This window comes from Arvicanthis niloticus, chromosome 18 (genome assembly GCF_011762505.2).
Source record: "Arvicanthis niloticus isolate mArvNil1 chromosome 18, mArvNil1.pat.X, whole genome shotgun sequence".
Taxonomy (NCBI): domain Eukaryota; kingdom Metazoa; phylum Chordata; class Mammalia; order Rodentia; family Muridae; genus Arvicanthis; species Arvicanthis niloticus.
Genome location: NC_047675.1, coordinates 30,455,234 through 30,565,782, shown reverse-complemented (window position 1 = coordinate 30,565,782; position 110,549 = coordinate 30,455,234). Strand labels below are relative to the sequence as shown.

General features: G+C 46.9%; 3 protein-coding genes and 1 pseudogene across 6 annotated transcripts; 1 reads left to right on the top strand and 3 right to left on the bottom strand.

Annotated features, from left to right (window-relative positions):
* Nucleotides 1-8,129: 8,129 nt before the first annotated feature.
* LOC117723079 (chemokine-like factor) lies at nucleotides 8,130-22,261 on the bottom strand. Of its 2 annotated transcripts, none has more exons than XM_076915711.1 (4): nucleotides 22,127-22,261; nucleotides 14,793-14,951; nucleotides 10,042-10,137; nucleotides 8,130-8,305 (listed from the first exon to the last, which is right to left on the bottom strand). In XM_076915711.1, exons 1-4 carry the CDS (start codon nucleotides 22,169-22,171, stop codon nucleotides 8,183-8,185), a joined length of 423 nt encoding a protein of 140 aa, XP_076771826.1. In that variant the 5' UTR covers nucleotides 22,172-22,261; the 3' UTR covers nucleotides 8,130-8,182. The 2 variants fall into 2 exon arrangements, with proteins under 2 accessions (XP_076771826.1, XP_034378366.1); XM_034522475.2 differs by lacking the exon at nucleotides 22,127-22,261 and adding an exon at nucleotides 20,794-21,008.
* Nucleotides 22,262-23,245: 984 nt separating this feature from the next.
* Tk2 (thymidine kinase 2) lies at nucleotides 23,246-47,591 on the top strand. Its single transcript, XM_034522474.2, has 10 exons — nucleotides 23,246-23,416; nucleotides 24,091-24,128; nucleotides 29,079-29,153; nucleotides 31,478-31,531; nucleotides 33,908-33,997; nucleotides 35,880-35,953; nucleotides 42,515-42,603; nucleotides 43,153-43,232; nucleotides 44,908-44,988; nucleotides 45,924-47,591. Exons 1-10 carry the CDS (start codon nucleotides 23,284-23,286, stop codon nucleotides 46,020-46,022), a joined length of 813 nt encoding a protein of 270 aa, XP_034378365.1. The 5' UTR covers nucleotides 23,246-23,283; the 3' UTR covers nucleotides 46,023-47,591.
* A 2,551-nt stretch (nucleotides 47,592-50,142) lies between these two features.
* Nucleotides 50,143-50,502, bottom strand: LOC117723495 (small ribosomal subunit protein uS10 pseudogene; annotated as a pseudogene).
* A 5,566-nt stretch (nucleotides 50,503-56,068) lies between these two features.
* Bean1 (brain expressed associated with NEDD4 1) lies at nucleotides 56,069-103,420 on the bottom strand. 3 transcript variants are annotated; one of them, XM_076915710.1, is made up of 5 exons: nucleotides 103,063-103,420; nucleotides 64,095-64,358; nucleotides 60,432-60,582; nucleotides 57,871-58,206; nucleotides 56,069-57,143 (listed from the first exon to the last, which is right to left on the bottom strand). In XM_076915710.1, exons 3-5 carry the CDS (start codon nucleotides 60,542-60,544, stop codon nucleotides 57,110-57,112), a joined length of 483 nt encoding a protein of 160 aa, XP_076771825.1. In that variant the 5' UTR covers nucleotides 60,545-60,582; nucleotides 64,095-64,358; nucleotides 103,063-103,420; the 3' UTR covers nucleotides 56,069-57,109. The 3 variants fall into 3 exon arrangements, with proteins under 3 accessions (XP_076771825.1, XP_076771823.1, XP_076771824.1); XM_076915708.1 differs by lacking the exon at nucleotides 103,063-103,420 and adding an exon at nucleotides 73,463-75,271; XM_076915709.1 differs by lacking the exon at nucleotides 103,063-103,420 and adding an exon at nucleotides 73,463-75,279 and having other exon boundaries at nucleotides 56,069-58,206.
* Between the last annotated feature and the right edge of the window lie 7,129 nt (nucleotides 103,421-110,549).

The window sequence follows — 110,549 nt, the reverse complement described above, 5'->3', positions numbered from 1 at the left end:
GTAGATCCTAAAAAGGAGTTACAGGACAAAATTTCTGCCCTTTAAACAACTGATAGAGTTAGAAATAGAGTACCAGGACTTAAGTAATCAGTTACAGAAATTAAGGACAGCGAAGAGGTCTCAAGAGACCAACTGTGAAAATCCCCCGGCTCCTTGCATTCCTCAACCAGGAGTCCAAAGACAGTCTCTATCACATAGCTTAAGATTAGCCACAGATCATCCAGAGAAGGGAGATGGTGAGGCTTGCCCTGTATCAGAGACCAGAGACAATCAAGGGGTTGCTTGGAGACATCACACAGGATTTAATTTTCAAGTTATTAAGGAATTAAAAAATGCAGTATCACAATATGGTGCCACTGCTCCTTTTACTCTTGCAATTTTAGAGTTTGTTGCAGAGGAGTGGCTGACTCCTAGTGATTGGAATACATTAGTGAGAGCAGTTCTTAGTGGTGGAGACTATCTTATTTGGAAATCAGAGTATCACGAGAATTGTAAAGAGACAGGTAGGAGAAACATTCAGGCAGGCAATAGTTGGTCCTTTGATGTCTTAGTAGGAGAAGGGCAATTTGCTTCTAGTGGTAACCAGATGCAATATGACCCAGGTTTATATGCTCAAATTCAAAATGCAGCCATGAAGGCTTGGAGTAAACTTCCAGTAAAGGGAGACCCTGGTGCATTTTTAACAACAGTCAGGCAAGGGCCTGATGAATGATTTTCTGACTTTGTTCATCGATTAATGACAATAGCAGGGAGGATTTTTGGTAATTCAGAGGCAGGTGTAGATTATGTGAAACCACTTGCATGTGAAAATGCTAATCCTGCTTGCTAAGCAGCCATTAGACCTTACAGGAAAAAGACAGACCTTACAGAGTATATTAGACTTTGTTCTGACATAGGTCCCTCTTACAAACAGGGCTTAGCTATGTCGGCTGCTATGCAAGGACAACCAGTAAGAGATTTTTTGGCAAGTAAAGACAGAAAGGCATGTTTTAAATATGGCAAGCCTACACACTTTGCATGAGATTGCAAGGTAGAAAATGAGTTAAGCCAGAGACAGCCCAGAAAACAGCCTGGGCTCTGCCCACATTGCAAACGTGGAAGGCATTAGGCTAGTGATTGTAGGTCTAAACAAGACGCACAAGGTAACACCCTTTCCCATAATCAGGGAAACGGGAACAGGGGCCAGCTCCAGGCCCTGAACTGATGTAAGCCAAAACAGGCTTATGGAGCAGTCAGTGTCCTACCAGCGAACACCAATCCCTTTCTGAACTTAGTCGAGCAACAGCAGGAAGCGCAGGACTGGACCTCAGTTCTGCCACCCACACAGTATTAACCCCAGAAATGGGACCTCAGGCCTTACCCACTGAAGTGACTTTATCAGATCAGAAATCTAATTTGGATCAGGCCATAAAGGCTCATGAGTTACATCACCTTAATTCTAAAACTTTAAAAGTTATGTTTAAAATTACCAGAGAACAAGCTAGAAAAATTATCAAACAATGTCAATCATGTGTTAAACTTTTACCAGTTCCTCATTTGGGTGTAAATCCAAAGGGACTGATAGAAAACAGTATCTGGCGAATGGATGTTACTCATTATAATGAATTTGGCAAGCAAAAATATATACATGTATGTGTAGATACATACAGTGGTTTCATTTATGCAACATTACAAACTGGAGAAGCAAGCAAGCATGTGATCGTTCATATGCTTGCTACAATCGCTGTATTGGGTGTGCCTAAACAGATAAAAACTGACAATGGCCCAGGTTATACAAGCTCTAGTTTCCACCAATTTTGTGAATACTACATAAAACGGGTATTCCATATAATCCACAGGGCCAAAGTATGGTAGAAAGGGCACATCAAACCATTACATGTCAATTTGAAAAAATTTAAAAAGGGGAATGGTATCCTACCAAGGGATCCCCCAGAAATATCCTTCATCATGCACTCTTCATTTTAAATTTTTTAACTTTGGATTCTGAAGGAAAATCTGCTGCAGATAGATTCTGGCATCCTGATACCAAAAAGAATTTTGCAATAGTCCTCTGGAAAGACCCACTAACTGGAACCTGGAATGGGCCAGATCCAGTGCTTATCTGGGGAAGAGGTTCTGTTTGCATATATTCCCAAACTGCAGATGCTGCACATTGGCTGCCAGAGAGACTGATTAAACAAATAGACAACAATAACAAATCCAGGGAGGAGAATCCCCCTGAGAAGTGCATTTTTTCTTTGCAGGAAATATGAAGGAAACCTGAAGAGGCTTCACAATTGCCTTCAAACTGGAACAGATCAATGAGTAAACCTGACCTGAGAAGTTATCAGTGCTGAAGGAGACATCACCACCTAAATCTCCAGGGTGGCTCTATTGGACTCTTGATTCCAAGACTTATGATTTAGTGGGGTAGATTGTTTAAACACACTACCACAGTTACTATAGTTGTTTTTTGGGTTTGAGATTGACTAGAGCAGGAACAGGGATTTCCTTACTTGTTTTCTTTAGATCAAAGCTATGATCAGTTTTGTATTTCTATAGATTTAGATTCTGATATAAGACATTTATAAACAGAATAGAAGAGGCTTACACTTTTTACTCCTCTGATAGAGGGAGTTATGTGTTGCCCTTAAAAAAGAGTGTTGTTGTCATACTGACTGTTCAGGCATTATTAAGTCTCTTGTCTCTTGGGTTGATGTGGTTCAACTGACTGATGGCTTTTGTATGGCAACAGATAGATGCTATTCAAATGAAACCCATACAGGTCCATTATTACAGGCTGGAAGTAGGGGACTCTGAAACCTCTGTCATCAAGACTGACGAGGATTAACCCCTAACTTACGTGCTAAGCTGGATAGTCAATGATGGCTAAGAGAGCATACCGAGACCCTTGCCCCTAAAAGAAGGGAGGCCTCACCATCCGAAGACAGACCAATGGCTATTGAGTATCCAAGGATGGGAAAGGGAGGCTGGGGTTCTTTGTTCCAACCTAGGACAGGCACGGTTTCCGTAAGTTTTCCCAGCCTTCCCTTTTGAAAAAAAATTTAAAAGGGGGGACCTACCTGTTGGGAGATGACTTTTAGCAGAAAGCGGCTATCAGCTTTGCAGCCATCTTGAGCCATATACCCTGACATGAGACTTGTTTTACATCAGCCTACAACAGCTGAGCACACTCTGATAACATCTTGGTTTAGATACCTTGGGTGTGTGAGATTAAAGGTGTGTGAGATTAAAGGTGTGTAATTTAAGAGTGTGACTTAGAGATCAGATTTAGAGACAAGACCTAAGGGCATGACTTAAAGGCGTGACCAAAAGGCATGGCTTAGAAGTGAGACATATAAAAGGCGAAAGGCAGACAGGAGAGTTGAGAACAATTTGGAGTAACAGAGATTCAGACACTAGGAGTAGGAGTAGACATTAGATACTCGGAAGAGAACAACTATGAGTACAACTAGGAACTAGGAACTCAAGACTTGGGACTTTGACTAGGAAGAGAGACTGAAGAATAAATGGGATTGAATCACACTCTGTCTGGTCTCCATTCTTTGAGTCCGTCCTCACTCTCTCTGTCTTGCTGAACCCCGACCCTCGGACTGGAGCGGCAGCTTGGTCTAGGAAACAGTGGCCACCAAGTGTGGAGTGGAGAGGGCTGAAACATTTTTGGCCGCCCAAAGTGGGGCAGCCTAGGCCTCAACAATATAATAGAATTTTCTAATTATGCACATCAAAGTCAACTGAAAAGCAGTAACGCACAACTGAAATCTATACAGCTGTTGTCCAGGGCTGTTAGTGTAGGAACCAAATGTCAGAACTTCAGGTCTTAACCCAAACTTAAAATTCCCAGGACACATTCCGGGACACTTGTTGGATTAACATTCAGAGGAGGAAGAGAGGGGCTGATTAACATTCTTCAGACCACAGGGAAGGAAACCCACCTGCGGGTGGGGAAGGCCCAGAGCTGAGACACATTCCAGGATGGGAGGTGGTCAGGAAGCTGGACCCTTAATGTAATAAACCTGGGCAAATGGAAGACACTCATTGTCATAAAAGTAATGTGTAAATCTGAGTCACCTAGAGACCGGACCTGAAAAGGTCAGCCTCTGTGGTTGCCCTCATGAACTCTGTATAAGAACTGCTCCCAGCTTTTGTTTGGGGGTTCTCTTGCCTGCATGTGAGAGAGCCCCAGTGCACTGGCATCATTAAACCTTATGTTGTTGCAGCGAATCCTCTGTCCATGTGTGATTCTGTGGGAGCACATCCCCTGGTTTGGATCTTAGAGTCCAACATTCCAACATTAGGAGAAATGGGAACAACTGTTTTTTTTTTTACAAAGGGCTGCTGCAGGCTACTGAGATGTCTCCATCCCGGCCAACTGCTGGCAGTCTCTTATTTCTGATAGTGGGTCCCCTGGAGGGATGTGTCTCCTGATTCTCAGGGTCCCAGATGCCATCTGTTTTTTTTGTTGTTGTTGTTTTTTTGTTTTTGTTTTTTTTTTTTTTTACAAGGAGCTGTGGTGGGCTCTGAGATGTTTCCATTCTGGCCTGCTGAAGGCTGTCCCCAGCACATCATAAGGATGAGCAAAGATTAGGGCAGATGCTTAACAGGCTTACAGAAGTGAGCAGAGCCAAGGGGTCAGAGAAGGACAAAAAGAATTAGAGAGGAAGAGAGGCTGGCTGCAACCAGTGGGAACAGAGAAAGAGGAGGAAGAGCTGGGACAGCAAGCAGTCTTCATATGCTGCTGCTGCTGCTACACCTGGCTTATGCCTATCTTGTGCCTGTCTTGCGCCTGTCTTGCACCTGTCTTTCACCTGTCTTGTACCTGTCTTGCACCTGGCTTGTTCCCACCTGGTTCATCATCTGGCACACCTGGCTCATCTGGTGCACCTAGTGGAGAGGCAGATGATGACTCAAACTGTTGCTAGTTTCCATGGAGGAGCCTAGGAGAATTGTCTCTTCTATCTCCTCCTCATTTTCCTCCTCTTCCTCCTTCTCTTTTTCCTCTTCCTCCTCCTCCTCCTCCACCTCCTCCTCGTCCTTCTTTTCCTCCTCCTTCTATTCCTCCTCCTCCACCTCCTCCTCTTCCTTCTTTTCCTCCTCTTTCTCTTCTTCCTCCTCCACCTCCTCCTTCTCTTCCTCCTCCTTCTCTTCCTCTTCCTTCCTTTCCTTCTCCTTCTTTTCCTCCTCCTCCTTTTTCTCCTCCTCCTTCTCTTCTTCCTCCTTCTTTTCCTTCTCCTCCTCCTCCTCTTCCTCTTCCTCCTCATTCCTGGGAATCAGCACCATGTTTTTCACATGTTCTCAAACACTGTTTGATTTAATCTTATAACATTTTACTTATAATATGGTGGCTTATTTTAGGAGCTCTAATAGAAAATCACCCTTGTTTTCCTCTTTGTGATATATGCTTTAAAAATAAAGATGGCTTGTTGTTCTTGTTTTTAATATGGTAACTTTTTTTCCTATTCTGGGATCCACCCCGTGATGTCACACTTTCTAATCATCCTGGGCCTCTATATTAATCTTTGCTTTGGTTCTGTGAGATCTCTACTTTGTTTGCTTTTTCTAAACCTGATCAAGTTTTGATGTCAGCGTTTGACTAACTATAAAATAATCACTCAAAAGGGGATGGGGGCCTAGCTCAGTGGTAGGTTTTTTTTTTTTTTGTTTTTTTGTTTTTTTGTTTTTTTTTGTTTTTTCTGACAAATGCAAGTGTATTCAGTCTTCAGAAAAGCAAATCATCCCCAAATGCTTGTTTCTATAAAAAGAAATAAATAAAAGTTTGTGCATCATCAGAATGATATCTTGTGCTTTGAAAGCACTGACCCTGAAATCACCCCTGGGTCTGATTCACTTTTTAAGAAATGCTTTAGGGAAAGATCTTTTTAGAATTAAAGTAACAAACTAACACCCGTTTGTTTGTGTTTGAGGAGATGCTTGCAGGAGAGGATGCATGTGGAGCTCAGACTGTAATCACAGGGGATGCTTCTTTCCTTCCTCCACTTGAGTTCTGGGGATTCTTTGGGCGTGGCCCTAGCAGGGTTTCCATACTTAGCCACCTTACAGGCCCCTTGCTTTCCCTTTGTTTTATGCCTTGTTCCTTTGAATCTCTCTATTTTGGGTTCAGTTTGGATCATGAAACTTTCCTCCCCAGAAGGTTTGTGCCCCCATCCGCAGGTCCTCTCTCTGTCAGGGGCAGTTAGGAGCACTCCCCCATTCTGACATTAACTTTAAATGTCTGCCTCTCCTCCCTTTGTCCTGGATGCCTGCCTCTTGTGCATTGCTTGACTAGCTCTTCTGGATGGCAGCTCTTTTCAGTTGTGCTTGCTAGATTACAACACTGTGATTTACTCGGTGTTTCCTTACTTTGATTTGTGAGGGGAAACCCTAAGAGGAGGAAGACGGGGGAAACCTTTAGAACAGAAATGATGTGTAATAGTGGGCGTGGTGGTGGATCAGTATTTAGTTCCAGCACTCTGGAGGCAGATGCAGTCAGATGTGTCTGAGTTCAAGGCTAGCCTGGTCTACATAGTGAACTCCAGGCCAGCCAGGGTTACATAGTGATACTCTGTCTATCCTGAGGTTGTCCACTCTCCTCCACCCAGCCAATCAGCTGGCAGCTCCTGCTCAACATTCTCAAGCCCTTAGACACCCCATTGGCTGAGAAGCGAAAATGCTTGAAGCAGTCTCTGAATCAACCACCTTGTCTGTGCCCTCAGGTTGTCTTTTGATGTTTTGATGGTTGCAAGTACCTTGGATCATAGAGTTGGCGGCACTTTCTCATGCTGGGTGTGTTTCTTTGGCAATTTGTCCACAATGTGATCTCTGTGCACTGACTGCATGGACTTACTAAATGGTGTGGCACCTTCTGAAGGTTCCTGGCAGGATGGTGTTCCAGCTACTTAAGGTCCCTGGTGAGGTACAGCAGAGGCAACATACCCCTGTGACTCCAAAGGAGAGGAAGCACCCAAGACTCGAGGTCATGAAGTTGAGTGGCTGGACCCACGCCTGGTGGATGCAGGATTCATGGTGGGTTCCAAGCCCTGCCTCTCTAGTCAGCTGGGTAGCCGTAGGGCGATGGTCCTCTGGGAACTGACTTCAACAGCTGACAGCCTATCCCACGTGCACCTGTTTTTCACAGCTGCTGCCTAGCCTAGCATCTGCTGTCCTTGTTGGACAAAGGTGCCTGGCCTAGCCTGAAAACTCAAGATCCCGTAACCACATCCGCAGGAGCTGCTGCCAGAGAACCCAGAGAAAAGAGGTTCTGGAGTTATGTGGGGATGTGTGTAGTATCTATGCAGCATGTTGCAAATTCATGAAAGCAGAAGCCATCCCACATCCCAGTCTACAACCATTGCAGTAAAACATCACACAAGAGATGTCTAAAATGTGCCCAGGTTAAAAGGGAGGCACCACATCTCTTCAGTCTGCAGCCATCCCAGGAGCTGTCAATGGGGGCACATCTCTTTTTCTGCCTCAGCAGTTGCCCCTCAAAAGCTGTCCACCGTGGCAACACCCCTTTCCCATCTCCCCACCCCCACCCCAGCAGTCCCATAGAGATGTCACCTCAGCAAAAGACAGCTTTGGCCAGGAAGGACTTCCTACCCTAAGACATAGGCTGGATGCAGGGGAAAGGGGGTGAACAAAGGCACCAATCTCTGAACAGGAAAACCGAGGTCCCCAAGTTTGGGACTTGAATCTGCCCAGAGATCTGTCCCTTCAGAAATCCTATATAAGCACTGCCCCTTTGTCCCCATCTGTGCTGCCCATTCCAGCAGCTATCTCGGATTCATACCTACACACCATGGATCCCCCTACCCCCAATAAATCTCTTTCATAAGATTTTCTTCTTGGTGTGACTTTCTTTGGATGAAGCCAAGGGGGGAAAAAAAGAAGCAATGAAGACAAGAAAAGAGAGCAGCTGAAGGTTCTGAGCTCAGATGGGGATCCCTCCCCTGGAAGCTGGAACACCTCTGCTGAGGAGGCTTCTTTGCAGAGCTATAAGGTTCCTGAGATCCTGTGACGCAGGATACCCTTCATTGAGACCTTTTTTCCAAAGATCTGTAGTTTGAGTCAAGTTGACATGAAACTAGCCGGTACTCATTTTGAAATTGAAATGAGATCTGCAGAAAATATATGGAACGATAAAGAATTAGTTTAATAACTAGTAAAAGTGAGTACAAAAATATTATCCTTCATCGATGTCCTCAGCTGACTGTTTCTGATAAGGTTTGCGTGACCTTAACCGAAGTTTCTGGCACATAAGGGCACAGTCGGCAATAGTACATGTTACTGTCAGGAGACCAAACACCTGCAAACAGAGACACTGTCATCAGTTTCTGCCATGCAAATTCGCAGTGATCTGCCCATTGGGTAGGGAGCCTGCTCTCTGTGCTACCGTCCACCGTTAGACTGGGAACGGATGTTAGAGAGCATGGCTAAGTTTCCCCAACCCACCCACAGTACAGGACAAGACAACTGCAGTGAGCAGAACTCATTACCCCTGAAGTGGAATGCAAGTTGCCTCTCCATCTTGATTTGCACTGGCGTGGGTGCGTGCATATGTCTCCGTGTATGTGCGTGTGAGCATGCGTGAGTTCTTTAAAGCCCTGCTGACCATATTTAGCTATCACCCCCACAATTCCCTCTCCAGTGGTCAGCTCTTTGCTTTTTCTATCACCAAACTTGTCTGGGGGAAGAGCTGGTGCTGGCAGCAGCTTGAGACTAAGTCCTGGGGACCATAGTTATGATTCGACTTTTGTAGAAGTGGAGTAATAAGAATCTCCAGAGTGAACTTTCAAAGGCTGAGGGTGGTGGTGGTGGGGCAACATTCGTGTAAGGCAGAGGAGTCTGAACAGGCCCAAGGAAAAGAAAACTGAGCTGAAGATAAAAGTAAGCAAACTGTAATTCCACTGCCAGAGAGGAGTCACATTTCTCTCTCTTCTGGGCTGGGCAGTACCCCATTAATGGCTTATCTAGAGCTGGCTGCATTCCCTTTACAGATTATCGCTATAATAAAAGTTATTAATGAAATATTCTATGTTCTTTAGGGAAGAGAATAAAATCTCTGAAATTCAAGGCATATTTTATAGACAGAGCTTGTCTCAAGCCATTTCCTCTGCTAGGTGGCCACAGGGCTCCTGGTCACTCTGCTGGGGAACAACTCCACTTTGTCGTCTTTTAAGCGATGAGTGAGAGAACAGATAAACAAATGAATTTGAGTCCTATGACTGGCTCATCTTTTAAAGGGTAGACAGACAGAACTGTCTTTAGAACAATTGTGGGGGTTGGTATTTCAGCATACCTCCTATCTAGACAACTTTGATAATCTCTCATGAGGTTGCTTAGTGCCTACGGGGGTTGAAACCTAGGGTTCTGACAGTCATGGCAGATCAAGGTCAGTTCCTATGTGTGCCTTGCTAAGGAAGAACAGGAAAGTAGCAAGGAAGACGCTTCCAAATCAGCTCTCTAGATTAGAGCCTGGGAAAATCAGATGACCAGCCCTCAGGAGAAAACCAGGTAGAGGTACATTGCCATCTCTGCACTCTTCCCTTTGGGCTTGCTTGCCAGGAATAAGTCTGTCTAGGTCGACCTGCTTCTCTTCAGGCAGTACTCAGAATAACCCGTGGTTTGCAAGGTTCCTACCATAACCTGTGCAGTAAGGAAATCTGTTGTGTTGCATCTGAAGAGTTATGGGAATATTCTGTCTCACCTAACAGTGATATGGATGCTTTCAAAAGGACAACTATGAAATGATCGTGCTTCTTTTCTTGTTTAATATCAGGGTTTTCAGAGCTAAGAGTGGCAGCAGATTCTAGCAGATTCTCTCTGTCTAGTACAGCCCTGCCTGTAAGAAACATGCGGGAACATCTTTGTTTGGTGGATGCCAGTGTGAAACCCTGTCTATTTATGCTAATCAGGGAATGTATTTGCTCACACAAACTATAAAGCCAGTAGGCACTGTAGGCCAGTCCAGGATCATATCAGATTTCCAAATTAATTTGCATTTTGATCCAACTGGAAGAAACCTGAAAGACTTCTACTTACCCCTCCAAGGATTGTCATTGTTGAGGTTTCTGGTATCAGAGCCAACACAGACACAATAAGCATGGATAGTGTTGTTACCATTGAGTTGATAACATCCTAAGAACACAGAATGGAGAAGTCAGCTTGCTATCAAAGACTGAGAACACAGCTCAGAGCCTAGCAGAGGTCTAGATTAGGAGTTCCATGGGGTCTGTGGGGAATCAAGACCAACAGGTACTGCTTTAAAAAAAGTGTGAGCAACTCCCTAAAAAATTAAACTGCGTTTTATTCAATTTTGCAGACATCAATGTCTTTTAGGAAACTAAAATGTTACAGAAAAGAATCCATATATTCCTTCTACAGTTTACCTAGTGGGCGTCTTACAACACATCAATTCATTCAATTATCTGAGTATATATATGTATATATATGTATATATATATATATATATATTATTTGTGTGTATATATATACACATATATTGTGTATATCTATATTGTATATATATACAATACACACAATATTTGAGTATATATACACATATGTTGTGTATATATAATATATATATACTGTATATACTATGTATATATATTGTGTATATATATTTATATATACTTATATATATATATTTATATATAGTATACTATGTATATATAGTATATATAATAATATATATACTCAAATATACTCAAATATAAATATATATTATTTGAGTACACTCATACACACACACACACACACACATTCTCCTAACATAGATATAGCTACAGGGAGAACTCATCTGGTTAGAAAAGATATATAGCCGGGCAGTGGTGGCGCACACCTTGAATCCCAGCATTTGGGAGGCAGAGGCAGGTGGATTTCTGAGTTCAAGGCCAGCCTGGTCTACAGAGTGAGTTCCAGGACAGCCAGAGCTACACAGAGAAACTCTGTCTCGAAAAACAAAACAAAACAAAACAAAACAAAAAAAACAAAAAAAAAGATATATAATTATACAGAAGTTTTAGATTACAGAGTATCCCTTAGCAAACTGGACTGCTTATTTTTTTTTAACAGAAAATGTGAAAGAATATGCTGTCAAATGACTTTGTTTCTAAGATGCCATTAATAAACATGAAGCCAAGCATGGTGGGTCATGCCTTTAATTCCAGCACAAAAATTTGAGGTCAGCCTGGTCTACATGGAGTCCCAGACCAGCTAGTGCCACACAGTGAGACCCCATTTAAAAACAAACACACACACAAACAAACAAACAGAAAACAACTTTCCCCTTTCCCACTGCAAACAGCACACATTTAAACTGGTCATTTCCAGGATAGGCCCCGCCCACATTTGTCATGCAGTAGCTTGCCAATTGTTATTTTTTCTAATCATTATGCTTGGCCTCCCAATCTTCCTAGTACCTGGCAGTCATGGAGTCCCTCTGGAGAGAGCCTACCAGGGCCCTTCTATGATCACAGCCAGGGGTGGGGTGAGGTTTACATATTTTAGTACTTTTCTTTTGTCTATATGACATTCTTCATCATTCCTGCAATTTACACTTTTAGATTGATATTTATTGTGGAAAATTAAATTGTCCTCAACATGGAATGGTCTATACATGCTTACAATAAGTAGGCAGGAAGAAATTAATGGAGAAATTGTAGATTCCAAAAGAAAAGTCGTTCATTAAGAGAAAAGAGGTGTGCTTTAAGGAAGGAAAAAAAGTTGCAGCAGACAATGAGACTGGTCATCTTGGGTAAACTCCCCTTAGCTGGATGCTTTGCTTCAGGGCAGCAGGCCCTACCCCAGCCAGCAGCTGCAGTAGCTAAGAGTTAGGCTGTAACTGGCTTGGTACAAAAGTGCTGTCCCAGGGAGTGCACAGAACTGTGGGGGTGGGGAAGGGAAATATGCTTATGTCTGAATACCTATGCTCCCTGGAGGAGGTTTAGAATATCCTGTTTGTTTATGTATTTTGGGGTTTTGAGAAAGAGTTTCAAGCTGTAGCCCAGGCTAGTCTGGTACTCATCCTGTAGCCAGGACAGATCTCCTGCTCAAGGCCCCCTGCTTCAATCTTCTGCATGCTGAGATCATAGGTGTGAGCCTGCACACCAGCTTGAAACACTGTCTTTACATGGAAAGCTGGATATGCAGCCAGGCACTGTGGCATAGCCCTTTAACCCCAGCACTCAGGAGGCAGAGGCACACACATCTCTGGGAGTTCAAGGGCATCCTGGTCTACACAGTGAGTTCTAGGACAGCCAGGGCTAGTGAGAGAGACCCTGGCAGAAAACAAAATATAAGGAAAGCCCCAACCTCCAAATACGCTGTGAAGCAGGATGCAAATTTAATGACAAGAAAAATGAAGATTTCACAGTAGGTTTGAACCCTGACACCCTTTAATGCTGGTGAGTGCCTCTGATTGTTTTCCTGTTCATCCTGCAGGGACCCCATTATTGCTTCTTCTATCTGTAGAATTCCCTTAGGAAATAGGAAATTAGAGCAGTGGTGGTCTCTTGGTTATAAGTTGTTTTCCTTTTATGCTTGGCCTCCCAATCTTCCTAGTACCTGGCAGTCATGTCGAGTCCCTCTGGAGAGAGCCTACCAGGGCCCTTCTATGATCACAGCCAGGGGTGGGGTGAGGTTTACATATTTTAGTACTTTTCTTTTGTCTATATGACATTCTTCACCATTCCTGCATGATTTTGTTGGTGACACTGGGCCTCCTTGGTTCCTTGCCTGCCTTTCTTTGCTGCTTTTCTTCACTCTCTACATTCTCTCTGAGTTCAGTACCAGCACCTTAGCTCTCATTCTCCTCCGAAGTTGGTGATGTTATCAACATTTGCACTGAAGATGCCACCGGGCTCCTTAGCCTGTTCTCCTCCCCCAGTAGTTGGGTGAATGCTCCTCTAGGGTTGGTGTTTATAGTGGCAAAGCTGAGGCAGGAAGAGTGAAAGCTGAAGGCCAGCCTGGGCTACACAGGGTGAGTTCATGGCCAATTTGGGCAACACAGTAAGACCTTGTTTCAAAATAAAAAGCAAAAAGAGGGCTGGAGACCTCAGTAGCTCAGTGGTTAGTATGCAAGTGGCAGTAGAAATCCTCCCCAGTAGAGCATCAGTGACAGTTGTGCAGAAAGCAGATGCTGCATCCAGCCATGAGTAGTCGGAACCTCATTAGAGTTGTCTTCTCCTAGAGCTATAACCCTAACCCATACCTTTATCAGTCTATGGCTGGATGATGACAACACTCTAAATGGTGTCTTTAAACTAAACCACTTCTAGTTTGAGCTTTATTTTTAACTTGTATTATGTTATTATTTTGAGATAGGGTTCCCCTCCATCTTTCTGGGTAGCCAAGAATGATCTTCAACTTCTGATCCTCCTGCCTCCACCTCCTGAGATGCTGAGTATAGATGTGTGCTAGCATAGCTGGTTTATGCCACTCAAGGGATCAAATCGAAGGCTGGGTTCATGCCTGGCAAGCACTGTCCCAACTGAATTACACACCTCCAGCCTGGCATGCTCATCACTTGCTTCCAAAAATGGTTCCAGGAGGTACCATTTAAAAGCATGATTCTGGTTTGAGAACAGCTCTGAAGTCTTCTCTCCTTAGTTAGCAGTTTAAATGTAAGTACTTCAGAATCCAAGAGGACAAGTGCAGTGGATGAAGACATAGCAGCTTCCTGTTTAGTCACAGAGGGGATGGAGAGTAGGGGCGCACAGCGCAGGCCCGGGGAGACAGGTTACTGGGATGTGACTTGAGAGAGAAGAGAGAGGTAAAAGTTAAGCTGTTTTTCACCTTGTTTTTTTTTTTTTTTTTTTTTTTTTTTTTTTTTTTGTCTAGAACTAATTTTGTAATCCTTTGCTAAAGGGCCACTTAGACCTCACCCAATAATTTCCATTTGTCTATTTTGACAGTTGACAGGGCAAGCATTTCTAATGGTATGAATGGGTCTCTTGAGTTTTGTGCTTGCTTTTGGAACTGTTTTCCTCCTGTTAGGTTGCCATGTCCAACTTCAATACGATTCATCTTATTCTATTTTATTTTGTCATGTTTGGTTGTTGTCTCTTAGAAGCCTATACCTTTCTTTCTTTCTTTCTTTCTTTCTTTCTTTCTTTCTTTCTTTCTTTCTTTATTTTTTTTAAGATTTATTTTATTTATATGAGTACACTGTCGCTGTCTTCAGACACACCAGAAGAGGGCATCAGACCCCATTACATGGTTGTGAGCCACCATGTGGTTGCTGGGAATAGAACTCAGGACCTCTGGCAGAGCAGTCAGTGTGAGTCAGTGAGTGCTCTTAACCGCTGAGCCGTCTCTCCAGCCTATACCTTTCTAATGAGAGACAGAAAGGGGGTGGATCCAGGGGGAGGGGAGGTGGGAGAAACTGGGAGCAGCAGAGGGAGGAGAAACTATAATCAGGATATACTGTATGAGAAAAGGATCTATTTTTAATAAAAGAAAAAAGCAGAAAGAAATCGAAGGGGGGGGCAAAAGTTAAGAACATGCGCTAATTTATTAACATGGTTCTAAATCTAAATTTCTTTAGAACATTCATACTTAAGAGAATTCTCCAAAAGGAAGGATCAGCCACACCTCTTGGTATGTACAGTAAAGAGATGTTGTGTGCCTGCCCTGAATCTCTGAGAGCCTTCCCCAAGAAAAACATGGGGAGCTTAGCAGTGAGCAGAGATCATCTTAAAAGATTTAGGAGAACCAAGTCGTTGACTACAGTGTTTGCCTATGGCAAGAAAGGTGGTAGTTACAGTTTAATATTGAAGTTCATCACTTACAAACAAAGGCCAAAAGAAAGCTCTCAGTATCATGTCGAGTCTGCACGTATACAAGACTATGAAACAGAAAATAATGGTGACTTCAAACCCAGTGATAACGATATATGGTTCAGGGGCTTGTGCCTTGATGAAAAGGATCATTGATGCCACATTTACCACCTAGAAGAAGAAAAAGAAGACTTAGTCATTGATCACACAATTGGTTTACTTACTATGGGGAGGGTGTGCACATGTGCAGTACTGAGGGCTGGATCCAGGGTCTCAGGTGTGTGAGTGCTGTACTCGTGAGTTACACAGATCCCTAGCCCCAAAATGAGGTCTAAAACCAGTAAGATTTCTGTCATACATTGTAGACAGGAGAGGCATGGCTAACATGTGGGTACTGAGTCCTGCTTGTGGTTTAGAGGACTAAGTGACCTGTTTCAAGTGCAGCTAATCACTCCACTGTGCTGCTCAGATCTGTCCCCTTTCCCCCTCAGTCTGCCCTCCTCAGCCAGCTCTTCTCTTCATCTTCCTATAAGACATCTAGGTTGTAAAACACTCCTTCCCTTTCATCTCTTCCCCAGACAAACCCTGTTTGTTTGCTTGTCTTCTGCTTCTTGCTACTTCTCAAAAACATCTCCATCCTGGCTGCCTAGAATTCTTCATTGTCCACCTCCTCACAATTCCTTAATTCTCAGTAATCTGCAACCTACTATTAAACTTCAGTTGAATGTTGCCATGAGGGGAAAGATGAAGGCGAGGGTGGGAGTGGAAGGGGAGGAGGAGATGGGTAGAAACATTGTCAGAAGAAAAAGAAATCTATGTGCATTTTCATGTCATCCCTCTTACTAAATACATTGCTATTAGAATTAAGGGACAGCTAAAGACTGGACAGAACCTAAATGATGCCAGTTAGTGAATGGAGAAAGAGCATGCGATCAGAGCTGAGACGTAGCTCAGTGACTGGTATGAGAGGTAACTAACTTAGCACATGTGAAGGCATTTGTTAATCCCCAGAAATACATGGACGTGCACATGCATACACATACCACACACATAATATGTACACACAGCCACACACAAAAGCATACATGCACATACACACACATACACATGTGCACACACACACACATGCATGCATGCACATGCATACTCAAGTGCACAAGCATGAAGAGCAGGGGAACAGGTCTATCCACACAAGGAATGTTAGGAACAAAAACATTGAAGTATTAATATGGATATACTATTGACATATGACATAGATGACTCTTAAAATAATTATGATGAATGAAAGATACATTATGCTATTGATAGAAAATTCTAGGAAATAAAAGCTTATCTGCAGTTACAGCAAAAAGTATATTTATAGGCAACAGAACTAAATTTAATAGAAAATATACCAATTACAAAAAGCAGATGAGTGGCCCCCTGGGACTAGAGTAGGCAGGAAGAAGGGATTACCACGACCATGAGGAACATTTTAGGGGTTTGGATGCCAATCATGTGCCACGTAACAAGCAGACCCACTCTGGAAAATACATTATTGAATAATTTTGTTGTGCAAATGTATCATAAAAATACAGATACCAAGATGGCGCTGTATCACCAGGTGACATCATCTCATGGGATCACTGTTATATAAGCAATCAGCCCATACCTAAGAAGGTTTACCATGCATGGCTGTATTGATTACCCCAATTATGGTGATAATTTCACAGGTGTATATTTATGTCCAACTGATCAAATTATACAAACAATGGAAATGCAAGTGTCTTTCCCATCAACTATGGCAACACAACCTTCTAAAAAGTAAATTTGTTCACATACTTTGTCTATCTAAAATTCCTTCAAGTCTGCATTCTCTACTGTACAGTCCTCCTTTCACTTTGTGTCTTGGATCTCAGAGTCAGCTACCATCTACTTCTGTAGCAAAAAATCGCCTCTCAATTTGTCCATGAAAATTCCAGTGGTCACCTCCCAGGCCTCATTTACCTCTGTTCCTCTGGTGTGATGCAGCCGATCACAACCTCGAGTTTCTTCACTTAGCATCCAGGACACTATGACTTGTCTTGTTCTACCTCCCTAACAACTCCTTCCCACTCTTTGCTCGTTCTCCTCTGCCTGCCTTAACCGCTCACAGGCTGCTACAGTTCACTCATCCTCTTGTCTGTTCTATCTACATTTCTTTCTTCATGACCCCATTTACCACTTGACTTTCAATGTGTCCATCTCTCCGACAAAATCCAGCTCTACCCAGTACCAACACCCTCTTCCGTTTTGCTACTTATGACTCTCATAGGTATTATCTTTAACCTACTATTGAATTTAAAGCTGTCTGGTCCTCCTTCCACACTTGCTTCTCCTGCAGGGTTTCTGATGCCAGTGGACAGCAAGTCCACTTTTTCATCTGTGCAGATCCCAAAACTGCGGGGTCACATTGGTCCCCTCACTTTCTCTTACCCACTGGGATCATTAGCAAATATTGAGCACCTCTAACCTAAAATTCCAAAATTTCCCCAAATCCAATTTTTATTGTTGATGTGGGGGTGGGGTGGGGTGAAAGTAGGTTCTGAGTGTGCCACCATGGCTCACCTGGAACTCACTATGTAGACCAGGCTGGCCTCAGACTCACAAAGATCCACCTACCTACGCCTCCCAAATACCAGGACTAAAGGCATGTACCACATACCTGGTCAAAATGCAAAAATGTTGAATGTTGCTCATGACAGCTGACCTTTGATGGTTTAATGTGCACAAACCTTTGCTTCATGTATGAAATCACTAAATCACTGTCTACCACCCCACAGGCTATGCGTACAAGGTATGCATAAAACATAAGTCAATTCTGCATTTAAAGTTGGGTTCTATCACTGAGATATCACATTACATACATATAGATACTCCAAAAATCCTAGACAGTTCAGGTCTTAAGCATTTGGGATAGGAATCTGTATATCTCGGATCTGACTATTTGCTGTTTGCTGGCTACTGTGCCACCACCAGCCTTCCTACCTCCATGGCATCACCCCTTGCTTGCTTGATGCATCTTGCAGCACTGAGCCATTATCCAAGTATATTCCTGCCTCATTTACTTCACATCACCGCTGGCTTTTCCTATTCACAATGTATTCTCATCACTAACACACATCTCACTTAACTGGGACCAATACCGTCCCAGCAAAGCCTAATTTTTAATCACCCTGCAACTACAATCTGCAACCTTCGTTAAACTCCCCATCCCCCTCATGCTTTGTTCCCTGTCTTGTATTTCTCTTATCCCACAGCACTTATGCTTGGAATGCCACATTAGGTTTGTGCACAAACGTAATGTATTGAGCTCCACTCTGCTGCCCACTCTCCCATCCCAATGGGATATAAATTCCTTGCTCACTGCAGATGGCAGGCATTCAGTAAGTGCTTGTTGAATAAGTACATGCAGCATCAAACTTATTGTTCAGTGCAGAGAAGCTGAAGGTTTTCTTGTCACTAGCCTTCATTCAGGTCCCTCTTTGTCCTAACGCTAGATTCTTTTGGAAGTTTTCTTCTGGTTAGATGTCTCGCTTCTGTGTCCTACCGTCACCCTATCACATACAATAACTATTTGCTCTATGTTTGTGTCCTGGGCTAAATGAAAGCTTTCTATGAGGCAAGAACTTTTGTTTTGAGCCTGGCATAGAGGTTCATGCATTTAATCCCAGCCCTTGGAGGCAGAGGCAGACAGATCTCTGAGTTTGAAGCCAGCTTGATCTACAGAGTGAATTCCAGGACAGCCAGGGCTACACAGAGAAACCCTGTTTCAACAAACAAACAAAAACAAAAAACAAACCACCACCATTCCTGCCCCTCCCCCCAAAAAGAAATTTTGTTCTGGTGGTTAGTGACACAGCTCAGTCAGTAAATTACTTGTTGTACAACACTAATATTAAAATACAACAACAAACAAAAAAACCAAGAACAAAACCAAACAAACAAAAAGCCAAAACTGAGCATGATAGAACACCCTAAATCTGCCTGTAATCCTACTGTTGGTGAGGTGGAGATGGCAGATCTCCTGTGTTTGTTGATTAGCCAGCCTAACTTAATTGGCAAGCCTCAGGCCAGTGAGAGACCCTGTCTCAAAAACCAATGTGGGTGGCTCCTGAAGAACTTTTGATGACTAAATACAAAAGTTCTATGATTCAGGGACTTCTGTCTTAGTGACTCAATGGAAGAACCTGGAAGTTAGGAATATACTTTTGTCTTGGTTGCTCTTTCTTCCAGCTACTAGCCCAGAAGTTGGAACACATTAGTCACATTTTGTCAAGATTTATGTCTCAGGTGTGCAGTGCCCATGGTGGCCAGAAGAGGGGGTGTCCCATCTCCTGGAGCTGGAGTTACAGTTGGCAGGGAGCCACTCAACATGGGTACCAGAAGTAGAACCCCATTCTCTGTAAGGGCAGTAGCTGCGGCAACTGAGCCATTATCCAGCCTCTCATACCGTGTAGAGAAGTAATAGCAGGGGCTGGAGATTTGACCCAGTGGTTAAGAGCATATATTGTTCTGGCAGAGGACTTAGATTTGTTTTCCAGCACCCCATGGTGGTTCACAACCATCCATAACTCCACTCCCAGGAGATCTGATGCCCTCCTTTGACTTTCGAAGGCACCAAACACTTGTGAGGTGCATATAAATACAGGCAGGAGAAATGCTCTCACATAAAATGAATAGATCTTAAAAACAAAACATCTGGGGGTTAAAGATGGATGGAACTCTATGATTTCTCAAGACCAGCCAGAGACATGCTATGAGACCCTGTCAAAACCAAAACAGAACAAAAAACAAGTTATATAAACGTAAACTCCCCCTCCCCCACAACTGTGTATCTCTTTCTGTGTTCTGGAACTAGTGTAAAACTCCAGATGGCCAGTCACCTTCTTGATTAAATGAGCCAAAGGGAACCTCTCCCTTGGCTCCAGAGCACTTTTCTGAATGTCTCATGTGAATCATAATTTGGAACTATTTCTCAGATTTACAGATTTCTGGCATGGGGAAGATTTCATATGCAATTAATTTTACTCATTCACCTGAAGTTTGAATCTCCTTTACAACATTCTCTCCAGTGCCCACCTGTGCCTTCTGTTGTTTGGCAAATACTGCCTTCTCTGGCAGCCATTTAATTTTGGCACCCCTTCAATATAATAAACTCTTTGTGTCATGTAGAAACGTTACCCTGTAACTTTTAACCATCTCACGTCAACAGGAGGGGAGGGGGTAGGGGAAGAGGGAGGGCGGGAGAAAGAGAGTCAAGAGGACCAAGAGAGGAACAGGGGATCAAGAGAACCTGCTGAAATGGTCAGTTTATATGCAAAAGAGAAGCTGGGGGGAGGGAAGTGAATCCCAGGCCCTGGGCAGGAGAAGTTTAGGGTACGGGCGGGGTGAGAAGTTCTGGGAGGAGCTACAGGTACCGAGTGAGCCCAGTTCCGTTTTCTTGGGGTCCTGGCAGTTTGTATTTCTCTAGCTAGCTGAGAACATTACCCTTTAATGAATGATGATCTTCTTTCTCCAAAGTGCTATCCAGAACAGACTGCAATGCCCCAGTTATGACTGGATCCCTAATACGGGCAATTTCCTCTTTGCTCTGGCTCGGGTTGTATCCGCTTTAAGTTCGGTAACATCCAACGTCCGACTTATAGTAAAAGACCATCAACTTAAAAAAAGTTTATGGCTTCTGAATGGTGAGACTACAGCTGCCTTGTCTGGTAGATTATAACCAAGTTGGTAAAACAAGTGAAAGGCATTCGGATAGACCCATGGGTGTGTCCCTACATCATCTGAAGGGGAAGCCACTCTATCTACCCTATGGTTCTTCTCCAGTCGATCGGACTGAGCAACAGAGCAATCAATGCCTTGCGTCTGGAAAGGCGTGGCTGGAAACCGGGTGGCCGAGCAAATGCTGCTCCAGGCTTCCGAACCCAGTCTTCGCTACCCGGGGGTAAACTCCTGACCACCGACCGCCCTGCGTTCCCGCCCTGCTCCTCACCAACCGCAGCATCTTCACAAAGCATTTCAGAGTGCAGCAGAAGGCCGTCTCTTCTACGACCTCCTGTGGAGATTCCATTTTGCCCACAGACCCAACAGTCACGCCTCTCTTTCAAGCCTTCCCAGTTAATTGCTCTCTCCAGGACTCGCGCCAACACCTCAACTGCCAGTGTTAGGCTTCCGGTACCTCTCTTTGCCCAAGTCCAGGTGCGCTTGCGCACTAGCGCGTGCCGCCCACTGGCTCCGCCCACTTGCCTTTTCCGTTCCTAACAGTAGCTCAGACCTGGAGCCGCGCAGGTCGCCCCGCTTAGCCTAACCCAGGCCAGGTCCCCACCACTGCTCTGCCCTGGAGCTTTCCTGTGGAGAAATACTGTTGAAGTAGGCGAGGAAAACCCAAGAATGCCAGCCCGGCCTCCTCGCCATTTGAGCATCTCAAATGCCACCTCTTTAGGATTTCCCTTGGTCACCTTGTCTAGAGCGGCCAGTCGTTCCTCTGCATTTTTTGAGAGCCCATCCCAGATTATAAGTATATCCCCCAGGAAAACGTTGATTCACTGGTAGTAAGTTAGACTTAGGCAAGAAAAGTTCCGATGTCCTGCTAGTCTGACTGACTGTGGATAATGAGAATGTATTGTTTTATTTAAAAATTAAAAAGCTACAGGAAAGGAATTGGAACGTTTTCAGCACAGAAATTATTCCGAAGAGACAGACTTATCCTGATATGAATATCACACGATGTGCACATGTAATAAAACATCCCGTGGTATCTTGTAAATAAGTACAATTATGTATCAGTTAAAATAAAAATATAAGTTCTATAAAGCAAGGATCTGTCTGCTCCTTTTCCTCGAAGGGTCCCCAAGGTCTGAGGCACTCATCCATAGCTATTGAATATATAGCCTGAACTTATGGCCTGGCGCTGTTAGTCTGTCTTTGCTCTCAGAATGTGCAAGCCTGTCTCTAGAGTACTTTTTGCCTCCCACTGCTGTTTGTTAGTGGTCCCACAGTTTATAAAGTGCTCCAGTGTACACAGGACTACACCATCTTGGAGCATTTCATTGTAGACACAGGAAGTATATGTCACTTCCGATATTTGCGTTGAGTCTTATGATTTCTCTTGGATAATTGGATAATCACCTGTCCTCTGTGATCAAACAAACGCTGACCAAAAGCAACTTGGAGGAAGAAAGGGTTATTTGGCTTTCAGGCTACAAAGGGAAGACAGAATAGGAACTAAAGGCTGGAACCTGAGGCAGCAGCTGACGCAGAAGAACCAACAGTGTTTACCGGCTTCAGTTCTCTGGCTTGCTATTTCAAAAATACCCTTAGCTCACCTGCCCAGGGTCGGCACTGCCCATAGTGAGGAGGCCCTCCTTCATCAATCAGCATCAAGAATATGCCCCACAGACATGCCTACAGGCCAATCTGACACAGTCAGTTTCTCAACTGAGGCTCCCTTTCCTGAGGTGTTTCTAGTTTGTGTTGTGTTGATAAGAATTAACTCTTACACCACCCCAGTCCGTTTAGACCTCTTTGGATCCTGTCCATCTAAGAGCTGTTCATCCTGTTGAATCTGATCAGCAGTTGCCAACAACCTCACCCCAAGATGCTGACAAAAAGTCGTCGACTTTGATTTTGAAGACTATATTTGCCTTTGCTAGGTGCCTAGCAAATAAACAGGAAGCCCTGTCAGGGTGATGGCTTCGGGTTGCAAATCTAAAAGAGTAAAACAAAAACTTGAAAACGTCTTTCTTCTTCCTGCCCAAGATGACTGCCAGCATCTTGCCACCTGGAAGTAGTGGAAAACTTCTCTACCCATGCATTGTAACTGCCCATATACAGTCAAGGCGGCAACATCTGGATTTATTGGTCTTGAATGGGTGAATTATAGTACCCAAGCTGCACCTAAGCTGGACTTATTTTTGCTACCTGCTTACAAGTGGGGTTTACATGCTTTTTTATTCTTATCCCTTTTGTCCATTCAGTGGAGATATTCATTATGCTTCCCCGAGTGGTCCGACATTAAAGTCCAAACATTGAAAATGTCAAAGGCTTTGGAAACAATGGCTTTCATCCCCTCTCACCTGTGTCCTTCACACTTGTTTTTGTGATAATGGAGATTAAACTAAGGAACCTTTATAGCCCAAGGACAAGCTTGGAAAATGTTCCCAAGTTGACAAGGTCTATTTACAGAGTTCTTAGAAGGAAAATACAGAACATCCTTAGTAGGCAGTGTGAGGTGTGGATGGAGCAAGCAACCAAGGAAGTAATCGGATAGACTAAGGAACCAGTCAGTCCCCGGCATTATTAACAGTCCATTCTCTAAATCTACTTGGGTCAGGGCCATTCTGCGTCTATAAGCAGGGCAATCCTCACTTTGAATCTCTTCGGTCTAGCCTAGAGGGAGAAATACGAGCGGATCCCTTAAGGGGCGGGGCCGGGTTCCCGGACGCACCGGAAGGAAGTAGAACTTGCTCATCAGCTTGGGGCTATGCTGCTGCGGTCGCTGCGTAGTTGGGCTGCCCGGGGTCTGCGTAGCGTGGGCCGGGGGAGCTCCGGAAGCCCCGGAAGTCTCGATTCGGGCGCCGGGCCGTTGTGGGCACCTCGCCGCGCCTGGCCTCCGGGTAACTAGTACTTTCGTGCCACCTCGTCGGGGCTGCGCTGGACCCCGCCCCCTTCTCCGGCTAGTTCCCCAGGAAGGGTCTGGGGATTGTGGGTCCCTAAAGAACTGTCCGGACCCGCACTTGGTGGGGCCCAAACGCTGCTTCTCAGCCCCCCCCCCTTTTTTTTTGTCAGATTCCTTAAGCCTGGAAGGTGGCTAGTTGGGGGCAGGAGCTGTATTTAATCAGCTCTTAGTGGATGCAGCGGCCTAAGGGGCGGGTTCAGACTTTCTCCTACTTATTGCTAGCAGTGCGGTTTTTTCTCTTCCGAAATGAAAGCCAGGTGGCATAGCTTTCATTGGCCTCGGGCTGTTGCTAGTCTTGGCCTAGAAAACAGACAACCTGGGTCCCGGTTCTAAACCCTCTGGCCGCCGCTTGGAATCTCTCCAGTGTAGGTCATTCCTGTGTACACTGTGAAGACTCCAAGCACACAATCCGGGTGAAGTAAAGTAAGCAAGCACAACCATGGGCCTGGACCCAGGCTGCCACTGATACAGGACTCGGCCATAGACGGGTCCCAAATGGTAAACATTTTTGTAAGCCAAGGAGCAAGCATACAAAACGACTGTGTGGTCATTTTATCAGGTCAGCACAGAGCTGAGCGAATAATTCCTCTCCATTTCCTTTCTTTATTTTAGATAAAGATAGAGAGAATGATAAGGAGAAAAAAGCAGTGGTAAGTTTCTCTTTGCATGCCTTCTTCAGCGTAGAGTTAATTTCTTCTTTTTTTTTTTTTTTGAGACGGAGAGCGAAACAAATGGTGTGCACAGTGAAAAAAAAAAAAAAAAAAAAAAAAAACAAAAAACAAACCCAAGATGATACCCAGGGATAAAACTTTCCCTTCTTTTGGCCCTGGCCCTTGCCCTCTCCCCAGATTCCACCACCGTTTCTTGAGTGTACAGGTGGGAGCGGGGCATTCAGGTATTACTCTTAATCAGGTATGTGTGAACTGCCAAGATGCTGATTGAATGATCTAAGGTTTAAAATGTAATTTCCTTCCCTGCCAATTGCCCCTCCCAGATGTGGGGGAAAGCGTTCTCATTTCCTTCTGCTGTCTAGTGGAGACCAGAAAATCTTTGAGGGTCCACAAGGTGGCCTCAGGCAGGAGGAGCTTGATAGGCTGTGATGTCGAAGGTCACAGGAAGTGCAAGTTGGACAGGTTTAAATGCTGCGGCAATATTTTGGTTACCGTCAGCCCAAGGGTTCAGTTTCTTCCTTTGAGATGATCTCACCATGTACCCCAGGCTGGCCTCAAACCTGTGATCCTTCTGCTTCAATCCCTGAATACTGGGATTTCGGGTGTATGTCACTACAAGTGATCTGGGGCTCACTTCTATAAGGGAACTGAAAGCCTATAGCTCGGATGGCTGGGGGAAAATTAGCTGGAGGACCCTGGTGCCTCTGAAGAGAGTGGAAGGTGTGCCCCTCCTGTACCCATCCTGAGGAGGCAGTGGGGGTAGTCAGGAGGATGAAGTGACCCTGGGAAGGAGGAGTGACATCACAGGGAGAGGAGGCTTGGTTTTCAAGGCTTGAGAAATGTTTCCGCAGTTAAGAGCTCTTGTTGATTTTACAGAAATTTGAGGTTTTTGTTCCTAACACACACACACACACACACACACGACAGCTCATGAACTGTTTAATTCCAATTCCAAGGGGTCTGAACCCCCTTCTTCTGGTCTTTATGGACACCAGGCATACATTGGAGCACAGACATACAAGCAGGCAAAACATTTATACATATAAAATACACTTAAAAAATCCGAAGAGGAAGGTGGTGGTAACACATGCTTTTGATCCCAGCACTCGGGAGGCAGATGGCTGTGTTCAGTGCCAGGCTGGTGGTCTACAGAGGAGTTCTAGGACAGCCAGGGCCACACAACTGCTGTCTTGAAAAACTAAAATAAGTAAATAAACAAATAATAGAAAATATGGATGACAGTGACAGCTAGTGACATAGAATTGTGTTCGTAACTGTTGAGCTAACATTGCCCAGTGTTGGGTCTGTTCTGGGTGCTGTCTGGAGATGGTCTGATGTTCCCCTGGGTGCACAGTAGCAGTTTGTAGAAAGTGGTAGTGGGGAGTCTGGTCTCAGGCTCAGGATGACTGATAGCCATTTAAGTACATTTCTATGTGGGAGGCTCTGGGCTGGAACCATGGGACTTGAAAACACAGCCACTGGCATTGGGCACTGTAATCTGACAGAGGGGACAATAAAAAGGACAATGGTGAATCTAGAAAGCAGTGAATCTGGGCCTTTGAGGAGGGGACCCATGACTGCACAGCCTTGGGAAGCCTTGGTACCCCTAAGAGGTGGAGGAGAGGAGACTGTAGGCCGGCTTTATAGTCTGTCCCTAGAGAGACAATGGAGGCTTGGGAGTGTTCAGAGAAACTGGGCTAGGTGCCAATGGCAGAACCACCAGAAGACTTCCCCATAAACTGGGTAACTTTTACTAATTTTTTTTTAAAAGTTTTTGAGACGGTCTCACTGTCTTACTATGTAGCCCTGTCTGAATTGGAATCACAGAGATCCTCCTGCCTCCACCTCCCAAGTGCTGCGTTTAAAGAGTGTATTATGTAACCTTTTGAAGAGTAGAAATTTATTTGGCTCGTGTTTCTGGAGGCTGGGAAGTTCAAAGTTGAAGAACTAATGTCTGCTGGAGGCTGCATGCATGCTTCATCCCACGGGAGAGAAGAGAAGAGAGACCCACTCCACAGTTTATCCCTTTTTTATCAGGAAGCCGTCCACTGATAACCGACCTACCTCCACAGTACTACTCCACAAGTCAGTCTTGATGGCGGAGTTCACATGATCTCTCTGCAAGGTTAATCTCTCAACACTGTTGCACCAGGGACTAAGTTTTCAGCTTGTGAACTTTAGGGGATGCATTCAGATCGTAGCATTGCCATGTGCTGTGATCTGGTTTGCCTTACAGGGTGGGATGGTAGGAGTCACAACGGGAGTCCTGTGAGGTACGCCTAGAGGCATAGAGGAGTTGAGAGGTCTCCCTCTAGGAGTAGGAGAAATGCTATTTGTTTGTCCTTGGTTTTCATTAAACGTTCAAATTGATCGGCATTTCTGTGGGGTTGTGGTTGGTCATTACTATCGGATTCCTCCGCCCCTGACAAAGTCTCAGCTGTGTCCTGGCTGGCCTTGAACTCACAGAGACCACTTAGAGCTCTGCCTTCTAAGCGCAGAGGTTAAAGGCATGTGCCATATGCCTATCTCAATCACTCCTAACTTTATTTTTTTAAGAGATTAAATGTTACTTAAATAGAAAGGTGTAGAGTTGGGTTTGGTGGTACAGGCCTGTAATACCAGCACTGAGGAGACTGAGGTGTGAGGATGGAGGATTTGAAGTTAGCCTGGGCAACACAGCAAGACATTCCCTCTCTCTCTCTCTCTCTCTCTCTCTCTCTCTCTCTCATAGACAAAAGATACATTTATTTCATATATGTGAGTACACTGTAGCTGTGTTCAGACACACTAGAAGAGGACATCGGATCCCATTACAGATGGTTGTGAGCCACCATGTGGTTGCTGGGAATTGAACTCAGGACCTCTGGAAGAGCAGTCAGTGCTCTTAACCCCTGAACCATCTCTTCAACCCTGACTCTAAATAAAAGTGAAAAGGAGAGTAGGAGTGGATTTCAGTCGGTAGTGTGTGCCTAGCAAGCGTCAGGTAAGTTCCATTCCCAGCAGCAGAGAAAGATGCTCACCTGTGTCAGTCACAGTGGTTGGAGATTGGACTCCACCTCTGGGGGAAGGTGGGCTGAGTCTCGGCACAGACACAGAGTGTTGGGCCAGGCTGCCTGCGTACTTCCGCAGCACAGCTCCTATCCCTGTAATCTCCTGTTAACTTTCTTTGCTACCCTCACATTATTGTGAACACTGGAGGCTGGGACTAGGTTTTCCATGTGAAGTGCTAGGCACATAGTAGGCCTTCAGCAAGCAGTTGAAACACTAAGAAATTGAGAACAGCCTTATGTAGGGAACAGGCCAAAAGGCAATAGTGTTACCTTTGCATTGAGTTATGGGCGATACTTTCTAAGTGATGACTTGATTTCTTCTGTGGGCAGACGCCCCTCATAAAATATTCTTAGACGTCAGGCAGAGGCTGGTGGGGACGGCTCAGTGGGTAAAGCGCTTGCTGCATAAGCGTGGGGACCCGAGTTTGGGTCCCCAGCCCTTGCATAACAAGCAGCATGTGCCTGTCATCCCTGTGCTGGTAAGCATGGGCTAGCAGAATCACAGGCTAGCCTCACAGAATACGGTTGAGAACGCTAGAGGACGGTACCTGGAGTCTGTTTTCTACATGCATACGCATGAGTACACACATGTACACTCAGAAAAGGAGGATCTGGGCTGGGTGTGGTGGTGTATGCCTGTAATTCTACTCAGGAGGCCGAAGCAGGAGGATTACAAGTTCCAGGCCAATCTGGATTCCATAGTGAACCCTCATTAAAAAAGAAAAAATTAGAAGCCTTCCTTTGCCAGATTGTTCTTTTTCCCTCTGTGTTCCTGTTTATATGTTGCTTGCTCTGTGATGAGGGGTGGGGACGAGGGTGGAGTGCTAGCTGAGGACATTTGAGGTCTACACTTACCATCTCTTGAGGATTTCATGGTGGTGGTAGGGGCAAGTGACCAGTCTGAACAGGAAAGAAATAGATATGGAGTGACGTCCAACTTGAGCTCCTCCTGGTTTACTGCCTTGGCAAGTCACCACATATTGGTGATTACTTCCAGGAAGGGTGTGAAGCAACAGTCCACTATATGATAGGCACTTCTCTGACCCAGAGGATATGTAGGACTGTCTGAAGGAGCAATTTTGTATTGAACTGTGCACCTGTAGTGATCCGCTGAAACCAAAACCAAAATGTTGATTGAGGGCTTTTTTTTTTTTTAAAGATTTATTTATTTATTTTATGTATATGAGTACTTGGGCACACCAGAATAGAGCATTGGATCCCATTTCAGATGGTTGTGAGCCACCATGTGGTTGCTAGGAATTGAACTCAGGACTTCTGGAAGAACAGTTAGTTCTCTTAACCACTGAGCCAACTCTCCAGCCCGATTGAGGGCTTTGCTGTACAAGTCAGCAAGTTGGATCCTAGACACGACACACGTGCTTTTCAGTCTCAAAGCCATCAGTAAAAGTCAGGCTAAGGAAATGGAACACTTTTACAGCTGACACACAACAGTCTGAAGGATGGATCTAGGGAAGGGCTCAGAACTTGACTGGACAGACAAGCTGTGTGCGGTTCAGGTGACGTAGGTGGCGGGGAGAGGGGAATGTTGGTTTGGGCTGAGGGTGTAGTCCAGTGGCAGACAGATTGATTGGCATGTATGAGGCTCTGAGTTTGACCCCCTAGCTTATTATTGAAAACAAGGACAAGAGGGGCTGGGTAGGTGTGAATGGATCACATGGGTTTGTCAGAAGCGTTCAGCATGAGGGACGATTTTTCCTCTTACTGTTTGGTGGGACCTTGGGGGAGTCCTGAGGTAGGGTTTTAGGTTACCACTCAAAGCCCCCGGCCAGAACAAAATGGGCTCTTTACCTGAGCCTTGTTCTGTCCTGTTCCCCTGGGCGCTTATCTCTCTCCCTAATGTACATTTGTCTTCTGCCAGGTTTGTATTGAGGGCAATATTGCAAGTGGGAAGACGACATGCCTGGAGTTCTTCTCCAACACAACAGACGTCGAGGTATGGCTCTTTGAGTGGGTTTGCAGGAACCTGAAGCACCTCAGTGGAGTGAGTCACACAGGGCACAGGTCGCCATGTCCAGCAGAAGACTGATGCCAGCCGTTAGTGCAGTCCACATGGTGATCTGGTGCTTTTAAAGCCTCATGGAGTGAAGCAGGGGGAGCTCTGTCAGACACCCCAGACATTAACATGTCAACAGAAGTCAGTATTAAAGTAATAAATGGACTGTTCACCTTCTGTGATACTAAATGCCAGGGTCTGGAGTTCAGCTATCATTTACAGCATTCTCAGTTTGGACTCTCAGATGGTCCCCAAGTCATGAGTTTTCAACTTAGGATTTTGTTTGCTTATACAGTGCTGCCAAGGCGGTAGGCAGGCGGTAGAAACGGCACTTGATGCCCAGTAGATTCGTAATGCACTCAGCTTGGGCTATTTTCAAGTGAGGACACTGCCCCCTTGAAAAAAGAGGAGCATCTGTGGTCAAACTTCAAGGTCATCGTGGTTGCATGTGGTTTGTGGACCCTGTATTGAGTGGTACACGTACAACACAGGTTCTGGGGAGTCGGGGGTTCCCACCATTCATGTCTGAGAAGGGAACTTTCTGTTCTTGGGCTGCTGATGCAAACTATGGATTATTTTGTCCAACTTTCTTGGGGAGCTGGGGTTTTGTTAAGTGCCGGGCTGGGATAGCTTGGGTACCTATGCGATCCCTGAACCCCCAGGCCCAGGTCAGCTTCCCTGGTAGACAGCACTTGACATGTGTTGCCACAACTTGTGGCTGGGAAAATGAAGTGTGTCTTTTGTGACACTGGGCAAGGATAGTTGGGAGTTGTGTTCCGTCTTTCTCCAGGTACATTTCCTCTGCAGATTCGGTGCTGTGACCTCTCATGGCAGTTAATGTTGACTGTCAGTGTTGGATGATGTCTCATCAATCATCAAACTGGAAAAGGGTGTCTTAGCAACCCAGACCCTGCTTTGAGTGGTGACCCTCTGAATAGAACTTGAAAAGTGCTTATGTCCTCACTTGAGCTTGGGGCCAGTTAGCAACAGTAGTTGCAGCAGTAACTAGAATTATCCAAAGCACTGTGTTAAGTGTTTATGGCATTATCTAATTGATTCCATGCTTATCTGCTTAACCCCTCTGAGGTAAGCACTATCACCTCTGCTGAGATAAGGAAGCAGAGGATAACTGGCTTATAAAATTTATATGGTGTGATAGTTAATCTTAGGTGGCAGCTTGCCAGAATTAAAGAGAGCAGCCGCCTCCCACACTCAGGTGTGGGTTCAGTTACCCAAGGTCAGCCAGGATCTAAAAGTATTAAGTGGAAACTCTGAATGTAAACAGTTCATAAAATTTAAATTATGCATTGTTGTATGATGTACCCAATAAGACCTCACCCCGCCCATGTAAACCATCTCTCTGTATAGCATGGGGGGGGGGGGGGAAAGGCATGGCATGTATTAGGTTTGTTGTATCTGAAGCTTCAGGCATCCACTGGGGATCTTGCAACATACCCCCAGAAGCAAGGAGGCAGGTACTGTGCCTGGAGAGCGAATGAAATATTCCTTCTATACATGTTTAGAGGATGTTTCTGGAGAAGACTGATATGTAAATTGGTGGCTTTACTAAGTAGGGAATATCCACCTTTAATATAACAGAGGCCATATAATTGGCCACAGTCCTAGATAGAACAAAAAAGGAAAGAAAAGGATTTCCTCCCTCTTCCTTCTGTGGGATGTCAAAACTGCAGGCTTTCCAGCCTTAGGACTTCAGAACTTAGCCAGAGGCCCCAGGTTCCAGGGTTTCAGCCTCATACTTAGCATTATGCCAGTGACCTCTCTGTTTTCAGGCTTTGGACCTAGACTGAGCTGTGCTGCTCGCATCCCTGGGACCCAAGCTTTAGAAAACCTGTGATGATGCAGAGGTCTTGGCCTCCATAATGACATGAGCCAATTTTGCTAACGAATTTCATCTTCTTGTCAGTTTCTGTGTTCATGCAATTGGATCTGCCCCCGTGGAGAGTCCTCACCTATCAAGTAGTGTGTGTTGGTCAAGTAGTCCCAGCAAAGGCTGTGGAACTTGAGGGATGCTGTCCGTGTTTGTCGCCAAGCTGTGAAGAGCTTGGTTGACTCCACTAAGCTCATTCCCCTTTATACTGAGCCAGTTTTCAGTCATTTACAGGTCATTTCTGGGGTCACAGGAAGGACTTTCCTACATAGAAGGAGCCATGGCTGTTCAGAGGGTTCATCCCACCCTTGGCCTGTAGTACTTGCTGTCTGCATTCTAGACTTGGCATGCTGTCACATGCTTTCTCTCCTTCCAGGTGTTAATGGAACCCGTGCTCAAGTGGAGAAATGTCCATGGCCATAACCCTCTGGTGAGTAGTTTGTCTCTCGCACAAATGCCAGCTTCTCTGTGAGTACTTAGGAATGCTGGTGCTGAAACCTGAGCCCAGTACAGCCAGGATTTGTCCCCACTGTTATAGCTGATTAGGAGGAAAGGAGAATGGTGAGCCAGGGACTTCTCAGGCCTGGGTGGGTTTGCACAAAGCCTGGGAACCTCCTGTCTGCTGTCTCTAACGTTCCGAGTGGCTTAGCTTTCCTTGGCCCTCATTCCAGGTCATCAAGTTTCTAGATAAGCCTCTGATTATCTAGGAATGGATCCCTGTGGTTTACCCTGAAGCTACCTATCTTCCTTCCCAAGGTGGGGCTAGAGAGCAGGGGACTGTATTATACTGTGCCTCTTTTCCCTCCTACTCTCAGAAAGCTTTGTTCTGCCTGCTTGAGAAAAGGTAGATAGAAAGCAGATATTACCAGAGGGGATGAAGAAAGGGACTGTGGTTCTGGGCTCCCAATGCCATGGTATGGGGTGCTTAGTATTTCTCAGCTAAGAAAACTGGTCACGTAGGTTTGGCAGTGCCTCACAGTGCTTTGGCAATACCTCGTGGGGTTTATTAGACTCAGATCTCCAGCAGACAGCACTGTGTCTGCCGTGCTCAGTGTGTTAGTTAGAACACGGCTGCACTGCCTGGGCATTAGAATCCACTTGCTCGTTCTTACAGAGAGGATTTATTACATACCTTCTATGTGGCAGACACTGCTCAGTATGCTAAGACACTGAACAATTTAATAAAGTCGCTGGTCTCCTGGCCCTAGTATCCAGTATGGAGATGAAGGAGACAGTTGTTAGAATGTGGTGGCAGGTGACGGGATCTGTGAGGAGAGCTGCAGCGGGCGAAAGGATGCTACTTAGATACGACAAACGCTCAGTTCTTAAATAAGAACCACACAGAGTTGTGACACAAATCTCATTTGTGTGTATGTGGAAGAACATGGTTGTCAGCCACCAAAGAGAAAATCCATCAGTTTTCATACTTTCTAGGAGCCAGAGAGGAACTCAAGGCTTAATATCAAGTAAAACAACTGAGTTTTAGATGTCTGTGACTAAAGGAGACACTTCGCAGACCAGAAGTACAGTCTCAGAAAGTTACATTACAACTGTTATCCTTAGCAACTTTTCATCACCATCACCATCACCATCACCATCACCATCACCATCACCATCACCATCAGATATATTTCCACTACTTTCCGCTGGCTGGAAATGCAAGACTGATGCTTGTGTGATAGTTATTGACTCACCATGTGGTTCTGTGATGCAGAAAATCACTTGTTTTCTGCAGTCATCCAGCTTCTGACTTTGCTGAGATTTTCTTTCTCCCATAACTAGGAAAGCCTTTAGTTCTCAGTGCTGAGGACTTGAGTGCCATGAGTTTACTTCAAGAAGAAAAAAACAAAACCAAACAAAAATAAAAGTGTAGAAAAGAAGCTGGCATAGTGTCACATGCCTGTGATCTCTCTCTTGTGAAAGTTGAGGCAGGAAAATCCCAAGTTCCTTATCGTCCTGGCTGTATAGTAAGATCCGATCTTCCCTCTTCTCTCCAAACAGAACCTCCACCCCCCCCCCATGCCTCAACACACACCTACACACACACATACACACACACACACACACACACACACACACACACACACACACACACACACACACCAGAGAGAGAAGCAAAAGATTACTAGAGATCAGACTGGAGCAGGAAGTGTTTTTATGTGTAGGTGACAGAACTTTTGAGGGCTGGCCTCTATTTTATTTGGGTAGGTAGGAGAATGCATCTCTGTGAAGGGCACATTTGTCAGAGTCCCACACATGAGGGAAGGGCCACTGCAGGCACTGGGAGGAAGAGTAAAAGAGGCAGGTGCCAAGGCCCTGAGATGGGGCCTGCTTGGCATGCTTGCAGAGCACTAAGGAAGTTTGTGTGGCTGGAAGCTGGCTGGCCAGAGAAAGAAGGGTAAGAGACAAGTAGATGACCATGGATTTCTAGGGCCCGTGGTTCAGATGAGGGTTTGGATTTGATTTGAACCCAGTGCAAAGTCCCTAGTAGGGAGATACTAGCAGGCTCATTTTGGCTGCTGGATAAAGAACGGACCACAGGAAAACTCAAAGGCCAACTACGAGTGTCTGAGCATTTTCTGCTCAGGGAGCACTTCCTGGTCTGGCTGTTAGGGGCTCTCTTATAATTGTGTTCATGTTTGTCTCTGTCCACCTACTCTGAGAGTCCTACAGCCCTCCTGAGTACAGGACATCTCTGGCCCCAGCCCTGCCTCTGTAGGTTCCCTGAAATGGCTTTCAGGGACTTCTAGACTTGGGTCCTGCACTTGCCACTTGGATACAACATGCTTTGTTTTCTGTTCTGCAGAGTCTCATGTACCGTGATGCCAGTCGATGGGGCCTCACGCTGCAGACGTATGTGCAGCTCACCATGCTGGACCAGCACACTCGTCCTCAGGTACGCTGCAGGTCTCACTTTCAACCTTGTAAACATCCTTCAGATTCACGTGCTGTCAGATAGAGATGTCTCACTAAGATACGACTTTGGGCCTTTATGCTGTACAGTCTTCTCTGACTTCAGCAAGGTCTTCTGTCCTCATAGGTGGCTGTCCTGATGCCATCTTAAGCTCATGTCTGTAATCTGATGAAAAGTTGCTAAGGATAACAGTTGTAATGTAACTTTCTGAGACTGTACTTCTGGTCTTTGAAGTGTCTCCTTTAGTCTCAGACATCTAAAACTACAGTTGTCTTACTTGATATCAAGCCTTGAGTTCCTCTCTGGCTCCTAGAAAGTATGAAGGCTGATGGATTTTCTCTGTTATACCAACACATGCAAACAAGTGAGATTCGTGTCACAGCCCTGTTCGATTCCAGCTTTTAAACTTCCTTTAACACAGTGTGTGTTCCCTGGACTGTGGCATTGTAGTCACCTGGAGGCTTGTTAGAATTGTATATTTCCTAGCTCCTCTCTGGATCTACTGAGTCAGGAAATCCAGGGCTAAGGTCTAGGAGTCTGTGCTTTATCCAGCTGTGCAGGACTACTGGATATGTGTTCTGCATGTCTATGTGTTAGAGCGGTTGATCAGACCTTTGTGAGGTCTGGCTTTCAGATTCTTGGAAGAATTCGATTTACCTTGGGTCATAGCCAGGTGTTGGGGCAGGTCAGGATACACAGTGTTATTTAGGTCCTTCCATTAGCAGGGGCAGATTGTCTTAGAGGTAAGGTGGCAAGAGTGACCATGGTTGCTACCTATGGGCAAAGCTTTATACACAGCTAGAGCCTTTCCATGTAGGAGACAGGATACTCCTATAGCCAATTACATTAGCAGTTTGCTCCAAGTCTGGCTACCTGCAGCTGTAGGTATCATTCTTCTGTTAATGTCAATATATATCTTTTCAAATTGACAGATGTGAATCAAATCTTTAGAAGAATCTGAATTTGTCCTTTCCAAATGTTTTCCTAAATGACAGAGAGTAGAACACCTACAGTTAGTACCTTCTCCTTGGTTTGCTCTGCTTTGCCTAAATGGACATTCGAAATTATGTGTGAATATTATGGGATGCGGGCTGAAATCTGTTAAGGAGGCAGAGACAGAGCTGGTTGGACTAAGCAGGAGAGAGATGGCTGGAGAGGGAGCCAAAAAAAGATGGGCAGAGAAAGCTAGGAGCTGCACGTACAGAAGAGACAGAAGGAAAACAGATGATGTGCAGAGCCAGGAGAGCCAAGAGGTAAGCGGAGAATGGGCTGTAGGCTTGAGTGTGCTCTGGGCCACACTGCTTGTCCACTAGGTGTCAGATGGGCAAGTCCTTCCTGCTTTCCAAAAGGATGTTGTAGACAAACAGAAAGATGATCCATGGAGGGCGTGAGCAACTTGCAGAAGGCTGATGTCCAGCCTCTTCCCTATTGGTCAGAGAACTTGTCAGTTTCAGCTGGCAGTGCTTCCCCAACCCTAGCCTGTTGGGGCTCTGCTTCAGATACCCAGGTCCTCAAGTAAGTGGATTCCCCAGCTCAGGGCTCTGCTCACCAGGCTAAGTAGGACAGCTTGCCAGCGTGTTCCATACCTAGTGAGTCTCCCTCCTCCTGTGAGAGGTTCTGTGGGGCTGCTGGCTGCCTTTACTGTCCTCTCTCCTCTAAACTTGAGGATGGCTCAGGTCAGGGTAGAGGGAGATGCACGGGAGCCTCATGGCAGATTTGGCTTTTGTTGTCCTGTTGTCCTCCCTCACAGTCTCTGTTCAGCAAAGATGTAAGGGACCCGTGAGAGGGCTGGGGCACGTTTTCAGGACTTCCTGTATCATCCTCCTCTTCGTGTGAGAGTAAATCCCTTTTTCCATTCCTTTAGATGTCACCTGTACGGTTGATGGAAAGGTCAATTTACAGCGCAAGATACGTTTTTGTAGAAAACCTGTATAGAAGGTACTGTAGCTTGTATAGTCCATCATTTATTAAAGAACTGATTTTGTGTATGTATGTGCGTGTGTGTGTGTGTGTGTGTGTGTGTGTGTGTGTGTGTGTGTGTGTGGAGGCATGTGGAGGCCAAAGGACCACCTTGGATGTTCTCAGGAACTATCTATATTACTTTATTTTTTTTTCTTTAGGTTTATTTAGTTTTATGTGTGTGACTGGGTTTTTGCTTGCATATATGTATGTGCACCACATATGTTCACAGAAGACAGAGAGGCTATTAGATTACCTGGAACTGGAGTTACAGTTGTGAGCCGTGTGGGTGCTAGGAACTGAACCCAGGTTCTTTGGGTTAGTAGCAAATGTTCCTACTTACTGAGCCGTCTTTCTAGCCCTCCACCATGCTTTTTGAGACAGGGTCTCTCACTGGCATAGTTATTACTTCTTGGCCAGGCTGACTGGCTGGCAAACCGCAGGGATTTGTGTGTTTCTAATTCTCAGTGCTGAAATTGCAAGCAGATAGCCTCATGCCCGTGCTTTTTACATGGGATCTGGCAGTTGAACTCAGCTCCCCATGTTAACACAAATACTTTACCAACAGAGCTATCTCCCTGGCCCTAAACTACTGCGGGTGGAGTTGCCTATCCACCTGACAGATACAGAGTACCAACAGTATTGATAAGCTTCTGTTGCTTTATACTATTGTGTAACAACCACAAACCCAGTAGTGACAGCCACCTTCCTTTATTGCCAGGTCAGTTGGGAGGTCAGCCAGGTGGTTCCTTTTACCTTGGCTGGGTGTAGCAAAATGTCTGGGAATGGGCTGGACTAGAATGGACTTGGCCAGGGTAACCCAGGCAACCCATTTCTCTTCCTCTTGCCTGTCATTCCCTCTGGGACCAGAAGCAAGCATAGGCCGAGGGGATCCATGGCACAGTGCAAGGCTGATGGGAAGATGAAGATTTGGGATGCATAGAGCAGTTAAGTCTGCCCAGTGCTTCTGCTGTGTGTAGCTTCTGTACTCATGGGTGAAATCTTCTATCTAGACAGTTGGAAGGCTTCCAGTGACCCACCAGTGCTTTGAGTTCAAGTGTGGGGGCCTACATTTCTGTGCTCAGGTTATCGACGATTTGGGAGGGTCTTAGAGGAGACAGGTTGCAGACTGAAGTCTGAAGTGTCAGCCATCTTTATAGCCATGTGTCTTGTCCCCATGTCCTTGTCAGTGCCCGATCCTTACCACCTCTTCCTGCTCTGAGCCTGCAGTACCACTGCCACTTCTTGGGCAGCTGGTCCTGATGCATTGGACCCTCTCAGACTAGAGCTATGGGCAGCTGTGAACTTCCATGTGGGCTCTGGAAATCAAAACCTGTCCTCTGGAAGAACAATTGCTCCAAATTCCTGAGCCATCTCTGCAGCTCCCTGACCATCTTGTCTACATGGACAGAGCCTCTTTGGTTTTGCTTTTGGTGTGGTGCTGTCCCAGGTCCTTGTATATGCCAGACAAATTCTTGCCACTAAGCTACACTGCCCTTGCTGCCTTTAATAATGCGCTTCTTTGTAGTATTTAAGGCATTTGCTTGCATTGTAACATTTGGCTAATTTTAATCTCTAAAAGTGGCAGTTTCTGTGGTTCAGCTTCACATGATTACTTAATTGCTTGTTACTTGTCCCCAGCTGGATCAAACGCTCCCTCTCTGAAGGCAGAGACAGTCTCTGCTTTACTACCCTAAGCTGAACAAGTACAAAGGGTCCTGGCTAGTGCCTGGTCAAGCCGGTTAGATGGTTTTGGCCTCGCTAACTTGTTTCTCAGTGCCCGCCCTCTCTTTCAAACCCCTTCTTTTGAGGGGCACAGCCCTGCTGGTCCTGAGCTGCTGTGCACTGGGCTTCCTGAGTCTGCAGGGCTTCCTGAATGGGATCCTCCGTTCTCTGGCCACCTCGGGTCAGACTGTGTTGTGAGTGCAGGGCAGGAAGCTAGAACAGGTCCCTGAAGTTGCTTTGTCCTCTGACTGAAGGTCTTATCTTCCTTGTGGGCCCCAGCTTGCCTTCCAGCAGGTGGCCTTCCTGAAGATCCCTTCCTTCCTGCACTTGGTTTCCAAAGGGTGGAAGATAATCTATTGCTTGGTTCCTCCAGCCTTTCCTTCTGCACTGCTCCCTGCCCTCCAGCACCTCAGCAAGGGGAAGGGCAGTGGCAGAGCACAGGAAAGGATGCCTCATGCTGAGGCATGGAACCGAGGCAGAGGACACTGGGCGAGTGGGTGGGAGGGTTCCTGTGAACCTGAGAGACAGCACTGCTTCTCTCTTGAAGGCTGTTGGGGGCTGGCTTGTGAGGTGTTAACCTGGAGTAGACTAGCCAGAGGTGAGGGGAGAGTGCGAAATCCTTGCTCTCCCCACCCCTTCTCAGGGTAGGCTTCCTGAGCAGCAAAGCCTCCTTCCCCTAGGTCCTGGTGGGCTTAGCTGGGTCCTTGTTACTGCCTTTCCTCACCAGACTCAACGGGGCAGCTCCAAGCTTCCTTTGGCCTTGCTCTGGGCTGTTTGTGGGGGCATAGGAGAAGAATGTAGCCCCTCCCTTTTTTTCTCCCCTGTGTTCCTTTTCCAGCTCTTTTCCTGTCCTGGTGACTTTATGGTTGTGCTTCCCTGGCACCTGTGGTTTGCATTTCTGTGAGACTGTGAGGCACAGAAGAGTTTAGTCTTTGTTTCTGTCCTTGCGATCTAATTGTTTTGAAGTTGTATAGCCTTCAAGGGATCAGGGTTCCCTGAAGACCTTCCTGGAGCCTGGAGCCCTTTGAAGAAGCCAGACTGGTGGCCCACATGTGGCCTTGGGCAGTTCACCGGCTACTGCAGCACTGGGGTGCTCTGAGAGCAGGACTACTTACCTCAGGGTACAGGAGCATGAGAGAGGGCCATGACCCTCAGACCTTCTGTGGGGACAGCTTTGCTCCCCCACCCCCACTCCTCCTCTCCCTGCTAGCCATCCAGGAATTTCTTTTATCCCAGGAATCTGTGTTTTCTATTATATCCCCATCATGTTCTGTTCACATCTAAAAGAGTCTGCATACTTATCCTGAGAAATGGAGGATCCTTCTAGTAATACCATGCTTAGTGAGAGGCCTGGAGTGCCCTCTCTGGCATCTCATGCCCTGAGCCTTGAGGTCAGCAGAGAGAACCTGGACGAGACACTGGAAACAGCTTCGCTAGGTGGGTGCTTGGCTTGAGAGCTGGACCAGCTTTGTTAGTCCTTAGACACTGGGGCATTTACGTGTGGGTTAAGGGGATGGGGGGGTGTTGACCGGAGCTGCCTTGATTGACTTTAGGCTCTGTTTGGCAAGGGAGGAGCTAAGAGGGGATCACTCAGCCAGCTCATTTCCAAGGTGGAAGCAGCAGTTCAAGACAAGGGATGATTATCTACATCTTGCTGGCAGGGCCAGCAAGGGATGAGGAATAGTGAGAGACTCCCAGAGTTCTCTTGTTCAGGACAAGTCTCAGGCACCACTGAAGGCCCTGCCTCTTTCCACACTGGCCTTACTCATGCCTCAACCTCTGTTACCTACCTGAGCGTCCCTCTATTATCATACTGAGCAAGTCTCCTTAGGACTACAGGCTGGGCCCAGGACTCTCAGTGTTTACCAGACACCTTCTGGTTGAGGATTAGGATGTAAACGAGGTCAGCAGAGGCCAGGGGCCCTGCATCCCTGCACCTTAGCCCTTTTCCTGGCGAGGAGGCCTTCTGTGGTGGAAACAAGATTGAGCTCTGAGAGTTGTCCTTGGGACTGAGGGTTTATGGTGCAAGGTTTCCTCTTTCTTGCACTCAGCCTGTAGTTTCTGTTTCACATGTGTTGCCTCTGGTTTTGCTGGTTGGGTTTTTACACTTTTTGTGGTAAAGGTTCCCAGGTTTCTGTCCAGGCCTAGAGTGGGGCAGCTGTCAGCCAAAGGCTTTCTGTTTTGACAGTGAGAAGGGTTTCCTATCCGAGGATCAATGGGAGGAAGAAGGGAATTTGGGGTTTTTGTAAGGTCACTCTCCTTGTAACTCCAGCATTCCCAGTGTACTGGGTTATCTCGGGTGCTATAGAGAGAGGAGATTGTCTAGGGCTTTCTGCCCCCTGTTCCCATCTCATCCTGCTGTATGAGAATCACCAAAGGTGAAAGGTGCTGAAAAACCAAATAAAGAGGCAGATAGATCCAGGACTGTGCAAAGTGCAATTTATTAGGGACTTGTGGGGAGAAGTGTGTCTTGGGTGACAGAAGATGGAGGATGGATCCCAGCACCCTAAAGCAGGAAGAGAGATTTATTTGTTTAGGTCAGCAGTTGGATAGCACCTGGCTTTTCTGTCAGGGTTGTTAGGTGTGGTGGCGCACACCTTTAATCCCAGCCAGCACTCTGGAGGCAGAGGCAGGCAGATCTCTGTGTTTGAAGCCACCCTGGTCTACTGAGTGAGTTCCAGGACAGCCAAGGCCACACAGCAAAACCCTGTCTAGAAAAACAAAGCAAAGCAAAGCAAAACAAAACAAAAAGAGAGAACCACAAAGGAGAAACTCCCCTCTTCTGGCGAAGGTGGGAGGCAGTGAGTGCAGTGACACCAGCAGTCCGAGAGCTTTGTGTGGGTTGCTGGAGAGGAAGACCAGCTTTCTTGGCTGTCCTCAGAAACAGGAACGTCTGGGCTGTGGCACTGGGCTGAGATACAAAGCTGAAGGTGGTGCAGAAGCGCTGTAGCTAAAGAAGCCACACAGGCAGTTGTGTAGGAAGCTCTATGGCTGAGGAATTGAGCAAAGGTTTTACAAGGCTGCCCGGTCCTCCTTCCTAAGGACATGGCAGAGGAATGGAGTGCCCAGCTGGGAGTGTGGTATTGACTCAGTTGGCACATGGGGACAAGGGACAGGTCCTTCCCACCTCCCCGCCCAGAACCAGGAGGCCAGGCCACAGAAACACACTGATCCAGGTTAGCCCCACAGGGAGGACAACTAATGCAGTGGGGAGCAAGTGGGACTGAGGGTGAGACTCAGGCCTGAACCCCCATGTTGTCCTCAGTTGGAACAGGAAACAGTGTATTTAAGTATCAGGTTTCTGTCTTTATTTGTTTGAGATAGTGTGTCATTGTGTAGCCTAGGCTAGTCTGGAACTAAGAATTTTTATGTAACCTAAGTTGGTGTCAATCATGAGATCCTCCTGCCTCAGCCTCCTAAGTGCTAGGATTACAGGCAGGTGCCAGCACAACCAGCCTTTGATTTGGTTTTTTGAGCATCAGGTAATTTCAGCTGAACTAAATAGAAATGTGGTACAAAGTGTGATGAACAGTGGCACTGTCCGTGGTCAGTTAATGGGTTGAATTGGTCTCTCTGTGTTTTGGTCAGGGTTACTATTGCTGTAATGAAACACCATGACCAAAAGCAGCTTGGAGAAGACAGTATTTCACTCCCAGTTTCTTAGAACTCATCATCAAAAGCAGGAACTTAATAAGCATCCTGGAGGCAGGAGCTGATGCAGAGGCCATGGAAGGGTGCTGCTTACTGGCTTGCTCCTCATGGCTTCCTCAGCCTGCTTTCTTATAGAACCCAGCGTGTATGTGTGCTCATTGTATATTAGTGTGGAGGCCAGATAAGGACTGAGTCCTGCTCTATCGCTTTGTTACCTTCTCTTGAGATAGGGTCTTTGACCGAACTACAGCTTGCCTTTTAGTTAGACTTGCTGGTCTGGGAGCTCTGTCTGTCCAGCACCCCAGGGCTGGGTTTATAGGCACAGGGCCATGTCTGGCTTTTTTTTTTTTTTTTTTTTTTTTTTTTTTTTTTTAATTTTCTTCTTGTCTATGGGGAATTGAACTTGGGCACTCACGCTTGCAGAGCTGGCACTCTTATTTACTGAGCCTTCTTCCCAGCTTTGGGTTTAGTTTTAATATTTAAACTGTGTCATAATGCTGCCTTACTCTTGTTTTGAGCACTGGTACTTTGCTCAAGTTTAAAAAGTAAAGAGCAAAGGAGAAAAAGTCTACAGTCTGCAGCTCAGAGAAAAGCACTGCTAGCATCTGTGTATTTCTTTTCAAATTTGTGGACATAATTTTTTTGTGTGGTTGGGGCATATGCATACAATTTAACTTCCTGTGTTCATTGAGCATCAAGTTCAGAGCCTTTCCCCTGTCTGCTTATGACTTTACTACACCATCCTTCAGCTACTGTGTGCTATCCCTTGCTGCCGAGAGACATCAAGGCTTCACTTCTCATTATGCTGAACAGTGGTGCATGGCGAGCATCCATGAGTATTTTCACAGAACATGATTCGCCGATCCACTCCCAACTTGAATGATGTCTCTATGCTTAGAGGGCAGACTAAGGTGCTTTTGTCTACTTGGAGTTCAATTCCAAAGTAGTCTCCATCAGTCACTGCCGTGGCCAGCTCCCATCTCCTAGTGGTGGAAGGTCAGACAGACTGATGCTCAGGGTCCTGGCAGTACCACATGGGCATCATCTGTGGACCACACTATGCAACATGCTCTTGGTGCTTCTCTTCCAAACAAAAGCCACCCCTTGTCCTTTGGGGAAATGACGTAGCACATGGGTGAATAAAAACCTTTGACCTGATTGCAGTGGGAAGATGCCCGAGGTTGACTATGCGATTCTATCTGAGTGGTTTGACTGGATCATCAGGAACATTGATGTGTCTGTTGATCTGATAGGTAAGACAATCTCTCTCTGTCCCCTACCTGGAGGCTTCCCTGAGCACAGCTGGGGTATACTTGGGAGGTTCCACCTTGTAGAAGCAGCAGGCAGGGACACCTGTAACCCATGATTCTCTCTATCGTAGCTCCCCAAAGGCAGGCAGAATTTAGGGTGTTTTTCTGCCTATAAAGGAACTCTGGCCTTGGTTCCTTAAACTTCCTTCCTCTGGGTCAACTACTTCCGGGGCCCCCATCTGTTCTGATCTGATGGCTTTTCTGTATTGTGTGGGAGGGACACAAATTGGGTAGTGGCTAAAGCCAATGGCTTGTCAGACCCTGTCTGAGAGTGGAATTCCTTTAAGCTTCATGATGATACTGTGGGGCTGAGGACAAGAAAAGGGATTGGGGCCTGAGGGTCAAGACTCCTGTTGGTCCCACAGACTATGCAGGCTTGGTGAGGCTCCTGCCGTGACCAGGGTAGCACTCTCACCCAGCCCTGTGCTGCCCTTGTCTCTGCTCCTGCACCAGTAACACAGCAGTCAGGGCCACTGTGCTTTTACTTTTCAGTTTATCTTCGAACCACTCCTGAAATCTGCTACCAGAGATTAAAGATGAGGTGCCGGGAAGAGGAGAAAGTCATTCCGATGGTAAGAGACCAGAGCCACCTCCACCTCATCCTGCTAGCCCTCCCTCTTCACCTGTCATCCTGCTAGCCCTCCGCTCCTCACCCGTCATGACATTATCAAGGTTATCTGTAACAAAAACCAGGAAGTACAAGTGAGGGGAACTCTGGCTTCCTCTATGGTTTTGGAGCCCTTGTGGGTCCCAGGGCTACTTTACTTCCTGTGGTTCCTGACTCAGGCCTCTACACTCCATGTACCACTCACACACACACACTCATGCACACGCATGCACGAACACACACATGCACACATGCGTGTGCGCATGAACACATACATACACGCCCATGCCCACACACATACATATGCACACACACGCGCGCGCACACACACACACACACACACACACACACACACACACACGCACATGTGCACATGTGCACACGCACACACACACACTTGCACACTATGGGTAAAGACATTTGCTCCTGTACAGTAGTTTGTCTGCACACATGCACATGCATGCGCTCACACACTATGGACTTAAGCAAATGTGCCTTTGCATAGTAGTTTCTTTGTCTTCAGCTGTGATGTCACTGCCCCTAGGCCTCCTACGGTGATAGCCCTCAGAACAGCATATTGACAGTGTTTGTTCCCATTTCTCTTTACACCGTGAACACTTTTAGATTTGGGTCTTATTTCTTCTGTCTTCAACATATGTCCTGAGGCCTGGCACCTAGCAGTTGCTCAGTTAATATTGGACTGAGTACCTTACATGCACAGTTGTCTTTGAGGGATAGACAGGGCCTTGGCAAGCTCTTTTGGGACATCATAGTGCTCTAGATGTAAGATCAGCTGGGGCCCTGAAAGGCCTGTCTGATCCCTAGAGCTCAGCCAGGTTTGTTTTGGACTAGCATGGCACATCCCAGTCATGTGGCCCAGGGCTTGCTCTGGGCACTTCCTTTGAAATCTCAAAGACAGGAGTGATAGAGGCTGGAGTACTGGACTGGGCTGTAATGGGCTTGGCATTGAGAAATGTCTGGAGTCCTTCCAAGCTGTTATCCAAGGGGTTGACAAGGCTTTTAGGACAAGCTTGGCTCCTAGTCCTCAGGCGGAGTCCAGGGGTGAGTAAGAGGACAGCAGCGTGGTTTGTGGGCCAGCTTCTGGGACGGAGGGCAGAATGTTGCTGGAGGTGGTACCCAGGTAGCCGGCGTACACTGGCTGACTGCCTGAGTACATGTGGTCAGGGCTTCCCAGAGTGGAGGTCACAATGGTGTGGAGGCATCTGTCTTCTTTCCCTTGTGCAGCTCCACATTGGGCTTTCCACAGGAGAGGTCCTTACGGCTGCCTGGGCAGTCTCTAATGAGTGCGCTATAGGGGTGTTTAGTAAGAGGAAAGGTTTGATCAGTACAGGGACACCTGTCATTGACACATGCTGGGCTTGGGTCTCCCACTGGAGAAGTGGCAAGAAATGGGAGCTGCCAGGCTGGGAGCTGTGCAGTTAGGCTTGGCTGGGGAAGGACCAGTGAGGGGTTGGGGATGCACTGACCATTTAAATCACAGGCTGCTTGTTACAGGGACCTTTGTTCATGTCACTTCCTAATAGTTGTTGAGAATTCTGCTCTGCCCTGTCCCTATGAGACCCTTGGTGGGTGGGATTTCCCCCTTCACACTCCCCACAGCCTTTGTGTTTCCATGTCAGGAATACCTCAGTGCTATTCACCGCCTCTATGAGGAGTGGCTGGTCAATGGAAGCCTTTTCCCAGCTGCAGCTCCTGTTCTGGTAAGTCACTGTCCCTCCCAGCGTGGAATGCCACCCATGCCACAGAAAAGAGCTCTTTCTCTCTCTGGACAGAGACTCAGAGGGACTTGGACTTGAGAAGGCTAGTTATTTTAGTAACATGTCATACACAGCGTCACTACAAAGAAGTCCCGGTTGCTCTGGACCTGGGTTTGCTTGTGAACCTTTAGGGATGATGGTCCCAATTCTTTAGTGGGTGACATGGAGCCCATCATCATGGTTAGGTGACTCATTTTCTTCTGAAGGCATCACAGTGGTTGTCCTTAGTTGTCACACAGTGGCACCTCAGGAGGTCTGAGTAGGCTGACTGTAGTCGTGCTGGTATGTCCTACCTATCTGTGTGTCCTACTGCGTGTGCCTTGTGCTCCACTGTGCCCTTCCTGCATTTCCTCAGGCAGACAGGTGATACTTGAGGCTGTCTCACATCCAGCAGGGGATCATGGGCTTTTGTTTGTGGCCTTGGGCTGTAGGCCACTTAGACATTCTGGCACTGAGAGACAGGTGGCAAGGAACATTGGCACTGTGGGAACTTTCAGAGTTTATTGTTTCCTTCACTGTGAAAAGCAAACCTGAGGGGACTGGGGGAAGGGCAGAGTGGCAGAGAGCTTGTCTAGACATTTGAGTCCCTGCGTTTAGCCCCCAGAAGAGCCCTGACTCCTAGTCCTGGGTTTAGCCCTCAGCAGAGCCCTGACTCCTAGTCCCGGGTTTAGCCCCCAGCAGAGCCCTGACTCCTAGTCCCAGTGAAGAGAAAAGGCATTGTTGATGGGATGGATCTTCTGTGGAAATCTGGTTGAGAGTGTTGATTGCCCTGGAGCCAGCATCTGTGGTTCTGAGCCTTTTGACCTCTCAGCCTCTTGCCTCCCTCGTGAGGATGGAGTTGGCTAGTGCAGCCTGTGACCTGTTTGTTTTATTTCCAGGTGATTGAGGCTGACCACAACTTGGAGAAAATGTTAGAACTCTTTGAACAAAACCGGGCCCGGATATTAACTCCAGAGAATTGGAAGCATGGACCCTAAGACTGAGTGGTCTACAAGACCATGCCAGGAACAGCCCAGCCGGGGCCAGGTTAGCTGCTAGGAGCATTTGGAAGAATCTACTCTCAGGAGTGTCTGTTACCTGATCAGATCTATTTTCACAGTGGTCTTTTCACTGCAGTACCAATGGCTTTTGTCTATCAGATGTTTGCAGCACACATTCCCCCTGGTTCCCCTCCTGGTGGCTTCCTAAAGCTGAAGCCCTGTGTAAAAATCACTTACTGTATCCCTGGGGTTGTTCTGCATCCTCTGTGTCAGGTCACATCATGGGGTGAGGGAGCAGTCTTCTATCTCAGGCAAGGATTTGAAGCCCAGAGAGGTGCTGGGATTCTTCCAGCCAGAGCATAGTGGAGCTGGGTTCATTCAGATACCTTGCTTGGACTGCCTCCCCCTAAGCTGTTCCCCATAGCCCTGCTGTTCTGAGCACCAGCCCCTGACCTCTTTGTTAGAAGAGCTGGCAGTTTGTGGATTTCATTATCTTTCAGTACCGGACAAGTTTCAAGGAGATGACATTACTAGGCATTGGCACACCTCTGTTGTTTGGCATGAGCCTAGGGTTTCCTGGCATGAAGATACTGTAACCTCAATTCCTTTGTCATCTGGACTTCAGTGTCCATTGGGGAATCCTGGACCAGTCTTTGCATGGTGCCAGAGTCCTTGAGGATGAAGTCCTTCCCAGACTCTGCCAGTTTCGTGTCATTCTGTGTCAGAAAGAAAGGGCTTCTGGGACCTGGACTTTTTGCCCTGTGCTAAGCGAGGCCAAGGGCAACCAGCTGGGCTTCCAAGGCCCCATCACTCTCTACTGTCCTTGTGTGAGGAGCAGTGCCCTTGCTCAAGGGAGAGTGACAGTGGCCTTAACTCCTTTGAAGTGTTTTTCCATCTGAGCGGATGTCATGGACCACAGAGCTTGAAGTCATCTCTGTTGGGTCAGAAAATGCCTTAGCTTTGCGTGACCATAACTGTGCACCGAAGGTGCAGCTGTTACTTGAACTCGTCGAGACCAAGAGAAAGACCAACCATTCCTCAGGACAGCGAGACTGGAGAGTCATGGTTTGCAGAAAAGCATGTGAAGCCTGCTGCTCTTCACATTCTGGAGCAGATGGCGTGCATCTGGAGAAGACTGGACACGGAGGCTATAAGGGGCTGATAACTGTGTACTCTGGAGAAACAGCACGGGCTGGGGTGGGGCTGCAGATGAGTGTGTGCCAGCTGGCCCTGCTCTGCCTGTCTGTAGCTGCCTGGTATGCCTGGTAGCCAGAAAGAGGGCCAACAATCCAGCTCGTGGTCCTTCCTGTTTGGACCAATTGATGGGCCCTTTTGGTAGTATGAAGAGTAGCAGCCAGGGGGATTGTCCATCAGCACCTGCAGTCCAGCAATGGATAAACCCGAGAAAGGCAGGAATTTTGAACCAGCAGTCCTGATGGGACCGTCTTTAGAATTTGCAATCAAACAGTCCAGTACTTGCCCCTTCGCTCTACCAGAGCACTTGTTTCGGAAAGAAATGTGATGTTTCTTTTGCTCTGTGGTAACCAATAAAATTCTACAGTTAAACTCTGATGTCAATTCTTTCTCTCCCTTTCCCCTCCCTCTCTTTCTCTTTCTCTCCCTCTTCCCTCCACCCCCTCTCGTAGGGTTATACTTTATAGACTGGCCTGGCCTTGAACTCTCAGCAGTGTTTTTGCCTCAGCCTTTTGAGTTACAGGCATGCGGTACCATGCCTAGCTTGTGTGTTTATTTTTTTTTTTTTTATTTGATGTAATTTTATTTTATATTGTTATGTGTTTGGGTGTTTTGCCTGTATGTACAAGTGTGCCTGGTGACATAGAGGCCAGAAGAGGGCATTGGATCTTTTGAGACTGGGGTTTACAGTTGTGGGTTGCCATGGGGATGCTAGGAATTGAACCTAGGGTCCCTAGAAGAGCAGCCAGTGCTCCTAACTCCTGAGCTCTCTCTAGCCCCATGTGTTCATTTTCCTAACACCACATTTCATAGCATAGTGTGCGTGGCTCAGAGTCTGCTGTCCTTGCACTTCGATACTCAGGAGACCATCTCCATCCAGATAGGGTTTGCAGAACCTTCCGGCTCATAGATCACACCCGAAACAGCCAGAACCAGCTTTCCCAAGGGCTGCTATCTATCAGGCAGATGTGGTAGGGGCAAGCACAAGCGTCATGGAACAAATACCAGCACTAACATCTCATGGCCAGAAAAGGGCAGGTAGCACATGGTGGGCCATAAGGCCTAGTTCTTAGACACAGGGCCTCACTGCCTCTAGCTGTCTCTGAGTGTGGTAGAGACATGTGGCACCATGTCTGACTCTGGTAGAGTGTGGCAGGGATTGGCATCCATGAAGAGCCAGAGTGTCCTTGCTTGATCCCAAGACCACTCATTCCTTCCATTTAGGTCAGAGTTCACAAACCGGATTTTGGAGGGGATCACAGTGTTTGTGAAAAATGACTGTGGCTAAATAAATTTGGGAACCACTCTGCTAAGCAAGGTCCCCTTCTGGCCTCCAGGATTTCTCAGGCTGAGTAGTGGGCTACTGGGGTATGGGATTCCTGGAAAGAGAGATGTATAGTGTTACCCAACCTCTTGGACTCTGGCTTTCTAAATAAAAACATAATTTATTTTTATTGTGAATCATGTGTATGTCGGTATATCTGTGTGGTAACCCACATATGTACATGTGTACAGTGTGCATGGAGTCCAGAGGATGGTCCTGGATGCCCTGGAACTGTAGTTACATGTTGTGAGCTACTGGATGTGAGTGCTGGGGATCAGGTTTGAGATTACTGTATATTTTTCAAAGCTCCTTTCCTAGGTAAGGTGAGGCAGGCAATCTAGGGATAGTTCAGTAACTGGGGCTCTTCTGGGTTAGGCTAGGTACATCTCCCTCGTCTAATAATAATGGGCAGCCTAGCTCCTTTATATGTACATACTATGCACACACCCCTCCTTATGTAACTAGGTTACTTAGCAACATTGGCTCAGGTTGTCAGGTTGCACATACATTTCTTGAAACAATGGGGGTGAGTTTCTTTTCCTCTAACAACTGATGGTTTCTATTCAAATGCATCCCCAGTGTGTCTAGGAAGGAAGAACAGAAAGGCTGATGTAGCCTTCACTGGTTTTGGGTGTACATGCAGGATAGGCAAAACTGTGTCCTGGATTAAGCTCATAGGCAGAATCTTCTTTTTTTATCATCTTATGCCTATGCATAACAGGGTGTGTGTATGATGAAAGTCAGATGCATTATGGGAAAGGGTATGCACAGCAGAAAGATGATTAGATGTCCAAAACTATCAAAACAGAGCCACCTTCACTCCACCTCTTAGTAACAAACCATTCTCTTGGGAACTATAATCAGAGCTTTGAGTATCCACCCACGAGTCTTGACACAGTGTCCCTCTCTATTCCATCACTTCACTCTGATTAGAGGTACTTGCTATGGCAAGAGATAACATTCAAAGACATTTTAGATCTGTGTGGTCTAGCTGGAATGCTGACATGACACACACTTTTAGCCCCTCTGGCTGGAATACAGACATGCCTTTAGTACACACCTTTAATCCCAAACAATGCAGGTAAGGTTACTTTGTAGAAGGAAGCACCCATGTTTGAAAGTGATGTCTAATTGAGTGGGAAAGTGACAAATGAGAGAAAGATTTGACAATAGGATATGCCAACTCTCATGAGGAGAGGGAAGGCAAGAGAGGTGATTTAAGAGAGCAGCACAGAAAGGGGGGGGGGGCAGATTTACCAGGACAATATTACTGAGACAGATTGCAGGTGAAGACAGAACAATCCAGAGAATGAGAAGGAACCAGATTAGAACAGATTGCCCAAGTTCTGAGGCCAAGCAGAGCAATTCAGTCAGAAGCTGAGAGAAGCCAGTTTGAATCAGTCAGCTTGGAGAGACGTTTTGAGCCAGAACAGCTGATTTGAACCAGCCAGCTGGAGTTCAGAAAGAACTAGAAAGGGTGAGCTTATTCATCAGTGAGACTCTGAGACTACAATTATATTTGGTGAGTAAGTTACATTTACACAAATTGGTGTGAGCTCTTCTTTTTTAACATTAAGTTAATTTATTAAAACAGTTGACTTAGGCATCTGCAATGGTGACTTCAGCCTCTGCTCCTGGCTCAATATTGATGGGAGTAAGCAGTTCAACAATCTCAGGAAAGACAATGCAAACCAACGAGTAGCTTGTGGATCCTCATTGGGAAATGGTCACATTTGGAAACTTCATCACAAGGTGTTTTTCTGGTAGTGATTCTCAGTGTCTTGGTACGCATGCGTACCAGCCTTTTCACATTCAGATTCTTTTCCTTTGAGTCTTTGCTGCGCAAACCTCCGGCAACTTCACATTGCAGGTGGTGAGCATGACTCAAATTCAGTGAATTGCCATCTTGGGCTCCATGGGCCTCTTTCCTGTAATCTTTAAACACCATGGCCGAAGCATGGCTTCCTGACTGACTTGTTCTTTAGCAGGAGTGACCAGCGGTGAGTCAGGACAGAACACAGTCCACAGCACGCACCACCACATCTCAGAAAGCTGAGCCCTTATTTTTAATTCTTTGAATAAAAGGCCAACAGCCTAGAAATACCTCCTGCAACCCCGACAGCTCTGACCACCAGTTAGAAAGGCAGCAGGTTCACAGGTTCGGGGATTATAATGTAAGCCTCTTCCCATGGAAGGGGAGTCTTTCTGTGGTCTATCATCCCAAGTCTAGCTGATATTCATACCTGTCCAATATGTGAAACTTGGTAGTTAATAACTGGAGATTTCTAGATGGGGACAGGCAGGACTCTTATGTCCTTGGCTGTACTAGCTGGTTTTGTGTGTTAACTTGACACAAGCTAGAGTCATAAGAGAGGAAGGAACTTCAGGTGAGGAAATACCTCCATGAGATGCAACTGTAAGGCATTTTCTCAATTAGTGATCAAAGGGGGAGGGCCCAGCCCACTCACTCTGGGTGGTGCCATCCTTGGCCTGGTGGTCCTGGGTTCTAAAAGAAAGCAGGTTGAGCAAGCCATGTGAAACAAGCCAGTAAGCAGCACCCCTCCATGGCCTCTGCATCAGCTCCTGCCTCCAGGAACCTACCCTATGTCCTGACTTCCTTGAGCTGCGAAGAGCAAAGTGGAAGTGTAAGTCAAATAAACCCTCTCCTCTCTAGGTTGCTTTCTGGTCATGGTGTTTCATCACAGCAATAGAAACCCTGACTAAGACACTTGACCAAGAATGTCTGTGGGAGAGACATTGTAAAATGAGAGTCAGCTCTCCCTTATTTTTAGAGGTGGTCACTCAGGCTGCCCTCAGACCCAGTATGGAGCTGAGCCTGGTTTTGATCTGATTCTCTGGCCTCCATCTCCTGAGTGCTAACATGCACTCAGGTATCTTACAGACACTAATCGCCATGTTTGGCTTCCTGTCTCTTTGATTCCTTGGCTGTGGGCAGACTCGTTCCTTGAGAGAAGTCTGGAGTGGTCTCCTTTTCCACTCGTCCAGACCTCACAGACTGACAGTCTCAGTTTCCTCCTGCTAGTGGGATTCTTCTGTTTGCTTTGGACTTCTTACTAAGTTAACCATTTCCCCGGATCTGGACATCTTAGTCCCCAGCACTTGAAACCCATCATGCCTAAGAGCCACCCACTTCTAATTCTCAAAGGGACGTTGTGATTGGGAAGAAGAGTGAAAACACTGGGTGTGGTTGCTGAAGCCTCCCCTCTGTCCTCACATGTTTGAACCTGTTCTGCTTCTGCTTCTCTATGGCAGTTTTCTGGCCTGATGCCTGACTTCACATTTATCCTGCTGGAGCCTGGTATATTTGTTGTTCAGAGAACCAGGTATGCTTTCTGGGCCCTCAGGAGAGTGATGGACCCAGATAGAAACTGCTTTCACTAACTGCTAAAGCACTTAGCTTCAGGGGAGCCATGGGGATTACATGGTTGGACAAGGGAATATTCAAGGACTTCTTTGGTCTTAGCAGACTGGAGAGCCTTCACTTTCAACAGTCCCTAAGGTCCCCCGTATAAACTATGAACTTGGGCTTATAAAGCAGGGAGAGCCCAAGAGAGACGGTCCCAGGTCTGAGACTCAGCACTTAACTGTTATCGAGCTCATGTGTAATGCCAAGGGGAGGGGCTATTTTCTGTCAGCATAGAACCGTATGTTGTTACATGTTCTCTATTCCAAACCCCCCTCACCCCTGTTGAGCTCTGTGCTGGACCAACCCCTAGAGAGTAGCCAGCCTTGATCCTGAACCTCCGGTCTCAGGTGAAGAACTCAGACACTCAGGAATAATCCAGAACAGAAAGGCTGGGAGGAAGAGACATAAGAGTCCCAGTGAAATAATCCTCAGGAAGGTGACAAGTCCACAGACATGTAGCCTAAGGCCCTATGTGATGTCACAGATCCACACCTTGAACCTTGACCGAGTTTATGTCTCTCATCAGACACAAAGCTCTATGATAACTGGAAGTGAGGGTCCTGTCAATGGCTTTAGGATGGAGTCTGCAGCTGGCCATAGTGGACATTGAAGCTGTGCCTCTCCGGGCACAGTGTCCCCCTCCCCCTAACAAGGAGGTAAGAGTCATGATGGATTCAAGATGTTGCCCAGTAAGTCCAGTCTAGCTGGAGGCCAATTCTGACTTCATCTGCTATGGGCCTTGGTCAGTAATCATCCCCTGCCTTCCTAGGCATCACCATGTGGTCACCATCTACCTCTGACTGGCCATCACTGAGACTGATGGTTGGCCGGTAGAGCCAGGATGCTGGGCCTGATGGAGAGGGCCAAAGAGGGGAGAGTGTGGTGGCTTGGGCATGGTGAGTAGGATGAGGGGTAGGGAGTAGAAACAGAATAGAGCCTGGTGCCTGTGAGCATACAGTTCTTTGTCTCTTCTTCTTTTGGAACCCATCTTAGGATAGACTATTTGCCCTCAGGACAGAGGGAATCAGAGACCCCCTTGCTCTGCCCCCAAACACAACCACTTCGAGGCTCCAGGAGAGTCCTGTCCAGTTCAGTCAGATTCCTGTGAGTCCTGATACTTGCTTTCTAGCAGACAGAGCGTCTCTTCCTTCTGGGTCAGGAACCAACCAAGTCAGACACGGGACATTTACTGTCATTTTACCAATGGGAGAATGGAGACAATGTGGCGGTCAGAGTCCAGAGGGACAGTATATCAATCCATGCCTTTGGATTTCCTGGATCTAGCCACTATGAAGTCTGACTTATCACTTAGACAATTTAGTCGCACGAACCAGTGAGTATTCTTTCTTGCCTCTTGCAACTGAGTAAAGAGGAGGGTGGTGGTTGGGCCTCAGAGCCTGTCAGAGGGTCAAGCTCTCCATTTGTAATAGAAAACAACCCTGCAACCCCTTCCCAGGCCCCAAGGACTCATGCTCATGAAGGTGATAGTTTTGTGGTTGAGACTATAACAGAGCTGCCACCTTGGAATTTCTTGGAGATGTGCTGAGCAGACACAGCTGTGCTATATAGACCAGTGGTTAAAGGTATTCTTAGCCTCCAAGCTCAGACCCATTAGGCTTTGGCTAAATAAGGGCTCCTGGCCTCCAGAGAGTTAGCTTGGGCTTGGGAGGTACCATGTAGCTAAGCAGAATAGAACCCAGGACAATAGATCTTCTCCCTCTGATGATAAAGCTGTGGTCTTCTACTCATACCCAGTCCTCGGACAACCATGCTAGTGTCAGAGGATGCAGACGGGAGCAGTTGAGCATGAGTGTGAGCTGTACCTGGCTGTGAAGATGAGAGCCCTGCATGCAAAGGGTCCTAGTGTGGACAGCAAGGCTGTGAGTAACGTGTATGAAGGAGGAGGGAGTTATGCAACGGTGCCACGTGCATCCACGTAGTTTGTGTGTGAGCACAGGCTTAGCCCAGCGATGGTGGATGTGGCACATGGTGGCCCATGGACTGCTGTAGCCTCACTAGTGACTTGTCCCTCTCCCCCACTCCCCATTTGCTTCGGTGAGGCCTGGTGCTCAGCCGTGGCAGAGCCTTTGGTTGCTATCCGAAGCCTGAGACGTTTCTATGTCCATCCGTAAGGATTCAGCTACAGTATGGCTTTGTCTGCCAACAGCTGTGGCTTCCTCGTATGAAGCCCTCCTCTAATCAGAAGAGCCTGCATGGCGGGAATCAACACTCAATGAAGGGCAGCCTCCAAACAGCACTGCCGAGAGCCAGGCATCAGTGACACATCTGTCACCTCTGGAAGCCTCACTTTGGGGCCTCAAAGGCATGGTGTGCCCTCTCTCTTGGGTTGCCAGTGGGAGAGCTTGGTGACCTATATCCTTCCAAGCTTCCCCCCTCCCCAAATCTCTATCTTCTATTTCCCTGAGGCTATTTCCCACACCAGACTGTGTTCCAGGGGCTGGTCCTGCTTCCTCCTGGCATACCATCTGAATGATGGGCTATCACATGCCATCTCCTAGGGATTCCAGGCACCCAGCTGTTCTCCTTGGGCCAAGAGAGGACTCAGACTCCTTGTAGGAATGTGCAGAGCCTTGAGCAGGCTGCCCACAGCCCAAGGAGCATGTGGAGAGAAGAGACAGGGAGAACCAAGAGGCTGATAGCCCTAGGAGTTTAAGTCTTTAGAATGAGTGTCAATGGGGGTCTGGGTGGGGGTTAGCATGTGGCTGGACACCATTACCATAAAGGAGGAGGAGCCTCACAGTGGAACATAGCAGCAAATAGAACAGAGGGGCAAATGTTTAACATGGAAAGGAGAATGCAGCCAACAGGAATTGCCAGAAAATGAGACCCAGGGACAGAGTCTCTTCTAGAAAATCAGTGGTGTAAGACAAACCCAGGATCCAAGTGTTAGGTTCAGCATACAGCTCTGAGTGTCCAAACATCAGGTTCAGCTGTGAGTGTTCCACACAGCAGCTTTAAAATAAAAGGGATTTCCTCATTCAGTCTGAGACGAACGAGCAGTGGCAGCAGAGAGCCAGCAGGTGGCAGTGTGTGCTTGAGTTTGGCCAGTGTTGGCCAATAGTCCTACATTTTTGCCAGCAAGGAAAAAAGAGAAGAAAAGAAAAGAAAAGAAAAGAAAAGAAAAGAAAAGAAAAGAAAAGAAAAGAAAAGAAAAGAAAAGAAAAGAAAAGAAAAGAAAAGAAAAGAAAAAAAAACACCAAAACCAAAAACGGGGATTTCCAGAAGGAACCTGTGGGTCCTTGTCTCATAAACCACCCTCCCACACACACTTCCCATCTGCCTCACTTTGTTCAGGATCACACCCCAATTTTAGGGTGTGATTTTGGGGTTCTCTATGCTAGTGGAAGGAAAATGTGTTCGAGAAAGACAGTCTCTGTGTGTAAAAGAGGTCACCAGGCAAAGCCTCCGTCTGAAGGGCAATAGGAAAGACGGTGTTTCTGCAGAGGGGAGCAAGGGGCGTCTCTCTGTCTATTTTCCTCAGATGATTAAGCTTTTGGAGTACTAAAGGCCAAGGTGGTACCTTGTGTACGTGGAATCAAGTTCTGGAATCGATGGCTCATCGTATTCTCACATCAGACAGGTCTCAGAGAAGTGGCACCATGCTTCATAAGAAAGGGGCTGAGAGACGACTTAGTAGGTAAAGTGCCTGCCGTGCAAGCAGGAGGATCTGAGTTTAGATCCCCAGTACCACATAAAAAGTCCAGGTGTAGTAGTAACATGACTGGGAGGTGGACACAGGAGATTTGGGGCACTTGGGCGGCCAGCCAGTCTAATAGGGGTCTCCAGGAACTAGGGAAGCAGAGACAGGAGGATTGCCAGCTGGGCTACGTAGCAACATCTTGTTTCAAAAACCCAAATAAAAGCAGAGAAACAAAAGAGAAAAGCCTATGAGACTGTGCAGATATCCCTACAAGAGCGCCACCTGGCGCAAACTTGAGAAACAGCCAGCTGGGCATATTCAGAGGCCGACTTAAGACTTGTTTAGAGGGTTCGTTTCCCTCTGAACTTGCAGTCACTAGGACCCCCCCCCCCCAGTGCCCCCATGCACTCCTCGAAAGTATTACTTCTTTCTACATCTTTGTTGATAATGAGCATTTATTTTGAGTACAGAAAAGATAGATACATTGTTGCCTATTCAGCCTAATCGAGGAAGAAAAGCTGTTCTGCAGATCCCTCCAGCCCTTTGAGTAGGCAGGGATGTTTTTCTTCCCCCACCACTTTCCAGAGCACTGTAGAAACACGCTGCCGTTCTTAAAAGAGTTTCATCCTTGGGGTGCGTTTTAAAGGCTATACAGTACAACAGACAGACATCTTTGCCTAGAAAGCACAACATCTCAAAGGTGGGCAGAAGTGCTTGTAAACAAGGTTCCCTCCCCCAGGCCTGTGACTCTAGGATGCTGCCCGCGGGATGCTACAGAGCCTGTGGGTTGGGCCCTTTCTTTCGGCTCTGCATCGGAATAAATGCAATTTCTATAGAAAATAAAAATCAAGATAGCCATCCTTGCCACCCCTCTGCTTAGGAAAGGGATTGCTGAATTTTCTTAGCCCTTCATTGGAGGAATTGAATGTGGGAAGGGGGTCAGTGGGGATAGGTCCGCTGCTTTGGGATGACTGACAGAGGGTAGGAGTCAGGAGGCAGGAGGTCTCACTGCCCGCCGCCAGTGCCAGCGGCAGAGCTGTGGGATACTCCTCAAAGGTGCTTAGCTTTGGCAAGCTGGGTCTTCAGAGATTGCCTTGTCACCTTATATAGTCTTTGACGGAGCTCACTGGAGCTCGCAGGCTAATATCTGAGCCTTTCTCCAACTGGCTGTCTCCACACACCTGCTTTCATGATGGGATGTTGGCAGCAGACATTGGTCTTCTCATAGTGACATGGAGTTTTGTGGTTTGTTTTGTTTTGTTTTGTTTTTGTCTCTGCATATGCCCCAAAGAGGCAAGGCCAGAATTCATCAAGTCAGTTCCCAGCTGTGAGTTGCCACCCTGGATGACAGCGCTGGCTCTTGGGTTGGCTTGAGATCTCTTAGACTCAGGTTGCCAGGGCTGGTCGGGCACTTATTGAGCAGTGGGCCCTCTGTGCCTCCTCTGAGTGGTGTCTAGGCAGCATGGGGCGAGGGGCGGCTACCCACACCTTGTTTTTCTTGAGCTCTCAATCCTGGCACGGACATAAGAAAAACTGTGATGTTCCTCCATGACACATGCCCAAGGGCCTGTCTCCCCCTGAAACTTAGGGTGGGTGTCTGAGCTAACCCCACTAGCACCGCCAAACTGAGGACATCGAGACAGGCTAAATGGGCTATGAGAACCTCCAGGTCATGCCTAAGCCACCAGACCTGTTTTTCTCCACCTTGTAAGTGGCAGGATGGTGACATTGCGGCTCTTCTTCCCTGGAGTTGAGAGATAGGCACAGTGCACAGTGGGACCTCACTGGGACCTGTCTCAGCTCCCAGTAGGATACACCCTGGGGTAGGAGTTATGGCAGGAAGCTGACCAAGCAGTCTCTGCAGGAGAATCAGATTGTGGCCACAGCCTACAGAAGGCTGGGGAGAAGGTAGAAAGTAGGGCTTCCTATCTCTTACCTCTGCCCAGCACTGTTTAGAGAGGCACTACCACCAGGCACCAGGTTGGGGAGGAAGAGATACCAGATAGGGAACAGTTCATCTAAAGAAAACCTTCCCAGGTGAGTTTGTGTGGTAGTGGGACCTGTGCATGTACAGGTGTCTACATATGTGTGGGATGTGTCAGTGTATGCACTTGGGGTATGTCAGTATATATTTGTAGTTATAAATATGCATGTTCATGAGTTGTGTGCACACTTGTGTACCTGGAAGAGATGGGGTAGCCTGGAAGAACCAGTGGGACTTATAGGCTCGGTCACTCACACTATCCTTTCAGGGCTGGGGATCCGAGCCTGGGCTGGGGTGGGTGAGCCCTGGGAGTTAGTTGGCCGTGGTTCTGGTCCTGGCAATGGCAGCAGGTCAGATGGAGAGCCTGCTCCACACACGGCTTCATAAGGTGGCAACGTGTCCATAGAGACAGTGTGGAGGCCACTCTGACCCCAGGTCCTCTGCTCTTGCTGACGATGGCTGTGGCCGTGGCCTCTGTCTGAGTCAAGGGCACCACTCAGCATGGGGCAGGAGTCAGTCATCGAGTAGGGTGGTGGTGCATCCGTGGGGACATACAGCTGAGTGGCCCCTGGTCCCACGCATTCTTCATAGCTGTGAGAGAAGAGTTTTCACTCAGGGATTATAGGTTCCAAGGCCTTAGGGATGGACGAGTCTGTATTCTGTGTGGTGAGGAGCTGACTTCATTGTAGAATATGGCCAGTCTCACAGATGCTAGATCCATGAGACCCTCTAGTCCCCAGGGAAGACAGTCTGACATCCTTAGCTGGTCAGACTTTACCCTCACATCCCATGTTAACCCGAGCAAGTCCTTACACCCCTGCCCCTCTCTCTGGGGTTTTAGATTCCCTGGAGCAAGAGCAGCCACTTCTGCCTGTCTAGAGAGATGTCCCAACCTGGACACTGAATGAGCCTGGTAGGACCTGTATCGGTATATTTCCTGCTACATTAAACTCAGCATTTTGGGAGGAGCTAATGTGGGAGGAGTAAGGAGAGGAAGAGGAGGAGCTAAGAGGCAGAGATGTAGGAACCATGGAGAACCACGCTGTGGGTTCTATTTCTGCTCCTCCCACTCAGCACCTGGGTAACTATTTCTATCATAAGGTTAGATATTGGGTTACAACTCTAATTGTATGGGCATCTTGTTTATTGAGCATTACCAATTATATAAAGCCTTTGGATAGAATTAAGCACTAGAGTCTCATTTCTACCGGGTACTGAGTGGATGGTGGGATGGTCTGGGCTCAGCCCAGCCTTGTGGAGACAGTGTGTGAGATTGGCAGAGCCATCTCCCACTATGGTGTCTCCTGAGTGGCAGGGCTGGTGTCTCTGGCTGCCTGAGCTGGTGGCTTGAGCCGACCAGAGGCGAGAACACACTGCCACTCGTGGCTTTAGGCCTAGCCTAGTTGGGAAAATGGCGGGCCTCGTAACTACAAGCCAGATCAGGTGCGCCATTATAAATATTACCAGTAACAAGGACCCCCTGAGATGTCTCCACTGCTGTTTTCTAGATTTAGGAGGGAGTCTCTGGGACCCTTGAAACCTTAGCGGTAGGGCTAAGAGCACCTTCTGATCCTCCCAGAGCCTCTGGTGGGAGGGAAAGAACATATTTGCCAGGACCAGGGTCTATGAGAACTCAAATGTCCAAGAAGGCACTGTACCATTGTACCCCAGTGAAGGCTGGCCATAATGATTCCTGTCCCACTGAATGGTTTTTGGAATCTGGGGAATCTGGATGTCTCACCCCAAGCATAGAGGCCTAGTGTCTAGCAAGCTTCCTTCTGTACTCCTCCCTTGTCCTTGCCACTGCCCTTGAGTCTCCTGGAGCAGTGGATTTAACTCCTCCTTCCCAGGCTCTACAGCCTATTTCCTTGTGTAAAGTAGGAAGGGTGACTTGATTTACGGAATTTTTCTTGGTGCTAAGAAGGCACTGTGGGTAGTTGGGGAGCACATGGTTCAGAGTGGACCAGAATTCTATAGCTCCCGAAGGTGTACCCTGAGGACATGCCAGTCTGTTCCCCTGGGAGCCCAGTTGGTTTAGCCTGAATGAGGAAGGCATTGGACACTAAAGGGAACCCCTCTTGTCCTTGTGGTTCATCTAAAGGACAGGGCTGACAGGGGCTACTTCGATAAATGTAAAGGTGCACGGGGGTGGGGTGGGGAGGGGGAGTCTGGGAGGAGGTGAGGCTGTCTGTGAGTCAGAGCTATCCAGGTTCGTATTGGATGGGAATGGGCTGCCAAGAGCCCATCCTGTCTGGGCTAACTGATATCAGGATCTAGGCAGGCTTTTGGCAAGAGTGTGAAGCAGGTTGGGGATGGGACTGGAAAGGCAGGCTGACCGCACAGCACACAATGGAGACCCAACCGGTGATAGGGGCTAGCCAAGTCTGGGGACTTTGGCTACACCTGCACTGTGTGAGAAAGACTGATCTTGGGGTGGGAGTGGGTTCTTGGTGTCGCAGACAGAAGCTCAACAGATTTCCCTCCCTAAATGAATACTGATTCCATAGTCATGATCCCAAAACACCCCACTATTCTTGTCCCCAAGGAGATCCCTGGAGGAATTTATTGGGGCTCAGGAAAACTGTCATGAGATCACGCCAAAACTATGAGGCGTCTCTCCTCATCGCCCATCAGCCTGAAGAAGGCAGCTGGTGTCTGTAGTCACCCTGGCAGCATCTCCCAAGTCATGTCCATCCTCAAGGGGACTTGCCTGGAATCCTTTTGTATTTATACATGGGGGCTGAGGTTCTCGCCCTGGGTGGGAAATCTTTTTACCTAGGGGCTCCCCTGCTCTCCCCACCATGGGGCCTCCTTACCCTGGTGGAGAATCTGGGTACAGCTCCCGGAGCACGGTGACATCCACATCCCCCTCAGAGCTGATGTCCAAGGGCGGGGGCCAGTCCTCAGCAGGGCTACAGGCATAGGGCATCCTGTGACTGGAGTGGCTGTGTGTGTGTCCTCCCGATGCTGCAGAGAACAGAAGCGTAGGCAGTGCTAGGGACTTCCCGAATAATAGCCATCTATCCGAGGTTTGGAGGCCCCCCCACCCCCATGACCATCCCCTTACCAGACTCAGCTGCTTCTATCCCAAACACCACTGCCAGAATGTGAGCCCTGTGGAGTTCTGGGAGTGGGGGTCACAGAGAGGAGACAAGGCTGATCCTATCCTGAGGAGCTTCCAGGGTAGATAACAGTTTATCCCAGGGCAGTGACAGCACTAGGTGGTACCTGCTAAGCTTTGATAAGTTAGCTTGGCCACACCCTCTTCCCTCCAACTGAGCAAGTCCCCTTGATGATGGACATGACTCTGGAAATGTCACCAGGATGTTAGCACAGGACCGTGGGAGAAGAGACAGGTGTGCTCAGTGCACATGTGACTCCAGAGACTAATTCCCAGTCCCCATACAAATGTCTCCTTACTTTTGACCCAACAGCAATGGAAGAATCTGGATGAGGAACCATATCCATAGGTCCAATTGTGGGGTTATTCACAGGAGTCAAGGAAACTCTCAGAGGACAATATTATAGATATATTTATTCATTATTGGTAGCACTGCCTGTCTGGCAGGTCATGACCCTTATTTTATCCCCCATATTGCCTGTATCTTAAAGGTTTTTCTATAATGAATACATATTACGTTTCTACTAGAAAAAATAAACTCCATATTAGGTTGTGAGAAAGGAGAGGAGGCTTATTCTTCTTCAGGTGTCAGCTAAAAAATGGGAGCTTGCAAGGATGTGAGAGAGGAGAGCCAGGAGGAGATGAGACCAAACAACAGAAACTAGCTAGAGCCACTGGGCACTGGAGCTGGGGTCCTGCGCTGGCAGCACTGCTCAGAAGGACCTCTGGGCTCACACAGGGTATGGAAGCTGGAGCTTGCTGCTTTCCTTGTCTCCCTGCCCCTGACCTGGGGACTACAGAACTCATCCTGGTTCTGTGTGAGATGTACCACAAAGATTTGTAAAGGTCAGTCCTTCCATAGCCTCTGACAAACCTCCCCTGGGCTGCAGGTGGGGTGGACCACACACAGATCCTGCTCTCCTGGATGTCACCCTGTGACTGAGGCGGGAGGGCATGGGTATGAGGGCAAGGAAGAAGGGTGGGGAGAATCCTGGTTTACTTTCCTGGTAGGGATGAGGAGGGCTGGGGATACCTCCCAAAGGAAGTAAACAGCCTTTGAGCCAGGCCTGGGCAGCTTCAGAACAGTGGCTGGGCAGAGGTAACAAAAGGCTGGGTGCTGAAAGAACATGAGATGCATGGGGGTGGAGTGGGGTGGTGAGGGGTGGGGTAGTAGGTGCTGAGTGGGAGGAGCAGGAAGGCAGAAAGAATGTCCTGGGTCTGCCAGGATCCACGGTTAAGGTAGTACCTGGGTTCCTCATGGGAACATAGGTCTGGGCTGTATGTATCCTTGACTCGTCTGCTAGGGAGAGCTTAGTCCCTGTGGGGACTCGGGGCCTGGGCTGGCTGAGCTTCTTTCTCTGTCTGTGCAAACCTGCTTGACTTTTCTTTCTGGTCCCAGCTGGCTCAGAGAGCATTTCACTAACAGATTGGCTGTCTTCCATTGTCGCCACTCTCAGTCTTGTCTAAGATCTGGCCTCTTGCTTCTCTCTAGACTTCCAGAGGAACAACATCTGTCTGCTGCACCCAGCCCTAAGCCTATAGTTGACCCCTTAGGGCTGGGCAGGGTCGGTCTGAGTGCAGCCAGGTCAGCTACCCAGGACTCACATCTCTAATCTACCTCTTACAAGAGGGTGACCCGGGGTCCATTGTTCAACTGCTCCAACCTAAAGTTTGGACCAGCAAATTGAGGTGGGGAGCACAGCTGTTGGGAGGAATATTTTTGCATAATGAGATTATACAGAGGAAGTTACAGGACTCTTTCCCACCAGTCCCAGCTGGCTCTCCCAGCCTTGAATGGAGAAGGCCCTGAAGATCCCACAAAACAACTTCAGCTACAGGCAGAGGCCCTGCATGTCACCGGGAAGTCTCCTTTTGTTTTCTCATGGGGCAGGTGGTCTCTAGTCTGGCTAGTGGCTCTGGCTGCCCGTGGGCCTTGTTCCTGCCACAGAACATTGTTTCAGAAATGAACCCTTCTGTTTCATTGGTGATCCCCGCCAGGAATGAGATGGAGTCAGGTGGCCATGTTCTGAAAAAGTTCATGCATTCTGACTAGTTGGATACTCCTGGGACTGGCCCCCCTCCCCCCAAATAGCCACCAACGTATGACGAGAAACTCCACAATGAGTTTTTTCTTTGTGGGCTCATATTTTCACTGCCCATTCATTCCGTCATTCATCCATCCATCTATCTGTGTAGCTGCTCATCCTATCCCCACTCCTGCCTGGGCCTCAAGTTCCCATTTACCCAGATCATCTGTCTCACTCAAGCATATGACTCAGTCCACCTCTCTATCTCTCCTTCTACTCCCATTCATCTATTTCTCCATTTGTCTATCCATCCATCATGCCCATTTATCCATCCATTCCTTCCACACACCTATCCACCGATCTACACATTCAATCTCTTATGCACCTACTCTACTGGCCTATTTCACCCACCAATCCTTCTCTCCATCCATTCATTCTCCCACCCTTCCATCCTTCTACTCAATCATTTCTCCTCTTATCCATATCTCCACTTACTCACTCACTCATCCCTTTCTCGTCCATTGACTCATCTACATACTTATGCTTTGATGTAGTCACGCATCTGCCTATCTACCCTTTTATCTATCACCCACCACTTACCCAGCCTTCCATCTTTCTACTCATCCATTTTTATTCATCTCTCTACTCACTCATCTGTTTGTCCATCCACATCTCTCTACCCATCCACCCACCTAACTGTCTTCCATTCATCCCATCATCCACCCACCTACCTATTCACAAATTCACTTATCTTTCCATTTATATCTCCATGCATCCATGAATCTATGAATGCATCCATGTACCTATCCATCCATGCATTCATCTATTCATGCATCCCTGAATCCATCCATGTATCATCCATGCATCCATCCATCTATCCATCCATCCATCCATTCATCTATCCATCCATGTATGCATCCATCCATCCATCCATGTATGCATCCATCCATCCATCCATGTATCCATGCATGCATGCATGCACCCACGCATGCATCCATCTATCCATCATCTATCCATCCATTCATCCGTCCATCCATCCACCTACCCATCCATCCATCCATTCAGATGCCATCTGGACAGTATCAGTACAGCATGACCAAACAGTGGCATGGGCTGAGAAATATGACACACTTCCCATCTGACTTTCAGCCTCTATAGGTCCTTCTCTTGGTAGACCATAGGCCTCTTCATGCTGTGGGACATAATAGTGGGTACCTGTGTGCTCTTCCTATAGACCAGGATACTTCCCTGACCCCATAGCAGAGATTCTACCTCCTGGACACCTCCTTAAGTCAGTCACAGTGGTAGAAGTAGCATGACTCAGAGCTCACCGTGGTCCTGCTCGTATTCTCGGTGTCGGTGCCGGCGGTGGCGGTGATGGTGATGGTGGCGGCGATGGCGATGGTGGTGTCGCTGGATCCGGGCCTGCCTGTCCCTTCTGATGCTTCCCACGATGATGGTGATGCAGGAGAGAGTGATGACCACACCTATGACAGCGCTTGCCACCAGCACTGGAGACACTAGCAGGTGGCTGTGCTCAGAGCTCTCGGAGAACGTGGTGGGGTAGAAGTAGCTGGTACGGTTGTATCGTGCTACTGTAGACAGAGAGAAAGGACATTCAGCTGGGTCCCAGGGCAGCCACAAACCTTATTTTCTCAACCCTGATGTTCTGGGAGTCATTTATCTCTAAATAAATGGAGGAGAGTCAAGGTCAGGCATTTCATCCTGGTTGTTCTTGCTATGGGAGAGAGAAGCAGGATTTCACTCAACTGCTCAGAGGGGTTTCTGTTGGTTGTTATTCTGAAGTAGGTTATCCTACTTCGTTTCCTCTGGCCTCTCTGCTTCAGTAGTCCATCTAACCCACAGATAGGAAAACTCAGGTAGGGGAATGGGACCTGTTCAAGGTAGAACTGAGGCTCAAACTGAAGAATCTCAGTACTAGACCAGAAGTCTCTTCCACTAAGATGTTAGGCTGAAATGTCTTTACCAAAGTCTTGGGAAGGCAAGAGTATAAGGACTTGGGGCAAGGGTGTCAGGGAGGGGTCAAAATTAGCCAGAGTAACCACAGGCACCTGCCACATGGCTCAGGGATAGCTGTCATCTCAGTAGTTGAGTACCAATGAATTCCTCCAGCTCACGGAGGGTGGTGGTCCAGGTATCCTTCATCACAGGCAAGGTGGATGGGGCTCAATGTTGGAAGAGGTCATCCCACAATGAACCAGTTACCCTGTGGTAGAACTAAGCCAGAAGTATGGCTCTCAAATCCAGAGGGTCCTCTGTAGCATCTCTGCCCCCTTGGTGGGGGACTTTCTTGAGATGTGTTCCCAACCTCTGGACAGCAGTGGAACACAGATTCTCGGCCTTATTGGACATCAGGGCATGGCAATCATGGGAAGGAGGAAGTTAGGTCATGTCTGAGTCATGTTCTGAGAGGGGTTTCCATTTGTCTGCCCACAGCCCCATGGTAGGTGCACCTGTTGCTTAAGACTCTATGACGTTTCCAGGCCTTGCCTTTGATAACACTTTGTGTCCTCATGTCCAGGCTGGGTGTATCAAAGGTGCCTAATGTGTATATGGTGTGAGTGGCTCCAGACTTGAGATCAGATGGGAGAATGCCAGGGAGGGTTTGAGTTGCTTTGGACCATTGAGGCTTCTGTCTTGGGCAGTAATCAAGTGGAGTTTGAATGGTAATCCGCCTAGGTAACTGAAGAAAGACTTTTTATTCTGTGTGAGGGTCTCTACATTCTCCTTTCAATGGTGGCTGCTTTTCTCTTCAAGACCCTTCCCAGTGCTAACCTCAAAAACTCCACCCATTTACCCCCAAATCCCCAGCAACCCAGTCCCCGGAAATGAAAGGTTGGTAAAGAAAGAATTAGGGAGCTTAGCTGGGACTTGAACATGCCTGGCAGTATGATGGCTCATGCTGGGGGCTATTGCCGCTCATTGGTCATCATGAGTAGTGGGTGGGTCACTTTATCCCTGCCTGATCCCCTGGTGGGACGTGCACTCCATGGTCGTAGTTAGGCCTGCATGCCTCTCTTTTGTGCTCTCTCTCTCTCTCTCTCTCTCTCTCTCTCTCTCCCTCTCTCTCTCCCTCTCCCTCTGTATGTGTGTATATGTATGCATGTTTGCATATGGACACGTATACATGGAGGTGCATGCACGTGGAAACCTGAGGATATTCAGAACCATCCTCTACCATTCTTCCACTGCATTCACTGAAGCAGGGTCTCTCAATCAAACCCAGAGATCACCAATAGGGCTAGTTTCAGTTGTCAGCTGACTGGAGATTCTTTGACTTCTGAGGCTGGGATTACAGGGCCTCCCAGCCCACTCATAATCTATCTGACTTCTGAACATCTGAACTCCAGTCTCCAAGCTTGGGTGCAAATGCTTTAATCACTGAGCCATCTCTCCAGCCCATATGCACACTTCTTGACACTCTGATAGGAGAATGTCGATGAAAATTGATTCTTGGGATTCTATGAGGGCAAATACAGGCCCTATTTTTAGAGGCCCTACTATGCGTAGACTTAGTGCTAAGATCTCAGTTCTTCTTTGACGTCACGGTCATCCAAATCTTCCCATTTGGTGCGAAGACACTGTGACTAAAAGCACTTAGATAACTCAAGTGCCGTTAGGTAACGGAGGCAGGCTCTCTCTGTGCTGTGGTCCCCTCACTAAACAAGTCAGGAGGAGATGAGAAGATGCATGTGGCAAGTCCTAGAAACATCACCAAATACGGTGGGAAATCTTTCAATGGAATCGCCATACACTATAAAGAATTCAATTATAGCAGAAAAGACAAATGGAAGACTGGAGACACACACACAAAGGTGAAAGCATGCACAAGCACAGCTGTATCAACTGTCATGCTGAACATGATTTGTAAACCAACCTGACCAAGAGGCAGAGTCCCTCAGGCTGAGCAACTGTCTGTAGGCATCTCACTTGGGAACCAGAATTAAGAGTGAAGTAATGGAAAAATATATACTATGGAAACATTTATAAGATGGCTGGAATGGCTGTAATCACTAAGAAAAAAAAAGAAACTTTAAAAACAGGAAGTCATTAGAAATAAAAGGGATGTCTTATAATAAAAGGGTTAATCTTTCAGGAAGCCACAAAAACTAGAAACATATATTCACTTAACAACAGGGTTACATTAAGCAGAGGCTAAAGAACAGAGGAAATCGACACAGTACAACAGCTGGAACTTCAGTATTCCATTTTCTATAAAATTGGGTAGAAGCCAGGTGTGGTGACACATACCTATAATTCCGGCAAAGGAGAATCATAAGTTCAAGGCCAGCCTGGGTTACATAGTGAGACCCTGTCACAAGGCAACTAATGAGCTAGCCAAATGGGAAACGAACAACCTAGCAGAAGAAAAAAAAAAGAATACAAGACTTGAACAAAACTATAAACAAATCAGACCTAACATCCGCCCACAGCACTCCGCCTGACAGAACATGCATTCTTCCCAGCACCGTGGAAAGCGTTTCAGAATGGGCCATCTGCCAAGACGCAAGATGAACTACAATGTATTTTAATGGATCAAAACTGTACAAAGTATGTTTTCCGATTACAAGGAAGATTAGAAGGACCAACACCAAAAAATTTGTGAAAATAATAAATATATAGAAATTACACAACACACCAATAAGTAGATAACAAGTCGAGAGAGAAAGGCACAGGGGAAATCCAAACACACATTAAAATGAGTTTGATGTGAAATGATGCTATTGTAGTGGCTAAGGGATATTTATAGCATCATGTGCCTGTATACTTTTAAAAACGATCTCACATCAACAAATAGCTTTTTCCTTAGAACACTGGAAAGAGAAGGGAAAACTGGAGTTTGTGTAAGAAGAAGGAAGGACTATTAGAGTAGATATTTGTGAAATGGAGACTCAGAAGAAAAAGAGAGGTAAAGTCAGAGTGGCCATACTTTATTTTATTTCTTAAAGATGAACACAATAGATGACTCTTAAGCTAAAATGGCCAAGGAAAGGAGGGTGGAAGGAGAAGGTTCAAAATACTATAATCAGACATGAAAGAACATTATTACAGATCCTACAGAAATACTAGTTTCAAGGAGAACTGTCGGGAGCCAAGTCCTAGCAGAAAGTGGCTGTCATCTTTGCAGCCATCTCGGGCCATAGACCCTGACAAGAGACTTGTTTTATATTACAGTGCACACTGTAATTATACATTTCAATAATTCCTTCAAAAATTACACAGACACATTCTGAAGTAATGGAGTCTTAGAACCATACATAACAACTTGACCAAGGGGAGGATGCTGAAGGTGGTGGAAGAGGCCAGAGTGGATAAACCATAGTCTCTCAGCCCTGGGCACATGGCTATCATCTCTGGAGGCTCTTCACAGGAGGCCCTGTGCCAGCATCTGTCCACCCAGCCAGTATTCTCCTCTCATATCCACAACCTCTGTAGCTCCCTTTCAGTGACAGCAGCTAGTGACTTCCAGGCCAGATATTCAACATATTCAACATATGTCACTGCTACAAGAAAATGACACGTGGCCTGTGGAATCAAATGTTCACTAAGGCATGTTAGTTATCCATTGCTGTCATCAGAGATTATCACAAATAGATCCGTTGAATAGCTGACCTCATTGTCCTAACAGATCTTCAGGCAGACGACTGGAATGGGTTTCACTGAGCACAAAGGTGGGTTTTTTCCTCCCCTCTTGGAGTGTGGTGATATCTTGGTTTTAATGTGCAACGTGCCCCACAGGCTTGAGTGTGTGAATGCTTGGTCCCCAGCTGTTGCAGTTGTTTCAAGAGTCCCTTGTGCACATGAGTGTAGCTGGCCGATTGATCACTAGAGGCTGGCCTTGAAGGTTTTACGGGCTTCTGCTCTGGTCTGCACCACGTAAACAAGTTGATAGCACAAGCTCCTGCCATTACAGCTTCTCCAGCTACCATGCCTTCTTCTCCTGATGAACTGCACCATCTCAAACCACATATCAGACGCACTTTTCCCTTAATTTTCCCTCTCACTTTGTAATACTGACAAGAAAGCAGCAAACCCAGGGGAAGATCGGCTTGTTTGTCAAGGTCACCTGCATCCCTGAACTCCTGGCCTAGCCTTAGCTCCACCACGACCTGGGCCCTTATCCTTTCTCCTCTTAGGGCTCTGGTTAGACTGGGCTAAGAACAGTAAATATGAAAGTCAGTGGCAGGGCTGCAGCAAGCAGGTGCACCAGGCAGCAACACAGACAGTTGAGCAGACAGGAGACTAGCAAAAGCCAAGACCCAGCTCCTGGCCCCACTCTGTTTTGTGTATCTAAAACAACTTTCATTTAGAAGCAGCTCTAGGGCAGGCTGTGAGGAGCTGAATGCCTGCCTGGGGAGGCACAGTGCCAATGAAACCCCACATGGACTCACTTCTCTCTGGATCCTAGAGTGGGCTTAGAGGTATGTGAGATCTGAGGGCCATGTGGTACCCAAGACAGTGCTGTGTCCTGCACAGGCTGGGTCACCTGGCACCCAAACGTGGGGCAGCACGAGCCGGATCAGAGAACTGTGAACAATCAAATGCCAGCAAATTGGATGTCTTGCCTGAAATGAACAAATTTTTAGAAATATACAAAGCTGGATGAATAGAGCCGGGATAAACCAAAACCTCTAAGCAGATTTATCGCTGGTGAAGTGATGAAGAAAAACAATTCCACAAGGAGCAATCCAGCATGAGACTGCTTTGTTGGTGAATTGTACTCAACATGTAAAGAATAAATAACCTTAATAGGCACAAAGTTTCAGGTTTGGAAAATAAAAGAAAGTTCTGGAGAGGATGGTGATGAGAGTTATATATATAACATGTGGACAGACATTCTGCACTTCATCTGTACAGATAAAATAATTATGTGTGTATAATTGTTATATATATATATATATATATATATATATATATATATATATATATATATGAATATATAGGAATGCCAATTTTTATAGAATTCTTTAAAATAATAGTATAGGTGAGAATGCTTATCAACTTATTATGTGAGGCTATGTTTACCTGGATACCAAAACCAGACAAAGGTACTACAAGAAAATAAAAACAGTCCAATACAATATTTATAGAGCAAAACCTTCTGCTACTGTGCTTGTAAAATGCGTTGCTTGAATTCATGACTTCTGATTTGTCATGATCAAACAGTTCTTGGATATGACAACAAAAGCATGAAAGACTGAAGGGAAACAGATAAATGTAACGTCTATAACCTGTTTGTACCAAGGGAGACTCTGAAGGAATGCAATCCACAGAATGGGAGAGAAATGTTTGAGAGTCAGATGTCTCAGAGGGTATGAGCGTCTAGATATACATAAAGCGCTATTACCACACCGGTGATAGAAAGATTGTGCCATTAGAAGTAAGCCGTGATCAGAGTAGACATTTCTCCAAAATACAACTGGCCGATAAACACAGGAAAATGTTCTGGGTATAGTGGCACACGCCTTTAATCCCAGCACTAGATGAGGCTTAAACTGACAGATCTCAGTGAGTTCGAGGCCAGTCTAGTCTAAATAGTGTGCTCCAGTATAGCCAGAGCTCCAGAGTGAGACTGTGGTGGTTTGAATAAAGTGGTTTGAATAAAAATGGCTCATAAATTTGAATGCTTGGTTGGTCATTAGGGAGTGGTGCTACTTGATGGGGGGGGGGGGATTAGAGGGTGTGGCCTTGTTGGAGTGGGTGTGGCCTTGGGGAAAGTGTCTCTTTGGGGTTTCAAGTGTCCAAGCCCAGTCCAGTGTCCCTGTCTATCTGTCTCTGTCATTCTGTCTCTCTGTCTCTGCCCCACCCCCACCACCTTGCTGCCAGCAGATCTGGAAACAGAGCTCTGAGCTTCCTCTCCAGCCCCGTGTCTGCCTGCATGCCACCATGTTCCCCACCATGATGATAATGGACTAAACCTGTGAGCCTGTAAGCCAGCCCCAGTAAAATGTTTCCTTTATCAGAGTTGCCTTGGTCATGGTGTCTCTTCACAGCAATAGAACACTGACTTAGACAGAGACCATGTCTTGAAAACAAACAACAAAAAAACAAAACCCCAACAACAACAACAACAACAACAACAACAACAACAACAACAACAACAACCAAAGAAAAGGTGCAGCGATTCAGATGGCTATAACCAGTGGGATCAATAACACCACGTACTGTGGAGGAATGAGAATTTTCTAGACTGTCCATGGGAATGCACATGATACTATTGGCTGCTTTCTGAATGCACTCTGGTCCTTTCCAAATGTAATCTCAGATGATCCAGCCACCATCCCCCTAGGCATACACCAGGAAAACACATCTGTGCAAAATTATTATTCAAAATAATATCATAATACCCCCCCCCCCCCCAGTACACAGAATACAGCTTCCTCTTTCTCAATCTTTAGACTTCTCCTGAAAGCTACATCCTCAGAGATTACTGAATTTGGAGATCTGGTGGTATGATTGCTAGTTGTGGATGCTTTGGGTGGCAGGCCCTCACAGGAGGTCTGTAGGTCACTGAGATACACCCTCCATGTGAGATTCTGGTGGATTCTCTCACTTTGTGCTCTGACTAGAGATGAGCGTGCTGACATGCATTTCCTACCCATTGTCACTCATGTAGTGAGGTGGCCAAACCAGGCAGATTAACTTTACCTGGCACTATAGCATATATATATATAACATGTGCTTTCTTCAGACGACACCACTACGTTCTCATAATGCCTCACTTGCTCATGTGTTTGTTTAGTTATTGTGATCCTGTGTCTTCGTGCTCCTTGCCCACCTTACTAGTCTGTTAGCCCCCTGAATACAGACATCCCATCTAACTTGCCCAACTCACTGAATCTGCAGCCTCTGGCCAAGTGCCAGGCACACAATAGATGCTCATTAAATATCTGCAGGATGACCGAATAAACTGCAGTGGACTTGGTTGGCTCTCTGTTTTCTATTAGGCTAGAATCCGGTTTCTCCTCTCTTTAACACCTTGGATTTTAGATGAAGTGCCAACTTCTCATTTTTACTGTTGGCTTTTGTTTTCTGTTTTTCTTCATGATGCACAGATGAAGAGTAAAACTCCTCTGCACCCACCTACCCCCCCCCCCCCCCCATTCCAAAAGGATTGTTTTAAATTGTGCTGTCTGACCTCTGCGTAGGGCTAACATGTAGCATGCCTTCCACTGTTTCATGTCTATGCCTGTGACAGGCACTACTAATCAATCATGATTCTCCTCCCCGTTTGTCAGCCTTTAGTATCCTTTTCAACAGGGGCACTCCTAGGACTTAAGCTGCCTAGAGCTGGTCATGAATTGGTACTTTCAGCTGTCAATCATTTTGTGTGACACAACGCACCATGCTGTCCCTCCCAAACCAATGGGCATGCTCCTGTTTCAATTTCAGAGTCAAAGGCAGGGACTGTGGTGTGTAGGGTGTGCACTGTTGGGGAACAGGGAGCTCACGGCAAGAGTTTTGCTCCCAGTGAGGCTCTGGGCTGTCTCACTCTGAATCCAGATGTGGAGAGGGCTGGGAACACACTAGTCATATGCTGATCTAAAGCAAGATGTACACAATACTAAAAAGCTGTCACTGTCAGGGCTGCAGGTGCCTGAACTGTAAACAGTAGGCGATGTGTGCATGTATGCATGTGTGTGACTGTGCACATGTACATATATACCCCGTCTCCTTTGCTCAGTGGACAGAACCTGCTGCCAACAAGTGCTCTAGCCCCAGGAGGCCACCTTGAAGATGTCCCTCCTTTCACCTGCTGCAGCAGAAGATGAGAGCCTTGCCTTGTCTGCGGACTCCAGGCTCATTATGAGTTGGATGGAAGATGGCATCTCCCATGCCTGTAGATGAAGCCAGTTGGCGCCCTGTCTCTTGCATGGCTGGCTGGGAAATTAATCTCCCAGTCACCATCACCCACAGAGGAGGCGCTGCTTTAAATTATGAGAGCAACTCTTGCAATTTCCAAACTCAGGGCCATTTTATCAAGAAGATAAATATGACTGCAGAGGAATAACATGACAGCCCCCTTCAACCCGCTCCCCCCTCACCCCCCCACCACCCTGTCCCTTGCATCAGCTGGGGCAAGGGCAGAGGAAGAAGCAAACTTTGTCTCAGCCCCTGACTTCTTTTCCAGGCAACTTCTCCAAAGGCACCCAGGGCCAAGTACACACACCACTTCACCATGTACACAATTCTCTGATATGCCACCATTCCTCAGAATGGGTGATAGCTATCTCCAGAGTACCTACAGTGTGGCTCTACGAGAGCATTTCATTTAATTCAGTGATGGGATCCCCAGGTAAAAGGTAAGGGAGCAGCCAAAGGAAGGTTAAGGAATTTCCCCAACATCATAGAGCACTGTAGAAAGGGATCTGTATCAATGGGAAGCCAGAGCCCCCTTGCTCTATATTCTGATAAAGGTCTGGGGACACCAGGTGCTGTATCCTGGAAGCCCAGGGTTTCTTATGAAAAGAAAATTTCTCTTAAAATGATGCCTGGCTTCCAGGCTATGTTCTGTGTTGTCAGGCTGTGATCTAGGCTTACTCAGGCCAAGTTAGCAGGACACTGCTGGTGAGATACCAAGTTTCCAGAGGTGCGAGCTCATGTGTCTCAAGCAGGTACACGCAGAAGGGGTGGGGGGAGCCTAGGACTGGGCCATGAGCTACTGCTTGTGTTTTACCTCTGGGGACATTCTGCACTGCAGAGTGGGACTTGCAGTTGTTGAACATGCTGTCGCTTTAACAGGAATTGCTGCACACCAGGCAGTTGACACATCCTCTGCACAAAGGTTTAGCTCATTTAAATCCCCAGAGGCAGGCATCTTTCCACAGGAGATAAGAAAGCAGAGGTACAGGGCTGGTCGAAGGAATGGAGCCGGGGCTTGGGGCAGACTGCTTTTTACGATTCAGGAACTTGCGATCCAAGAAGACTTGGTTTGGAGCCACTGAAGGGTGGGCACATATTCTTTCTGTCTGTCACTCCCCTCTGCCGAGGGCTAGCTCAGAAAGAAAGCCCAGGAGCCTATGAATGGTACCAAGAGCAATCAGTGATTCACAGTTCTTCGAGCCTTGAGGAGGATGGAGTTGCTCTCTTTCATTCTCACTTCTCATTGGCTCGTCCTCTTGTCCATCACTCACCCAACTCTCCAAGGCTGATTATAAGGTCCACAGACACGTGCAAGTCAGAGTATGCACAGCTCTGATGAACAAAGAGAGTTCATCAGGTCTTATGGGATTTTTGTTTCATTTTACTTAGTTTCTGTTTTGAGATTCTGTGTAGTGTCTTTCTATGTAGCCCAGGCTGGCTTGGAACTCACAATCCTTCAGCTTCAGCCTCCTGGGTGCCAAGATTACAGGCATGTACCACCGTGCCCAGGTTCCAAGATTACAGGCACCATGCCCAGTCGTAGGTCAAGTCTTGAGGAAGGAGTCCAAAATCTGGGGAGGACCGCCAGTTCATGATAAATGGGTTTGGCAAACTAAATTGCACAGTGGAAGAACTTTGGGGTCCTGAGGAGGGTCAGTGTTCATGAGGAATCATGAGAGGTGAAGGCTGCAGAGAAAACTGATGGAGAGTGAACCAGGAGTCACAGGCAGAGCCAAAGCATCGACTCTTAAAAGTCAAAGCAAGAGGCTGTCCTTTGCCTGGGGGGCAAACGGTGGCATTGTCATAGTGTTTTAAGAGAGCCTGTAGGCTGCAGAATGGGAGGAAGATGGGGCAGAGGCATGATGGGAGGCAGGAGACTTGTGAAGAGGCTGCTGTATCTGATAAACATGGAGCTGGGGATACAGGATGCTGAGAACATGCTCCTACACCATGTAGGGCAGACCACGTGGTCTTAGACCACCAGCAGACCACCTGGCTTAGGCAGATGCAGCTTGAGGCCACAGCCTAACACTGCAGAGACTTTCTTGGCTCCATCAACCTATCTTCTGAACAAGCTTTGGAGACATCACAATAATCTCCTATTCTGCAGGTTGGGGTCCTGAGGCCCCACGGGGCTGGTGTGGTGCTGGGATCCATGGGCCACTAGTATGTCAAGCAGTTCTAGGGCTTCAGGGTTGATGGTCCCGGAGTGGGCTGGGACTCACTCATACTAGCTCAGAAGGTCTTAAATGATCTGTGTGGATACCACTGTCACTCCATTTACAGATGAAGACACTTCACTCTGGGGGGCCGAAGTACCGTGCTTAAGAGCATATACCAAGTGTACGTAGGCCTGGGATCTAAACCAGGGCTCATCTGGATGTTCGTGAAACAGTGGAGGTACAGAAAAGGCACTGTGATTTGCCTGTGGATTTTTCCCTTAGAAGTTTATGCTCCGGAAGTTGAGCCTCCAAGTAACAGTGGTGAATGGTGGTGATCTTCAAGAGGGCAGGGCTCAATGAAGGGATTGAGATAGGTCATAGACCATTGGAAGTGCTGGTCTTGGAGCAAGTTAGATCTTATGGGAGTGGGCTGCAGGATTGTTATGAGAGAATTAATATGGACCCTCTCTCTTTCCCCTCCCCATCCCTTCCTCCCTCTCTCCATCACCCTCTGTCAGGCTCTTAGTAGAAGCCAACACCAGTGCCATTCATCTACATCTCCAAGTCCATGAGCCAACATAATTATAAAGTAACCAACTTCAAGTATTTTTGTTGTTGTTGTTGTTAGCAACAAAAAGACTAAGACATCGCGAAAAGAGCATACAATGGAAGGGACCAGTGTCCTAGCCTGACTCTAAGACTCACTTGTTAGACTTTGTATGACTTTGAACATAGTCCTTTCTGGACTTGCTGTTTGCCATAAACTGTTCTCCCTGCAGGGTAGGTAGGTGGGGCTATGAGGGCAGAGAGGGGCTGACAACCATGAAGAGAGGTAATGAGATTCAAGATCCCCATTCAGCTGAGGGCAAGGTTGGCGCTAGTATGGAGAACATGAGCAGGACAGGGACACTGTAGCAGACCACTGCTGCTAAATCCTTGCTGAGTACAGCATTTGGGCAGCCAAAGAGTCTCAATGAGCACAGAGAATCCTCCTCATAGCCCCAAGCTATCTGAGCCTCAGGGACATGGAGAAGGCACATAAGCACCAAGGTGCTGAGTCAACATTGTTTTTGACCAACTTCCCAGGCCCATTTTCCCAGAGATTCTGGTGAGAGAAAGAAGGGGAGGAAGCAAGGACATAGATCTGACTGATGGCTCCTGTCACAAAAATTTCTAAGGCATTTGTCACAGGTGCACTTCCCTGGGAAGGTCTGGACTCAGCAGAGCATCCTTCACAGCAGAAGTAGACAGGGTAGCCATGCAGTCAGTGGAAGGAACAGAGGAAACATGCTCCAGGTACCATCTTTCTCTACTCCCCATTGACAGGTCCCAGCTTCCTGTGAGAGAGTGCAGAGGGCAGAGCTTGTTGATTTGGACTCTTTTACATCCCCTCCCCCATCCCCTGCTGTCTTGAATGACACCTCAGCTCACTTGCTAATACACAGCCATGGAATAGATGTTTCAAGAGACTGACATGAGGAAGCCAGAGGGCTTGGCAGGTCAGAAATGTCTCAGAGAGGACACAAAGGATGGCATTCAGAACAAGATGAGAGGCACGAGGACCATGGGCAAAACCACAGAGGAGTTAGGTCTTAGATGAGCTCAGGGTAAAGGTGCACTCCAGGGGGAAGTAGGAGCGTCACCTCAGATCACGGGGTGAGGATAGGCTACTTGCTGCTCAGGATTCTTTGTACAGTGGGGACGTACCTCTACAAGAAGTCAACTAATGCCATATCAAGGTCTGTTTGTGACATCTGGGGTGGGGGCAGATGATGGTAGAAAGGAATGAAGTCTAAAGTTGTCCACTTATTAGTCGGTTCTCTATTAATCTAACTAATGAAGTCTTCTCAGGCATTACCTAGCTAGGCAGCATCTCAGCCTCTACTTAGTAACCCACTTTATCTGCCCATCCATATACCCACCATCCATCTATTTATCCGTCTACCCATTTATAAATACATCCCTTCACTCACCCACCTTTACTTGTCTGTTTGTTCATCTACCCAACCATCTACTCATCAACCATTCATCCACCTACCTATCATGTATCTATCCATAAATCCATCTATCCACCTACCTATCATCCATTAATTGAGCCACCATTGTTTAACTATTTAACCTTCATTCCCTCATCCATTCATTTACCTATCTATCTACCTGATCCATCCATCCATCCATCCATCTATCCATCCATCCATCCACCATCAGGTAACCTATCTATCCATTATCCATTTATTCCTATATCTGCACCAATACCCACTAAGTACTTATTTCATACACATCACCATGAATCAGACTGAAATGAATCTCTCAAACTGGACAGCGAGAGATCCCCCAACAGATGTCGTGACATGAAGAGGGGGAGACTCACTGTGTCGATGGAGCTTCCTGGTTCCACTTCAGCAGAGTGGCTCTGCTCCCATCTGGCCTGAAAGTCAGAGTTACCAGGAGAGCACACCATTGCAAACTAGACGGTTTTCAACCGCAGTGTTCAGATATAACTGGGAAAATATATGTGACCACCCACAAGCCTTTAATGGTTGTCTAAACAGGAGCCCAGAGTGATTTATTCTACTATTAGAACACATCCTGCTTCTCAAATAAACACGCTGAAATGAGCTCAGATGTCTCTCCATATACCTCAATCCCATATCTTTGCCATTTGGCCATCATACCCTAATATTTTATTACTGGCTTGCGGAAATATTTATTCATGGGCTGGAAGTCCACTGAACCAATTTCACAAGCCAATTTCCCTATTTATGAGCCAGCTGCTGTTGCAGACCGGAGCTGTGGTGGGAGAATACATTTGTCTAGAACCCAAACCATCTCTCGTTTCCTTGCTAGACTCATCGGTGGCCTCAAGAACTTCCTGCTCTCTTCTCTTTCATCTCTCTCTCTAGAGTTGGCTCCACATCTCTTCTCTCTTCCCCAGGGCTGCAGACTGAACCCATTGCTTTGGGCGAGCATCCTGGACAAGCACTCTCCTACTGAGCTACACCTTCAGCCCTGAGTTCTATAATGTTGGTAGAGTCACTGTGTATGCAGGATACATGAAGCTGGGTGAGAAGCATCGTAAGGGTCGGGGTGAGGGGACTGGCAGGGCCCACCCATCAGCCAGGAGATTAGCTCCAACCTGCCAACTTGAATCATGAGACTTATAATCATGATGAAAAAAATGACCATTTGTTTTAGCATGAAATTTCCAGGAACTCATGAATATTTAATCCATAAAGCTTTAAATTCACAAATGCTGCAGATGACCACAAGCTGGTCCACATAGGGACAGAGAAGATCACTGGTGGAGGCCATGTTATCCACAGCCCTCTGTATTTCCACGTCGTAGTCCCTGGAACAAGCTGAAACAGCCCAGAGCTGTGATGGCTGAGGCTTTCAAGTCCTAGTCCTGTCTTCTCAGTTTCACTGCGGCCTTCTGCCTCAGAGCCCAAACTGAGGTGACTGACCTAGGAAGCAGCTTTATTAAAGATGTGTCACTGGAAGTACTGTCCATCAATCCTGTTAGTACCTGTTCTAGCTTCCTTTACATTTGTGACAAAATACTCTGGCCATGAGAACCTAAGGGAGGAAAAAGTTTACTTCATCTTCTACTTCCAGGTTATAGTCTATTACTGAGGGAAGTCATGGCAGTAACTGGAGATAGGAGCTTGAAGCAGAGACCACCAAGCAGCACGGCTTGCTTACTCACCTTCAGGCTTACACTTAGCTAGCTTTCTTGTATAGTACAGGATTACCTGCCTAGGGATGGTGCCGCCTATAGTGGGCCAGACCCTCCTACATCAATTAATAATTAAGACAATCCCCGACAGACCTACCCACAGGCCAGGCTGATCTAGATAGACAATTCCTCAAACAACTGTGGGCTCTGTAACACTGATAATTAAAGATAACTAGGACAGAAACTCAATGTAAGACATATTCAAGATATGAAGATCATTAAAATCTTTGTTTTCCCCAAAGAGCTGATGCACAGGAAAAAAAAAAAAAAAAAAAAAAGACTCACAGTCAAATTTTTGGCATATGCCTATGATCCTAACATTCAGGAACCAGAGACAGGAGAACCAGTTCAAGATCATTCTCTGCTACATAATGAGTTCAAGGCCAGCCTGGGCTATGTGAGACCTCATCACAAATGAACAGAAGAAAACGAAGTACGACAAAAGAAAGAACATGGAATCTGCATAACTTTTGGCCCCCAGGACAGTCAGAGATACTTCTGCAACCGACTTCAACAGGAGTAGAAACTGGTCTCTCCTCACTTTTTCATGTGTGCTAATTAGTATTATGTAAGAAAGAAAATCCTGATTATTTCCGTGAGTCAGACCTAGAGTCCATGTAGTTCACCATTGCATTACTTGCTATTGCAGAATGAATAATCATTTTGGCATGGGTGATTGCCTTTCCCAGCCCCCACCAAAAAAAATTAGAATGTCCAAAAGCTTTAGGGAGAGGAAGTCCTGCAGGTAGTGAATACAGTCATTAAAACCCTTGGTTAGCAACATAAGGATGTTACTGATGTCCTTAATGTCCTCATCTCTCAAACAAGGTAATTATATTTGAAGGTGTTTCTGTGAATCCCACAAGACCATGGATTCTATAACTACTCCATGAATGCAAGCGCCAAGCTGGACACGACTATCAGAATACCATTTCAGTTCTACAGGAGTTCTTGCCTGGGATTGCTTCCCACATTCGCCACCAACTCTGCTGGCCCATATGCAGCAGGTTGTAGAAGCCAGCAGCTCCCTGACAGTGTGGATAAGAGACAGTACAGTTTACCTAGAATGGTACCGTTTAAGCAGCAGTTGCAGTGGTAAACAAACAGACTTAGCTGTTACAGTAGTCTGAAGTTTTGGCTCTGAGTGTAGCAAGAAATGGGTTAGTGGGCTAGCTGGCACCGGAATGACCTGAATACTCATTTCAAGGGCTTGTGAGGCTCTCCAAATCTGTGGGGGTTAACTACTGTCAGGCATCTGGTGGAGCAGAGCCTAGATCTTTTCAGCCAGTGGTTCTTAACTTTCCTAATGCTTTGGTCCTCTTTATTACAGTTCCTCATGTTGTGGTGACCCCCACCCCCATAAAATTATTTTCATTGATATTTCTTAACTGTAATTTTGCTACTGTTATGAATCATAATGCAAACATCTGTGTTTTCCTATGCTCTTAGGTGACTCTTGTAAAAAACAGGATCACTTAACCCACTAAAGGGGTCTCAACCCACATGCTGAGAATCTCTGTCTTAGGTTAATGCAGGCTTTATTTATGTGCAAAGAGATGTAATCTTACTGAGAACTGAAAATGAGAGTCAACTGGAAAACAGTCTGGGGAGTGAATGTTTCCCTGGATCTCACACTACAAATTCACCAGCAAAGAGGGTAAGTGAGCTTTACTACCTCAAAGCATTTCAATACAATCTTTTGCTGCTCTTTGTGCGAACACTGAGCTGTGAGGACTCAGTCAACTAGAAGGAAGGAAATCTTAAGATTGCAACCAAGAAAGGAAAATGCAAGTAGAAACATCAGCAACTGTTTGGTGCAGCAGGAACTGATTTTTTAACAGTTTTTATTTCAAACCATGTCTTAAAGAACTCAGCAAACAACAGCTCCTATGACATAAAGTAAAACTCTGTAGTCACTACATTATCTACAAAATGTTCAATGGTCAAGAAAAACACAGAAAAAGAAACAGGAAAACACAACTTATAGTCAGAAAATATCAAATAAAAACAAAACAAAAGCCAGGCAATAAAAACTGTCTGCGTTTCAGATATCAGACTAGATAGAAAAAACTTTTAAAGCAATGATAAATATGTGTGAGTCAATAAAGAAAGTTATACTTAAAGAAGGAAAGTATGATTACAATGCTCCAAGGAACAGAGAATCTTGGTAAACCATAATTGAGAACCAGATAAAGCCAGGCAGAGTAATACACACCTGCAATCCCAGCACTTGGGGATTAAAGCCTGGAGGACCAGGGGTTTAATGGCATCTTCAGGGTTCTAGCTTACTTTCTATTGTTGTGACAAAACACAGATCAAAAGCAACTTAGGGAGGAAATGGTTTATTTCAGGTTAAAGGTTACAGCCTATCATTGAGGGAGGATAGCTTAGGAACTCAAACAGAAACTTGAAGCAGAAAGCAGAGGAATGCTGCTTACTTATTTACAAGCTCATGTTAAGTTAGCTTTCTTATATTGGCCAGGACTACTTGCCAAGGGAATGGTGCTGCCCACAGTGGGCTGGGTCATTTTACATCAATTAACAATATAATCTCCCACAGATAAATCCATAGACCAATCTGATTTGGAAATTTTCCTCAATTACAACTCTGTTTTCAGATGATTTTAGGTTGTGTCATGACAGGTAAAGCTAACTAGGAAACTCAGCTATATAGTGAGTTCAAAGCCAGCTAAAGCATATAAGTAAGGAATAGAGAATCTTGGTAAACCACAATAGAGAACCAGATAAAGCCAGGCAGGGTAATATACACCTGCATCCCAGCACTTGGGGATTAAAGCCTGGAGGACCAGGGTTTTAATGCCACCTTCAGGGTTCTAACTTACTTTCTATTGCTGTGACAAAACACAGATCAGAAGCAACTTAGCCAGAAGATTAGAACACATTGCCAAAGTCAGTATGAGGCTAAACAGAGCAATTCAGTCAGAAGCTGAGAGAAGCCAGATTGAATCAGTCAGCTTGAAAGATTAGATTGGATGGAGGCTAGAGGCTTTTATGCCTAGGTCTAGGGATAGTTAGAACAGAGAAAGAAATGCTCTGGGCTCAGCCCAAGCTGTATATCCACACAGTTTGGGTAAGGCTCTCATCTCATCACTTCATCTGAGGAAATAAAAGTGACATTTATAGCACTAGGCCAGCCCAAGTTACAGAGAATGATCAAAAGTCTTGGGTCAAACACTCTCTCTGGTTTTGGTTACTGGTGGCTATTGAGCTCTTTGAGCCTCTTGACTCATTTGTAAAATTGGAGCAGTGTCCTCTGATATAAGCTAATCAAAACACACTGGCTAACAGGATGGCTGGCTCATAACAGGTGCTCAATATATGAAATTAAGCCTTCAAAGCCTGAAGATATTTCCTAGATGCAGATCTAATGTGAAGGGCTATCAGACTTGGTGGCACACACCTTACTTAAATCCCAGCACTCTGGAGGCAGGGAATCTCTTGAGTTCAAGGCCAGCCTGGCCTACATAGTGAGTTCCAGGATGGTCAGAGCTACACAGAGAAATCCAGTCTTGAAACAATACCACCACCACGAAGCCAAACAAAAATAAATTTGAAGGGCAAAGCCATAATACTTGAGGAGGGAAATTCCATAAATACCTTCATGACTTTAGATTCTTTACGTAGGACACAAAAAGTTCTAACAATTTAAAATGTACGATAGGTCTGCATTGATGTGAAGAACGCTAATGGGAGTTTGGACCACACGGTGGGATTTGTAGGATGCTGCTGAGAGGGTTCAAGGATTGCCCAGGGACTGAGATGTGAACAAGGTCAAGGTCGTATCTGAAGTAGGCAGGGATGCTAAAAAAAGACTTCTGGGATATATCCCATCATTAACCATGTGCCCCAGGATGATGCAGAACCCCCCTCTAAGCTGTTTTTCTACCGAGACACCAAACAATCCTATCCCTCATCTTCACAGAACCATCCTTTTCCCATGATTAGCTTTTCACTCTAACAGGCTTGTTCTTCGCTGGATACACAAGCGATTAGTCATGCCATCCATTACGGCCGCTCAATGTCAAACAGCACTAACAGCCGTACCCATCTGTGATGATGCAGGAAAACCAATTTAAAAACCCAGGCCTTGTGTTCATCCAGAGAACCCAAGACAGCCTGCCTTTCTTCAAATGATAAGAAGCCCCACGGGAATCCTTTTCAGATAGAAATATGCAGTTCTCAGCCACAGCTGACAGGAAGTGTGTGCTGTTTACCCAGAGTGTCTTTGAATGATGGCTTCAGCAGTGCCTCTGGAACCTCCCATTACCTAACTCAGGGTTGAACTGAGTCACTTTGGGGCCTCACTTCTACAGCTGAAGTGAATGTTCTTGGTTACTAACTTAAACTGACAGACAGACCTTCATTTGGCTTTTAAGTGTCTGTGCATTATCATCGACATCAAAGCCAGTGTCAAACTGAGGGAAGGTACTGTGTGTTCCTTCATTCCAAATGTGCTTCGCCAACTTGCTGTGCCTATGGCATTTGTGTGAGGACAACTGTGTGCAGCTGGGTCTTTCATTTCTCAAATCCCAGTTCAGGAGCTAAGATGGAATAAAACATGACACGGACGTGACAGCTGAACATTGACTACGCCGGGCTGAGAGCTCCAGCCTTACCCTTCAACTGAAGTCCCGTGTTTTTACTTAACACTCGGTATAATTTATATTTTAAAAGAACTTAAAGATCACAGGCTGGGTTTCTGAAGATACGAATTCAGTTGTAAATTACACACTGTCTGGGTTGCTGATAGTCACGTTGTTGTAGATAATTGGATTTTACGCTCGGCAGACAGGCCAGCACATCACTACTGCAGGTATAATTGATCACCCCATTCCTTCACAATGCCACTGTCCCCAAAGTTGACAGTGTGCTGATGACATACTATGCATGTGTAATAGCCACGTGTCCTCTAATGTCCTTAAAATGTCAGGATTACTGTATATATATTAAAGTACTAAGGATCCTTCTTTACCTTGAAAAGAAAGGGAAATTTCTGAAAAACCTTAAATTATTTTTCTGAGTGTTCTCTTAAATGTCATTACACATGTATTTACTGAAATCTGAAATGTCAGTAGCAATAGAATAAAACCTCTTCCACAAGATTGCTATGTGACTGAAAGTACTCAACATAGTTTTTAAATTTGTAAAATTTTTATTCTTGGAATGGCAAGTGATACTCTCTACTCCCAAGGAGTACAAGAATGTATTTCATAACCTCATGTTCAGTTTAATATGTATAAGCTAAGTAATTGCATATATGAAAATTAACACATATCTTATAGACTAAAAAAGTAGCCATATTCTATTAATCCAAAGATACCATGATGAAAAACAGAGGCAATCTCCAGTCAGGAAGATTTTTTGCAATAATATGTCCAACTGAGAAGTCATTCACAATATATAAAGAGTGCCTAGAAATCAATAATAAAAGCACACCATAAATGGGCAAAAGACTTGAGAGGTCCCTTAACAAGATAGTTTAAAGTACTATATGAAGTCACCATAGAAATTCAAGCTAAAACCACCATACACTATCTCTGGTTCTTATGTGAATGGCTAAGATGAGAAACTTAAGACTATGCCCACTGTTGTCAGGGCATACAGTGGTCAGAAATCTCATATTTGCTCTTAAGAGGCCAGGCTTGAACAGCCACTTTGGAAGTGCTTAGCTTTTGCCCTTGAAAGCTAAACACATGTACATCCTTCCAACCAAGCATCCTAGGTAGGATGTCTTTTTTATATGTTCACTGGAATTGGGCTGTATACTGTGATGGCCATGGGCAGTTACTAAATGAAAATCAAATTAAAAGAAATTCATCTTTTTAGTTGCACTAACCAGGTTTTTGAGTGCTCAGGAGCCATATGTGACTTGGGTTGTCTATATCAAACAATGAAGATAGAGACCATTTTCATTACTGAAGAACATTTTCTTGGCTCTCACTGTACTAGAATTTCCACAGCATGGCTATTCATTCATTTCAAAATGGAGATTACCCAGATGCCCATTTGGGTAGATGGATACATTGTGGTATATTTACACAATGTGGAGAGACTACATGAGCTACAATTATACTCAATAAGGTAGGTAAAGTGTACAACGCAATGTTGAGCAAAAGAACACACTGCATGATCCCAATAATGTGTGACACACAGGCAACACTTGTGGTTGTCATTGACACAGGATAGTGAGTGGGGAAGAGTGTGAAAGTGATCTGGGTCTAGGTGAGACTGTGTTCCCAGCAGGAGCATGCTCAGTTCGTGAGAATTCTTTGAGCTGTGCCCTGGTCTTTGGAGCTGTACTTTTCTGTATGCACACTCAACTCAGTGGAGTGTTGGCAAGGCAGCTCTTATAGAAGAAAAAAGAGGATATGGAGGGAAGAAAAGGAGGGAGAGGAAAGAAGAAAAGACAGGATTGAAGAAAGAGCTAAGAGGGAGGAAGGAAGGGAAAAGGAAAGTGTGATGGGGCAAAAGAAGAAAGGAAGGAGGGAAGGAAGGAAGGAAGGAAGGAAGAAAGGAAGAAAGAAAGAAAGAGAGAAAGAGAGAAAGAGACTCAGATTCACAGTTTGCCGATCTCCATGATGTAAATACCTCCACCATGGTGATTTTAGAGCTACCAATAGTTAAACCATTTGCTCATGAAACTCCTAAATATTTTTAATTATTGGCTCTTGTGGGTGACATTTCTGCCGAGAGAGAGAGAGAGAGAGAGAGAGAGAGAGAGAGAGAGAGAGAGAGAGAGAGGAAAAGAAGGAAAGAAAAACAAATCTCTGGAGACTGAGCAGGTTAGGGAGGCTCAGCACTCCTTCCAGAGCTGGAGACTCAGGTACTTCAGCTTGAAGTAGGGTAAGGACTGCTCCAGTCAGGAGCTAAAGTTAGGCTCCTCTGACTGTCCCTGGCCTATTAAATGAGAATGGTGTGTTTGTGTGTGGGGGTAGGGACATGTGGTGTGGGAGTGGGGACTGTGCAGTGACCTATGTCCCTTGAAGCAGCTCTGCCATAGTCTCCTTTTCGAAGGAGTCTGCTCTTCCTATCCAGAGCTCAGAGTGGGGCTTCTCTCCTGGGGTACCCTCTCACTTGTGTGTGGCAGCCACTTAATTCTGAGGCAAGAGACTGAAGTGGCATCAACTCATAGACTCTGTGACCTCACCCAGTTCTTCCACTGCACTTGGTTTCCATGCCTGTGGTAAGAGGGAGTTGTTACAGAGACTCAGGAGGAACAGTTCCTGCAGAGGGCTTCTGTCCAGCCTACGTTACAAGGCTGGGCAAGCTGGTTTATATCTGGGCAAGGGGAGGGAGATCCTTATGACAGCTGTCAAAATTGCTGGACAGTCATTGTGCCAAGCTGGGGCTGATGGGAAGGGAGAGAAGATTACTCCTTAGCAGGGAGGGGCAACCTTAAGAAGACCCTGCAGGGAAGTCTGAGTGTAGCTATCACTGTGGGATTAAAAGTCAGGGAGGCATCAACCTTATTGAGCATACTCTGTGTTCACTGAACCCTCAGGTCACATTGGAAACTCGACCCAATTATCCCATTTCACAAGGGGCTAAGCAGAGGTTCAGAGGAGTTAACTACGTTTGCTCCAGTGTTGGCTGAGCCTGGCTCCTTCAGACTTTAAGTGCTGCCCCTGCATTAGGGCACACCTATTCCCACAACCTACCCTTTGGTCCTTTCCTGCTGAAGACACAGTCCATCCAGGGATGCAGGAGCAGAAGGCTGGTTGGGGGCTGAGGGGCGACAGGTGGTGGCATGGTGAGGAATGTGGAAGGCAAAGGGCAGAAGGATTATCTTCTCCTAAGCTACAGAGGGAGGTGCCCTCAAGTTTTAAGGAAGAGGGGTGGGTTCAAAGAGCAGCCTCTAGAAGCCGATGGTTCAGAGACTCACAGGGGATGCAGGGTCCTTGGGCAGGTGGTTTCCCCTCCAGGTTCTGCTCCCTTGTTTCTGAAGCAGACAGGCTGTTCATTTCTGTGGTGGCATCATAGAGGACAACCAGCCTCTCCTGAGCCCTGGGAAGCATTCCAAGTGCAGGGAAAGCTGAGTGCCGGGGTGGCTAACCCTTGGGAGCTCTTGGCAGAGGAACGGCATGTGCTTACTATCCCCCAGCTGGAGAGTAGACCACCCCTCCATGAACCTGGCACTGGGCAACCACTCCAGGGATCATTTTTTCTTGGCAAGACCACTAAGTGTGGAGACCATTTGCCCTCCACCCACGCAATGCTCACTCTCAAGTTCCTTTTCTTTTCCACACGTGTCCTGTCAGTGCCCTCATCCCACTTCTCAGCACCTGGACACTGACAGCTCCCCAATTTACAGTTCCAGCTTCAGACTCATCCTTGAACCCCAGGCTCATATGTCTAGCTGTCTGCCTGCATCTCCAGCATGGTGTCTACAGAGCATCTCAGATGCAATGTGCCTTCAAGTCCAGCCTGGTCAGGTTGCCAGCTGATCCAGGACTTGCCCCAGCTCAGTCAGTGACAGACCGATCTTTCCATGTACTCAGCTCCAAGCTGCTCCTCATCCTTCCTTCTCATCCACTCCATATCTGAACAGCTTCACTTTCCAGTCTGTTTCCGGCTTCAGTCTCTGTCCTAGGCCCTCTCACTACATCCTGGACTGCTTCCTAGCCTCCTGACTACCCTCACCTCTCCTTTGGTCCCCCCTTCAGCCTCTTTTGCCAAACCAGGGTGATCAAAACTTTTTTCATCTCGTCATCCTCCAAAGATTCCCAGGAAGCAAAAGCCAAAGTCTGACCATGGCTTCCAGGGCCATGCATCATATGACTGATGTGCTAACTCTAGTACCGTCTATGAATTCTTCAAGGCTTCTGTTCCTCCTATGCTGGAACAAGCCATATCAGCTCCCACTGCTGAATGTTCCCGCTCAGAGTTCTCTTCTACAAGACACCTATATGACTCAGTCTTTCTGCCACATCACATCTAACCGTGTTTATATTTTTGGCAATTGTATGTGTGTGGGTGTTTTGCCTGTACGTGTCTGTGCATCTGTGCTTGCATGCCTCTGGAGGCCAGAAGAGGGCATGGGATCCCTTGGAGTTGGAGTTAAAGTGGGTGGCCACCATGTGGTTGCAGGGAAATGAACCCAGGCCCTCTTTAAGAGCATTAAGTGCTCTTAACTTCTAAGCCACCTCTCCAGCCCCATTATGGACTTAACTCATTCTTTATCTGCTACCTTATCCTGCTGTATTTGCTGCATTATACCTCAATACATTATAAATAAACACATACCCTCTTTATGCTCATGTGAGTGTGTGTGCACATGTGTGTGGATGCCAGACTGCCTCCACTACCCCTTTCTACCTTTTGAGGTAAGGTGTCTCCCTGAACTTGGAGCTCACTGATTGGCTGGCCAGCAAACTCCAGGAATTTTCTTGTTTCCACTTTTCCAGAGCTAGAATTACAAGCACATGCTACCACACCTGGCTCCACCCATATGTCAATCCAGCTGTGGTTTAGTTAAAACTGAGACCTGATCACCCTCATTCTAGTCTGACCCCCCATCTTCTAGCTACAGCACCCCGATTAATTCCTTTATTACTTTAAGCTTCAGTATCCTAGTGTGTGGAATGGACACATTAACCCTTCTTCGAAGAACTTCTTCAAGGAAGTAAGGCCACAAGAAACACGGATCTTAAGGCCTTATAAGGGTTCCCCTATGCTACCTAACACCATCCCTCTAACGTAAAAACTTCTACCAACTCCCATTTTATAAGTAAAGAAACAGACCCAGGAGTGAACAGCTAAAGTCCCTTCCCCTCTAGTCCCTTGCTTCACCAAGGGATGGACAAAAACTAGTGATCTATGGGTATTTCCAGCATGCATTTAGAGTGACTCTGAGTTTACATCTAGGCTCATTGGGAAAGAGTACCATAATTGATTAGTGATGTCTGCTCTGGACACAGAAATGGTGGAATGTTGAGTGTGCTCCATTATTTTCCCTGTTTGTCCTCAAGTCCTTCCTTCTGTTGATAGCAACAGAGGTAACTGTGACAAGAAGAGCAAAGAAACACTGTACTGTGAATGTCCCCGAAAAGCCCATGCACTGATGGGAAGTGGTAGAGCCCTTAAGAGGTGAGGACTTGCCAGAGAAGTCAGATCACTAGGGATATACTCTTGAAGGGGATGTTGGGAATCCAAGTGCTTCCGTGCCGTCATGAGGCAGTTTTCCTCTATCATTGCTATATTCCTCATCACAGGCCTCAAATCATCATGACTAACTGGCCATGGGCTGAAACCTCTGAATCACAAGCCAAATAGCCACGCCCTGTTCTCCCTAAAGCTAATTGCCCTGTGTCACAGCAGCAGAAAGCTAACACATGGTCTAAATCTCATTTACCCCATAGAGCCTCACCTCTCTGTTTTCCCATCTCCACTGTTAAAGACATGGCTAACACAGAGGTAGGCTGTGGGACAGGTTCTTGAGCATCTTTTCAGAGCCTGATACCAAGGTCAACTCTCTCCTCACAGCCCCTCAAATCTGAGCAGCAAACTGTAAGAGTCTACCGGTTCCATTTGATAGATGAGCAAACTGAGGGTTCGGGAAGGTGAGTAATACTCCCAAAGCTGGCAACTATCAGTGTTATGGTGTTCCCATACTACAGCCCAACATTACTGTTACTCTGAGGGGTGGGGGTGTCATATGGGGCCTGGCCAGGCTATGATTCCTGCCAGGCCTCTGGCACCCACCATAAACTTGACAGTGATGTGCCCACTTGACTACTCCATGATTGTGGGGTATGTCACCCCCTCCTTCATTTGCTTTGCTACATGTTTAGTCTCCAGTCTTTTCCGCCCCACCCTCACCCCCCAAACAACTCCTTCAGATCTGTCCCCAGAGGCCATAAGAAAGCAGCTTGCCCCCACCGCACAGAGAGCTACACGGTGCTGCCATCTGCTAGATGACAATGAAGAGGATGTGCGGCATCTGTGCTTAGAGCCTGGGTCCCCAGGGAGTCCTAGGCTGTTCTGCCCAGCAGAGCCCAGATACAACCCATTCCCCCATCCCTAGACTTCCTGAGAAACAATGGACCTCCTCCACACTCAGGGCTCCTCCAGGCAAGACCTCTGCAAGGTGGGAAAGGCTCATAGACATCACTTCAAGTGGAGAAACCCCCTTTCCTTTTGCAGCCACATGGCCTGCACACATCCAGTCTTCCCTAACAAGGTTCTTCTGTCCTCTTTCTTGTTCTCGCTGCATTTCTCCCTCAGTCTTCTCGTTTTCCCAGCGGGGCTGTTGCTGAGAGCTGCTGGAGGTGCCCTTGAGGGGCAGAGACAAGCTGAGGTATCAGAAGGTGAAACGGGGTTGGACCTTAACAGACCTATAGCCCAGCCTGTGGGCTGATGTCTGACCAACTCCCAGGGGGCCAGAGAAGCATGCCACATCCCCAGGGTCTGGAGGTGCTGGCCAATCAGTTTTCAGCAGTGGTTGAGCACCATTTAACTGGCCACCTTGCTCTCTGCTCCAGGTAGATGTGACCCCTCCACTCTCTGCAGATTTCCCAAGCTCTGACTCCTGGACAGACGTCTTTCCTTGGGAAACCGTTGGGCTTGGTTTTTCCCTCTGTGGTCTCACATCTAAACCACAGGGGCCAGGGGAGCAGGGGCGTGAACGGGAACAAACTGTCTCTTACTCTGAGTTTTCCAGGTTTCATGGCTGCAGCACAACCTGGCAAGGTCATCAGGTGAGTTAACATAAAGTTTCAATTTTTTTTTTTTTTTTTTGGTTTTTCGAGACAGGGTTTCTCTGTATAGCACTGGCTGTCCTGGAACTCACTCTGTAGACCAGGCTGAAGTTGAAGTTTCAAATATTTAAGGCAGAGTCTCCTTCTGTAACCCAGGCTGGCCTGGAGCTAGGGATGATCCTCCCAAGTGCTAGGGTTTCAGGAATGCTCCCCATGTCTAGCTCTTAAGAGCTCTGTTGGGAGTCTTTTCAGGGGTTTGAGGTACCCCCTCCCCACCCCTATGCACCACACCTCCAGAACCTGAATGAGGGTCTTCAATCTGCATAGTGGCAGAGCTCACAGGGCATTGGCTTCATTCACTTGTTCATTTGCTCAGCCAACATCTGCTACCTACTAGGTGCTAGGCAATGAACTTGGTGCTGAGGACAACCAGAGGGCAAGGGCAGAGCGGACCTGCTTTCTGGAAGCTCGCCTTCTATTGGGATGTGGACAGGCGAGCAAGCATAAAGGTAAGTGAGCAACTTCTAGACTTCTAGATTGTATCTGAAGGGGTGGGGTGAGGGCAAAGGGACTCCAGGATGGCAAATTGTTGGCCTCACTCAGAAACCTCAGGATTCCCTTGAGCAGTCAGTACTGATGGGTGTATGCACAGCAGGGAGACTGAGGGTCACTTATATTTCTGGCCTGAGGGCTAGATTCAATGGTGGTACCCAAATCATTATATGTATGGTTTATATAATAAACTATATATAGATATAGGTATAGGTATAAATATAGATATATAGATATATAAATATATAGATATATATAGATAGATACAGAGATATAGAGATTAGATATATATAGATATATAGATATGTAGATATATAGATGTGTAGATATATAGATATGTAGATATATATATGTAGATATATAGATATATAGATATGTAGATATATAGATATGTAGATATAAATATAGATAGTTTAGAGGGAAGATAGAGCACTCAGTTTGGGGTAAATTGAGTATGAAGTGGGTTAGGGGCAATAGAAAGCAGAGGGACCCAGGAAGAAGTTGGGACAGACAGGAGGGGAAGCACCTTCCGGATACTGCAGTTAGAAGCTGAGCAACAGAGCAAGGATGAAGTCTGGCTGTGCAGAATAAGGAGGGGTCTGGGCTGGACCCTGGGGCTGAGCAACAGGGACGGGTGCAGTTTCCCTCCTCCACGCTAAAGGAGCCACGATGGACAGGATACGTGGACAGAGTGGTTGGAAGAACCTAGGAGGGTCAGGAGTCAAGAAGGTGGAAGCCACCAACAGTGTCACAATTGGGCTCTCCCCCTCCCCCTCCCCTCTTCCAGTTGGCCAGAGCTTTACCACATCTAGCTATATACTCTTGGCAGATGAGACTACAACTGGCCTCTTCCCTGTAATATAAGTGGTGAGGACCCTGCCCAGATTCTGACTAAATCCCATCCTCATGGGACATGCAGCCCTGCCCCCCTTCACTGGCATTCCCTCAGTATTCTAGGAATTTAGCATCTGGGGCTGTGATTATGTGAGAAATACGTGCTCAGCCCAGGAAGGCACAGACCAGAGGTAGGAACTCAAGCAAACCTTCGAGGGAGTGAGATGAGAGCCAGTGTGTATGGATAGCAGGGCAGCAGGTGGTGTCCTCTGATGTCACCTCAACACACAGCCATGACTTCTCAACAATCATGCATTTTCTTTGGTCAGTGGGGGGCTTTCTGGTGAGAGGCATGGGATGAATTTCCTTAGAGAGTCAGCCCCCAAGGAACGTATTGTGTAGGACCCAAACCCATAAAGCATCATTTGTGGGCATTTAAGCTTTGGAAGAACTGAAGTCTTCTGTTTCCCACAGAAACTGTACATCATAGCACACCATCACACTAAAGGCCCTGAAAAGGCTGGCAGTGTCTAACATGTCTCATCCGATGCTTTGCACACTTAGTTGGCCAAGGGGTTGTGGGTGGGCAGAGAGTGAATGATTAGCATGCTTCAGAGGAACCTTTTTGGGAACAGGACAAAGTGTGACTTTCAGGTTCCAAGCAGCCAACTGCTGATGTTGAGATGGCCTGAGTCCCTGTCCCCCAGCCCCAGATTCAGACCCTCCACACTAGCCCTGGTCAGACTCTGCCTTGGCCAAACATCCCGTTGCCATCCTTACAGCTCCTCCCTCTAGCTCTGCAGAAGCTGGACCCCAACAGTGATGAACTAGGAAGAGACTTACAAGGGCAAGGGCGTTTGAAGGACATGTAATCCTTGGAGCAGAACAGCGGAGCCAGCCTGCCCACGAGCACAGCTCTGACTTCTTGAGGGGGAAGCCCCCTCCACTCACCTGTGGAGACACAAACAGGCAGGTGATGGGATGCTTACAGCATCCACCAAGTCCAGGGGCTGGGCACATACATCACTTTGGAGGACGAGGTTTATGAACACATTCCTAGTCTGGGATCCCTGGGCTACAAAGTGTGGGGTGTGGATACAGGAAGAGGGTGAATGGGTGTTGAGGTCACAGTGATGGGGGTGCAAATCTCTCTCTTGGGTGGACCTGGAATGGGAGCATAAAGCCATGGAGTTCTACTGTGGACCACTCACTGTTCCCATATCTTCCATGGACTACAGCCTCCCCAGTGCCTTGGGGCTGTAAGACATGGACCAATTCCTTTTTTTTTTTTTTTTTTTTTTTTTTCTTTTTTTGGTTTTTCGAGACAGGGTTTCTCTGTGTAGCCCTGGCTGTCCTGGAACTCACTCTGTAGAGCAGGCTGGCCTCGAACTCAGAAATCCACCTGCCTCTGCCTCTGCCTCCCAATTGCTGTGATTAAAGGTGTGTGTCACCACTGCCCGACTATGAACCAATTCTTAAAGACTGTCTAGAGTCTTCATTTCATAGAGGAAAACAGACCCAGAGAAGGGAGAAGCTTGTTCATAGTTTCATGGCTGGCTTTGGGAGGGTGTTCCCTGACTCCCAGATCAAACTGTTATCATTATTGCTCTAAGAACCAAGAGTGCTCTTTTGAGGCTCAGAAAAGTCATGTAGCTTGGCCAAGGTCACACAGCTGCCAACTAACAGGCTGGGGTGAGATCTCAGGTCTGCTTCCCTCTCATGCTCCTGGCCAGCCAGCACACCCCTTTAGAAGGTAGCTACTGCATCAATTTAAGAATAAAGGCAAGTGGAAGGGAAATGCCTCTTCCCTACCTGTACTTTTTCCCCACATGAACTTCGTGTGACACCTGATTTTTCGTGCTGCTAGGCTATGCTGGGTCACTTTAATACTCTTTTACAAGGGGAAACATTCAAAGTAATATCTTCTCATGCTACACTAAATAATTGAACCTAATCCGTCTCTCTTTGTGTGTCCTCAAAGGTCACAGCACGGGCTCTTACTTCTTAGGGAGGAGACCATTTGACTTCAGAAACTAAAATGTACTTTAAGAATTTTGTTGTCATTGTTATTGTTTTATTTGTATGGGCATTTTGCCTGCATATACACCTGTGTCTACTTGTGTGTCTGGTATTCTTAGGGGCCAGAAGAAGACTTTTAGTTTTTTGAAACTAGAGGTTCAGGGAGTTGCAAGCCACCACATAGGTGCTGGGAACTGAATCTGGGTCCCCTGGAAGAGCAGCCAGTGCTATTAACTGCTGAGCCATCTCTCCAGTCCCCTAAAATACACTTGTGGGGATGACAGAGTGGGACCATGGATTCTGAGTCCAGGGCCTCTTGCAAGGAGGCCAATGGCAAACAGCCTGCCCCCTCCTTGGTGGCCACCAACCTCTCTGACTGCATCATGTGGCCAGAATTTACTTGTGAAAGTCAAACCCCAGGCTCCCAGCCTAGCCTCAGGAGCTTTCTGCTCATCATTGGCTTTTCTGTTTAGTAGGTGAACAAGGAAGCTGTCTTGGGGCTCCTTTGCTTTTCTCCCAGATCCCTTAATACTAAAGTCAATGCAGCCACTTCCTGACATTGACTCTGGACAAAGCACTTCACCTCCCTGAACCTCATATCCTTCTCAGGGAAGCAGGGCTAAGCTTGGAACAGGCTTTAGGAGCAGCAGGTCTGTGTGACAGGACTCATGGTGCCCTCTTTGTTCTCGATGTGTGTGTTGGGGGGGTGGGCAGGAGGAATACAGCTGATCTGGGGACACCTCTGTGAGTAGTGACTTGCCACTCACCTCCCAGCATTGTTCAGCTTTCCCTGTGTGAACTCTAGGCTGGCCTGACATCCAATCTTGGTCTCCATGGAAACCGAGGGAGAGCTTTGACCCAGTGAGGTGGGTTGGGGAGAGGAAGGGTAGGAGGTGATCTCCCAGGCTGCTAAGAGAACCAATCTCACCACCAGAAGATTCAAGAAGAATTTTTAAGGCCTCTGAGCCTTGCTTTCAGAAATTACATGTGAGAACTGATATCTGCATTCACATTTGTAGATGTGCAGGGGGTACTATGTGGATGTTAAGGAGGCATGCCAGGAAGCAGATATCTCGTTCTATTGCTCCATCTCTCTCTCTCTCTGTCCCTCCCTCCCTCCCTCCCTCCCCCCTCCTCTCTGTGCATGGTGTGTGTGCACGCACACATGCCTGTGCATGCTTGTATGTATGTGAAGGCCAGAGGAAGGCATCAGGTGTCCTGCTCAATCTAGCATTATCTACCCTATTCTCTTTAAACACGGTCTCTCACTGAACCAGGAGCCAGCAAGCCTCAGAGATCCTGTCTCTGTCCACCCCCCACCCCCGCCAGCTTTGAGTTATAGGTATACATGGCTACTTTTGGCTTGCTTGCTTCCTCCCTCCCTCCCTCCCTCCCTCCCTCCCTCTCTTTCTTTCTTCTTTTTGTGGGTGCTGGAATCCTAACTGGGGACACTTGGCTCTACACAAGTGGTTCACATCAGCTAAATGCTTGTCAAGTGCCACTTAGACCACCTGCTCTGTTGGGACAGGACCTTAGGCAGATGAGAAAACTGAGGCCCAAGGTAGTTTACTTGGTCAAGGTCACAGAGGAAGAGCTGTATACACAGGTACTCTGCTGCCACTCCTGGTGTCCCTCAATTACTGCCTGTGGCATCCATGGAGATCGGCTGGCTGCCCTTGGTGTTCTGGTTAGCCCACTAGCAGGCGGCAGTGGGTCTCTTGGACTTCGGACTTGGGACTGTTTTCCTTCCCTGGCATATTGTTTCTGGCTATCTACTTGGAGAACTCCTGTGTTACCATCAAATCTCAGCTTAGGAGATCTCTCTGTGAAGCCTCCTTAACTGCTGGTGACGGATCAGGCACTTCCCCAGCATGTGGACATCCTTGAAGCCAACTCTAAATGATCCTAGACCCAGAGCATCTTGGGAGCATGGAGGGTCAGCATGCTTTATGCACAGTAGCTTGAGGCTCAGTTTAGAGGACATTTTCACAAGTACCTGGAATGCTACAGTAAGTCAGCTTTAGCCTTATACTAACATACGGCACTGTGCAGACACAACCTTCAAATAGAGATCCACATGCCAACCAAGGAGCAGGCTTTTCCTGTAGACTTGGTTATCTCCACGTAGCCTGTTGTCTATGGTGACACTGATATGTGCCACATCCAGGCCACCATTCCCTGTACTGTGTACCTAGCGCTTCACACATAGCCTCTGGCTACAACTGTCCGAGCACCGTTCCTTTCAGGCTTTCGAGGGGTCTCTTTGGATCCTTGGCAACATAAAAAATGGCTTTTCTTATCTTTGGAAATTTTTCTCTTTTTTTTTTAATTAAAAAAACTTTTATATTTTTATTTTTTAATTTTTTGGACTAGGTCTTGCTATGTAGCCCATGCTGGCCTCGAACTCAAGATCCTCTTGCTTCAGCCTTTCGAACACTGGGTTGAAAATGTGGATCACCACACTTAGGGTCCTAGGTATAACAGGCAAACACTCTATTCCTGATATATATCCCTAGCCTTTAATGGAGCTTCTCTGGATTCAACAGAAGCAGATGTTCAACTCTTTCTGTATTTTCTCCTCCTTCTTCCCACTAGAGGATATTCAAGTGACCTACAGGAAAAGCACTACCTGGTGGCATCAGGCCTTCTGTTTGGGCAAAACTCTGTTGTAGTCCCCTGGACAAAGGAGCTGGATGTATGGTGTCCATGTGAACAAGTGCCTACCCGGGATCCCTGCATGTGATCAGAGCTGCCAGGCAGTGATGGGACTTGGACATACCTAGTTCAGGTGGGCTGAGACCATGGTTATCTGTATGTAGGGACTGCACCCCACCTGTCCTGGCCAGTGTGGGCCCATTTAAGGTCACTATTACCCTGCCCGCCTTGTTCTGAGCCTAACACCAGATTCAGCTGTGACTCATCTCCGACTGGATTGCCTGGCTCAGAGTACAAGGGAGGGTGGGCGGGCAGCAGTCCAGGCTTTAAAGTGGCTAAATCATGTGTGGAGACCATGTCATTTGTACATCCTTTTATGTTCCTGCTCCTGGTATACCTCCACTCTGGGCTTGTGGGATGCTCAGACCTGGGTAAGGAGGGTGTGGGGTCTCCTGGGGGATGCTGCCAGGGGAGCCACCTGCCTCACACCAGGGGACAGCAGGCAGGAAGGGCTTTAGGAATGGGCTGGAGTGCTAATGTCATAGAGGCCATGGGACACACCTGCTCCCATGGCTCTCCCATACTGCCAGCTCAATATGAACTTTAATAGATGATGGTTCTGAGATTCAGAAACAGAAGGAGGGCTTGTCTTAGGGCAAGCATATTGACCTAAGAAGGATCCTAGGAAGAGTCATAGCTGAGCAGCCACAGGGTCAGCTTTTGTCGTTTCTAGAGGACATCTGTGGGCTTAGGGTGACACTGAATGACAGGTGATGGGGAAGATGCCTCTCACTGGTTCTGATGCTATACAAATTCCCCACTATTCTTGCAATGGTCATGTATGGTGGGCAACAGGGGAGACAGGACAGAGACAGAGACAGAGACAGGACAGAGGCAGGGAACATTTAGATAAAGAAGAGTGGTCTTTGGTAGGAGGGGGATAGGTGAGCAGAGATAAGATAAGTCAACTGGGTGGCTCCCTAGGAAAGGAAACTCTAGTTGAATGGAGCAGAGCATTCAAATGCCCTGGGCACGAAAGTACAGGTGAGTTTGGCAGACATTTGGCTCTGAGATAGAGGGTGAGAAAGGGGAGGTTGGTGATCATGGTTCTGAGTCCACTCCGGTGTAGAGGGGCCAACTGCAGACTGTAGGTGTAAGTGACATAGACAACCTAGCACCCTGCCTGGCCTGCAGGAAGTACACAATGACTATTGAATGAATGAATGACATCATCTCGCAGGGCTTTGTTCCCTGGATCTGTGGGTGGGCATTCGATCCCTCAGAGCAGGAAGGAAGTGAGAAATTTTCCTGGACTTGGTTAGACGCAATGCTCTTGCAATGGGTGCTATCCACCTCACCCCTGTAGGTCTAACACCGCCAGCAGAACTTTGTTCTGTCACAGGAAGGGACCCAGCTGAGGACTTCCTCAATGGGGAGGTCCGTGCCTTGGTAAGTGCTGCTAAGTCACACACTATTTATAGTGTGGTTGACGTCAGGAGAATGAACTCAGGAGTTGGAGTGAGGGCGAGTGGGAGAATTCAGTGGTCACAGAGGTGGCTAGGAGGCCTTGAAGCTCGCTGGCAGGTCCCATTTGTGCTGTACTGGATTGGTCAAGATCTGTCTGGCAGTTTGGGGGTCTCTACCTGGACTAATTTACCAGAACGGTACCTCTATAACAGTGGTTCTCAAACATTCCAGTGCTTTGACCCTTTAATACAGTTCCTCATGTTCTGGTGACCCCCAACCAGAACATTATTTTCATTGCTACTTCATAACTGTAATTTTGTTACTGTTATCAATTGTAATATAAATATTTTGGTAGATAGACGTTTGCCCAAAGGGTCACAACCCACAGGTTGAGAACCATTGCTCTATAGGGTGTAAATCCCACTGCTGTGGACAAAACATAGAGGTCTAATGTCTTAGGCAACTTCATAAGCTAGGCCATCTGCAAACTGCTCTGGTCTTGACCAAGAAGCCTGACTCCGGGCTTGGTAACACCAGAAGAGACCCAGGCAGGCATTATTTATGACAGTGAAGTATGATATAATCTCAATGTGGCCACTAGTAAGTGAGGACTGAGAAATCTATGGTACCCATTTGTAATGGGATATTATGTAGTCATGAAATCACGTTTTCCAAAAATCTTAATGACTTATAGACCTTCAGTATAATGTTAAATGGAAAAAGAATCTTGAGTATTTTAGGAAAAAAACCAGGTTATAGAACTGTGCATGACCTTTATTTTGTAGAACAGAGTCCTAATGAAAACATTCACACACAGCAACAGATTAGGATGGAAATAGAATATACTGGAGGGATTAAGGAGAACTTTTATGTATTTTATATTTTCTATGATATCCCAAATCTCCTACAGTGAAATGTATTGATTTTATAATCTGAAAGACCATCAAAATGAAGGTTCAGAAAAGAATCTTTTGTGGTAGAAAATAGCTGGAAGAAAAAAGAAATCAATGCTAGTTCATTGGGAAAAGGCTAAAGCTAATTTGACTTTGAACTTTTGTTACTGAAAAGGTTATTTCCTTCTTTTTTTCAAGTTAACTTCCCATCTAATTTACTGATAAGAAATTTCCTGAAGATACTTGAAAAATAATCTTTTCTGTGGTATAAGGGATTGAGCCAGGGTCTTGTATATAGAACACAAGTGTTCTACCATGGAGTTACATCCTCCACACACTCTGGACACTAAACTTTTTTAAAAATTATTATGTTTGTTACTAAATAACCCAGGTTGACATTGAACTCACTCTGTAGCCCAGAGTTGCCAAGAGCCCATGATTCCCTTGTCTCAGGCTCTGGAGTGGCTGAGATTACAGTTTGCATCCTCAGGCCCCGTAATCTTCATTCCTCTTAACATTTACCAAGCTATCCATGATACTTAAGCGAGTCTTTTTCAAAAATTCCTTATTATTTTACTTTGTGCACATGTGTGCTTGCATGTCTACTCATATGTGCATGTGCGTGGGCCTTGGGGATCAGAAGAGGGCATCCGATCCCCTGGAGCAGGAGTTACAGGTGGCTGTGAGCCACCCAGTGTGGGCACTGCAAGCCAAACACACTGGTATTCTGCCAGAACAGCACCAGGAGCTCCTAACCATTGAGCCATCTCTTTCAGCTCCGGAAGCAATTTTTATTTGCTAAATATTTGAGGGAACAGCGTCTCCTATACTGTAATATTTTGTTTTTAATCGATCTACATACTTGGCAAGAATAATGAAAAATAGCAGAGTTCCTGTTTGACGAGGCATCTTTTTTTTTTTTTTAGATTATCCAATAGCTTTATATATTTGGTAATGCTCAATTAACAAGATGCCCACACAATTAGAGGTGTTTCCCAATATCTAACCTAAAGATATAAATCATTACCCAAGACCGTCCCAGACCTGTGGTTCTCCATAACTCCTACATCTCTCCTCTCTCTACGATTTTGCAAAGCTTACCGAATGTTGAATGCCACTCTAGTCTTGGGAGACATCACAGTGAGTGATATTCCTGAGAGAAGGTAATGGAGAAGTAAGGGCTATGGACGTTGGAGGTGATAAATGCTCCGGAGAAAACTGAAGAGGTGTGAGTAAGAGTGGGAGACTGCTCTTTTAAGTCAATTTGACAGAATGAATTTGATAATTGTTTGAGCAGGAAAAAAAAAAGGAGTGTCTAAAAATGTGATAGTCCCCCGGACAGTTAGCACCTTCACTTTCAGCTCTTAGACACAAACTCATTAAAATTTCCATGGAGGAATCATCTTGATAACTAATTGCATGCCGCTGAAGTTAAGATGTGCTAATGATCAATTTCACAAACCCCGTGTAAAATTACAACGAGTCACAATGATGGTACCTATTCTATACCCAGCTTCAGTCCTTAAACTTCAGGAACCTCAGTGTTCAGACTGACACCGTGGGGGGTGATTATAGGATGGTCCTGCCCACCGCTACTGTACCAGAACGATCTTGTCTTAGATCAAAGCAAAAGTGCTTGTGCTTACAAAATCCTGTGTAAGGGATGTTTACAACAAGGCTCCCGGCCAAGGTCCACTGGACATGGTCATACTCCTCGTATGCACTATTTCTTTAGTCTTCATGGCTGTTCTTGCAGGTGTGCAATCAATATTCATTCCGTTTTCAAGACAGCACTGAGGCTGAGAAGGGCAGGGGGCGCCAGCCCAGAATCAAATGCTGGAAACCTGGCTGCTAGCTCCAAAAGCTGGGCTGGCAGCCACAACTCTTATTTGGCAGCTCACTTCCCAGGCGGCAAGCCTCCCTGGCCTCAGTTTCTCTTTTAGAAGCTGTGAACAGATTGGTACCTTCCCACTCCCTACCATATGCTTGGTACTAGGCTCTCAAGAGACGGCGATGTCCTCTGAGGGGTGCTTAGCCGATTAGTGCCGAAGACCCATGATCGTCCCGCATCCCCACCACGCTCCCCATCAGCTGTGCTCCAAATACGGAGCGAAGCAGCAGAACAAGCCTAATTAGCTTCTGATGAACTCCTTTGGGAAGGGGGAGGGGAGAAGATTACAGAAGATGCAGGGAATGGGACACCCTAGTCAGTGAATGGGGAGGGGGGATGGAGGAGATTACATAGGAAGGAGACAGGGACTTCTGGAGGGAAGAACCACTAGACAGCCATTCTGCCTAGCAACAGGTAGACACATTTCCTGATTTCATCTAGTTCTGGGTAGCAGGGACAGGAGTGTCACCTACTTTCCTTCTATCAATGCTCCTGGTTCCCTACAACCTTTGTGCCACCCCGTGGATGCTTTCCTAAGCCCTAGGCATGTGACTGGTCTGCTCTAGGCCTAAGGCCCCAGCTGCCCAGACTCAGGAAGATCCTTTCCAGAAATCTGGCCAACTCTTAAATTCAAATCATGCTGACTGTCACCAGCTCCAGTTCCTTCAGTAGATTCATCATGGGGTCCCCTGACCTATGTCTATGGTCTGGATAGACACGCCATAGTTGGCAAGGAATCATAGTGGTTACCTTTCTGGCTCCTGGTAATCTCACTGTCCCATTGACTGGGCATCTTGATACCTGTTGGAACCATCACCTGTGGCTCACCCAAGTCACCCCACGGCAAGCAATCCTTTCTTCACTAAACCAGAGTAGATGGAGGTGTGTAAATTCTTTTGTATAGAGTATGAACGCTATGTAGGGGGCCTCAGTTTGGGGCGGCAAGTACCAGCCGAAGGCAAAAGAAAAAAAAAAGGCAGAGTACCCCTTTTGGTCAGCGAGCCTCTTGAAACCTGGACAATTCAGCGTAGGAAAAGTTTGGGCGGGACATAGGAAAGGTTTGGGCGGGGCATAGGAAAGGTTTGGGCGGGGCATAGGAAAGGTTTAGGCGGGGCATAGGAAAGGTTTGGGCGGGGCATAGGAAAGGTTTGGGCGGGGCAGAAGATGTCAGCAAGTGTCCGAGAAAGGGGGAGGCTAAAGGAAAGTCTTGTTGTGCAAGGAGGTGTCAGTAGGCTCCCAGGGAGCCCAAGGCCTTCACAGAGGGTGAGAAAGAAGGGAGCACCATGTTGCCTCACAGTAAACTCGCTTTGCCTCAGGAAACAGACACCTGTGGCCAAATGCAGTCAATAGCCAGATGTGTGTCACGTTCCACAGAAGAATCATCTAGTAATCTGGATTCATCTTCCATACATTCTAGGTGAGGGATATTGAGGCTCAGAGAAGTCAAGTGTCTTGCCTAAGGTCACACAGCTGGGAAATCAGCCAAAGGGGTGTCTCATGGCTCCAAAGATCCTGCAGTCCACTAACAGAATCATGCATACTTTTCAAAGAGGGAAACTGAGGCAGTCAGAGGTGAAGTCATCTAGTAAGCAGTGCTTATCATTGAGGAGAGTCTAGAGGGCCATCTGTTGGCCCTCAGGTTCACTTGGACTCTGAATGAAGACTCTTATAGCTCCCTGGTTCTCCAGTATGTCACTTGTGCTCACCCCTTCCCAGCCTGGGTTTGGCCGCCTATGCTGACACAGGAGTGGCTGAGGAAGGTAGCCTAGGGTCGATCCTACGAGCCTGTCCCTGGACCGCAGAGCCCGAAGGACAATCTATCAGGAAAGGAGTAAGCTGGGGGCAGAACGGGCATTGCTGAGCTTGGGAAGGAGAGAGTGGCAGGTACCACTCAGCGCTGCGCAGTCAGCGGAACCGCCAGGCCAGCTCGGATTCAGCTTCGAGTCCTTTGCAAGAGACGCACGGGGAAAGTCTGCCTTATGGAGGGAGGGGCCAGGGGGTGGTGAGGAGGACTCTCTTTCTGTCCTAGGTGCGACAATGTTAGAGCGTCAAACTTCCTGGCTTAAGGTGGTGGGAGAGGGTTCAGGCTCAAACTCTGGAGAACCCCAGTCCTTCTCTCTCACCCCAGACAAGAGCGCGCCCTAGTGTCTTTTCTTGAGTGGGCTGGTTCGCGACCCTTCAAATCGAGGGCGCAGGGTTGGGGACCCTGTCATGGGCTTACACCCTAGGAGGATACTCATCTGAGACTCAGGCAGGCGGGGGACCTCGGATTCCTCGCGTTTCCTGGGAGTTCGCGGGTCCCGGTGACCCTCTCGGGGGTGGGGGGATGCGGGATCAGGAAGCGCAGGACTCTCAGGGAAACAGCTCAGTTCCTCGTGCGCTCAGGTTCCGCGGGACCGCGTCCCCCGCCGCCCAGCGCGTCCCCGGCCGCGTGCGTAAGCAGCCGGTACCCCCGTCTACGGCCCTCCCCTCGCCCCGCGCCCCTTACTCGGCTTGGCTGCGGCGCTCCGCTCCGTGCGCCGCAGTGCCGGCTCCAGCTTCGGCTCCAGCTCCGGTCCCGCTCGGGCTCCGGCTCCCGCTCGGATGCCACGGCGCTCGGGCTGGGCTGGGGCGTCCCGCTGCTCCGCCTGGGCCTGCGGTGCGTGCAGGGGCGGGGCGCACCGGAGAGGCCGGGCAGAACCGACCCGCGCCCGCGGTCTCCGGGCGAACCGCCGCCGGCGGTCTCCAGGGCCCTGCCCTGCCCTGCCCTGCAGCAGCAGCAGCCCCGCCCGGCCGCCCGTCGCCGTCCCCGCGCCGCCGCTCGCGCCACCGTCACCCTCTCGGGTCCTCCTCGGCGGCGGCGCGGCTTCCCCGGTCTCAGCTCAGCGGCGCCACGACCCGGGTCATTGCTGAGATGGGGACGCGGAGGAGGTGGGAGCGGCGAGCCGCGCCCCTCTGCGCACAGCCAGCCCGACACCCACACAGCGGCGGGCGGGCGGGCGGGCGGGCGGGGCAGGGCGGCAGGGAGGCCAAGGGATGTAGGGAGGCCGGCGCACTGGGCAGACTTGTGAAGGGTGGACAGACAGACACGTGCAGAGAAAGGTGGACCAACCATATGTCAGGGATGGACAGCCAGAAAGGTTGGACAGAGGCAAGAGCTAAGGGCAGAAGGCAGGGTGGGGACAGCAGAAGGGACACAGGCTGCTGGCCTTTGGGATGGGCAGAGGAGCCTGTCAAAGCCGCTGGTTCGCAGCTGTTAGAATTCTCTTCACGTAGGCTTGACCAAGGCCTCCAACTGAGCTATCAGCAGGCCTATTTTCTTCTTCCCTTGGCCACCTGATGCCCTCTATCCTGGTGCTCAGTCTTGGCAGATGCAAACCTGCCTTAGAAGATGCCTGGCTCCGGGGAGGGACCTGGGCTCTAGCTCCTGCCCTGCATGCACCCCACTTTGTGGCCTCTGGCATGCCGCAGCTCATCCCCGGGCTTATTATTATTTTTCATCATTACCACAAGGTCCCTGTCTGTTGCACACTTAAATACGCTGGTGTGCTCTACAGTTACTGGTAGGCTCATCTGGAACATTTATTCATCTGGGAGAGTCCCACAAGGGCTGGTGCATCTTGGTGAGACTGCACGGGTCTGCCCAGGCTGACACTTGGTAAATCTGACCAGGGAATCCATAAATTGAGTTGTTGCCAACCCTCTTCAAACCCTTATTTTATTCATGAGGGAGCTGAGGTTTGAAGGAGGAAGGGCATCCGAAACCCTGACGCCTGCCACTGGCTGGAAGGCAGTTCTCGAAAATAAAACATGATGACAAAGAGCTGAACATGTTGATGATAAAACCTTGGGGAAGCAGAGGAGCCCTGGGGACCTTGTGGAAGAGAAGTGAGCCAGCTGCAGGCGCCAACTGGGAGGTGGGGACAAAGCAGCCTCCCGGAGAAAACAGAGGGCTTTGTACCTTAGCTTTGCAAGGCACCATGGCTCCTGTTTCCATGTGGGGAGTCAGGGTTAGAGCCCCTCCCAACCTCGGTAGGTAACTGTTCATTTGGGACTCTGCATCCTCGACTGGCTCCCTTCTGAACACATAGAGGGGTTCATCTCAGCTCACTGGGACTATCATGGGGGTGGGGAGCTTGGGCCATGTGAACAATAGGGTCACCATGAAGGATCCTAAGAAACGACTCGGTTGGGCCGTTTGTCCAAACCCAGACATTTCATTTATTTTTGTGGATGAACAAATAAAAGACCAGGAAAAGAGAAGATAGGACCAAACCAGGGAGTGAGGACTGGAGGCTGACTACTAGGCCACAGCTCTGCTTGCTGCACCAAGACTGGACGGGACTCAGTGAACAGACAGAAGTTGATCCAGAAGGATAGTTTAGCTGTTGAGTGGTCACTCTTTGGCAAGGCTCAGGGTGTATATGTTTTAGGGCCATGGGGTGTGGGTGACTCATTTTGAGTGGGAAGACGCAGCCTTAAAAAGTTCGTTGCTTTACACTCCCACCCTGTTTTCTGAGAAAACAGGTATCTCTGGTTTGAGAAACCTGTGCCTTGGAACCAGAAGCGGTGTGATGGTTTGTACATGCTTGGCCCAGAGAATGGCACTATTAGGAGGTGTGACCTTGTTGGAGTAGGTGTGTTGCTGTGGGCGTGGGCTTAAGACTCTCATCCTAGCTGCCTGGAAATCAGTCTTCCACTAGCAGCCTTCAGATGAAGATGTAGAACTCTCAGCTCCGCCTGCACCATGCCTGCCTGGATGCTGCCATGTTCCCACCTTGATGATAATAGACTGAACCTCTGACCCTGTAAGCCAGCCCCAATTAAATGTTGTCCTTATGAGAGGTGTCTTGGTCATGGTACCTGTTCACAGCAGTAAACCCTAACTAATACAAGCAGTTTCAAGTAGATTTGGTGAGGCTGGGACTTGCTTAAATGGGTTGGATTGTGACTGCTTGCCCGCCGTCTCTGTATCTCTACCCATCCACAGATACAGACAAGAGTAGGATTCGAGGGAAACACCAGAGAAGGAAGAAGGCAAACCCACCCATTCTAATACTGCATTTCTTTTCTCCTTAAAAAAAAAAAGTTGTACTCACATACATTCTTAAATAGAATGAGCTTGCTGAGCGTGGCCTCTCTCCTCACCTGTTTCACAGTGTGAACAGCTGCCCACTACTGTCATGCGGGATTCTATTTAGTTCTTTCTCTACTGGTGGAGATCGAGCTTGTTTTCCTTCTCTACCTGTAGACAACACCTCAGTAGACATCCTGATGGGTAAGTTTGTACATGTCTATGATTATCTTTTAAGCCAGCTGGTATGTCAGTGTGCTTCGTGGACATCAGGAATGCATAGTGATGTCTGGCGTCTACTCCATCAAGAATCAGGCAGGGAAGCTGCAGAGGGAAGCCCTTCAGGGATTCATGGGGTCATGGTAAGGTTTGAATATCTGCTCAGAGTCGTCCATGTATTAGAATTCCTAATGCAAGAGGATTGAAAGGTGGGTAATTTGAAGAGCTATCTGAGCTGTTATAGAGGGAGTTGGGACACTAGAGTGGCATCCTTAGAAGCTCTCCTCCCTTGCTCTCTTTACCTGTGGGATACTTGGAAACATACTATGGAGCAACACCAAGTCCCATCTCCACCCCACTTCCCCAGAACCCCAGTCCCAAAGTGTGGCCCTTGATCTTAGACTTTGGAGCCTTCAGAGACAGAAGCCAAATGTATTTCTGTGCACTATAAATTACCAGTCTGTTGTATAGCACTGTAGAGTGGACCATGGGGACTTCTCATGACCGTTCCTTGAGACCCTCCGAAGGCTGACTGTTGAGACTTAACCCTAGAGTCACACAGCATGCTTCATGCTACCCGTGTCACTGATGGGGAATTACCTCCTCCCCCAAAGCAATTTCAATTTGTAAAGAACAGGTTCCTAAAGTCATCTGGCACACTTTTATAGAAGTGTGGTGCAATGCTTTTCTAGTCTTGAACTATCTCATAAGGGACCTGAATCTCCACATGGCCTTGACCTTAAGGGTGTGGGAGGAAAACCTCTTCTGTCAATTTGATGAAGAATTTTCTTCTTTCTACATAAATGATGTTGCCAGTGCCCTGGAGCTTGTTCTGGTGGCACTAGGTGTTGAAGAAACAAGGGACCTTGGCTCATGACTGGTGGGAGGTGGTGGAGAGAGGGTCTTTTCTAAAGTCACTAGCACAGAGGTGACAGCTTACAGAGAATGAGGAAACTCATGCAACAGGGAAACATCCATACTTCTTGGGGATAGCTCTGATGTGCTGGGACCTTGGCACTTTTGTGTACACAATATCCCCACCCCCCACCCCACACACAGATGTAGAGATCAAGGTCCTTGGCATTTAGTGATTCTCCAGTGATGTATAGCTGGGTAGGCAGCACCAAGGAAGAGTGAGAGTTGTTTTTTTATTTTTAATAATAATAATAAAAAGCCAGGTGTCGTCTAAATTGAATATTGTCATTTGTCTCTCTAGGGCTTTGTTCCTGCCATGGCTTCTGAACTATTGTAGTAAACTACAAGTTCTAGAAAATGGGAAGTGATGCACATTTTCATGTCCTTTGAGTTGTCTATGAAGTCTGTGGGAGCTGGGCTACAGCTGTTCATAAGTTTGCATTCTTTGGAGTCTCCATTAAAATAGGTCATAACAGCCTTTAAAAGTAAAAAAATAGAGTAATCCAAAACAATTAGCTTCCTTAGGGCATTTTCAAACATGTCAGTATACTCTGCTTCCATCTGCCCACATCACCTTCCCTGTCTCCTCTCCCCACTACTGACCCCAGATAGTCCTCCACTCTTCCTTCTCCCTTTCATTGAAGAGAAATGATTTTATCTTTAGAAATTTTACTTATATGTACATATTTGTGTATGCCACCTGCCTGCAGGTGCCCTAGGAGGCCAGACGAGGGCATTTGAGTCCCTGAACCTGGAGATACAAGCAGTTGTGAGCTGCTTGTCATGGGTCCTGGGAACCAAATGGGTTCTCTGGAAGAGCAGCAAACACACTGTCCTTCCTTCTTTCTTTCTTTCTTTCCTTCCTTCCTTCCTTCCTTCCTTCCTTCCTTCCTTCCTTCCTTCCATTCTTCAAAACTTTATATGTTTATATTTTACATTTGAATGTTCTGCATGCATGTCTGCACGCCAGAAGAGGGCATCAGATCCCATTACAGATGGTTGTGAGCCACCATGTGCTTGCTGGGAATTGAACTCAGGACCTCTGGAAGAGCAGCCGGTACTCTTTAGCACTGAGCCATCTCTCCAGCCCCCTTTCTTTTTGATAATATTTCATGTAGCCTATTCTACCCTAGAATTTACTATATATTCAAGAATGACCTTGAACTTCTTTGTAAATTTATTTTTTAAAAAATTTTATGCATGTGTATATTTTGCCTGAATTTATGTCTGCATATGTAGGCATCAGATCCCCTAGGACTGAAGTTACAGATGGTTATGAGCCTTCCTGTGTGTTCTGGGAATCAAACTCAGGTCTTCTGGAAGAGGAGCCAGTGCTCTTAACTGCTGAGCCATCTCTCTAGTCCCTGACCTTGAACTCTTGATCTTCAATGATTCTTTCACTAGTAAGTTAAATAAAAATTTGAGACATGTGTTCACTTTATATTTGTATGACATTTGTGATTTTTTAAATCCTTAAATCCTTTATCCATTTACAGTAGTAAGCATGGTGGTATTCTATCCAGATGGGTCTTTCTTATGTCGGATATTTTTTTCCTATTATTGCACACACCTGAGTCTTGGATCCCCAGAAGAGAGGGAAAATGAATATGGGTTGGATTAGCCCTGGAGGGCTTTTTGGAAGAGGAGACATTGAAAAGGGTTTATACAGTAAAATGTAAGGATGAGGGAGAAACACAATGCATAGAGACTAGGAGGAAAACCAAAGCTACTTTCTGGGACTGTTGTCAGGAGCAACACCAATACTAATGTCCACAAAGTAGTGAATTCAGTTCTGGATATGCAGTGAGGTCTCAATCTATGTTATATACAAATGTTGAATGCTAACTTGCATGAGAGAGCAAAGAAAAACACACTTCTTACGGCTTTTTTCTACTTGTTTTTGTTTGTTTGTTTGTTTTTGTTTTTTTCTCTGGTGGCCCCTGGACTGAAGTATCTTGAGTTGCAAAAGACAGATTTTGGCATTTAAAATAATATCAACTTGCAGACACAAGTTTTCAGAGACTGCACTGGAGTCTAATCAAAAAGTTTGGAAGCATAATATTGACATCCCCTGAACTTAGGCATTGAAGGAATTATAGAGAGTTAACTCAGAGCACAGCGTGCAACCCATGGCCATGTTTATTGTTCTGTTCATCCAAGGGAGAACAAGTTGTAGTAGAGTCACGTGACAGACTCTAGCCAAAAGAGTGAGAGTAGGACAGCCACAGGCTACAGAATGGAAAACTGACAGTGTTAAGTGAAAGAAGCCAGACACTGTATGACTGTTTACGTAAAGACCCATAGCAGGAAGAAAGTCTTGAAAGGCTTGAAAGTCTGGGCGGGTTCTGTTAGGGACAATGTTGTGACTGGGAGAGAGCTTTCAGGTGGTGCCACAGTGCTGACCCTGCACTGGATGCTGGTACACTACTACATTTTTCTTTGTGCAGGTTCTCTGAACAGCAGAATGATGTACATCTTACTACTAAACTATAGTAGTAGTAATAATAATAATAATAATAATAATAATAATAATAATAATAATAATAAAAGCTGTAACAATACTAATACTAAATAATAATGTATCTGGTTGGCGTGTACAAGTCCAGTTTCAGTGAGAGAGTTGGGCTCCCAGCTTGAAGGTGGAGGGGGTGGCGTGTGGGTGGGGTGTGGGCATGGGATTCCAAACAGAAGAGGCAGAAGGAAAGGGACGTAATATTTATTCTGTCTGTGCAAGAATTTCCAGGCTACAAAAATAGTCTCCTTTCTTCTGAATAGCCATTTCCCTTGTCTTTTCATTTCTTTGACGGCATCTCTTGAATATTGCATACCTTGTCATATGATGCTTCCCTCTGCTACTTATTCAGTCCTGGTGGGGTGGGTGGGGTGGAGAGTTGGTTGTTTGGGGTAAGTCGAAATTTCATCTCTTGCATATGTGGGAATTGTACATTTCTGTGTCATTCTGGAGTTTTTAGTCCCCTGTCTCTATTTTTTTCCCAATTTGCTCACTTAAAAAATTATGTTTTCTTTTGTCCTGACTTATTTCCTTACAGAAAACATCATCTTTCTTCTATGGAAAAGCTCTTCTGGGCGTGTGTGTCTGTGTATCTCTGTGTGTGTCTATGCTTTCCAATGATATCTTAGAGGGTAGATATGAAAATGAATCAGGGTCATGTTGAGGGAAAAGTGGGGCTGGCCTGGCACACAGAGAGTTACAGAAAGCACTGGAATGTTCTCTCAGCCTCTAGCTCTGGGGGCCTGGAATCAGAAGACCAAAGTTCAAACCCCTTCTCTTCTGTATACCTATTGTGTATCTCGGGACAAACCATTTAGATTTTTGGTGGGTTTTCACTGGTGTGGCTAATGTGAAGGGTGACTTTTGCCCTGCCTCTCTTTCATGCTGGTCTTCTCTCTCAGAGCTGATGATTCCTGGGAGTTCAAGAAAGTTTCTAGCCACATGTGCCCCTTCATGACACTCTGAGTAGGGAATGTCAGAACCCAGCACCAAGGGAGTTGGGGCAGTTTCTATCTGATGGGCCCTAGTCTACCTGCCAGTCATTTTCATGTCTTTAATTGATGTATGATTACTATACATACTTTCAGGGCGCTGTGGGCTATTCTGATTACTAGTCATTTTAAGCTGTCGGTGATGAGCTTGAGATGCTTCTGCGAGAAGCTGTTTCCTGAAACACGTATGCTGATTATAACATTTTGCAGGAACAATTATACCCCGGTGAGCATAGTTAAATGTCTTTAGGTGGGGAGATGGAAGCTCGTGCGTGAACTTGGAC

Bases quoted from the DNA above. Each gene is read 5' to 3' on its own strand.
- LOC117723079 (XM_034522475.2), bottom strand. From the start codon at position 20,871: ATGGAATCTCCACAGGAGGTCGTAGAAGAGACGGCCTTCTGCTGCACT. The intron at 14,952-20,793 runs GTGAGGAGCAGG...TTCTTCTTCTAG, and splicing joins TTGTGAAGATGCTGCGGTTG to GTGGTAAATGTGGCATCAAT. The intron at 10,138-14,792 runs GTAAGTGATGAA...CTGTGTTCTTAG, and splicing joins CTTTCTTTTGGCCTTTGTTT to GATGTTATCAACTCAATGGT.
- Tk2 (XM_034522474.2), top strand. From the start codon at position 23,284: ATGCTGCTGCGGTCGCTGCGTAGTTGGGCTGCCCGGGGTCTGCGTAGC. The intron at 29,154-31,477 runs GTATGGCTCTTT...CTCTCCTTCCAG, and splicing joins CCAACACAACAGACGTCGAG to GTGTTAATGGAACCCGTGCT. The intron at 43,233-44,907 runs GTAAGAGACCAG...TTTCCATGTCAG, and splicing joins AGGAGAAAGTCATTCCGATG to GAATACCTCAGTGCTATTCA.
- Bean1 (XM_076915708.1), bottom strand. From the start codon at position 73,511: ATGTTCAACAACTGCAAGTCCCACTCTGCAGTGCAGAATGTCCCCAGA. The intron at 64,359-73,462 runs GTAAAACACAAG...CTCTGTCTACAG, and splicing joins AGTGCAGAATGTCCCCAGAG to TAGCACGATACAACCGTACC. The intron at 60,583-64,094 runs GTGAGCTCTGAG...TGTTCTCTGCAG, and splicing joins AGAATACGAGCAGGACCACG to CATCGGGAGGACACACACAC.